The 108,714-nt window shown below is 41.4% G+C and overlaps 1 protein-coding gene across 2 annotated transcripts; it reads left to right on the top strand.

The window, feature by feature from the left end:
* Positions 1-7,584: 7,584 nt before the first annotated feature.
* Positions 7,585-97,039, top strand: rpap2 (RNA polymerase II associated protein 2). Of its 2 annotated transcripts, XM_078218891.1 has the most exons (13): positions 7,621-7,788; positions 12,975-13,089; positions 15,440-15,538; positions 17,615-17,680; positions 19,355-19,443; positions 19,838-19,867; positions 25,210-26,230; positions 28,002-28,096; positions 29,593-29,673; positions 42,924-42,992; positions 91,339-91,496; positions 92,368-92,397; positions 96,804-97,039. In XM_078218891.1, the coding sequence occupies exons 1-11, from the start codon at positions 7,652-7,654 to the stop codon at positions 91,484-91,486; spliced, it is 1,950 nt and encodes a 649-aa protein (XP_078075017.1). In that variant the 5' UTR covers positions 7,621-7,651; the 3' UTR covers positions 91,487-91,496; positions 92,368-92,397; positions 96,804-97,039. The 2 variants fall into 2 exon arrangements, with proteins under 2 accessions (XP_078075016.1, XP_078075017.1); XM_078218890.1 differs by lacking the exon at positions 92,368-92,397 and having other exon boundaries at positions 7,585-7,788.
* The last annotated feature ends 11,675 nt before the right edge of the window (positions 97,040-108,714 follow it).

The raw sequence follows: 108,714 nt of genomic DNA, 5'->3' as shown, positions 1-108,714 counted from the left end.
TTATCAAAGTAAAGAAATTATCAGTGCGTCAGGATTGACATTTGTGAATTAAGGTGTAAATCTACTTGAAGATGTGCAAACTGTCTATTTTTCTGGAGGTTTTCTGGGAAGCAGGGTGGCACAGTCTGCTGCCTTACAGCGCCAGGGACCCGGTTCAATTCCCGGCTTGGGTCACTGTCTGTGTGGAGTTTGCACGTTCTCCCCGTGTCTGCATGGATTTCCTCCCACAGTCCAAAGAGGTGTAGGTTAGGTTCCTTGGCCATGCTAAATTGCCCCTTGGTGTCAAGGGGATTATTAGCAGGGCAAATATTGGGGGGTTACTGGAATCGGGCCTGGCTGGGATGTGTTGTCAGCGCAGGCTCGATGGGCCGATTGGCCTCCATCTGCTGTAGGGATTCAATGATTCTATTCTACGAAATATGAGAGAAGTGAGTTAAAGCAAGTCATGTTTGCAATCAAAACCTGTAACTTCAGATTGGATTGTTGTCAAAAGATCTGGCAGTTGTTACGTGTAAGAGCAATGATAATGTTAAATTATAACAGATAGAGGGCTTCCCTAATGGGTCAGAGGGCCAACTCAATACTGAAACCACTAATCCTGGTAGAAATGGGGTGTACCATAGACTAAAACTTCAATGTTCTGTTGTGAATACCAATATTCTTATCTGCCTTTTCATTTATTTTTCCACTCTTCTCCCTTTTAATGATCTCCTGTGCAAATTCTATTTCTTTTGTTTGCCCTCAAAACTGCATTGCATTGCAAATAATTTTGTTGGGATATCATGAGGCATGATAACATATGTATTTTACCTATATTGCTCAGTTATTCTAATATTCTTCTAGTTCACATTAGCCAATATCAGCTGCAAATATAAAACAAAACTTCAAATTTAGGAACACAGGACTTGGCCTCTTTTAGGTAGGAACACAGGACTTGGGAACAGGAGTAGACCATTCAGTCCTTCGAGCCCGTCCCACCATTCGATAAGTTCATAGCTGACCTGGTTGTGGGCTCAACTCCATTTTCCTTCTATCCCCCATAATCCTAGGGTTCCCTTGTCTTTCAAAAATCTGTCTAACTCTACCCAAGAGAATTCCACAGACTAAAGACCCTCTGAGGGGACAAAGATTCTCCTCATCTTCATCTTAAAAGGGAGACCTGTTATTCTTAAACTGTGTTCCCTTGTTCTAGTTTCCCCACAAGAGGAAGCATGCTTCTGGTATCCTATCAAGTCCCTTCAGGATCTTGTAGGTTTCAATCACCTTCCATTCTATATCTATATTTCTGCACAATCTTGTGCTATCATAAGTTCAGCAATGTTTATTTACTTAAAGCCTTTTAATATTCATCTCCCTTTATTGTTTGTTGCACAAAAATTAAAAATACACAATAAATGATCACATAGGATAAACAGTTAACATTAGGAGCATAGGAACAATTGCCCTACCAGAATTAATCTGCATTACCTAATAATGCACTCTAGGAGATGTCAGATTCCCCTCCAACTCGATTTTCAAGTTTGCTAATGACACAGCCATTGTGGGTCGGATCTCAAACAATGAGACGAAGTACAGGATAGAGATAGAGTTAGAGAATCTGGTGAACTAGTGCGACGACAATAATCTCTCCCTCAATGTTAACAAAACAAAGGAAATAGTCATTGACTTCAGGAAGCATAGTGGAGGACATGCCCCTGTCTACATCAATGGGGACGAAGTAGAAATGGTCAAGAGCTTCAGGTTTTTAGGTTTTCAGATCACCGATAATCTGTCCTGGTCCCTCCATGCCGACACTATTGTTAAGAAAGTACACCAATGCCTCTACGTTGTCAGGAGACTAAGGAAATTTGGTATGTCTGCTACAACTCTCACCAACTTCTACAGATGCACCATAGAAAACATTCCTTCTGGTTGTATCACTGCTTGGTATGGCTCCTGCTCTGTCCAAGATCGCAAGAAACTACAGTCTATCATTCAAACCAGCCTCCCATCCACTGACACTGTCTACACTTCCTGCTGCCTTGAAAAAGCAACCAGCATAATCAAGGACCCCACACACCCCGGACATACTCTCTTCCACCTTGTTCTGCTGGGAAAAAGATACAAAAGTCTGAGATCACATATCAACCAACTCAAAAACAGCTTCTTCCCTGCTGCCATCAGACTTTTGAATGGACTTACTTTGCATTAAGTTGATCTTCCCCTACACCCTAGCAATGACTGTAACAATACATTCTGCACTGTCTCCTTTCCTTCCCTATGTACAGTGTGCTTTGTCCGTATAGCGCGCAAGAAACAATACTTTTCACTGTATACCAATACAGTTGACAATAATATATCAAATCAAAATCAAATCGAATCAAATATTTGCTATTAACTGCCTTGACATAGACTGGTTAACAGAAAAGCTAAATTAAAGAATAATATGAGTTAATAAGTTTATTGAATGCCATGCTATGTCCTAAAATACATTCAGATAATATGAACTTGCAAACTTTATTATACCCTGATATTGCTCTGTGATATTTTATCTTGAACTGTTATAGGAAGCTATAGGTTACAAAACTGTACACTATCCAGTCCCTTGTTGTGATTATTACCTTTGGAAAGATCTAGCAGCTGCTCAAGCTTGTTATTACATAATGAGGCTTTAGTTTAGTAGTCTGATTGCCTCTTTGTTCCTGATGTTAAATGATTTTCCTATATGCCAGCCTCTTTGTTGTGAATATTAGTTGATTTTCCTATATGCTGACCTTACCTTCTTCTCAATTCTTGGTAATGTAAATGAAACAGATGTGTAAAATATTAATTATTTTTTATTGATGGCTTATGTACAGTTTGACAGCACAATATAATCCTTTTGTTCCTAAGACGATTATTGGTAATTCGAACAGAAAGCCTGTGCATACAGGCTTTAGTTGAGTTTTATAACACATCGAGATGAACATTTGTTTTTGTCCAAAACCTAAACATTGCTAACATAAGTTAAATATCAGTGATACATCTAACATTTCAAATATACCTCCTGACACAAGCTTCAGAGCTTTTCTTCAATGATTTAAATGCTTTCCTGAAACCAACAAAAGGATATTGTGCCTGGACAAACAATCATATCTAACTGCCATGTGCTGACAATAAAGAAATCATTCCTATTTTACTTACCTCATCACATGGCTTAGCAGATTGGAATATTTATATGTAAGTTAGTACTGATCTGACTGGAATCCTAGTAACATTCTCCTGATGGGACAGCTCCTGGAGATACTTATCTCTCATCCGTTTCTTTAATTGGATGTCTCCTCTGCTGATTTTTATTACTGCAGCAGCTTCATGATTGGATGGATCATGGAGATTTCCTTTGTGTGAGGATAATGGTATAAAACATGCTTCCCTGTTTTCCCAAAGCCACACAACATTCATGGTGACATGGTGTGTATTTGAAAGCAGGTGTTAGGCGATGTTTAAAGAAAAGACAATGATGGGTCATCTCTGTTTCTCCCTTCCTGTGGGGAATACTTCCTCCTGGTGACGCAACCAAGGAGGAAGAAGCAGCCAATGTGTGAGGGAGCCACGAGACTATATTCTTTCAGATGGCACATGCTGGAAATACTCAGCAGGTCAGGCAGCATCTGTGGGGAGATAAATTATTTCAGAAGCTGCCTGACCTACAGAGTATTTCCAGTACTTTTTGTTATATATACTTACAGCTTATGATGTAAAATGTAAGTAGCTATTTTACATGACATAGGTTAACAGCTCCTTTGGCAGCACCTTCCAAGCCCATGATCTCTATAACCTAGAAGATCAAGAGCTGCATGGGAATACAAGTTTCCCCCCAAAACCGCACACTATCCTACTTGGAGTTATATGGCCATTCCTTCACTCTTGCTGGGTCAAAATCCTGGAACTTCCTTCTTAAAAGTACTGTGGGTGTACCTACAACACATGGATTGCACCAGTTCACAAAGGCAGCTCAACACCACTTGAGAGTATCCGGGGGGGGGGGGGGGGGGGGGAGAGAATTTTCCCATCCCGCCCACCACAGGAATCGTAGTGGGTGGGACATTGACTATGGATTTTCTAGTTTTGGGGCAAGCGTGGCCAGAAAATCCCACACATAAAGCTTTACAACACCGAAAAGGCACGTTCAGCACATCATGTCTACACTAGGCATCAAGCACCTATCTATTCTAATCCTGTTTTCCAGCACTTGGTCTGTAGCTTTATTTGCTATGACATTTCAAGTGCTCATCTAAATGCTTCGGAAATGTTGTGAGGGTTCCTACCTCAACCACCCTTTCAGGCACTGAGTTCCAGATTCCCTCTGGGTGAAAATGTTTTCCCTCAAATTCCCTCCAAATCTCCTGCCTCTTACCTTAATCTATACCCCCTGGTTATTGAACCCTCTACGAAGGGGAAACGTTTCTTACTATCTATCCTAGCTATGTCCCTCATATAACTGTACACCTCAATCAGATCCCCCCGCCTCAGCCTTCTCTGTTCTAAGGAAAACAACACCAGCCTAACCAGCCTTTCTGCATAGCCGAAATGCTCCAGTCCAGGCAACGTCCTGGTGAATCTCCTCTGCACCTGTTCTAGTGCAATCACATCCTCACCAGTTTGATGACCAGAATTGCACACAGTATTCTAGCTGTGGCTGAACAAGTGTTTTTCACAGATCCATCATAATCTCACTGCTATTCGTAATGCACATTAATGATTTAAATGAGGAAACTAAATGTAATAGCTCCAAATTGGCAGATGATATAAAGCCGGGTGGGAGGGTGAGCTGTGAGGAGGAACTCAAAAATGCTTCATTGTGATTTGGACAAGTTGAGTGAGTGGGCAAATGCATGGGAGATGCAGCATAATATGGGTAAATGTGAGGTTATCCACATTGGCAGCAAAAACAGGAAGACAGATTACTATGTGAATGGCTATAGATTGAGAGAGGGGAGTGTGCAGCGAGACTTCTGGTCTCCTTGTATATAGTCAGTGAAAGCAAGCATGCAGGTGCAGCAGGTGGTAAAGAAGGAAAATGGTATGTTGGCTTTCATAGCGAGAGAATTCGAGTACAGGAGCAGGGATGTCTTGCTGCAGTTATACAGGACCTTGGTGAGGCCACACCTGGAATATTGTGTGCAATTTTGGTCTCCTTATCTGGGGAAGAATGTTCTATGCTATGGAGAGAGTGCAACAAAAGTTTACCAGACTGATTCCTGGGATGGCGGGACTGACATAAGAGGAGTGATTGAGTCGGTTAGGATTATATTTGCCGGAGTTTAGAAGAATGAGGGAGGAGCTCATAGAAGCTTGTAAAATTCTAACAGTACCAGCCAGGATAGATGCAGGAAAGACATTCCTGATGGCAGGGGAGTCCAGAAGCAGGGGTCACAGTTTGAGGCTACAGGGTAAACCATTTAGGACTGAGATGAGGAGAGATTTATTCACTCAGGGAGTGGTGAGCCTGTGAAATTCTCTGCTACAGAAAGCAGTTGAGGCCAAAACATTGATGTTTTCAAGAAAGAGTTAGATATAGCTACTGGGTCTAAAGGGATCAAAGGATGTTGGGGGGGAAAGTGGGAACATGAGTTGGATGATCAGCCATGATCATAATGAATGGTGGAACAGGTTCAAAGGACCAAATGGCTTACTCCTGCTTCTAATTTCTATGTTTCTATATTCTATTCTTAGGGTACTGGACCAGAAGCCCAAGTTACATTAGGATGACAGACTAGACCCCAATAGTTTTTCTATTTAGGCGTCAATGTGAGGATAGGATGTTTCACTCCAGGAGTAATTCCACTGGCAAATTAGGGATCTTTTATAATAAAGCAAATATTTAATAACACAGTTTAAATATAACTCTAACAAATTAAACAACTATGTTCTTTTTCTATGTTTAACTTAACTATTAACAGTTGAGCAATATTTACAAATGAAAAGGAAACAATTTTAATTTCTAACTTATCACTGTTTCAGTTCCAAATAAGCATCATTCCTCTTACAGACTTAATGCCACTTTAAATACAGTTAACAACCATAAATATACTTGCTACAATAAGTGTAGACAGTCTTGAAGCTGTCAGAAAGAAAATCAGTCTCAGAGCAGCTTACAAAAGCCTCTGTCTTCAAACAATTCCAAAATAGAACTAACTGCTTTCTGCAAAAGATTTTTGCTGGTTTGCACATAAACTACATCATCACATTTGATTTGATTTGATTTATTATTGTCACATGTATTAGTATACAGTGAAAAGTATTGTTTCTTGCGCGCTATACAAAGCATACCGTTCATAGAGAAGGAAAGGAAAGGGTACAGAATGTAGTATTACAGCCATAAATATAGTGCAGAGAAAGATCAACTTAATGCAAGGTAGGTCCATTTTCTTTTCTATGAACAGTATGCTTTGTCTGTATAGTGCGCAAGAAACAATACTTTTCACTGTATACTAATACATGGAGTTTAATTTAGATAAATGCAAGGTGATGCATTTTGGTAGATTGAACCAGGGCAGGACTTACTCAGTCAATGGTAGGACATTGGGGAGAGTTACAGAACAAAGAGATCTAGGGGTACATGTTCATAGCTCCTTGAAAGTGGAGTCACAGGTGGACAGGGTGATGAAGAAGGCATTCAGCATGCTTGGTTTCATTAGTCAAAACATTGAATACAGGAGTTGGGATGTCTTGTTGAAGTTGTACAAGACATTGGTAAGGCCACACTTGGAATATTGTGTATAGGTCTGGTCACCCTATTATAGAAAGGATATTATTAAACTAGAAAGAGTGCACAAAAGATTTACTAGGATGCTACCGGGACTTGATGGTTTGAGTTATAAGGAGAGGCTGGATTGACTGGGACTTTTTTCTCTGCAGCGTAGAAGGCTGAGGGGTGATCTTATAGAGGTCTATAAAATAATGAGGGGCATAGATCAGCTAGATAGTCAATATCTTTTCCCAAATGTAGGGGAGTCTAAAACTAGAGGGCATCGGTTTAAGGTGAGAGGGGGGAGATACAAAAGGGTCCAGAGGGGCAATTTTTTCACACAGAAGATGGTGAGTGTTGCCAGAGGTAGTAGTAGAGGCGGGTACAATTTTGTCTTTTAAAAAGCATTTAGATAGTTACATAGATAAGATGGGTATAGAGGGATATGGGCCAAATGCGGGCAATTGGGACTAGCTTCGGGGTTAAATAAAAAAGGGCGGCATGGACAAGTTGGGCCGAAGAGCCTGTTTCCATGCTGTAAACCCCTATGACTCAATGTGATAATAATAAATCAAATCAAATAAACATTAACATGTCTTCTCTCTTTCAGGCACTGGTTGATATTTCTCTTACTTTTAGCATTTGTTAGAAATAATACCTCTTCTTCAAGCAACGTATGACTGGAAATTTAAAACGTCTTTTAAATCAGAAATAACTGAAGACAATCGCCGAATGGAGTGAATATTGAACTGTCAACAGCTCCGTCTCTGCCGGGTGTACGGCTTGGAGCTGGCGGCTGCCGTACGGAAGTCAGAGGGCTGTCATGGCGGCTGCCGTACGGAAGTCAGAGGGTTGTCATGATGGCTGCCGTACAGGAGGTCAGAGGTAAGTGGCGCTGTCATGGTGGCTATAGTACAGAGGTCGGAGGTCAGTGGTACTGTCATGGCGGCGGAGCGAGAGTGGAGTGCGAGGCAGTCAAAGAGCCGGCGACGGGAGGGCTCGAGCCGGACCGGCTGTCCTTCACCGGCCAGTGTCAGCGGCAAGAGCCGGGCGGCGGACACTGAAGGGACCCTCCAAAGGTGAGTGTTAGTGTCCGACCCAGAGATCACAGCAACAGCGATAGGCAGAGAGGAGGGGGGAGGATAGAGGGGGGAAGATAGAGGGGGGAAGATAGAGGGGGGGGGGAGGAGATGGAAGGTAGAGGGGGGAGGAGAGGGAAGATATAGAGGGGGGAGGAGAGGGAAGATATAGAGGGGGGGAGGAGAGGGAAGATATAGAGGGGGGGAGGAGAGGGAAGATATAGAGGGGGGGAGGAGAGGGAAGATATAGAGGGGGGGAGGAGAGGGAAGATATAGAGGGGGGGAGGAGAGGGAAGATATAGAGGGGGGGAGGAGAGGGAAGATATAGAGGGGGGGAGGAGAGGGAAGGTATAGAGGGGGGGAGGAGAGGGAAGGTATAGAGGGGGGGGAGGAGAGGGAAGGTATAGAGGGGGGGGAGGAGAGGGAAGGTATAGAGGGGGGGGAGGAGAGGGAAGGTATAGAGGGGGGGGAGGAGAGGGAAGGTATAGAGGGGGGGGAGGAGAGGGAAGGTATAGAGGGGGGGGGAGGAGAGGGAAGGTATAGAGGGGGGGGGGAGGAGAGGGAAGGTAGAGGGGGAATGGGAACATCAATCATAACTTCATGATGAACTGCTTTGCAGAACAGCATTATTCTCTCATGAATGTCGTAGTTGTTGCCGTGTACTCCAGGGAACTCAGCGTAGAAATAACACTGGATGTTTGAGCATCGTCATTGAGATGAGCTGTGCTGTACATCTATAAACCAATTCCAGTTTGTTTACAAGGTAGGCTTCTTCGGGGTTCCAAACTGTTGCTCCATTCTCCCATTTGGGTCGTAGCAGAGCCTCATATGCAACAATCTTGACCATTCTGTCACATTTTGTTAGATTTCTCCTTATAGATCTAGGAATTTTCTTTGAGCATTTACAACATAGTTTAAGCAATGGACCCATTCACTTGATAGGAGGACAGCAGCAGACAAACTCTGCTTGGAAGTAAATTCTAATCATCCTGTATATGAAGGTTCCATGATGTGGAGATGCTGACGTTGGACTGGGGTGGGCACTGTAAGAGCTCTCACAACACCAGGCTAAAGTCCAACAGGTTTATCTGGAATTACAAGCCATTGGAATGCTGCTCCTTCCTCGATGAGTGGAGAGTTGGGTTCACAAACACGTATGTAGACAGATGCAATTGCTGGAAGGCCGCTGCCCTAGACTTGACATGTATGCTCAAGCTGCCAGGGGACACGTCAATGCCAGATTCACCAGCTGCTCTCACAAGACAACTCCGCATGTCACCCAAGTATAACGCAACACCATCCATGCTCACAAGACCAGCCGCAACATTGTCATCAAACCAGTAGACAAAGAAGGGGCCACTGTCATACTGGATAGAACGGATTACTGCAAAGAAGTGTACCGACAACTGAGCAACCAGAAACACTACAGACAGTTACCCACAAATCCGACGAAAGAACACACCTGCCAACTCAACAGGCTAATCAAGACCTTTGATCCGGACCTTCAGAGCACCCTCCATGCTCTCATTCCACGTACTCCCCGCGTTGGGATCTCTACTGCCTCCCAAAGATACACAAGGCCAACACACCCGGGCGTCCCATTGTATCAGGCAATGGGAACCTATGTGGGGACCCTATGTGAGAACCTCTCTGTCTACGTCAAGGGCATCCTGAAACCCATCATACAAGGAACCCCAGCTTCTGTCGCGACACTACGGACTTCTTACAGAAACTCCGTACCAGTGGACTAGTTGAACCAGGAACACTCCTTGTCACAATGGATGTCACGGCACTCTACACCAGCATCCCCACGACAACGGCATTGCTGCAACAGCCTCAGTACTCAACGCCAACTGCTAATCTCCAGATGCACCTCAATACGCCAACATCTTCATACACAAGTTCAAACAAGACCTCTTCACCACACAGGACCTTCAACCGACGCTATACACTAGATACATTGATGACATTTTCTTCCTTTGAATCACTGAAACGACTACATGATGACATCAACAAGTTTCGGACTACTCTCCAGAATCGGTTGCATTCTTGGACACACGCATCTCCATCAAGGTCAGTCACCTCAGCACTTCACTGTACCGCAAGCCCACGGATAACCTCACAATGCTCCACTTCTCCAGCTTCCATCCTAAACATGTTAAAGAAGTCATCCCCTACAGACAAGCCCTCCATACACACAGGATCTGCTCAGATGTGGAGGAATGCAACAGACACCTAGAGACGCTGAAAGATGCCCTTGTAAGAACGGGCACTCGAGTCATTGATCGACAGTTCCAAGGCGTACAGCAAAAACCCGCACCGACCTCCTCAGAAGTCAAACATGGGACACGCCGACAGAGTATCCTTCGTCATCCAGTACTTCCCCGGAGCAGAGAAACTATGACACCTTCTTCAGAGCTTCCAACATGTTATCAATGAAGACGAACATCTCGCCAAGACCATCCCCAAGCCCCACTACTTGCCTTCAAACAACCGTGCAACCTCAAACAGACCATTGTTCGCAGCAAACTACCCAGCCTTCAAGAGAACAGTGACCACGACACCACACAGCCCTGTCATGGCAACATCTGCAAGATGTGCCAGATCATCAACACGGATACCACCATCACAAGTGAGAACACCACCCACCAGGTACACGGTTTATACTCATGGGATTCGGCCAACGTTGTCTATCTCATGCGCTGCATGAAAGAATGTTCTGAGGCATGGTACATCAGCGAGACCATGCAGACGCTACGACAACAGGTGAACAGACAACGCGCGATAATCACCAGGCAGAAGTGTTCCCTTCCTGTTGGGGAACACTTCAAGGGCATTCAGCCTCCGATCTTCGGGTAAGCGTTCTCCAAGGCGGCCTTCAAGACGCACAACAACACAGAATCGCCGAGCAAAAACTGATAACCAAGTTCCGCGCGCATGAGGACTGCCTCGACCAGGGTCTCATGTCACACTACGTGTAACCCCCACCATTTGGCCTGGGCTTGCAAAATCCTACCAACTGTCCTGGCTTGAGACAATTCACACCTCTTTAACCTGTGACTATCCCTCTCGCCATTCGCATTGTCTGTACCTGTAAAGACTTGATTACCTGTAAAGACTCGCATTCAACCATTATCTTGCAATTGCATCTCTGTCTATTTTTGCCGTGTTTGTCAACCTAACTCTCCACTCACCTGATGAAGGAGCAGCGCTTCGAAAGCTCGTGATTCTAAATAAATCTGTTGGACTTTAACCTGCTGTTGTGTGACTTCTTACTATGAAGGTTCCAGGCTGTCTGCGTCTTCTTGCACGCACAGCGTGACACTTTGAGTTGAAAGTCAATTTGCTATTTGCTCAGTCCATCTAAGTTCTGCAGCTGTACTCAGTCTTCCTGCCTTGTTTTCCCTTATATTGGTATTCTTGTGACTTGTCCTGATGAGACAAAAAGCGTTGACAACTTGTTTTTTCACAGCAATAGTTAAATTCTTTACTAGCAAACGACAATCATAATATGATTGAGTTTCACATGTAGTTTGAAGGAGAAAGGAGAGAATTTAAGGCTAGTATTCTTAACTTAACCCCCGTGTCTGCATGGGTTTCCTCCGGGTGCTCCAGTTTCCTCCCACACACCAAAGATGTGCGGGTTAAGTTGATTGGTCATGTTAAATTGCCCGTTAGTGTCAGGGGGACTAGAAAGGTAAATACATGAGGTTAAGGGGATAGGGCCTGGGTGGGATTGTTGTCGGTGCAGGCTTGATGGGCCGAATGGCCTCCTTCTGCACTGTAGGAATTCTACGATTAAATAAGGACAATTATGAAGGCATGAAGACAGAGCTGGCCAAAGTGATCTGGAAAATTAGGTTAAGGATGACAGCAGTGGAGATGCAGAGGCAGAAATTAAGGAGGTATTTCAGAATACTCTGAAAATTTGCATTGCACTGAGGAAAAGAAAGACACTTTAGGGGAGGGTGCACCATCTGTGGTTAACTAAGGAAGTTAAAAGATAATATCAAATTGGAACAAAAGTATATAATTCTACGAAGTTGAGTGGTGGTCAGAAGATTGGGCATAATATAAAGAACAGCAAAGAATGACTAAAAGATTAACGAGGCAGGAAAAATTACAGCACAGGAGAAAACTCTCCAGACATATAAAAACAAATAGAGTTTCTACAAGTATTAAGAAAGGAAAAGAGTAAACAAAGTGAGCGTTGGTCTTCTAGCAAGTGAATCTGGGGAATTAATAATGGAAAATAACAAAATGGCGGATTAATTGAATGGGTATTTTGCATCTGTCTTCACTGTAGAGGAAACGAACAACATTTCACAAATAATTGGGTATCAAGAGGTGAAAAGGAGGGAGGAATTTTAAACCATTAGAACCACAAGGGAAAGGGTACTTTCTCCCCTCTCCTGAGCACATCGCTCCCGCTTCCTGGGGGCGGGGTGGGAGAGGGACTCTAAACTATCAGATAAATTACCCTGAGGTGTATGAAATTTTTTCTGTTGGACACGATTGAAAGAACAAAGGGCACAGTTTAATGTCAAGGGTCTCAAAAATAGGAAATGCAATGAATTTTACTTTTTTTTTTCCAAAGACCAATATAATTATGGCACAGATTCCCAAGTGGAGGTGAAAACAAGTTTAGTGTTTAAAAGTGGATTGGATGAATTCTTGATTAGGATGAGGATGCAGGGTTATTAATTCTGGAATTACTTCAGGAATAGACGGGAGGTTTGGAAGAGTAGGCTAGTTGAACCAATGTTTCTTTTTCCTAAAGTATTACCATGCAGCTACCATTTCTCAGCGCCCCTATAATCATCATAAATACTGTGGGGAAACTTTGGAGATACTCAACAATTGCATTGGGGTCTTTGTGAGGATGGGAGTATTGTCGGTGGGTTGGTGCCCTGGTGATTGTCAAAGTGAACATTGGCAGCTGTCTCTAACCTACTCGCCAGTCACAACTCATTGTCTAAACGTCAAGTAATTGCTGCCCATTGGTTACAAATCTGACCTACCTTTGGTGAAGAACAAAGATGTACAGACACTGGAGAGGAAAAAATAAATAAAACTCTGCATCATCCTCAGGGTAAATACACACATCGGCAAATAGACATTATCCTGAAATAAGTAATTTGACTTGTTCTAACATGATTTTCCCTCTGTCTAAATACCACCTGTAGGAAAGCTGCATTGCAGGTAGCTTTGATGAAGAAACGTGAATGTGAGGCAAAAGCTCTTCACACTGTTGAACAACTGCTTGAAACAAACATAACGGAGGAATTTCTGTTGGATTGTGTAAGTGAGGTGTTTTTTTTGAGACAATAATATTGATGGAGATTTGCTTTTAAAGTTTCTAAATGTGGAAAGGCCACAAAACTATTCTGAATGTAACATCTTTCTTCAGTTACAGGGGTTGTACTTAGAGCTTATGATTATATAGTGACCATACTATCCACAGGGTTTTCGAAAGATCTTCACAGCCAGTGTAGTCACTGTTGTTACGTAGACCAAAAGAAGTTAAGACTCCACAAACGTCAGTTAAATAGAATTGTGGTGCAAGACAGTTTGGAAGGAGGCCGTTAATCTAATTGTGCCTATGCCAGCTTTATAAAGAGTCATCCAATTAGTTCCACTCCCCATCCCTTTGTAAATAGCCCTGCAAACTTTTATCTAAGTATTTTGACCCCTTAGAAAATTATTGAATTCGGCTTCTGCTTAGGGAGTGCATTCTAGATCTTGTATTGTGCACTGAATTTTTAAAAATCTCCTCTGGTTCTTTTATCTTAACTCTGTGTCCTCTGAAAATAGACCTGCCTGCCACTGGAAACAGTTTCTCCTGATTTATTCTATCAAAACTCTTCATAATTTTGAACATTTCTATTAAATCTCCCTTTAACTTTTGCTCTAAGGTGGTCAACCCCAGCTACTCTAGTCTCTCCACATAACTGAAGTTTCTAATCCCCAGTATCATTTTCGTAAATTTTTTCTGCATTCTCTGTAAGGCAGTGGTGCCCAAACATTTTCCCAATGTGACCCTATTTTAATGTCAGACTTTGAGAGAGTGAATATCTGGGAGGGGGAATGGGGCTGCTGGAGAATTAGAAGTTTGTTGAAGGAGGGGGTGCATGGATAACCAGAGAAGCATGGTCAGCGCGGTGGCACAGTGGTTAGCATTGCTGCCTCAAAGCGCCATGGACGCGGCTTTGATTCCCAGTGGGGGGGTCACTGTCTGTGTTGAATCTGCACGTTCTCGCTGTGCACGCGTGGGTTCCCTCCAGTTTCCTCCCACAGTCCGAAAGACGTGCTGGTTAGGTGCATTGGCCATGCTAAATTCTCCCTCTGTGTACCTGAACAGGTGCCGGAGTGTGGCGACTAGGGGATTTTCACAGTAACTTCATTGCAGTGTTAATGTAAGCTGACTTGTGACTAATAAATTAACTTTACTTTAAAACTTCTGGGCTTGCTCTGAAAAAACAAAGACCTACCTTTACACAGACTATGGTTGTAGCAACAATCAGGCCCCAGAGAGCAGACTATTAAGCCACACCCACTGACAAGGGGAGAAATTTTTTTAAAGGGGCATTGCAGCTATCAAAACTCAGTTCAAGCTCCTCAGCTATCATTGCTGCCTTTGCGCTCACAACCCCCAGTTTGGGAACCCATGCTATGAGACATTGACATCTTACCTAAAATGTGGTTTGTAGAATTAGAAACAATCCAACAGCAAATAGCTTATAACCAGTGATTTATAAAGGGTTTGCATAACTTCCTTACTTTTATGTTTTATGTCTTGCTTATACAGCCAAGTATCCCTAGGCTTCTTTAACAGCGTTTTCAACCTACACTTTCACCCTTAACTGTTCAAGAAGGGGGCTCATCACTACCTTCCTGAGGGCAATTGGGGATGGGTACTGAATGCTGGCCTTGCCAGCAATGCTCTCATCCCACAAGTTATTAAAAGATGCACCCAATCCAGACTTGGTGACTTATAAGTAGTCTTTATCTATTTTCATCTTATCCAATTTCTCTACAACACCTTTCTTAACTGGAACATTGGCAGCACCTTCTTCTTTAGTGATGGATGCAAAATACTCATTCTAGTGCCTCAGACATGCCAGCTGCCTTTACAAGAAGATCACCCTTTTTATTCCTTTGACTACTCTTTCTCACTATGTTTATGTCTTTCATTTCATTTAACACGGCCAATGTTATCACTATAATTTGCTTACTTCTAACTCAAATATCCCTGTGGCTTTTCTTTTTCCTTTTTCTGTTCTTGCATGAACTTAATTATTTTGCAGTCATTATTTCCTATACCACTTTGTGGTTTCCTTGATCCATTTATTACCCAAAACCAGGTGAGTAAAAATACACACTGAAGGAGCGCATTAGATTTACTAAAACCTCTGGGTTTGCACAGCAAAATGTCTTGGGTCAATTGTCTAAGTGAAATATTTGTTATTTGATTTAAATGGCAGATGTAAATTTTATCCTCTTATAACTTGAGATCTAACTTTCTCTAGGGCTAGCTGTAAACTGAAATTCAGTAATTTTTTAATGATTCTGTGTTAGAAATATAATGCACTTTTTGTATGCATTTGCAGAAATGTTTGTGTAATTTATCCCCATTTCTGTTCCAATTAAGGTAAAGTTTATTACTCCAGTCCATTATCAGGATATTGTGGAAGAACGTTCCATAACCAAACAGTGTGGCTATCCTGTTTGCCAAAATAAACTTGAGAATGTAAGTCTGTTGTACATATTTTGAATTAATTCAGGGAGTTGTTTGCTTTGCTCTTGGCAAGACTTATTTCATGGTGAAGCAGGCTTGAGCAGCAAATGTCCTACTCCCACACCTATTTTTTATGATCTTATCAAAAGATTAATAAATTTCACATACAGTCATTGCTCTTTTGACAAAATTATGTGGCTTGAGGTTCAGACGCCCTGACTGGAACTGATGGCACAATTTGGGGAATAGTTTGCAAGATTAGAGACATTTGAAAAAATAAGTGGGACCTTTTGGGCTGACCAAGACTATTTTTTAAAAATTGTAATTGTTAAATAGGATAGGTGTGCATAATGCTAATTTGGAATCATTTGCTCTGGTTAAAAAGGTGTAGACTACTTTTCTCTTCAATCAAAGCACTATCATATAATTGTGCAACGCAGAAGGAGGCTGTATGGTCCATCATATAGGATCTATCAGAATTAGTCCCATTCTGCTCTATAAATAGTATATTTTCCCCACTGTATATATCCAATTTCCTTTTGAAAGTTGCAGTGGATTCTACTTCACTCCTGGGGCGGCACAGTGGTTAGCACTGCTGCCTCACAGCGCCAGGGGCCTGGGTTCAATTCCAGACTTGGGTGACCATCTGTGTTGCACAATTATATGATGGTGCTTTGCACATTCTCCCCATGTCTGTGAGGATTTCCTCCGGGTGCTCTGGTTTCCTCCCACAGTTCAAAGATGTGCAGGTTAGGTTGATTGGCCATGCTAAATTGTCCCTTGGTATCAGGGGGATTAGCAGGGTAAATACGTTTTGTTGAGGCTACAGGGTCTGGGTGGGATTGTTGTTGGTGCACCTTGATGGTCGAATGGCCTCCTTCTGCACTTGAGGAACTCTATGAATCTTTTAGGCAGTGTATTCTCACAGCTCTGTAATTTTTAAACTGAAAATTCTCTTTTCCTTTTTAGTTACTGAGCCCCTTCTAGTGCAAATGGTTTCTCCTTATTTATCCTTTCAAAACCCTTTAGAATTTTGAACTGCTCTAATCTATCTCCCCTTAACCTTCTCTGTTATGTGGGGACACCAGAGAAACTGTAATTTAAGCATAGGTCCCTCATGCCTGTACTATTCTTCTGCCCAAGTACTTTTTCCTTTCTCTTTTTCCCATCTCTTGAAGAATTTATTTTCATTTCTTATGATCTGTTACATTGAGGGTCTTTGTGTATCTTTGAGCGCCTTCATCCAATTCTTTACCTCTTTTGATTTACTTGAAAGCAGATCTGATGTAACTTGATCAGAGAGGGGGATAAAAATTATTGTTTTACACATCGTCAGCTGAAACCTTTCCAATGCTCATTCAATTACATTGCTTCTGAAGCCACTCCATCGTATTGACTCCATTGAAGTCAATAGAAATGCCGCAAGAGGCATAGGACATGTCTCATAGCATACGTCACTGAAGTAGCTGAGGTGGTGACATCAGATGACTGGCATGTTGTGGTGTTGTTTAGCAAGGTACATATTTATACAGTTACCCCCCCTCTCCCCTCCCCCCGACTTGTAGGCATCAACTCCTTGCTCTGTTATTTCCACTCCATCTGACGAAGGAGCAGCGCTCCGAAAGCTAATGGTGTTTGCTACCAAATAAACCTGTTGGACTTTAACCTGGTGTTGTTAAAACTCTTACTGTGTTTACCCCAGTCCAACGCCGGCATCTCCACATCAGTTCTAAGAGCAGCAAGTATATTCTGCTTCATGTCTGGAAGATGTAAGGTTTGTTGCGAATAGACCATTTACATCTGAACTAATCCTGCCATTATCTTACATCTGTCTGTTTCCAGTCAAAATTTCTAATTAGTCGTTAAGAGTGAGAATTTATGCTGTGTTTCCCCTCCCCTCCTGGCTGAGGGGTTTCAAGGACATTTACAGCGTCACCTGAGGTTCAGACCGAGAATTGAACCCAAGACCTCCTTGATTTCTATAACATGGTTCCTATTTGTATTCACCAACTAAGCTATTTGGCAGTCCTATTGCTGATTTTCATGTAACCTATTGAATTTTTAAAAATATATATTTATTCCTTTTAGGTACCTAAACAGCAATACAAAATATCGACCAATACCAATCGGGTTTATGACATTACTGAAAGAAAGGCAAGAATTGTTTCAATTTTTAAAAAAAATTCATTTAAAGAATTTAATATTTGTGTTGAGGGAATGTATTTTTATACTCAGAGTTTTATGCATGAAAGTTGAGCTTGCACTTTACCATGGAATCAACACTGCTGTGAAATTTTTTCCAGCATTGTTTCAACTGCACCAAAGTGAAAAGTAATGTATGTACTTGGTACAGCTAAAAAGAAACATGTTAAATATTACCCTTCTGCTTGCAATTAAGAAAGTTAATTGTAATAATATTGCCATTATTGTCACAAGGGGTGGCACAGTGGTTAGCACTGCTGCCTCACAGCGCCAGGGACCTGGGTTCAATTCCCGGCTTGGGTCACTGTCTGAGTGGAGGCTGCACGTTCTCCCCGTGTCTGTGTGGGTTTCCTCCGGGTGCTCCGGTTTCCTCCCACAGTCCAAAGACGTGCATTGGCCATGCTAAATTCTCCCTCCATGTACCCAAACAGACGCTGGAGTGTGGCGACTAGGGGATTTTCACAGTAACTTCATTGCAGTGTTAATGTAAGCCTACTTGTGACAAATAAACTTTACTTTGAATACTATTATCACTGAATAAACATTTCAGCTGTTACTAGTAATCCAGAGACTGAGCTGATAGTTCACAAGACTTGTGCTCAAATCCATCATGGGAGCTTGAGAATTTGAGTTCGATATTAAAGAATTCGGGAAATATAAAGATAGTTTTTTTAAGCTGATCACAAAGTTGTCATAAAACCCCAGTTTGTTCACCAATTTCCTTTAGCAAAGGAAATCTGTTGTCCTTGCCTGTTTCAGCCTGTACATGACTTCAATTCCACACAAATGTGGTTGACCCTTCACTTTCTGAAGGGCAGATAGGAAGAGTACCAATTGCTAATAGGGAATAGAATTGATCCACAACAATTCAAGTTATGTTTTCCTTTAAAAGCAGGTTGAATTAGTGACTGACATTCTTAAACACAGATAAAGATGTTGGTTTTTAATCTAGGTAGTCCATGTAGGATGTTTCAATGCAATCAAATTCTTTATACTATTTGCCTATTGCAGAATTGATTCAGTCAATAAACTGCAGTAATTGTGATTGCTTTTGCTTGAAGTCTTTCAGTTTTGGCAGTCATGATTTCTAACCTCAGTTCAGTGTTGTCTTGCAGTGAGCCCACAAGACATGAATCAGTTGATCATAGAGTTGAATATTCTAGAGAAAGACATCTTAACTGTTCCCATCATTCTACAGTTGATGACCTTTTAATTATGGTGAAACTCATGTACCAAGCTTGTTCACTGGTCTATAACTGCTGGGAAATTTATGAATGAGGGAATAAAAGATGACAAGCCCTATTGAATGACTTTAAAATTTGTGAAGCAATATGGCGGGACAGCTTGGTCTATTTTTTTTAACCGTCCACTGACTCGCAAAAAAGGTTCTTGCTTTAGGTCTGCAGCTCTCAATAACTTGCTCATACCTGGGCAAGGTCCAAGCTGAAAGTTGGTGCCTGTAAAATCATATTAAATAGCCAGCTATGAACCAGGAAAGGGCACAAGTTAAAGGAAAAAGTGTCATAGAATTTAGAAAAAGCCTACTGTCATATGGTTAAGTTAAGTTAAGAAAAGATGATTTCTGTAAATACAAACACAATTTAAATTCTTCTACTATTTTAACAGTGTTTTTGCAGCAATTTTTGTTACAAAGCTTCCAAATATTTAGAAGCTCAGATTCCAAAGAACCCATTATGGTCACGAGAAGGAGAAAGGTGAATATTTGTTCTAAATTTATGATTTGTATTTACTATATATGTTTTTTTTCATTGAACTTTTAGTACTGGCTTTTAGGGAAGTAATGATGTAATAATGGAAGTATAGCTAATCTGCATTTAAAACTTGCCATTTAACAATAAAATTGTGAATGTGACTGGTCAATAAAAAGAAAACATGGATGACCAGGTGAGACCGTGGATTATCTCTCTCCTTTTTTCCCTTGGAATATTAGTTGAAATCCAGCTTTAATTAAGAGAATGATGGACTTCTCTGTGGTGAGTTTGGGCGCTGCTGTTACTGTAGAGGCTAAAGTGTGGCTGGTGTGAGAAATCAGAAAAATTCTGAGAATATTTATTTTATGTATGAAAATTATTGTCTTTTGTTTTGCAGATCTTCATGTCGGTTATTAAAGGAACAAAGGTATGCAATGATTTAATTAGTTTTGTGGACTACAGTGGACGTTTTCTTAGGTTTTGCACTTGATATAAAGAACAATACAGCACAGGAACAGGCCCTTCGGCCCTCCAAGCCCGTGCCACTCCCTGGTCCAAACTAGACCATTCTTTTGTATCCCTCCATTCCCACTCCGTTCATGTGGCTATCTAGATAAGTCTTAAACGTTCCCAGTGTGTCCGCCTCCACCACCTTGCCCGGCAGCGCATTCCAGGCCCCCACCACCCTCTGTGTAAAATACGTCCTTCTGATATCCGTGTTAAACCTGCCCCCCTCACCTTGAACCTATGACCCCTCGTGAACATCACCACCAACCTGGGAAAAAGCTTCCCACTGTTCACCCTATCTATGCCTTTCATAATTTTATACACCTCTATTAGGTCACCCCTCATCCTCCGTCTTTCCAGTGAGAACAACCCCAGTTTACCCAATCACTCCTCATAACTAAGCCCCTCCATACCAGGCAACATCCTGGTAAACCTCCTCTGCACTCTCTCTAAAGCCTCCGCGTCCTTCTGGTAGTGTGGCGAACCAACGTTCTATACAACTGCAACATCAGACCCCAACTTTTATACTCTATGCCCCGTCCTATAAAGGCAAGCATGTCATATGCCTTATTCACTACCTTCTCCACCTTCAAGGATCTGTGGACTTGACCAGGTCCCTCTGCGTATCTACACCCTTTATGGTTCTGCCATTTATCATATAGCTCCCCTCTACGTTAGTTCTACCAAAATGCATCACTTCACATTTATCTGGATTGAACTCCATCTGCCATTTCTTTGCCCAAATTTCCAGCCTATCTATATCCTTCTGTAGCCTCTGACAATGTTCCTCACTATCTGCAAGTCCAGCCATTTTCGTGTCGTCCGCAAACTTGCTGATCACCCCAGTTACACCACCTTCCAGATCGTTTATATAAATCACAAACAGCAGAGGTCCCAATACAGAGCCCTGCGGAACACCACTAGTCACAGGCATCCAGCCGGAAAAAGACCCTTCCACTACCACCCTCTGTCTTCTGTGACCAAGCCAGTTCTCCACCCATCTAGCCACCCCCCCCTTAATCCCATGAGATCCAACCTTTTGCACCAACCTACCATGAGGGACTTTGTCAAACGCTTTACTAAAGTCCATATAGACAACATCCAGGGCCCTTCCCTCGTCAGCCATTCTAGTCACTTCTTCAAAAAACTCCACCAGGTTAGTGAGGCATGACCTCCCTCTCACAAAACCATGCTGACTATCGTTAATGAGTTTATTCCTTTCTAAATGCGCATACATCCTATCTCTAAGAATCCTCTCCAACAACGTCCTGACCACGGACGTCAAGCTCACCGGCCTATAATTTCCCGGGTTATCCTTCCTACCCTTCTTAAATAACGGGACCACATTAGCTATCCTCCAATCCTCTGGGACCTCACCTGTGTCCAGTGACGAGACAAAGATTTGCGTCAGAGGCCCAGCGATTTCATCTCTCGTCTCCCTGAGCAGCCTGGGATAGATTCCATCGGGCCCTGGGGATTTGTCAGTCTTTATATTCCCTAAAAAACCTAACACTTCCTCCCTTGTAATGGAGATTTTCTCTAACGGGTGAAGGAAGTATTTTCGGGAAAGCTCTTGTACATTGACCTGCTGCATTTCCCTCAGTGCACTCTTAAAATGGTTTCACTGGAGAATTTATTAACCAATAACTCGTGTCAAAATTCAATCAGTCCTTGAGCTGTGTTGAGAATGCTTAGCAATAGCACAAGTGGTACAACTTGTTTATCCTCTATTGCTCACTGTTGTTATGTTTTCATTTACCTGTACTCCATACTTTCTTATATATCGGTGGCACGGTGGTACAGTGGTTAGCACTACTGCGTCACAGCTCCAGGGACCCGGGTTCGATTCCTGGTAGAGGAGGAATTTCTTCAGCCAGAGAGTGGTGAATCTGTGGAACTCTTTGCCGCAGAAGGTTGTGGAGGCCGGGTCATTGAGTGTCTTTAAGACAGAGATAGATAGGTTCTTGATTATTAAGGAGATCAGGGGTTGTGGGGAAAAGGCAGGAGAATGGGGATGAGAAAAATGTCAGCCATGATTGAATGGTGGAGCAGATTTGATGGGCCGAGTGGCCTAATTCTGCTTCTATGCTTTATGGTCTTATGGAGTCTGCGTGGATTTCCTCTCGGTGCTCCGGTTTCCCTCCCACAGTCCAAAAGATGTGCTGGTTAGATGCATTGGCTGTGGTAAATTCTCCCTCTGTGTATCCTTGGTGTGGTGACTAGGGATTTTCACAGTAACTTCATTGCAGTGTTAATGTAGGCCTCCTTGTGGCATTAATAAATAAACTTTAAAACTTTATATCTTAAAGTTGATCATTGCTAATTAATTGTGCTGCCGTTTGTTTAGGAGATTTGGGCATTGATCTTGTATTTAATTTCCTACCTTTGTACCTTTTATGCATGAAAGTGAGAGATAAAATGAAAAAATGCATTTATGTGCATCCTTTTTGTAGAAAGGTGATGAGGGATACTTGAGATCCTTACCATTGGCCAGGAGAGGGCGCATTTGTTTGTATATTTAGAATTCTTACTATTTTCAAATCTCTCAAGCTCCAGCTATACAGCCCCATGAGATATCTATACCTCTCCAATTCGTGCCTCTTATGTGTCTCTAATTTAAATTATTTCATCATGGGGCGGCACGGTAGCACAGTGGTTAGCTCTGCTGCTTCACAGCTCCAGGAACCTGGGTTCGATTCCCGGCTTGGGTCGCTGTCTGTGTGGAGTTTGCACATTCTCCTCGTGTCTGCATGGGTTTCCTCCGGGTGCTCCGGTTTCCTCCCACAGTCTAAAGATGTGTGGGTTAGGTTGATTGGCCATGCTAAAATTGCCCCTTAGTGTCCTGAGTTGCGTAGGTTAGAGGGATTAGCGGGTAACTGTGAAGGGATAAGGGGATTGGGCCTGGGTGGGATTGTGGTCGGTGCAGACTCGATGGGCCAGATGGCCTCTTTCTGCACTGTAGGGTTTCTATGATGGTAGCAATATCCTCATCTGCCAAGGTCCAAAGCTCTGGAATTCACTCCCTCACTTTCTTGCCGCCTTTTGAGGCGTTCTGTAAATACCTACCTCTGAGCGCAAACCCTCTAACCCACCATGGCTCAGAGTCGCATTTTCTTTGATGATACTCCTGTGAAGCACCTCGGGATGTTTTACTGCATGAGAAGCATACATTAAGTAGTATTTGGAGACCTTCTGGCTACTGTTTTTGGATAGAGGCCAAGAAAGTACAACCATTGCAGATGCAAGCAACTGTCTGCCTCCATTTTCAGGATCTAGTCGTTTGAGAGGTGGGCCTACAGCCAGGTGAATGATTGAGGTGATACTCTGTTCAGAATCCCTCCACATCCATCTCGAGAGAAGCTATTGGCCCAGACAGACAATTAACCAGCTTAAAGTCTCCAAAATATGTAAACCACCAGTAGATTGAGCCAGGAGTTACCGTAAGGCCTCCGACAAAAGGTCGCCGTATTATAGGAAAGATGTGGAAGTGTTGGAAAGGGTGCAGAGGAGATTCACCAGGATGTTGCCTGGTATGGTGGGAAAATCGGATGAGGAAAGGCTGAGGGGCTTGAGGTTGTTTTCGTTAGAGAGAAGAAGGTTAAGGGGTGACTTAATAGAGGCATACAAGATGATCAGAGGATTAGATAGGGTGGACAGTGAGAGCCTTTTTCCTCAGATGGCGTTGGCTAGCACGAGGGGACATAGCTTTAAATTGAGGGGTGATGGATATAGGACAGATGTTAGAGGTAGGTTCGCCCTGCCTGCAGCAGTAGTGGACTCGTCAACATTAAGAGCATTCAAATGGTTATTGGATAAACATATGGATGATATTGGAGGGGCTTTTGATTGGTTCCACTGGTCGGCGCAACATCGAGGGCCGAAGGGCCTGTTCTGCGCTGTAATGTTCTATGTTCTAAAAGTTGGATAAGATTTACAGATAGCTTCAGAAACCTGAAGAAATGCGTAGAGATTCACAAACCAGTTGGGAAGTGGAATAAAGAGTAAACTCTTTACATGATATTATACTCAATTCAGTCTGCCCTGCTTACTTAAAGCAGAAGCTAATGGTAAATTTGTAACTGGCTGTCTGATCGAAGACAGAGGGTGGTGGTGGATGGAAAATTTTTGGATTGGAGGCAGGTTGCTAGCGGAGTGCCACAGGGATCAGTGCTTGGTCCTCTGCTCTTTGTGATTTTTATTAATGACTTAGAGGAGGGGGCTGAAGGGTGGATCAGTAAATTTGCTGATGACACCAAGATTGGTGGAGTAGTGGGTGAGGTGGAGGGCTGTTGTAGGCTGCAAAGAGACATAGATAGGATGCAAAGCTGGGCTGAAAAATGGCAAATGGAGTTTAACCCTGATAAATGTGAGGTGATTCATTTTGGTAGGACTAATTTAAATGTGGATTACAGGGTCAAAGGTAGGGTTCTGAAGACTGAGGAGGAACAGAGAGATCTTGGGGTCCATATCCACAGATCTCTAAAGGTTGCCACTCAAGTGGATAGAGCTGTGAAGAAGGCCTATAGTGTGTTAGCTTTTATTAACAGGGGGTTGGAGTTTAAGAGCCGTGGGGTTATGCTGCAACTGTACAGGACCTTGGTGAGACCACATTTGGAATATTGTGTGCAGTTCTGGTCACCTCACTATAAGAAGGATGTGGAAGCGCTGGAAAGAGTGCAGAGGAGATTTACCAGGATGCTGCCTGGTTTGGAGGGTAGGTCTTATGAGGAAAGGTTGAGGGAGCTAGGGCTGTTCTCTCTGGAGCGGAGGAGGCTGAGGGGAGACTTAATAGAGGTTTATAAAATGATGAAGGGGATAGATAGAGTGAACGTTCAAAGACTATTTCCTCGGGTGGATGGAGCTATTACAAGGGGGCATAACTATAGGGTTCGTGGTGGGAGATATAGGAAGGATATCAGAGGTAGGTTCTTTACGCAGAGAGTGGTTGGGGTGTGGAATGGACTGCCTGCAGTGATGGTGGAGTCAGACACTTTAGGAACATTTAAGCGGTTATTGGATAGGCACATGGAGCACACCAGGATGATAGGGAGTGGGATAGCTTGATCTTGGTTTCAGATAAAGCTCGGCGCAACATCGTGGGCTGAAGGGCCTGTTCTGTGCTGTACTGTTCTATGTTCTATGTAATTTTATGATATCAGACTGGCAAAGTATGGCCAGAAAATCTTTTCTGTAGATGTCAACTTGCAACTCGTAACTCGTTTTTTCTATCATGATTTACAATAATTTATCCTCCTCTTGCAGAGGGAGTGCTGGAGAAGAGGTGAGATTTCAACTTTCAAGCTTCCAGGTTTCAGATGTTGATAACCCTGCCTTTAAGGAAGATCAGCCTGTGTCTACCTTCTCCTCAAGTGAAAACGACAGCAGCGACTCAGACCAAGAGTTTGTTTCCACCATCCTTTTTGATGAAAAGTGTAATTTGAAAACTAGAGAGCAGAAACCGTTCAGAAAACAGCAACAAGCTACAAAACCTAAGAAAATGGTACCTGTGCCAAAACATTTAGAAATGGATCATGAAGTAGAACATACTGCACATCGGTTGAAGAAATGTCATGTTAACAGTACTGAGACATCAAGTCCTGGATTGTCCCAATGTGTAGAAACGGAACAATTGACCGTTGCACCAAAAGAAAAGTTCTCTGTGATATCAGAGAAAACCCTGTCTCCAGTCACTACATTGACAGAATTAAAAGATAATGAAAAGGTTGTGGCAGATAAAAACTTTACAACACAGGGTCTAAGCAAGAAGGGCGCTGAATCACTGAAGATGATGATAGAAAAAATAAAACAGTCAAGCCATTCTAATTCGGGGAGATATGTTTCAGTAGCTGAACTGTCTGGTGTTAAAAGTAATGCACTGGAACTATTAAGACAAACACTAAGTGAATGGAATACAGAAGAAACCTTAAGATTTCTTTATGGTTCCAATTTTAAATGCACAGAGGTACCAACTAATTGGCCAAGTCAAGCATCTTGCGTAACTGAGCAAGAAGAACTTGATGAAGATGACCTGGACAGTCTGGAAGTGGTTGAAATCTCCAACTCTGATCAAAGTGTTGGAAACAATAAAAATGTCTTGAGCAAAGGTGTTCAAGTTGGAAGGCCAGAGGCCACTGCAAGACCTTTACCAAATTTTGAAGAAATAAAGCAGGAATCTGAATTTCTTCATTTGAAGGTCAGAGAGTTTTATAAGGGGCAGTATGTTTTGCCTGAGGACGTTGAAAGCAAGTGTGATGAAAATTCTCAATCCATAAATTATGTACAGGTAAGTCGCACGCTCTGAAGTTGGTAATATTTTTGTGTAAAATGACACTGCCTGAAATTATCCGTTTTTTTGGCTAAGCTACCCTTACTTTTCTCTTAAGACGCCATTGCTGTGGAAACCTCAGATCCTTGTTCTGGTTGTCTGCAGAAACCCAAATGTCTTCTCTCAGCTTTCAAGCTAACTCTGTTGTCTCCTTTTTGTCACAAGGCTCTGTGAGGACCATTGTAGATACCTTCCTCTGGCTGCAAAACAGCTGCTTTCTCCCCTCAAAATACAAATGGAGCTGCAGCCTCACCCCCATTCCATGCAGTGAACAATTAAAATTAATATTTTCTCTGCTAAAGTGCCGATCTGGTTAACAGTAATCTGTCGGTTCTCTCAAACCAAAACCTAGAGAATTAAACAAAATAACTTTATACCTTCACAGTTCATCTGTGTGACAATGTGACATCCATGATGTGGAGATGCCAGCGTTGGACTAGGGTGGGCACAGTAAGAAGTCTAGATGAATGGAATGGCACTCACCTGAGGAAGGAGCAGTGCTCCGAAAGCTCGTGATTCCAAATAAACCTGTTGGACTTTAACCTGATGTTGTGAGACTTCTTACAATGTGGCATGCTTTGGATGGTCTCAAGTAGAAATGCAAAGCAATTATTTTACCTTCACCCCAACCCTCTGATTCTGTAACACAATTTATGTCTTTAATGGGGTTTTGCGACCCTCCAAGAATTTCTGGATTTTTGGATACTTCTGTGGGGATCATGATACACTCTCTGGCTCTACCAAGAGGGCAGCGCTCCGAAAGCTTGTGTGGCATTTGCTACCGAATAAACCTGTTGGACTTTAACCTGGTGTTGTTGAACTTACTGTGTTTACCCCAGTCCAACGCCGGCATCTCCACATCATGTCTACCAAGAGGTCCAGAAATGGGTCATTCATTGTCAGTATTCACATTTCTAACACTCTGATCCTGAAAATACACATAGGTTAGCTTTTAACCATAATTCGCTCCAGGCTTATTTGAGTTGCATTTATAATAGAGTTGTGTTTACTGGTTTCTCAAACAGACCGCCCAGTTTATCTACAGTTAAAACTTTTAATTCCCAAAGCTAAAAGTTATATTCTAAAACATGAATTGTGCAGTAGGTATTTGCGACAACTGTTTTTATTTGTGGTCCAGTAGCACACATTTGATCACATTTTCTTCTGAACATCCAAACCTAATTTTGAGTTACACCTCCCTCTAGTCTCTAACATTGGTATAATTATGAATAGCTATGCAGTACATAAAAGTTTGAACATATAATTGAGTCTGTAGGCTTTTTTAAAAAGTCATTCCATTTATCTAGACTGGATTTGAAATCTGATTTCAAAAGTGAAAGAGAGTGTGTTGATTTGATTTGATTTATTATTGTCACATGTATTAACATACAGTGAAAAGTATTGTTTCTTGCGTGCTATACAGACAGAGCATACCGTTCATAGAGAAGGAAACGAGAGAGTGCAGAATGTAGTGTTACAGTCATAGCTAGGGTGTAGAGACAGATCAACTTAATGCAAGGTAAGTCCATTCAAAAGTCTGATGGCAGCCGGGAAGAAGCTGTTCTTGAGTCGGTCGGTACGTGACCTCAGACTTTTGTATCTTTTTCCCGACGGAAGAAGGTGGAAGAGAGAGTGTCCGGGGTGCGTGGGGCCAACTGATTTGTCGAAACTTTGACTAAATTGATTCAACACTAAAATAGACTAAGTCTTATTTTTATTTGGAATCTAGGGAAATGAAGCGAAGGATCCAGTTCTTCCATTGTTGGATTTTGCTGCACAGCACCAGATCCGCAAACGGATTGTGCTGGATAGGCTTAAAAAAATGTAAGTACACTATTATTGGTAGATGTTTATTAATATCCACCTAGATTCCTCTTTACTTCTTGGTAGCGATATTAACATAAAATAATTATTTGCAAGTTAACATTCTAATCTCATATTTTTCGGAAAATTACTTTTTGGGGGGAAAAACAGGCTGGATGTGAATGAAAATACATCAGTGAATGACATTTAATACTTGGCACTTGAGTTTTCTATTTGAATCTCTACATATAAATTTTCAAGATTCTATTGCATCTCTTGACTGGTGTTTTCACAGGCACATCACACAATATTGAACTTTTTATATCCACCAAAATGAATAATATACATAAATGTGTCATTTAGCAAAAAGTTTACATTAAATCTTAGATCTTTCCTGTAACAGGTCCCAACCTGCAAGTTTTCTTTTTGCCTGAACACTCTTCTGAAATTCCTGGTTTTCCTATGTATAAAGGTGCAATAGCTTGGAATAGCTTCTTGTTGGGGCTGTATTTTCAATGTAATGAGGCAGAAGTTGGTATAAAGATGTAAAAGATCATTAATATTTTAAGCATCTTTTTCCAGGCAAGTTACGTTCAATGTGATTCATGTTTTCATGTTTCCACAATCTTTTGAGCTTGTTTATTTTTACCACATGGACTGCAGCGGTTGAAGAAGGTAGCCCACCACCACCTTCTGAAGGGCAATTGGAGATGGGCAATAAATGCCTTAGCCAGTGATGCCCACATCCCAAGAATGAATTTTTAAAAATTATCGTGAATTAAAGGAGACAGTTTAAAACATAACCATCTTCTAAATTCTAGCAATCCTAACAAATTGTCCTGATGGTCTTGCTCTCTCCTCAACCTTTCAATCTATGTGCAGCAACCTGATGGCAAGCTGCTTATGCTCTCTTTACTGTTGCTTCCTACAAATTCTTTCAAGGTCCATTGCTTTGTGTTTTCTCAATATGATCGAGTTACCACATTGCTAGAAATAAGGAAGCAAATTTTAGCATTCAAAGTTTTTTGTTTTCTGTTTTTAGTTGCCTGCATTCAACTACAGCGGAAAATGATTGAAAATTATGAATTTTAGATTCTACCACCACAGTTTGGTTTCTTTGGAAACTGGATAGGCAGCATTCCCTGCCAGGTTAAAATTAGATGCAACTTTTGAAGCAACTATGCACAAACACGATTGTGGTTGTCATTCCCAAAGTAGAGATAATGTCTTCAGTTCCGAAGACAAGTTATATTGAAACAATGGGGGGATTTTATGGCCTCGCTCAAGCGAGAGCAAAAATACCTGCTCAAGGTCGGACATTTCTGTTGTCCGCCCCTCGCCCGCTCTGATTCCGTGGCAGGCGAGGCGGGAGAATTTCGGTGATTAATTCTGTTTCTCTCTCCACAGATGCTGAGTTTTTCCAGCATGTATTGTAGTAAAATCAGCTGCATTAATCTGGATCATTCAAAGGAAATGGTTAACATATTCTAAAAGCTTAATATATTTTTAATTCCTAGTTTACCTGAATTATTGGGACCTCTTCAACTTGGGATGTCTGATATATCTTCTGATCTAAGTAGTCTTGTAAAAACATTCAGGTGAGTGATTCAACTTGCAAATTGTTTTTGTGTATGTCTGATGTATATGTCTTGCCAACCATTGTCAGATCTGACTTGATCACAGAAAGTGTGGGCCTTGCTCGCCTCTATCAAAACCAGCCACGACTCCAGAGTCATTGTAGAAGGCCCTCATCTTCACTGCTAGTTTCTCCTTGGATTTCTCCCCTCTAAAAATAATTAAACTAATTTACGGGCTTTTATATCACTAAGACTAAGACCAAAGCAGTCGTCTCAGACTCCGACCACAGACTCCTTATTCTTATTAATTCCATCCCCCACCTTCCCAGAGCCATTGCCTCAAACCATTTGGTTTGCAATCTCGGTGCTCTATTTGACATCAAGCTGTTTCCTACCCCAAGCCCTCTCCATCACAACGATCGCCTAATTCCACCTCCTTGTGTTGCCCATCTCCATCCCTGTCTTGCACACCTGCTTCAAAATGCTATCTATGCATTTGTCCTCTCTGGACTCTACTGCCAGCATCCTCCTAGCCAGGCTTCAATCCTCCACTCTTCATAGACATGAGCTCTGAAATGTTGGTGCTATTGATGTCGTATCTCAGCTCCCGTGTCCTGGTTGCCCAATGTCTTGAATTTGAAATGTTTATTCTCAATTCGAATCCCATCATACCTTCACCTCTTTCTCTATGTCTGTAACCTTCTCGATTCTGAATTACTCCTGCATTTCTTCAGCTCTTTTCTTTTCCTTTGCATTTCCCCCAGCCCTTTGTCCCATCATTGGCCACAATTCCTGCAGCCAGATAAACTATATTTCTTTCCCGCGATCTTCTGTCTCTCTACCTCTTTGTACTTTTAAAAGCAGCTTAGAACCCCAAGCTCAGACCAAGCTTTTGGTCACACATCTAATAATCTTTATGGCTGTCTATTTTTGTCTGATTATGTTTCTATGAAGCACGTTGGGTTTCTGTTCTTACACTGAAGATGCTATTTGGTTGCATTGTTGTTGAAGGAATTAATCATGGAGGTTTCTTGGAGGATTCCAGAGTGTAAGAATTACAGAAGTAATTATAGTAATTACCACTAAGAAATAATTTCTATCTCCAAAATAGAAACTGTTACCATGTCTGTTAAAATAAAATTATTCAGTGCATTTCATTGGACACACTATTGACCAAGATGTTTTGGCTTAATTATGAGAACTTATAAAATGTAGCAACAAATGCACTAATTGCATTTGCATGCGTCACTGTGTCTTTGTGTATTTCTATGTCCAAAACACATGGATTCATGCTTCCTTGAAGTGATCACAAGATAATTGAAGACTAGGAAAATCATTTGACCCCATACTAGTTCTTCCAACACGAAGCACTTGGGGATCAATCCTCTCCCTCATTGTGACATCTTAATCGTTTCTTAAATGTATCAATGTTTGCCTCTATCACTCTTCCAGCAAGTCCATTTCATACGAATTAGGAGCAGGAGCAGGGCAATTGGCCCATTGAGCCTGCTCCACCATTCAGTACGATCCTGGGTGATCTGATTGTGGTCTCAACTCCACGTTTCGCCTACCCCCGATACCCTTTGACTCCCTTGTTAGTCAAGAATTTTTCTACCTCAGCCTTAAAAATATTTGATGACCCTGCCTCCACCCTACCTATCTTTGTGTAATCAGCAAATTTAGCAATCGTACATTTGGCCCCTTAATCCAAGTCATTGTTACAAATTGTAAAAAATAAAAGCAAGTTACTGCGGATGTTGGAATCTGTAACCAAAAGAGAAAATGCTGGAAAATCTCAGCAGGTCTGGCAGCATCTGTAAGTAGAGAAAAGAACATACATAGAACATAGAATAGTACAGCACAGAACAGGCCCTTCAGCCCACGATGTTGTGCCGAGCTTTATCTGAAGAGCTGATGTTTCGAGTCCAGATGACCCTTTGTCAAAGCTAAAAGGCCTAGAAAGTGGGAGATATTTATACTGCAGGGGGAGGGAATGAAAGATGAGTCATAGACACAAAAACAAGGGGAAAGGCTACTAATGGCCATCCAGAGAGAGGAAAACAGAATGTGATTGGCCAAACGGCAGAGAAGCTGAAATCAGAGGGTAAGCTGTGACAGAGGAAGATGTAGGGGGAGGGGTGAGAGATGGGTGGGAGAGAGGTAAAATTGAGAGAAAGAGGGAGCAAAAGGGGAGAAAAAGTAAGGATAGGAGGAAAGAGTGAGTTGGGGGGGGGGGAGGGGCCGAAAAATAAAGACAAATAAATAAAAGGTAGAGAATAGTTAAAAATGAAAAGAAATAAAAACAAGGAGGTTGAAGTGGGGTAGAGCAAATCATCTGAAGTTGTTGAATTCGATGCTGAGACCGGAAGGTTGTAAGGTGCCGAGCCGGAAGATGAGATGCTGTTCCTCCAGTTTGCGTTGAGCTTCACTGGAACATTGCAGCAGGCCACGGACAGACATGTGGGCACGGGAGCTGGATCGTGTGTTAAAATGACAAGTTGTACAAATTGTACATATTGTAATACAATACAAATTGTAAATATTTGAGGTGTCGGCACTGATCCCTGTGGCACTCCACTCGTCACATCTTACCAACCTAGAAAAGTCCCATTTATGCCCAGTGTCTGTTTTCTGTTGGCTAATTAATCTCTATCCATGCTAATATGTTAGCCTCTACACTGTTAGTTCTTTTATGTAGTAACCTTGGATGTGACACCTTGTCAAATGCCTTCTGAAAATCTAAATGCAGCACATCCACAGGTTCCCCTTTATCCACATTGTTACTTCCTCAAAAAATTCCAACAAATTAGTCCAGCACGGTTTCCCTTTCACAAAACCGTGTTGACTCTCTCCAAGTGTTGATTGGGTGAAGAATAATTTATTGATACCCAGTCATTTTCTTTTGGAACATGAAAACTGAGGGCATGGTTTGTACTCTGGGTGTTTAGTGGCACAGTGGCAATGTACCTACATTGGAGCCAGAAGCTCAAGGTTCCATTCGCACTCTGGGATTTGATCGCCTGGTGCACACATAAGGCAGTCAAACAGATTGATTACCAACCAGCAAATCCTTCTTAATATTTTGTGGCAGGCGGTAAGAGGAAGGGAGTGTCCCAGTCAGTCAGAACCTGCAGAAGGCAACAACAAGCTGCTGAAATACCTGCCAAACCATGGACCAACACATGGTCACCAATGCCCTCTCGGGGAGGAGAGAGAGTTTGTAGTCCAAGAAAGTTCAATGAATTGACTAGATTTAATTTTGTCAGTCAGTTGTGTACATTGTCTTTTTAGCTTAATAATGTCGATTCCTAGGTGATATACAGTTAACATCAAAACGAGCACATTAACAGTTCACTTTTTTTCAACAACATAGCTACATTTTTTATTATTCTTTCATGGTAGGTAAGCATTGCTGGCAAGGCCAGCGTTAATTATTCTTGAGAAGGTGGAGGTGAGCCGCCATCTTGAACTGCAACCATCAGTGGGGCTTTGTATACCCGGGTGCTCTTAGGTAGAGAGTTCAAAGATTTTACCCCAATGGCAATATATTTCCATGTCAAAATGATGTGTGAGGGTAACCTCAAGGCGTTTGTGTGGCTTTGCTCTTGTCCTTTTTGGTAGTAGGGGGTCATGGGTTTGGAAGATGTTGTCAAAGAAACCTTGGTGAGTTGCTGCAGTGCATTTTATAGGTGATTGGGCAGCACAGTGGTTAGCACTGCTGCCTCACAGCGCCAGGGATCTGGGTTTGATTCCCGGCTTGGGTCACTCTTTGCGGAGTCTGCACGTTCTCCCCGTGTCTGCATGGGTTTCCTCCGGGTGCTCCGGTTTCCTCCCACAGTCTGAAAGACATGCTGGTTAGGGTGCATTGACCCGAACAGGCGCCGGAATGTGGCGACTAGGGGAATTTCACAGTAACTTCATTGCCGTGTTAATGTAAGCCTTACTTGTGACTAATAAATAAACTTTAACTTCATACACAACTGCAGCCAGCGGTGGAAAGTGAATATTTGAAGTGGAGAATGGGGTGTTAATCAAACAAACTCCTCACTTGTAGCTTTGGGGGTTCAGGAGGTGAGTTACTTGCTGCAGAATACACAGCCTCTGACCATTTGTAGCCACTGTATTTGTGACTCACCCGGTTAAGTTTCTAATTATATCCATGAGTAAATTAACAGTTCACAGTCTTCCAGTGTGGTTGGCCAATTTATTTGAGGAAATCAGCATCGGTTCATTTTTAGTGTAAATTTTTTTTTTTTAAATACTTCTTTTTAGAACAATGTAGTTTTTTGAACCACTGTTCAACCAAATACTGTTTGTTAATTACCTTAATTTTTAGTGACAACCGTTTCTCTCCAGCAAATACTCTCTATCTTTTTGGTAGAAAATAATTTCCACGGCTTTAATGGGCTTATTTAAACAAAATAAAAACTCACCAGATGGATTCACTGCTTTGGAAAGAAGCACACACAGTCCAACTGTTTTCAGTTAACAGTTTTCAGTCAGTGCAGCTGAGAAATGGACTGAAGATACTCTGGAGACCCCTGTACAGCAACAAATCTTTATCAAAAAAAATCTCCAGGTGTCTGCTAGCAGTTGTTAAGAAAAACTGAAATGTTGAGTTATTCTCCAGAGTTAGCAGAGATCGAGAACTGGGGGTTAGTGAATGGCCATCAGGCTGAATTTAATTTAAAGCGGATTTTGAAAATTAGACTATGATTAGGAAGTCACAATAGAAATTGTATTCAAGAGTTTGATGTAAATTACATGAAGATTAAGTATATCATCAACATTGGAGCAGTGTTTAAATATCTGTGCAATCAGTGTTGTCAAAATCTTCCTAATCTAATTTGTGAATCAAAACTTACTTGGTTTGTTTGTAAAAATAAAATTAATGTGCTGCTTACAAAATTCAAGTTTTCAGGTTTAACACTTTAAAGGTTAATTGATGCTGGTGATTGATGCAAGTCAACATGCAAGATCATTGAAATAATAGCAGAGAAGGATGTGCGGGTTAGGTTGATTGGCCATGCTAAATTGACCCTAGTTTCAGGGGGATTAGCAGGGTAAATATGTGGGGTTACCGAAATAGGGCCTGGATGGGATTGTGGTCGGTGCAGACTCGATGGGCCAAATGGCCTCCTTCTGCACTGTAGGGGTTGTATGATTCTAGGAAGGAGATTAATTTGTCCATTGTGCCTATTGTAATCATTCTCATCTCGCCGCTGGCATTCAGCTCTTTTATCTATGTTTGAACCAAGGCTCTAAGGAGGTCAGGAGCTGAGTGACCCTGGCAAAACCCAAAGTGAGGGTCCGTGACCTGGTTATTGCTGAGCGCTGTTGATGACCCCTTCCATCATTTTGCTTATGATCGAGAGTAGACTGATAGGGTGATATTTGGCTGGGTTAGAGTTGTCTTATTTCTCGTGCTCAGGACTTACCTGGGTAATTTTTCACGTTGCCGGGTAGATGCCAGTGTTGTATCTGTACTGACACAGCTTGGCTAAGGGCTTAGTCTTCAGGACTATTGCCAGAATATTGTCAGGGGCCATAGCCGTTGTCGTATCCAGTATCTTCAGCATTTTCTTGATATCATGTGGAGTGAATTGAATTGGCTGAAGACTGATATTTGTGATGCTGGGGACCACTGGAGGAGGCTGAGATGGATCATCTACTCAGCACTTCTGGCTCAAAATTGTTGCGAATGCTTCAGCCTAATCTTTTGCACAAATGTGCTGGGCTCCTCCATCATTGAGAATGGGGGTATTTGTGGAGTCACCACCTCCAGTGAGTTGTTCAATTTTGATTTGATTTATTATCAATGTGCATTGGGATACAGTGAAAAGTATTGTTTCTTGCACACTATACAAAGCATACCATTCATAGAGTACATGGGGAGAAGGAAAGGAGAGGGTGTAGAATGTAGTGTTACAGTCATAGCTAGGGTGTAGAGAAAGATCAACTTAATATATGGTGGGTCCATTCAAAAGTCTGATGGCAGCAGGGAAGAAGCTGTTCTTGAGTCGGTTGGTGTGTGACCTCAGACTTTTGTAGCTTTTTCCTGACGGAAGAGGGGGAAGAGAGAATGTCTGGGTTGCGTGGAGTCCTTAATCATGCTGACTGCTTTTCTGAGGCAGCGGGAAGTGTAGACAGTCAATGGATGGAAGGCTGGTTTGCGTGATGGATTGGGCTACATTCACAACCCGTTGTAGTTTCTTGCAGCCTTGGTCGGAGCAGGAGCCATACCAAGCTATGATACATCCAGAAAGAATGCTTTCTATGGTACATCTGTAAAAGTTGGCGAGAGTCTTAGCATACATGCCAAATTTCCTTAGCCTCTTGAGAAAGTAGAGGCGTTGGTGGGCTTTCTTAACTAGTGTCGGCGTGGAGGGACCAGGACAGGTTGTTGATGATCTGGGCAGCTAGAAACTTGAAGCTCTCAACCATTTCCACTTCATCCCTGTTGATATAGACAGGCGCATGTCCTCTATTATGTTTGCTGAAGTCGGTGACTATATCCTTCATTTTACTGCATTGAGGGAGAGATTATTGCCGTTGCACCATTTCGCCAGATTCTCTATCTCTCTCCTGTACTCTGTCTTGTCATTGTTTGCGATGCAACCCACTATGGTGGTGTCATCAGGAAACTTGAAAATGGGGTTGGAGCGGGAATTTGGTCACACGGTCATAAGTGTGTGAGGAGAATAGTAAGGGGCTGAGGACACAGCATTGCGAGGCACTGGTGTTGAGGATAATAGTGGAGGTGGTGTTTTATCCACCACCATTCACAACTGGATGTGGTAGGACTGCAGAGCTTAGCGCTGATCCATTGATCACATGACCTTTCCCAGAGTGCTTCTGTTCTTGCCCTTGCCAGCCCCTGACTTGTGTCCTTAGTCTCTGAGATCTGTTATTCAGCCACTTCTCTTCTGGCCCTGGCTTCTGTTTTGAACTCCCACTTAAGTTCTGGCCTCCATCTAGTGGCAGAAAATGGTCAGTGCAGATAGTCCTGGGACTTCAGTTGCTACCTGCATTGACCAGTGTCTGCCACTAGATGGAAGCTGGTTGATTTATTGTCCTGAAGGAAGGTATAATTTTTAAACACAATTTACATTGTTTTATGTATTGTATTTAGTGATGTACTTTATTTTGCAAGTTATTACTGCTAGGAATGTACAAATGTATTTGCAAATGTATTTTAAGTTTATTTATTAGTGTCACAAGTAGGCTTACATTAACACTGCAATGAAGTTACTGTAAAAATCCCCTAGTTGCCACACTCTGGTGCCTGTTCGGGTACACTGAGGGAGAACTTAGCATGACTGATGCACCTATCCAGCACGTCTTTCGGACTGTGGGAGGAAACAGGAGCACCCGGAGGAAACCCACGCAGACACGGGGAGAACGTGCGGGGTGTAGATTCCGCACAGACAGTCACACAAGCCAGGAATCGAACCTGAGTCCCTGGCGCTGTTAGGCAGCAGTGCTAACCGCTGTGCCACTGTACCGTATTCCGACGTGCATTGTCTTTTCTCAGCAGGAAATGTCTGAAGGAGCCTTTAAGATTTAAGGCTTTAATATTGATTCTGATGGCAACCTATGATTCATTTACTTGTGGTTTTTCTGGATCATAATTGCGACTTTAAATCAGGACTATTTTGTATTACTTGATTATAATGTGGTCCTTAAAACTATTATCTGTCTAGAAACATAGAAAACTACAGCACAAAACAGGCCCTTCGGCCCCACAAGTTGTGCCGAACATATCCCTACCTTTTAGGCCTACCTATAACCCTCCATCCTATTAAGTCCCATGTACTCATCCAGGAGTTTCTTAAAAGACCCTATTGAGTTCGCCTCCACCACCACTGACAGCAGCCGATTCCACTCGCCCACCACCCTCTATGCGAAAAACTGCCCCCTAACATTTCCCCTGTACCTACCCCCCAGCACCTTAAACCTGTGTCCTCTCGCAGCAGCCATTTCCACCCTGGGAAAAAGCCTCTGAGAGTCCACCCGATCTATGCCTCTCAACATCTTATACACCTCTATTAGGTCTCCTCTCATCCTTCATCTCTCCTACGTTAACATGAAGAATATCACTGGTAACTTGGGCATATTAAAAATGGTATGTCCAAATGCATGCAGATATATCACTTATTACAAATATGAAACAGTCTTACGATTGCTTCTCAGCTGCAGTCTAGAAGTGATCCTGAAGCGAAAAACAATCGCGCTCTGGATCACCTGGACTATTGCTTAACGACTAGGCTTCTTCAGCCAGCCTTACCAAGAGGATCAGCGTTCTACCACGTAATGTGCAACAGACTTTAAGTCCTTACAAATATCACCCAGTTTGCTAGGAGCATTACAATGAGAGACCTGCTAAAATTAGATATAGTGCACAAGCAAATTCTACAATAACTTTCAAAAGTGAATTGAAAAATACTTGAAGGCAAAAAAGATAGTGCTGTGAGACAAGCCAGGGGAGTAGGGGCTAATTGGATATTTCCGGGAGTGGCTGGAATGAGACACGTGGGCCGCTGTGTCATTCTTAGAACGTGTTGTCATTTTTCTGAAGATTAGCAAACTCCACATCGTGAATTTCAAAACATTTATGGAAAGCTAACTGATGAAAGCAAGTTTAGATTAATGCGACAAAAAAACAGAAATGCAGGGAAAACTCAGCAGATCTGGCAGCATCTGTGAAGAGAGAAAGCAAGTTAACGTTTTGAATCTGTTTGACTTCTTCAGAGCTTTTATTTAGATTATTGAGATTTCCCCCCCCCCATGTTGCACAAGCATCTTAACCAGACACTTGAAGTGAAAGGTATTGGAATTTTGTGATGGTATTCTTAATACAAGTCACCAGGGCGATTATAATCTCATTAAGCACATATTAATACTTGTCTCGTGATTGCCTTCGCTTTTTCTACATTAATGTTGGCCTTTTCTTCAGGTGACAACTTTAATACTATTACTGCTAACCACAGCCGAAGACTAGAATTAATGGACCACTTTTGCTCATGATTTTGTGCTTGTTCCTGAACTGAAAGCTTTGTTCATCTGAGGATCTGGCCCTGAGGTGCAGCTTGCTTTAAAAGTGATTGGCCTTTGTCTGCTCCCGCGTACATAAATGTGCCACACCTATAGGTTGTATGCTTTTAGCCCTCCTTTTAATATAGTCACAATAAGATGATTACACTGTGGAATGTGGTTGCTTTGGGACTGGCGATTGAGCAAAAGGTTTTTCTTTGGAGAAGCTTGACTGCATAATCATTGAGCAGCCTGGTGATAATGCACCAAGAGACCAAAGTGAATGTACTTGAGCAAGTCACCCAACTCCCGCACACCGCTTGATTTGAACACTGCTTCTTGACAGTGATGTATTGGGTGTTAGGTTGCTGCCAGTCCATATAAAGAGAGGTTCAATTAATTTAGGTGGATATCTGCATCCTTTTGTTGTGAGGCTCCCTGAAACTGTGACCAACAAAGGATCCTTGTAGCGGACGGGAATAAAGATGCTTTGACTAGTATTTTGCATAATTACCCCAGGTGAATTTAAGCTGTCTTTTCCTTCGTATCTCATGGCAGATTAGCTAGGATGTTACATTTGAGCAGTCTTGTCAAGTTGATTCCATCATCCATCTGGCTTAATGTTTACCAGTGGAGCCTCAGACTGGGCTGGGAACCAACCGCTTGTTTTGATTTGAAATTTCAGGCAAAAACACCCAAATGTCAAGGAAGTAGCGTGAAATTCAAGTGTTACCCAAACCAGGAAGATTTAAAGTTTCAATTAACATTCTGCATTTGGTATTCTTGGACTCTCATTGTTATAAGGTCATGGCATATGACCAGTTACATATATAAAGGGAGGAGTCACCCTAAGTCTGTGTGTTGTTAAATTCTTAAAGGGACAGTGCCCTTGCACCAAATTGGTCATGAATGAAATTACGAATCATGCTTTGAAGGTGAAAGTTAGCAAGATAATAATAAAACCCATACCAACAATGCAAAGAAAGGGACACATCTCGTCCTGTCTCCTGACTAGACTTTTATTAATTTCTAGTCGCTTGCATCTCCTAAATTATTTGCTGTTTATGTTTATTTTCTGTTAACTTTTCTTTTTGCTTTGTAATCCACCGGTCATTTACTCTAGAATAATTCATGATTCCGTGTTGGCTTTCTGCGTCCATAACACTCAGCATCCACACACAGGCAATGCGATCAGAGACACTAAACTGAATAAACTACTCCTTTAGTTTGTTTTTTTTTTAAAGAAAATATTTGGGTGGGAGGCTATAACTTAATATGGCATTTGGATCATTTCACTCTTAATGTTTATGGCGTCCTTTTAAACCTCAATCAGTTTTATGGTCTTCTTTACTTTCTACACTATTAAATTGTTAAAGAATAAGAGACTTTATTCACTGTCCATTGGATGAAATTCATTCTCCCTTCAATAGCTGTAGTCAAGTTTGTTAGTTGGTGTGAGAGCTAATCCATGGTTTGCTAATCTGATGAGGCATATAATGTGCTCTATGGGAAGTTTAAATGTTAGACTGTTGGTAGGTGATTAATTTCTGAAATTGGAATTAAGCTAAATGAATGCAGTTGAGAGACATATTTTCCTTGCCGGTGATTCATTTTACAGCTATAATAGGAGTGATGATAGTAAGTGTAGTTTGCATTTCTGCACCTATTCGTACCATCTACAATCTCAGTATTAGAGCTTAATCCACCCGATTCTGAAGTACTTCGGAAAGAGTAGTAATTGTCCCTGAAATCTGGACAGGTACAAATCAAGAATGTTGTGGTCCACCTAAAGGGAATGCAGAAGAAAAATAAACAGGGAATAAGTTCCCTCTCTAAGTACACTATTTCCTCTCCCTTTCCCACCTGTCTTGATCTTATATTCTTTTTAAACTATAAGCCAACTTGTTTGTACTGGGACCTCTGCTATTTGTGATATATATAAATGATTTGGAAGAAGGTGTAACTGGTGTAATCAGCAAGTTTGCGGATGACACGAAGATGGCTGGAATTGCGGATAGCGAAGAGCATTGTCGGGCAATACAGCAGGATATAGATAGGCTGGAAAATTGGGCGGAGAGGTGGCAGATGGAGTTTAATCCGGATAAATGCGAAGTGATGCATTTTGGAAGAAATAATGTAGGGAGGAGTTATACAATAAATGGCAGAGTCATCAGGAGTATAGAAACACAGAGGGACCTAGGTGTGCAAGTCCACAAATCCTTGAAGGTGGCAACACAGGTGGAGAAGGTGGTGAAGAAGGCATATGGTATGCTTGCCTTTATAGGACGGGGTATAGAGTATAAAAGCTGGAGTCTGATGATGCAGCTGTATAGAACGCTGGTTAGGCCACATTTGGAGTACTGCGTCCAGTTCTGGTCGCCGTACTACCAGAAGGATGTGGAGGCATTGGAGAGAGTGCAGAGAAGGTTTACCAGGATGTTGCCTGGTATGGAGGGTCTTAGCTATGAGGAGAGATTGGGTAGACTGGGGTTGTTCTCCTTGGAAAGATGGAGAATGAGGGGAGATCTAATAGAGGTATACAAGATTATGAAGGGTATAGATAGGGTGAACAGTGGGAAGCTTTTTCCCAGGTCGGAGGTGACGATCACGAGGGGTCACGGGCTCAAGCTGAGAGGGGCGAAGTATAACTCAGACATCAGAGGGACGTTTTTTACACAGAGGGTGGTGGGGGCCTGGAATGCGCTGCCAAGTAGGGTGGTGGAGGCAGGCACGCTGACATCGTTTAAGACTTACCTGGATAGTCACATGAGCAGCCGGGGAATGGAGGGATACAAACGATTGGTCTAGTTGGACCAAGGAGCGACACAGGCTTGGAGGGCCGAAGGGCCTGTTTCCTGTGCTGTACTGTTCTTTGTTCTTTGTTCTTTTTCTTTGTTTGTGGGGAAAGAATCTGGCCGGGGGCTGAGTAGATGGAGAAGTCTTTTGGGCTCGGGCAGAAGGTCAGCAGCAGCTGAGTCCTGGTGGGAGAGGGCTAGAGGGATTTTATCTGTCGAGGGCTATCGAGCAGCTTTTGAATCACAGCTTGGATTTGGGGATAGATCTGCTCGGAGCCAAAGGCTGGCAAGGAAAATGCAGTAGGTGTTGTGCATAGTGGCACCTTTTTTAGGAGGACCTTGAACCTTAAAAACTAATACCCAGAAGTCAAGTAGCTTGGAATTCAGCTATGACATCAGGAAGATTTAAATGTTTTAATGTATTTACATCCTGGATTCCAGGATTCTTGTGGTTGCTTCTGAGGTTGAAGAATATGACTATTTAGGTCTGGGAAAGGCAAAGCCGCATGAGTGTGTATGTTATGAAATTCTTTAAAGGATAATGTACCTAGTTCTCAAGTAAAAATTGTGAATTATCTTTTGGATGTAGAAGTTAGTATTATAATGAAGCAATAAGATTCTCAGACAGTAATTTGACATTTTAAGAGTAAGCTACTTATTAGTTATTCTAATGGTAGCAATCCAATGCAGTAATGTCAGATTTCATAATCTAAAAGCTTATGATTTGAGCCTAGCCTCTGCTGAAGGGAAAACACTTACTCAAAGGTTCATCCTTTAGCAGAACTTGGTTTTGTATCGTTCGAGTGATTCTAATTAACTTTTAATTTTGTGTTGGGTACAGAGGATTGCTGAATGGAATTAGAGTAATATTTGACTTCAGAACAAGATTCTTTTTAATGCATAATGAAACTATGATAGGGTGTTATTTTTGGTTATAATGTAATTTCGCTTCCCTATGTGGTATTTTTGATATTAATGAAATAAAATATGATATTAGTTTGCTCAGCTCTTGTTCGGGTCTGTGGTTCCTGGTAGTATTCATTACTTTTTTTTTAGAAGTAAGGAGTAGTGTTGATGAGATGACGCTTTGCAGCGTTTCGGCAAAACATTACACGAAGCTATCAAATGGTAGGATGTCACTTTATAGCTGCAGTGTTCCAAATCAAAAGGTGGTAGAGACAAACATCTTATTAAACACCCTAAGATGCCCTCGTGCACCTGTAGGCAGTTAGAGGACAATGTAGGCAGCGAGTGTTACCTGGCTACAACCATGTGTTCATGCTTGGTCTTGGTCAGGGATCATGTGCTGCACAGGCCCTTAAAAATTAAAAAAAATTAAGTGTTTACTGGACAATGGAAGCTAAAATAATATAAGAGCGTGTGACGCCTTTGAACTTCACCTCTTCTAGCTGATGATTTGTTCCCTCCAATTATGTTTTTCAGGCTAACGAACACAAATATCATTCACAAAACTCCAGAATGGACCTTGATTGCAATTGTGCTTCTTTCAGTGTGAGTATTGTAACTTCATTTTTGCTCAGAGGTTAAAATAAATGATAGTGGGTAAATCAGGAGGCCGTGATTAATAAGTCAAAATATCTGCCAAGAAAATGGACAATGACATGAATAAGGACATTGAGAGGTAACTGTTTGAGGTGCTGGAAAAGAGGAATGAGTCTTGATGTCAACAGTAGGAATTTAGAAGAAAGCATGTACTTAGGAAAATGTGGTCAGGGAGGGAAATGCACAAACACAAAATACTTCTATAATAGGCAGTTTTACAATATATATTTTTCAATTAGGATTAATTGCTAGATTGTACCTCCTTTACTTTCCTTCTTGCCTCACATTTGTTCAAAGAACAGGATCATTCTTGTGATGCAGTTATATAGTGCTAACATGAAGCATCATCGGATTATTTAATCATGGGCATTGCGGCCAAACCTGACCTTGTCCTCATCTGATATTAACCCCAATATGTATTTTACAGCAAAGACACTTGTTTGTTATTGGTTGTACATTATAGGGGAAAGTTGCAATCCCTTAGTTCTTTTCTGTGTTGTTCAATGTAAGCGTGCTCTTATAACTCTAATCTCCACGAAAGTTTGCAGCAAGACTTGGTTGAACAAAAGTCTTGCCCAATATACCTTTCATTTCTTTAGCCCTAGGGCAGCACGTTGGCACAATGGTTAGCGCTGCTGCCTCACGGTGCCAGGGACCCCCGGGTTCAATTCCCGGCTTGGGTCACTGTCTGTATGAAGTCTGCACGTTCCCCCTGTGTCTGCGTGGGTTTCCTCTGGGTGCTCTAGTTTCCTCCCATAGTCCAAGAGATGTGCCGGTTAGGTGCATTGACCATACTAAATTCTCCCTCAGTGTACCCGAACAGGTGCCAGAGTGTGGCAACTAGGGGATTTTCACAGTAACTTAGATGCATAATTGTCAACTTAATTGTTAATGTAAGCCTACTTGTGACACTAATAAAGAAATAAATAAAATAAACATTCTAGGAGTTACGTGTTGGATACAAGTTCTTTTTCAAAAAATATGTTGTTCACAATGCCAACAGTAGTGATACTTGTGAGTTTTGTAAATACATAAAGAACATGGAAAACGAAGGAAAGATTAGGGCTGATCGGAGACAAAAAAGGTACATTGCATGTGGAGGCAGATGATGTGGCACGATTCTCAATGAATACTTTTTATCTGTCTTCACAAAAGGGGGATAGTGCAGATATTGCAGTTAAGAAGAAGGAATGGGATAAACATAGAAACAGAAGATAGGAGCAGGAGGAGGCCATTTGGCCCTTCAAGCATGCTCTGCTATTCATTACGATCATGGCTGATCATCCAACTCAATAGTCTAATCCTGCTTTCTCCCCATAACCTTTGATCCAATTTGCCCCAAGTGCTATATCCAGCCGCCTCGTGAATACATTCAGTGTTTTGGCATCAACTGCTTCCTGTGGGAATGAATTCCACAGGCTCACCACTCTTTGGGTGATGAAATGTCTCCTCACCTCCATCCTAAATGGTTTACCCTGAATCTTCAGACTGTGACCCCTGGTTCTGGACCCCCCCCCCACTATCGGGAACATCCTACCTGCATCTATCCTGTCTAGACCTGTTAGAATTTTATAAGTCTTTATGAGATCCCCCCTCATTCATCTGAACTCCAGCGAAAACAATCCTAACCTGGTCAATCTCTCCTCATACATCAGTCCCGCCATCCCCGGAATCAGCCTGGTAAACCTTCGCTGCACTCCCTCGAGAGTAAAAACATCCTTCCTCAGAAAAGGAAACCAAAACTGCACACAATACTCTAGGTGTGGCCTCACCAAGGGCCTGTATAGTTGCAATAACACATCCCTGCTCCTGTACTCAAAACCTCTTGCAATGAAGGCCAACATGCCATTTGCCTTCTTTACCGCCTGCTGCCCCTGCATGCTTACCTTCAGTGACTGGTGCACAAGGACACCCAGATCTCACTGTACTTTCTCCTCTCCCACTCAGGTAGTAATCTGCTTTCTTGTTTTTGTTTCCAAAGTGAATAACCTCTCACTTATCCAAATTTCACAATAACTTCATTGCAGTGTTAATGTAAGCCTTACTTGTGACTAATAAATAAAATTAATCTACATCTGCCATTGATTAGCCCACTCACCCAACCTGTCCAGATCATTCTGAAGGGTCTCTGCATCCTCTTCACAGTTCACCCAACTTGGTATCAACTGCAAACTTTGAGATGTTACATTTTGTTCCCTCATCTAAATCATTAATATATATTGTGAAAAGCTGGAGTCCCAGCACCGATCCCTGTGGCACCGCACTAGTCACTGTCTGCCAATTTGAAAAGCACCCATTAATTTCTACTCTTTGTTTCTTCTCTACCAACCAGTTTTCTTCCCCCAATCCCATGTGCTTTAATCTCGCACGATAATCTCTTGTGCAGGACTTTGTCAAAAGCTTTCTGAAAGTCCAAATGTACCGCATCGACTGGCTCCCCGTGTCAACTCTACTAGTTACCTCGTCAAAGAATTCCAACAGATTTGTCAAGCATGATTTCCCCTTCGTAAGTCCATGCTGACTCTGTCTGATCTTGGTAAGAGTTTTAACAACACCAGGTTAAAGTCCAACAGGTTTATTTGTTAGCAAATGCCATTAGCTTTCGGAGCGCTGCTCCTTCGTCAGATAGAATGGATATCTGCTCATAAACAAGGCATACAGTTTATGAGCAGATATCCATTCCATCTGACGAAGGAGCAGCGCTCCGAAAGCTAATGGCATTTGCTACCAAATAAACCTGTTGGACTTTAACCTGGTGTTGTTAAAACTCTTACTGTGTTTACCCCAGTCCAACGCCGGCATCTCCACATTCTGTCTGATCCTGCCACTGCTTTCTAAATGCTCTGCTATAAAGTCCTTGATAATGGATTCGACAATTTTCCCCCCTACCGATGCTAAGTTTACTGATCTATAATTCCCTGTTTTCTCTCTACCTCCCTTTTTGAATGTTGGAGTGACATTCGCTACCCTCCAATCTGCAGGGACATAGTGAGAGAGGAAATGTTAGCAGGATGAAATGTATCCTAGTTGCAAAGAAAGCAAGGGTGGAAATAGATAAGCTGCTGATCATCATCTTCTCTGGCTACAAAGGACTGCTAGCATAGCATTGATGCTTAAGAGAGGAAGGGATAGATCAGGTAATTACAAGCCAGCCTAACCTTGGTGGTGGACAAATTGTTTGAAAATTTTAAAGGAGAATGTAAATCATCATTTAGAAAGGCATGGATTAATCAGAGGAAGTCAGACATGTGAAAGTCATGTCTGGCTAATTTTGAGGAGGAATAATAGCAGCTGGCAGGTTTGATGTAGTTTATGTAGATTTTGACCAGTTTCTAGATGGCAGGCAGACTGGTCAAACATTTAAGAGCTCATAGGATCCGAGGACAAATGGTAAGTTTGATTTGTTTCTGGAATGCTGTTTGCAGTGGGGTTCTGCAAGGCTCAGTGTTAGGCCTCTTGCTTTTTGTGGTATATATTCATTATTTAGACTTAAATGTAGGGTGCGTGATTATGACATTTTCAGATGATACAAAATTTGGCTGTGTGGTTGATGGTTAGGAAGAAAGCTTTAGACTGGGAAGATATCAATAAATAGGTCAGATGGGCAAAAGAGTAGCAATAGAATTCAATCCGGTGAAGTGTGAGGTAATGCTTTTGGGATGGGCAAACGCGGCAAGGGGATACCTTCTAAATGTTAGGGTTCTGAGAAATATAGAGGCACAGAGGAATCTTGAAATGCTCTAAGCCAAAATCCCAGCTGCCTGATGCCCTTATCACCCCATTATCAGCCTGCAGTTCCATTAAATTATGGTACAGAAATGTTAATGCTGAAGGGTGCAGAAAAATGTCTAATGGTGTATGTGGAGATGCCCCAGTCCAACATTCAGCCCAATTTATACACTATAATGACATTGTTCTTGAACTAGTTAGATCACATGGAGTATGTTGTTTTGGTTTGGTCACTGCAAGAAATAAAGGTGCATGTGTTAAGGGTTTAAGGGAGGATTCAGGAGATTGAACCCAACTGTAAGGAGAATGAGCCATGAGGAAAGATTTTAGAAACTCAAGTTCTACAGAAGACAGTATGAGTGAACATTAATAGCAAGTCTCTTTGATGTTAAAACAAGTTATTCTGCATTGCCATTTTGAGACACACATGGAAACTGGCGCCAGCAAAATCTGAATTATATTGTGGACCACGAATCGCCTTCTCTAATGAAAAAAGCTCTCTAACCATCTAAAGTCTATGTGCACAGTTCCAGTTCCATGATTTTTTTTTTAAGTTGAAAGAGCACAGGTAACATTGGCTTGCTTTTTCGTGCATTTCATGTATACACCACAAATGTTAAAGTGGTAATAGCAGTATATATGCAGTCTTAGACCATTGTTTCATAGTTTGAAGTTTTAACAATGCTACTTACTGACCATCTAATCGAAGGAAAAAATCTGCAAATATAATTTTTAAGCAAATTTTCAATTTTAAGTCTTTGTGCTACATGAAGCATTCAACATGAAACTTTTTCCTTCAATGTAGTGTCACAGTAATAAGTTCCATCAGGGTTGAAGTCATCAACAATCCTAGTTATGATTTTCAGCTTCAATTGTAATATTTTAGAATTCTTACTGCAAGCTGTTCAGCTGCAAATGCTTTTCTTTCGGCCTGCCAGGTCAGTGGGACCTCTGGGGCAGAGAAGTACTTATTAGACATTTGCAGGTCAAATATGCCACAGGCTAACTTCATAGCACCCTCAGCATTATGTTGCCTTATCTTGATATTGCTTCAGTCTGACACATTGTTTTAGCTTTACTGTCCCAGGGAAGTGTGCACAAGCAAGTATTAGTGAAGGCTTCAGTGAGCCTTATGTCTGCGTCATAAAGTCAGCTAGTGCTCAAATGTTTCATTAAATCAGAACATAGAAAGTAACTTTACTTGAATGCTTTGGTATAAATTTTTAATCAACTGTAAGAACAAATCTTTTGTCATTTCTATTACTTGGTCATATGGGTGAACGACTAATCTGTGAAACAGATCTTATGAATTTTTTAGAAAGTTTCCTGGCATAAATCTCTCAGGGTTCAGAGATAACCATTTATTGTAATTAAACAATGACATTTTAATTTCAATGTTTTTTGTATTGAATGTCTTTATAAATCTTGTATAGATTTTATAACACATCAGCTAATAGAAGTTTGGTCACCTTGGTGTTTGTCTTCACTGCTGGGATTTCAGCCATGATTAATTACAAAATAATGTTAATAGATTTATCCAAAAGCTTCAAAAACATATAGTCCCTTGTACTTTCCAGTTTTTTCAGATTGATTTTTTATGATGTTACCTCTTGGTGCCTATGAACTTATCTATTGTGCTGGGTAATTCTCAATTATCTGAATCAGTGTAGCTTAGACTTCACAATCCCCACGGAATTTGCTCTTGTATTTAAAATGGCTGAGCAATATATGATACTAAATGATGCAGATAAAGACATCTTTAAATATACTGGTAGTATGAAATGCATGCTTGTTTTTTATTTAGTTGCTCAGTATTGCTGGGACTCTTGCTACATATGAATGATATACCCTGGGTGAAAGCTAATGGAAAGCTTTCAGTGCTTGTGTTGGAAAAATGACTTGGCTAATGTTTTGTCTGAACTGGCTGATGGCACTGAATTGTGGTCAATTTTGCCAACAGACCTTGGGTTTAATCCTCTAAGATTTTCACCTAAAAGCTTGAGCGTAGTTTTGCTGTTCTGGGAGTAGAGTGTTAGCTTTGGGACATACCATTTAAACATATTTCAACTGATGTGGATCACAGGACAAAAACCATCAGTCATTTCAGTTAACTCTGCTGTTGAGAGATATACACAAGAGGCTATATTTAGCTGACATTCACAGCTTCAGAATAGATTCCAAGTGGTCTCAGTTCCAGTATGTTCTTCATTTAATATAATTATTTTCTATGTAGCATGTAAGATGAAAGTTAAATAATTTTAAGGAGAAGGAAAGTTTAACTATGATTTGGTTTAAAGAAATGAAAGACTTATCCTCATTGGATATTTTTGAAGTAGTTGTTTTTTTTGTATATACTAGCAGATCATTTAATACATTGACCCAGGTTTTCCAGGAACGATGAGATCAGTGACTGACAGTGTAAATGTTGCCATCCAGCATTGCCTGTCTAACTGTTGATAACTTATTCCATAAATTCCTGAATTTCTAATTTGAATGCACATGCAGCGGGCATGGTCATATGTCAGGAGCCACAAGGCATTTTCTTCCAGCAATTTGATGAATGCATTCGATATGAAATATTTCAAATTTGTTTGGCGGGGGTGGGGAGTGCAGTGATATTTAGGGTTGGTGCAGTGTGACAGGAATAGCGGTTGGCCACTGGAAGTAGTGACAGGAATCTTCAAAATCATCATTTTCACAATGATTAATCCTAAAAAAGTTAGAACTGAAACAGGTTGAGGTTACAGTTTCTCACGTCTCCATTCCTCCTTTTGCCAGTTACTTTAAACCTGTGCTGTCTCAGATTCTTGATCCTTCCACCAAGGGGAACAGTTTCTCCCTATCTACTCTGACTCTGTCCACCCCCTGCCCCTTTGATTTGAACACCTCTATCAAATTTCCTCCCAAACTCTTCGCCAGGAAGATTCTCTAGTCTATCTACATAACTGAAGTTCCTCACCTCTGGAACCATTCTTGTGAATCTTCTCTGGACTTTCTCTAATGCCTTCAAACCCTTCCTAAATACCCAGAAATGGATGCAATGCTCCAGTTGAGGCCAAACAATTGTTATACAAGCTTAATATAACCTCCTTCTTCTTGTACTCTTTGCCCCAATCGATAAACCTACAATACTCTTTATGTTAATTTCATGGCAACATCTGACCAATTGTTATTGTATGATGTTTTTAATAGAAGTCATCTGCTTTCTTCTAAAGATAGCAGCCTCAACAGTAAATAGTGTGTTTTCTAAAGCCTGATATTTGTATAATTGAAGTGGATGTATTGTCATGACCTTATCCTCACTATCTATGGATTTCATATCTGTCGATGACAGTATAGAAGCAGGAGTAGGCCATTCAGTCCTTTGAGCCTGCTCCGCCATTCGTTTTGATAATGGCTGATCATCAAATTCAACATCCTGATTCACTCCCCCCCCCCCCCCCCCAACCACCACTGGAAATATTCTTTCTGAATCTACCCTGTCTAACCCTGTAGGAATTTTATAAGTTTCTATGAGATTCCCTCTGATTCTTCTAAACTCCAGTGAATATAACCCTAACTGACTTAGTCTCTCCTCATATGATGGACTTGCCATCAACGTGGCTTTGTAGAAAATTGCCCAGGTATGTCCTGTATATGAAAAGCAGGACAAATTCAATTGGGATTATTACCACTGTACTCTGTCATCAGCAAAGTGATAGAAAGGATCGCAACAGTGCTATCAAGCAGCACTTACTCAGAGGCATCCTGCTTACTGCTGCTCAGACTGGGTTCAGCCAGGGTAGCACCTGACTTCATTACATCCTTAATTCAAACATGGACAAAAGGGTTGAATTCAGTAGGTGAAGTGAGAGTGACTGCCCTTGACATCAAGGCCGCATTTGACCAACTGTGGTATAAAGGGGCCCTAACGAAACTGGAGTCATTGGGAACCAGGGGGGCGGGCAGGCAAAGCTCTCCACGGGTTGGAGTCATAGCTAGCATAAAGGAAAATGATTGTGGTTGTTGGAGGTCAATTGTCTCAGTCCTAAGGCATCACTGCTGAGATCCTCGGTGTTCAAAACCCAACTATCGTCAGCTGCATCGTCAATAAGGTTTTCTCCATGATAAGATCAGAAGTAGTGATGTTCTTTGATGACTGCACTAACAGCGCTGTGGTGTATCTACACCACATGGACTGCAGTGGTTTATGAAGAAGGCTCACCACCACCTTCTCAAGAACGATTAGGGATGGGCAGTAAAAATACTGGTTTAGTCAACAACACCTACGTCCTGTGAAATAATTTTTAAAAATGTAATGTATGGCCTAATATGAAAATTCAAGACGAATCCTGCAAGCCAGTTCGATCTATGAGTTGTAATTTATTATAGAATTATAGAATGCCTACAGTACAGTAGGAGGCCATAGAGCCTGCACCAACCACAATCCCACCCAGACCCTTTTCCCATAGTCCCACGCATTTTACCCTGTTAATCTCCCTGACACTAGGGTCAATTTAGCATGGCCAATCAACCTAACCCGCACGTTACATCGGTACCAACGACATAGGTAAGAGAAGGGATGGGGATTTAAAACAGGAATTTAGGGAGCTAGGGTGGAAGCTGAGAGCCAGGACAAACCATGTTGTCATCTCTGGTTTGTTGCCGGTGCCACGTGATAGCGAGTTGAGGAACAGGGACAGAGTGCAGATAAACATGTGGCTGCAGGGATGGTGTAGGAGGGAGGGTTTCAGTTACATGGATAATTGGAGCACATTCTGGGGAAGGTGGGACCTGTACAAACAGGATGGGTTGCACCTGAACCAGAGGGGCACCAATATCCTGGGAGGGAAATTTGCTACGGCTCTTTGCGGGGGGGTTTAAACTAATTTGTCAGGGGGATGGGAAAATGAGCTGTAGTCCAGAAGCCAGTGTTGAGTGTAGTGAGGTACTGAGGTGGGTATCAAGGTTGCAGGAGTGTACTGGCAGACAGGAAGGTGGGTTGAAGTGTGTCTACTTCAATGCAAGGAGCATCTGGAATACGGTAGATGAACTTGGAGCGTGGATTGGTACTTGGGACTACGATGTTGTGTCCATTACGGAGACATGGTTAGAACAGGGTCAGGAATGGTTGTTGGAAGTCCTGGGGTATAGATGTTTCGGTAAGAGTAGGGAAGGTGGTAAAAGAGGTGGAGGAGTAGCATTGTTAATCAAGGATAGTTCAACGGCTGCTGAAAGGCAGTTCGAGGGGTATCTGCCGACTGAGGTAATATGGGCTGAAGTTAGAAATAGGAAAGGAGCGGTCACGTTGTTGGGGGCTTTCTATAGGCCCCCAAATAGTAATAGAGATGTGGAGGAGGAAATTGCAAAGCAGATTATGGATAGGTGTGGAGGTCACAGGGTAGTTGTCATGGGTGACTTTAACTTTCCAAATATTGATTGGAACCTTTATAGGTCAAATAGTTCAGATGGGGCAGTTTTTGTACAGTGTGTGCAGGAGGGTTTCCTGACACAATATGTGGATAGGCCGACAAGAGGTGGGGCCACATTGGACTTGGCACTGGGAAATGAACCGGGCCAAGTGTTAGATTTGGTTGTGGGAGAGCACTTTGGAGATAGTGACCACAATTCGGTGTCTTTCATTATTGCAATGGAGAGGGTTAGGGCCTTACGGCAGGGCAAGGTTTGTAATTGGGGGAGAGGTAATTATGATGCGATTAGGCAAGAATTAGGGAGCATAAGATGAGAAAAGAAACTGTCAGGGAAAGGCACAAATGAAAAGTGGAGCTTGTTCAAGGAACAAATACTGTGTGTCCTTGATAGGCATGTCCCTGTCAGGCAGAGAGGAAATGGCCGAGTGAGGGAACCATGGTTCACAAAAGAGGTTGAATGTCTTGTCAGGAGGAAAAAGGAAGCGTATGTAAGGATGAGAAAACAAGGTTCAGGTGGGTCGCTTGAGGGTTACAAGGTAGCAAGGAATGAGCTAAAAAAAGAGCTTAGGAGAGCTAGGAGGGGACATGAGAAGTCCTTGGTGGGTCGGATCAAGGAAAACCCCAAGGCTTTTTACTCTTATGTGAGAAATAAAAGAATGACCAGGGTGAGGTTAGGGCTGGTCAAGGACAGTAGTGGGAACTTGTGCATGGAGTCAGAAGAGATAGGAGAGGCGATGAATGAATACTTTTCTTCAGTGTTCACCAAGGAAAGGGACCATGTTTTTGAGGATGAGAGTGGGATACAGGTTGATAGGCTGGAGGAGGTAGATGTTCTGAGGGAAGGTGTATTAGCAATTTTGAAAAACCTGAGGGTCGATAAGTCCCCTGGGCTAGATGGGATATATCCTAGGATTCTTTGGGAGGCAAGGGATGAGATTGCAGAGCCTTTGGCTTTGATCTTTGGGTCCTCACTTTCCACGGGGATTGTGCCAGAGGACTGGAGAGTGGCAAATGTTGTTCCTCTGTTCAAGAAAGGAAATAGGAATGACCCTGATAATTATAGGCCGGTTAGTCTTACTTCGGTGGTCGGTAAGTTAATGGAAAAGGTCCTGAGAGATAGGATTTATGACCATTTGGAAAGATGCAGCTTAATCCGTGATAGTCAGCATGGATTCGTGAAGGGTAAGTCTTGCCTCACAAATTTGATTGAATTCTTTGAGGAGGTAACTAAGTGTGTAGATAAAGGTAGAGCAGTTGATGTCGTATACATGGATTTTAGTAAGGCGTTTGATAAGATTCCCCATGGTCGGCTCATGAAGAAAGTAAGGAGGTGTGGATAGAGGGAAATTTGGCTGATTGGATAAGTAACTGGCTATCTCATAGAAGACAGGGTGGTGATGGATGGAAAATTTTCAGACTGGAGACCAGTTACCAGCGGTGTACCACAGGGATCAGTGCTGGGTCCTCTGCTATTTGTGATTTTTATCAATGACTTGGAGGAGGGGACTGAAGGGTGGGTCAGTAAATTTGCTGATGACACCAAGATTGGTGGAGTAGTGGATGAGGTGGAGGGCTGTTGTAGGCTGAAAAGAGACATTGATAGGATGCAGAGCTGGGCCGAAAAATGGCAGATGGAGTTTAACACTGATAAGTGTGAGGTGATTCATTTTGGTAGGACAAATTTGAATGCAGATGACAGGGTCAACGGCAGGGTTCTGAGGAACGTGGAGGAACAGAGAGATCTTGGGGTTCATATCCACAGATCTCTGAAGATTGCCACTCAAGTGGATAGAGCCGTGAAGAAGGCCTATAGTGTGTTAGCGTTTATTAACAGAGGGTTTGAGTTTAAGAGCTGTTGGGTTATTCTGCAACTGTACAGGACCTTGGCGAGACCACATTTGGAACATTGCGTGCAGTTCTGATCACCTCACTATAAGAAGGATGTGGAAGCATTGGAGAGAGTGCAGAGGAGATTTACCAGGATGTTGTCTGGTTTGGAGGGTAGGTCTTATGAGGAAAGGTTGAGGGAACTAGGGCTTTTCTCTTTAGAGCGGAGGAGGATGAGAGGCGACTTAATAGAGGTTTATAAGATGATGAGGGGGATAGAGTGGACGTTCAGAGACTATTTTCTCGGGTGAATGTAGCTGTTACTAGGGGGCATAACTATAAGGTTCATGGTGGGAGATATAGGAGGGATGTCCGAGGTAGGTTCTTTACCCAGAGAGTGGTTGGGATGTGGAATGGACTACCTGCTGTGATAGTGGAGTCGGACACTTTAGGAGCTTTCAAGCGGTTATTGGATAGACACATGGAGCACACGAGAATGATAGGGAGTGGGATAGCTTGATCTTGGTTTCGGACAAAGCTCGGCACAACATCGAGGGCCGAAGGGCCTGTACTGTGCTGTACTGTTCTATGTTCTATGTCTTTGGACTGTGAGAGGAAACCGGAGCACCCGGAGGAAACCCACACAGACACAGGGAGAACATGCAGTTGATGTCCTGGAATCCTGGCGCTGTGAGGCAGCAGTGCTAACCACTACTTTCCTTCTGTCATGTGGAATATTTGACAAATGTCAACATTTAATTGCAGTATTAATCATACCTATAGATGATTGATTCTCATTGTAAATGTGTCACTGACTTTAGATAGTAGATGGTTCTTGCAAAGTTAAAATCATTTTAATTGTTGTAATCATCTGTATTCTATCACACTGACCACTTGATGGCTCTGCAAAAGCAACATAAGCCATGAAACCATAAAACTATAAATCACATTGTTCCTCTGAAATGAGTCAAATTTGGTGTTTTGCTCCTTCTTATTAGTCAGTCTAACATAGCTTCCTACTCTGATTGAAATCAACATTCAATTTTTCCACCTGAACTAGCTAAACACTTCCTTGTAAAAGCTTCAAAGACTATAACTTACTTAAATCCAACACCATCTTACTTGATACAGAGACCTTTGCGTAAAATAAAGTTAATAACCACTCCAGCCACACATGGCAAATCACAGATCTTCATGTGGACAAGAAACTAGACCTTACAGCCCCAATGAGACAAAAATAGGAAATAAATACTTGCATTTATGTAGCGCCTTTCATGATCTCAGGATGTTCCAAAAAGCATTAATTTTGAAGTGCATTCACTGTTGTAATGCAGGAGATGTGGCATCTAATTTGCATACAACAAGCTCCCACAAAACAGCAATGGGGCAATGACCAGATTTATTTTTAATTGTATTGGTGAGGTATAAATTTTGCACAAGACATCTGGAGACCAGCACCCCACTCTTCAAAATAATGCCATGAGACATTTTACATCTACCCAAGAGGGAAGATGGGGCCTTCTCATCAAAAGACAACACCTCTGTCCTGGGCTATATTTGTCCTGCAATCAACAGCACAGTAAACAGATCACCTGGCCATTATTGCTTCATTGTTTGTGGGAGTTTGCTGAGTGCAAAGCTAATTGCCGTGTTTTCTGCAGTATAACAGTTATTATAGTTTCAAACTATAATAGACTGGAAGCCTTGAAAAATGTTAGCTGATCTGAGAGAGCCAGAATGGATTTGTAAAGGGTAAGCTGACGAACCTGATTTAATTTTTTTGGGAAAGGTGGCTGAAGTACTGTACATGGATTTTTATCTCGAGTGACTTCCAGAAGACATTTGGTCAAGTCTCATAAGAAACTGCTAAAGTTGAAGCTCATGGAATTGAAAGCAAATTATTGACCGGGTTCGGAAATTGGCAGAATGACAGGAGTCAGAGAGTAGAGATAATTGGCAGGCACTCTTAATTGGCAGGCTGTGACTAATGGTGTCCTGCACCAATCTGCAATGGTCCTCAATTATTCACTGTATTTCTTAACCACTTAGGTGATCAGGGGAAGAAGTGGCATAGTGTTACTGTTGCTGGGCTAGTGATCCAGAGAAATGCACTGGAGATACGGGTTTGATGATAGTGAAATTTGAATTCAATAAAAAAAATCTGGAATTAAAAGTCCAATGGTGACTGTGAAACTATTGTTGATTGCTGTAAAAACCCATCTGGTTCATTAATGTCCTTTAGGGAAGGGAATCTGCCACCCTTACCTGGTCTAGCCTAAAGGTGTCTCCAGATCCACAGCAATGTGATTGCCTCTTAAATGCCATCAGGGATGGATAATAAATGTTGGCCCACATCCCATGAACGAATAAAAAAGTGAAGAGCTACATATCCAAACTTGCTGCTGACACAAAAACAGCGGCATTGTAAACATTGTACATGGAAGTATAGAATTCCAGAACTAATGGTAGGAAGTGTCTGGACAAAACTGTGGCAGTTGGATTTCACCGTAGGCAAGTGTGAGGTCATCTACTATGGACCTAATCAGGATAGATCAGCAAATAAAAGTAAAATATTGCAGATGCTGGAAATCTGAAATAAAAACTGAAAATGCTGGAAAATCTCAGCCGGTCTGGCAGCATCTGTGGAGAGAGAAGCACAGTTAATGTTTCAAATCCATATGACTCTTCAGAGCCTTTTTTCCTCGACTCTTCTCTTCCAACTCCAAGTTCCTTTTCAACTCCAGGAATATGTCCTTAACCCTGGCACCAGGTAGACTGCAAAGCCTTTGAGCATCTCACTCTCATCTCTGAAGTTTTCCTCTTCTCTCTCTCTCTTCCCCCCCACCCCTGCCCTGACCCTCATTCATTTGTTTGTTGTCCTTGACCTTAGACCATGCATTTTGTGCATTTTAAATTCAACTTGCATTTTTTGTGACCTCCTAGCGAATAAACGTAGCAGATATATTTAACGTAGAATGGATGAGGGGAACTTTGGTACATGTTTGGAGTGAGAGAGGATTTGAAAGCTGATGTACAAAGTGAGTATCAGGAGGACACAAATGCATGGGTTAAAAAGGTGCACTGGCCAAAACTTGAAGCAGTTTGCTTGTTTTTTTCAAACTATTTAAGCTGCTGATGTAGTGACAATAAATGGAGCTTAAACAGCAATAAAATGTTGTTGATCATTTATAGCATTTTTTAAAGTGGGCACTCTTTCAGGAGTGAAGATGTGAGTGCGTTATCAAGCAATAATAGCTCATGTTACAATCCTGTTGTACTGTCCTCGCCAGCCGTATTATCCACTTATCTGCCTGTTCAGTTTGTTAGTTTCAAGGGTTAGCCTTCATCCAGCTGCTGAGAGAAAGCGCATGTGTTTATGTAGCTAAATATTATTCACTTGATTATTGCACGAGAAAGTATTAAAACTATAATCAATTTTATGAACATTATCTTGAGTAGTTTGTACAGGTGAGTATCTTTTCACAGGTGAAACGTGATAGTTATCACTGGCCGCAGTTGATTTTCACCTGTCATTGTACAGTTGTCAGCTCTGAAAATACAAATTTCAAAGTTGTTGCCACTACAATGGCAAATGGACATAGATTATTTATCAACTTGGACATCAACGGTGGAAGAGAAAATGTAGTTTGTTTATTTGATTGTGCTTGACAAACTTTCCATAAATATGTAATCTTTATTCATTATTAGTTTTGACATTTCATTCATGTCTGAGACATTTACAGAATATTTTTCTGTACTTTTATTTTGATATTTTCTTTTCAATAATGGAGCAAATTTAAGAAAAGTTCAATTCCAAGCTGCAATGCCATTGTTCACAAAAGGATAACATTGCAAGTTTACTTGGGCAGTTTGTATTTTAAAAATACAGGCAATTGACCAGTATAAAAATAAGAATTGAAATCCCTTTAGAATAGAGGCTGAATAACATCTGCATCCGCAGTCCCTAATTTCACTTCATCCGAAGACCACTCTTGGTCTTGACTTGCCATGGGAGATAGAGTACTTACTTTTATAAATTTGTTAAAATCCTGGATTAGAAATAAATGTAAGAATACAGAAAGCTGAAATAATTCTAAGATTGTACTCTTACTAGGATTAGACATAAATTCATGCGTAAACTTGTATCTGACTTGGGAGATGTTTCCAATTAAAGAAGGGGGAATTCCCAATGGAGTTTGTTGTAATAAACCATGTCTCATTGCAAAGATGACCATAGAACCATAGAAAATTACAGCTCAGAAACAGGCCTTTTGGCCCTTCTTGTCTGTGCCAAACCATTTTATGCCTAGTCCCACTGACCTGCACTTGGACCATATCCCTCCACACCCCTCTCATCCATGAACCCGTCCAAGTTTTTCTTAAATGTTAAAAGTGACCCCGCATTTACCACTTTATCCGGCAGCTCATTCCACACTCCCACCACTCTCTGCGTGAAGAAGCTCCCCCTAATATTCCCTTTAAACTTTTCTCCTTTCACCCTTAACCCATGCCCTCTGGTTTTTTTCTCCCCTAGCCTCAGCGGAAAAAGCCTGCTTGCATTCACTCTATCTATACCCATCAAAATCTTATACACCTCTATCAAATCTCCCCTCAATCTTCTACGCTCCAGGGAATAAAGTCCCAACCTATTCAATCTCTCTCTGTAACTCAGCTTCTCAAGTCCCGGCAACATCCTTGTGAACCTTCTCTGCACTCTTTCAATCTTATTTACATCCTTCCTGTAACTAGGTGACCAAAACTGTACACAATACTCCAAATTCGGCCTCACCAATGCCTTATATAACCTTACCATAACACTCCAACTTTTATACTCGATACTCCGATTTATAAAGGCCAATGTACCAAAGGCACTCTTTACGACCCTATCCACCTGTGACGTCACTTTTAGGGAATTCTGTACCTGTATTCCCAGATCCCTCTGTTCAACTGCACTCTTCAGAGTCCTACCATTTACCCTGTACGTTCTTCTTTGGTTTGTCCTTCCAAAGTGCGATATCTCACACTTCTCTGCGTTAAATTCCATTTGCCATTTTTCAGCCCATTTTTCTAGTTGGTCCAAATCCCTCTGCAAGCTTTGAAAACCTTCCTCACTGTCCACTCTTTGTATCATCAGCAAACTTGCTGATCCAATTTACCACATTATCATCCAGATCATTGATATAGATGACAAACAACAATGGACCCAACACCGATCCCTGCGGCACACCACTAGTCACAGGCCTCCACTCAGAGAAGCAATCCTCCACAACCACTCTCTAGCTTCTTCCATTGAGCCAGTGTCTTATCCAATTTACTACCTCCCCATGTATACCTAGCGACTGAACCTTCCTAACTAACCTCCCATGAGGGACCTTGTCAAAGGCCTTGCTGAAATCCAGGTAGACAACATCCACCGCCTTCCCTTCATCCACTTTCCTGGTAACCTCCTCGAAAAACTCTAATAGATTGGTCAAACATGACCTACCACGCACAAAGCCATGTTGACTCTCCCTAATAAGTCCCCGTCTATCCAAATATTTGTAGATCCTATCCCTTATCACACCTTCCAATAACTTGCCCACCACCGACGTCAAACTTACTGGCCGATAATTTCCCGGATTTCTTTTGGAACCTTTTTTAAACAACGGAACAACATGAGCCACCCTCCAATCATCCGGCACCTCCCCCGTGAATACTGACATTTTAAATATGTCTGCCAGGGCCCCTGCAAGTTCAACACTAGCTTCCCTCAAGGTCCGTGGGAATACCCTGTCCGGTCCTGGGGATTTATCCACTCTGATTTGCCTCAAAAGGCAAAGAATCTATGAAACAGCATAAATCTTGAAAAGTTTCATTGAGTTGGCCATTAAAAGTTTTAGTTCAATGTTTGCAGGCGCTCAGGGTGTTCAGCTATGAATAGTTTATAGGTCAGTGATGATCCTGAAATTGTATGAGACCATACTGAGACCATATCTTGAGTGGTCTCAACTAAATTCTGTTTAGTTTTTGGTTCTTTACAGAAAAAGCATACAGTTATAGTAAGGAGTCCAGACGATAACTGCAATGTTGTTCTGAGCTTAGAGGGTTCTCTAGAGAAAGTGATGACTTGATAGAGATGTTTTAAGTTTTTTGTGGGTCTGGAGAATTTGGATCCAGGAAAGTTCTTCTGCCAGGGTCAGAAATTAAGTCCTACGAAACATTTTGAAGTTCATGGTGTTGAAGGATTTTTTAACTACATAACAAAAGAAACTACTTGAATCTTTTGAGGGATATAATTGTGCATAGAATCTTAGAATAATTACAGCACAGAAGGCGGCCTGTTGGACCCAATGAGTTTGTGCAGGCACTCTGCAAGAATAATTTGATTTGATTTATTATTGTCAGATCTATTAACATACAGTGAAAAGTATTGTTTCTTGCGCGCTATACAGACAAAACATACCGTTCATATAAAAGGGAACAAGAGAGTGCAGAATGTAATGTTACAGTCATAGCTAGGGCGTAGGGAAAGATCAACTTAATGCAAGGTAAGTCCATTCAAAAGTCTAATAGCAGCAGGGAAGAAGCTGTTCTTGAGTCGGTTGGTACGTGACCTCAGACTTTTGTATCTTTTTCCCGAAGGAAGAAGGTGGAAGAGAGAATGTCCGGGGTGCGTGGGGTCCCTAATTATGCTGGCTGCTTTGCCGAGGCAGTGGGAAGTGTAGACAGAGTCAGTGGATGGGAGGCTGGTTTGAGTGATGGATTGGGCTACATTCACGACCTTTTGTAGTTCCTTGCGATCTTGGGCAGAGCAGGAGCCATACCAAGCTGTGATGCAACCAGAAAGAATGCTTTCTATGGTGCACCTGTAAAGGTTGGTGAGAGTCCTAGCTGACATGTCAAATTTCCTTAGTAATTTATTAATAATTTAGCTAACTCAACCTTTCTGCCCTTTTCCCATAACTGTGTAATGTTCCCCCAACCCCCTTCAGGTGTTATCAGTTCCCCTTAGAAAACCACATTTGAGTCTGTCTCCATCACACACTCAGTACATTCCAGATCCTGTTTTAACAAAAGTTTTTCCTCACATTTCTAATGGATTGCCTGTTGAATGAAATACCATGACATTATTTTGAAAAGATCTATGAATGCCGATTGGAGCTATTAATTCTAGTATGATGCTGAAAATCTAATGGAAGATTAGGAAAGGCAGATGATCTTACGTGCCTTCTGACCAAATTATCTCTTCTACAGAACTGGAGGGAGAAAAGCTGAAATCCTGCTCACCAGGATTGGTTACTCATCACTTGTGTAAGCTGAATCTGTCAGTATTTGGAAAATCATGGTTCAAAAGTTGCTTGATTTCTCATGAGACTATATGTAATCTTAGTATATTTTTTATAAAAGGTAAAATCACATTTCAAGTTTCAGTGAAGGAAAATATTAGCTCTGCAATAAAATTGAGAAAGCTGCCTAATCAGAGGCAGCAAAGTGATGCAAGACAACATCACCCCGATCGAAGTAAGAGGACATAGGAGGAAAGTTTTAAAGTTACTTTTAATTTTGATTAGAATTCTGCAGGAAAATTGGATATGTACTGGGCATTCTTTAGTGTTATTCTTGAAAGCTTCTGTTCTCAGTCCTTAATGGCCACTTGAACCATTATAATCTTCTGTTTTTATTTGGAAGGCCAGCTTTAAAATATTAGAGTTTTTGTGAAAGTTAAATTTATATTTTATAAATTTCTATCTGCTGTGCATGTCTAATTTTCAATGGATTAATGTAACAGTTGTACAAAGTTAAATTAGTACTACTTTCCAATTTTTTATCCGTTTCCAGAGTTGCAATTTTTCTGTTGTTTAGGTTTTTAAGCATTTATTTTGCTCTAAAAGTTCATGCAGCTTCAAAAACATATTCCTGAAAAGGAAATACTAAAAACAAAGCTTTGCAATACAACTTAAATCATTAATAGTAGAAATATTGAATTCCTTGCTTTTAAGTTTGTTAATTTTCTTATGTTGACTTTTTTATATTTCTTAGTCATTAGTGAGTTATACAATGCTATGTCTACAGATTATTTGCATTTCCTTATCTATGATGGTTAGCAGCTGACAATCAGACATAAAACTTTTATTAATTGGAAAAGCAGAGCCAGCTGCTGAGAAAGTTCCTCATGGTCTAACTATAATCAGATTTTGTACCTTCGTTTGATCATAATAAATCTAACTTATTTGCACAAAGTATTATGGAGAGTTTATTAGTACAAAGGTTAGTAAAGTCTCATGAAGTGTTTGAGGTGTAAAATATAATCTTTCACATTTCTGATATAATTACAGCATATGTTAAACATCTGAATCTTTCGCATTTTGTGTTAAATTGTAAACCAAATGATTGGAACTACGGTTATAATACATAATGGCCAAGAGTTTCCACATGGGGTCCAATGGGCCACCAAGGCACAAAATGCACTAATTTTGCAAAATGAATTTATTACTCAAAAGGTTTTGTAGAAACTCATTGCATCGCACAGAAGGTAACATCTTCTATGAACCAATGTGATCAGGCAACTCTTTACAGTTTTATAAATTGGATTAAAATGATTCCATTATTAATTTGAAGAGTGGCATCCCGGTGTTGTTTTAATACTACCCTTGAAAATGGGTATATCACAAAAGTTAGTATTTCTAATTGATGTCTAGTCCACCATCTTTGGGTAACATGATTTCAGATGAGGCTTTTCAAAAAGAAGTATACAGAACTATTTACTAGTTACATTGATGGACAGTAGTCAGTTTTTTAGTGCCTTTAAGCATAGAATGCTTAATTTTAAGAGCCACTCTCAAGGCGTACAATCAGTAGAAACTCAGCATGGTGACTCATTTGATGGTGGGTGCGTGACCGGTTTTGTGGGCATAGCTATCTTCCAGTGCGACATTTTGTAAACTAGCACAAAAGTCATAGGGTCATAGAGGTTCACAGCATGGAAACAGGCCCTTCGGCCCAACTTGACCATGCCACCCATTTTTTTTTTAAACCCCTAAGCTAATCCCAGTTGCCCGCATTTGGCCCATATCCCTCTATACCCATCGTATCCATGTAACTATCTAAATGCTTTTTAAAAGACAAAATTATAAATTTAAGATTGCTTAGAACTTGCACTGGACATAATTTTCATTTAAAATCTTCTTTGTTGGTTTGACTTTTTTTGGCCAAGTTGTGTTTAAAATATCAGGAAACCTGAAGATGACATTTTTGAGAATTTGAGGAAAGCTCACAGCATTAATGAAAACTCACCTTGAGGTAGAATGTGTCCGTCTGCAAAATAAGCACGTCTTGCTTCTCCATGTCGGGAGCCATTTTGCTTGATTTGAAGAAGATAGCTTGCAATTCTCAGCCAGAAGTTCCTTCCTTTTTTTCACCATCACATTTTTTTGAATCTTTTAGGGGAAAGCTTTGACAAAGGGTCGTCTGGACTCGAAATGTCAGCTCTTTTCTCTCCTTACAGATGCTGCCAGACTCTGCTGAAATTTTCCAGCATTTTCTCTTTTGGTTTCGGATACCAGCATCCGCAATAATTCGCTTTTATTACAATTGAAAACATTTTTCCTGTCATCTGCTTTAAATTTCCATCAGTTTTAACCTGTTTCTGGTATCCTTGCACATCGAGTAGTTTTCTGGTTTCAGCTCAACATCCTGTGTACTTTACGAAGCTGACTCTTAAATTGTCACATTTCAAAGCAAAAGAGTTGTACTTCCCTTTGTTAGGAAGGCAGTTTTAAGGGATTTATGGTTTTGATTTTGGTGAACATTAGAAATAAGGTATAGTTTTAAGTGGGTTTAATTTAATGTTTCGGTGCCTGGAAGGGTAAAATCTATAGTTAGATTCATGCTGGACAAAGGTGTTTGCATGCATGGGTGTTGGTTTCAATTCCAACTGATTCTATTGTGCTTAGAGAGAGCTACAATGTGAAGAGTAAATAAAACAGCAGTTGTTGCTTGGCAACTGGGGCCTTGTAAGGTCGAGAAGTTTTTAAGCTTTAGTTTAGCTAATTTGATTGTGGTTGGAGCTAGGTAGTGAGTGAGAAGGCAGCTGTCATAGCCCAACCAGAAGCAGTTGGGTTTAGAAGGCTAAAGAGGAAGCATCTCTCAGCCTTGCTAGAAGAAAAGCCATACTATGGAGTAATGGTTAAGAAAACACGCCGGAAATCTAAAATCCAGCTAGTTGAGGAAACTAGAGAAATGAAAAGAAGGTTCCAAAAAGTCTGGAGTGAACAGAACAGAGGAAACTGGGAACCAGAACAGAAAACCGTTCCGTAAAGTCACAGAGTTGAAAAGATATTAGAACATGAGAGGCCAGAAATATATATGCAGTAGTACTGAGATTTGTAAGATAGGTAGGGGGACATTGTTTGAAATAATTGTGGAAATTGGTGGCTGGACCTCTGAGTTGTGTAAAAGCTTTAAGACAAAGGAAACCTGAAGGGAGAGGTGTAAAACCTGAAAAAGAAACCTTGATGGAAGCAGCAGAGGGAAAGCTTAATTTAAATGAAGATTTGAAAATGTTACTTTTGAAAGCAAAATTTGAACTCACTCATGTGAAAGCCGGAGTTCAATGAGTCAAGGTGGCTCACAGTATCAGAATCACCTGGGGGATTTTGAGGAGAGATCCAGACATTCACTTGGACTCAAAAAGGAGTGTGTCTGACCACAGTCATCCTGTATGCATAAAAGTGACTGTGTGTGTTAATGAGCTTTGTAGCTTGGGATGTACTTTGTAATCCTTGTTAATCTTAAAATCTGTGTATAATTGTTAAGCTATAAGTCAAAGAGTAGTGTATCATCTAATTTTTTTTATGTTTAGAAATTATTTTTTCTTGTTAAAACTAATTAGCGGTCTTGTGATTCTTCCTCCATGCTTATTTTTTTTAAAAGTAAGTTACGGTCTTTTGAGCTGGTGTTCCATTCTGGGATCTTCCTGATCAGTTATTACAACAACTTGGTTTCTAATAGCAAGGTGTTACAATCTATGATCCCTAGCAACAGTGGATTTTGTGCTACTTCTATTGTTTTGTTACCAAAACTAAGTAAACATTCAAGTTGCAGTCTGACTAAGTAACTATGCGATTTTAGCATGAGCTGTTCTGGCTTGAAATCAACTGACCTAACAATATAATTTTGCCTATTTTTGTTTATCGCTACTTCATGGTGTTGTTATGTGTTAGTTGCTGAAACTATTATTGTTCCAGGTTCCTCTACACTTCAGCATTTTAGATCTGGCTAGACTAAGTCTTACTCTTGTCGAATAAGACTATTCATTATTCCAAGATTATCCCCAAATTCTTTCCCAACTGCAGACTGTCATCTTAAATTCTTCTCCCCGTCCCCTTCGTCATCAGCTGTCCCTCGATTCAAGGATGATGTCCACTCATCAGGATAATGAGCTTCTGCCATGGATCTTCCTGTGATCTTTGGGCACACATGGGACAGGATGTCCCACAAGTTAGTTGGGATCCAGAAAGCAGGATTTGTTTATTTTCCTTCTCTGCCACCATACTGCTTCATTGTTAAGATGGTGTGACTCTTGAAAGTGTGATATAGCTTGATGGACAAGTTGTCACCATTTTGAACAGTTGGGAGCAACCTTCTCCCAGTCATTATCAATGTTTCTGCACTTAAAGGAGAGCTTCAGAGCGTCGTTGAAGTGTTTTCTATGTCCTCCTCTGAATTGTTGGGCATTTGGAAGTTGAAAAATCAGGACCTGATGGGGGAGACACCTTTTGACAATCCAGACAGTGTCTAGTCCATCAAAGTTGATTTTTCAGGAGTTTTGTCTGAATGATTGCCTTCAAGATGGGTGCTAACATTTATCCAACAGTGCCTCCATGGATTCGGAGGATGCAGCGGAGTTATTACTGATGGAATTTCTCTAATGTTGTTATGCATTGCTATTGGACAATCCAGCTCTTACTGTGGTGCAGGAATGTGGTGACGACAACGGTTTTGTACACTAGGACTTGTTAACATGTGGAGGTCATTGCTTCCGAACACGTGTTGTCATAGTTTGCAGGGGGCTGAGCTGATGCAGCTGATCTGGTGTTCCATCTCCTCATTGAGGAGTGGTTACCAAGGTATGGCGAGTTCTCAACATATTCCAAAGTCTCTCCTTCAACATGTATGGGAGGTGGAATATTTGACTAACCAGATGTGGGTCAGTTTGAGTTTTGTTTTGGCAACATTCAAGAACAGGCCAGGTTTTTTGTATGGCAGAATTGAAGAGATCAAAAATGGTTGGCAAATCTAATACATAGTAGACAATGACTCTGCAGTCATCCACAAATTGACCATATATATCTGATGGTCAGTATATTTTTGACACAGAGGCAATCACTGCAACCTCACTTCCGACAAGAAGTGTGTTACAAACAGGAGGGGTTAACTTAAACAGCCCTGATTTCGCCTCTCATTACCCACTAATAAACTGAAAAATGTTTTTGATTTCCCCCTTTAAGTGGTGGCGTACTTTGCCCAAAGCCCTGCAGTATGGAGTGATCCAATCCTTTGTTAACCCCACAGCAAACTCAAGATAAGATAAAATTTAGATGGTTAGTTGCCTGCCCCTTTTGCGCTGGTAAAATAAAAGAGGGAAAAGGGAAAGAAAGAAGTCAAGGGCAAGACCACAATAAAAATCAGTCATGGTTTCACATAAATCTAGAGTCCGAAATCAGAAGTCCAATGGTGCATTCCTTCAGAGGGTAACAGGTTGAAATTGTTGCAGAAGCAAGGACTCCCACGATGGAGGGAGGCACACCGGGATTAATTAGTCTTCCCAGCACCAACACAGGATTTCTGATGATTCCAGTAGTACATACTGTAGATGAGGGCCAGGCAATTTACCTGGACAGAGCTCTTCCTGCTGCTACCCATTGGGTGGTAAAATGGTAGACCACCTGAGTTCAGTTCTGCATGGCACTATTACAGGTGTGAGTAGCTTTAGGAGGGCATGTTACATACACCCACCATGTCTCCTGGGTTTTCAACAAAGGACGTATTTTTCCAGCTCTGGAGCCTGGAGGTGTTTAATATAGGAGTAGGATCTCTTGTGTCCTTGCAGCCATACCATCTCTTTAGCCAGAGCTCTGCTGTAGAAATGTAAAAGGTGTTAGTGCATTTCTTTGGAATTTGATTTTCTGCAGTCACCTGGGGCATTTGACCTCTTTAGCATTAACAAGATGCCTGTTGGCCTCTAAGGGTTAGAAATTCCTCTGGTATGAGTCATGGCTAGTTGGACATGTCAGGGTAAAGCTTTTGTCCATTAAAAAAATTAAATGATTTTATAAAGTAGCCAGATTGACGTCGATATATATATATTTTCCTTTCTGCCTTCTGTATGGGACAAGTGCAAGGAGTTAATGCTGCTTTGTCACTGAGATTGAGACAATCAAACTGTCATGTGCCCATCCCTCCCAATAATCCACCTGGCCAAACGTCCTTTAATGCTTTAGCCTTTAATCTTTCTCTGGTTTCTCTCCTATCTTCTTGTGCCCTCTCTGAGCTCATCTTGTTAGTGAAACCCATCTCTTGTCCCTTTGCTCCTATTTCCACTCAACCATTGATCGTTCTACTTCACTTCCCTGTCCATATGTTAGCCTGTGTTCCAAGTGGTTCTCTATTCAGGTGTTGTCTCCTCTCTTTTAAATCTGTTGTCATCATCCCACTTCTCAAAAACCAATCCTCAACCCCACTTTCCTTGCAAACTATGGATTACTCCAGAGTTGCTAAATTATCACACAGCTTATCCTACAACCAGCGTGGATGAACAGAAACTTTCTCCAAATAAATATTGAAGACTGAAGCCATTTTGGTCCCCACTCCCAACAATGTCCCCTAGCTACCCATTACATCCCTGTGAGCAGTTTTATTGGTGAGTGGCGATAAGTAGAATATGTGGATTGGAAACTGGTCTCCAGTTTGCTCGGAAAAGGAAAATCAGTAAGTCAAGTAGGCCTGAATATTTGTAATTGTATCAGTTGATTAGGGCATTTTGAATATCTGGATTTACTACTACTAGTTTGTTTTAAACTGGAGAAAGCTTTCACTCATCCATGACAGCACAGCAACAGTCATGATGCTGAGGATGGTAGCAAAGAGGTGAAGCTAGGGATTAATAACATGCATCAGTTTCCATAAGTCAATGTCTTTAGGAGGTGCGGCAAGGGGAAAATTTGAGGAAAGGTTTGGGGGTGAGAGTGCCATCTGGTTTGGCCAACATATTGTTTTAAAGTAACCTCTGTTTAGAATTGGAGTTCACCTAACTTCTGGCACTGAATGTCATTTAGTGCATTGAATCAAAGTTATATTGAAGTATTTTTTTATAAATTCTAATGGACAGATTTTTGTTTATATGCAGTAAATAGCTTTCCTTTAAGTAATAAAACCAAACATTAAAACGTAACCTATGATAGATACTAGCCCAAAAGTTACTTTTTTTGAAACTTAAACCAAGTTCTCTTGTTCGATGTGCCATCACAGGTAGCTTTTATTGCACCACTAGCTTATAGTGCAATGTATTTCTGAGGTGCAGCATAATCACAATTGGGAACCTTGTACTTAAGCTGAATGGTTTTTAACCACCAGTAGTGGGAGTAATTGTCCAATTGACGCTGAGATTCAATTTCATTTGGAAAACACATTTATTCAAAATGTGAATCTCAAATTGAATTTGCCATTAATTGGGGTTTACTTGGATCAATACTGAAATCCTGAATAGTTAGACTTAATATTTTGATAAATGCATACTTTGGATGAGCTTTTTATTAAAACATAGCCGTTGTGCAGTAAACACATCATCACCTATATTAAGTTTAACACTTCCTGGAAAGAGAGAGAGGGTTCAACTGGGTAAATGTAGGAAGGATATTTCCCTGGCTGTAGGGGTTTAGAATAAGGAGCAGGTGTTTAGGACTGAGATGAGGAGGAGCTTCTTCACTCAGACAGTGGTAGTGGTGAATCTTTGGAATTCTCTGCCCAAGATATAGATATAGAAACCCTACAGTGCAGAAGGAGGCCATTCGGCCCATCGAGTCTGCACCGACCACAATCCCACCCAGGCCCGACCCCCACATATTTTACCCACTAATCCCGCTAACCTACGCATCTCAGGACTCTAAGGGGCAATTTTTAACCTGGCCAATCAACCTAACCCGCACATCTTTGGACTGTGGGAGGAAACCGGAGCACCCGGAGGAAACCCACGCAGACACAAGGAGAATGTGCAAACTCCACACAGACAGTGACCCGAGCCGGGAATCGAACCCGGGACCCTGGAGCTGTGAAGCAGCAGTGCTAACCACTGTGCTACCGATGGATGTGGAGGCTCAGTTGTTGAGTATGTTCAAGACGGAGATAGACGGATTTCTGCATATTAAAAATATCAAGGGAAATGGGGTTAATGCAGGAAAATGGTGTAGAAGTAGAAACCAACCATGATCTCGGTGAATGACGGAACGGGCTCAAAGGGACTGATTGGTCTATTCCTGCTCCTATTTCTTATGTTCTTACGATCATTTGAAATACCTAATCTGAATGATGCAAAATGAGTTGGAAGATAGAAATCATTTGTTTGGTTCCCATAACAATTTAAACCAAGCGAGCAAAGCTTATTTAAAGTCATCAGAACACCAAGATAAATCATTATTGCCTTAAATTCAGTAATCAGTTACAAGATATTCAATTGTGCCTATTGTTTGTGTTTTTTTAAGGTTTGTATTATTACTTGTTGCCATTATGCAACATGTTGAGTTTGGTAGTAATGTCATTAAGAGGAGTAGAAGGTTAATACATGAACTTAGTTTGAGCTGCAGGTACGTGTAATGGCAAGAGGATACCAGAAAGTGAAATACTGACCATAATAATGTCTTCCATAATATTACTTTTTCTCCTTTTCTTCTGCTCTTTCCCTTTTGCCCTCCCTCTTCCTTTTTTTTAATCCTAGCACCCCCTCTCATCCTATTACTTGTAGAAATTTACAGCACAGAAGAATGCCATGCAGCCTTCCGTGTTCATGCAGCTGACAAACAGTTATCCAGCCGAATTTAATTCCTTTTTGCTCTTCCCCTCTGCCCTTTCTTCATTTTTAGGGTCTCTTTGACTTGTACCCCATTCAGACACTCTGCTTCTCTTCGCCCTCTCCACTTTTCTCAGTCTCGTGGTATGGTCATGCTCACCCCAATCTGCTTCCTTTTTGATTTTTTTTTCAGCATTAAGCTGGGCAACTGACTTTTTTTAAAAGTTCTCATTACGCTCAGTGTATTTCTGAATAGTAGGGAGGAATTTCCCAGTGGGGTATGTGTGAAAGACAATTCAGCAAACCCATGCAGGAGGGAGAAAGCTGAACAGATGACATCCAAAGGGTAAGTAGGAAATGAGGTGGTGGAGGAGGCCATGAGCGGTTGACAGTAAAAGTGACTAAAGCCCTGAGGAGCTGCAGATAGATAAGAACATTAGAAATGGGAGCAAGAGTGGGCAGATAGGTGGCAGTTGAAGTTCAATGTGGTGAAGTGTGAGGTGATGCATTTTGTTAGAAAGAACAGAATTCCGCCCTTCGAACCTGCTCCACCATTCAATAAGATTATGGCTGATCATCTACTTCAATGGCACTTTCCTGCACCATCTCCGTATCCTTTGATGTTTTTAATATGTGAAAATTCATCAATCTCAGCCTTGAATGTACTCGATAACAGCCTCCGCAGCCCTCTGGGGGATTCCAAAGATTCATCACTCTGAGTGAAGAAACTCCTTCTCATCTTTGTCCTAAATAACTTGCCCTTCAATCTGAGACTGTGTTCCCTGGTTCTAGACTCCCCCTTACTCTTTCCACCTGTCACCTTCAAAGATTACATGCACACCAAAGTCCCTCAAGAATTTTACTCATTTAATATTGTCTCTCCATGTTCTTCCTACCAAAATGCATCATTGAACTTCATCTGCCACCTATTTGCCCACTCCACCAACTTGTCTCTGTCCTTTGAAGTTCTACATTGTTCTCCTCACAGTTTACAGTGCTTCTGAGTTTTGTGTCATCTGCAAATTTTGAAATTTTCCCCTGCACACCAAAATCTAGATCTCATAGAACCATAGAAAATTACAGCTCAGAAACAGGCCTTTTGGCCCTTCTTGTCTGTGCCGAACCATTTTTTGCCTAGTCCCACTGACCTGCACTTGGACCATATCCCTCCACACCCCTCTCATCCATGAACCCGTCCAAGTTTTTCTTAAATGTTAAAAGTGACCCCGCATTTACCACTTTATCCGGCAGCTCATTCCACACTCCCACCACTCTCTGCGTGAAGAAGCCCCCCCTAATATTCCCTTTAAACTTTTCTCCTTTCACCCTTAACCCATGTCCTCTGGTTTTTTTTCTCCCCTAGCCTCAGCGGAAAAAGCCTGCTTGCATTCACTCTATCTATACCCATCAAAATCTTATACACCTCTATCAAATCTCCCCTCAATCTTGTACGCTCCAGGGAATAAAGTCCCAACCTATTCAATCTCTCTCTGTAACTCAGCTTCTCAAGTCCCGGCAACATCCTTGTCAACCTTCTCTGCACTCTTTCAACCTTATTTACATCCTTCCTGTAACTAGGTGACCAAAACTGTACACAATACTCCAAATTCGGCCTCACCAATGCCTTATATAACCTTACCATAACACTCCAACTTTTATACTCGATACTCCGATTTATAAAGGCCAATGTACCAAAGGCACTCCTTACAATCCTATCCACCTGTGACGTCACTTTTAGGGAATTCTGTACCTGTATTCCCAGATCCCTCTGTTCAACTGCACTCTTCAGAGTCCTACCATTTACCCTGTACGTTCTACTTTGGTTTGTCCTTCCAAAGTGCAATATCTCTCACTTGTCTGCGTTAAATTCCATTTGCCATTTTTTAGCCCATTTTTCTAGTTGGTCCAAATCCCTCTGCAAGGGACAGGATGAGATGCATCCAAGGATATTGAAGTGGTCTGATCCAATTTACCACATTATCATCCAGATCATTGATATAGATGACAAGCAACAATGGACCCAACACCGATCCCTGCAGCACACCACTACTCACAGGCCTCCACTCAGAGAAGCAATCCTCCACAACCACTCTCTGGCTTCTTCCATTGATGTGGAGATGCCGGCGTTGGACTGGGGTGAACACAGTAAGAAGTCTCACAACACCAGGTTAAAGTCCAACAGGTTTATTTGGTAGCAAATACCATAAGCTTTCGGAGCGCTGCTCCTTCGTCAGATGGAGTGGAAATGTGCTCATCTGACGAAGGAGCAGCGCTCCGAAAGCTTATGGTATTTGCTACCAAATAAACTTGTTGGACTTTAACCTGGTGTTGTGAGACTTCTTACTGTGTTCTTCCATTGAGCCAGTGTCTAATCCAATTTACTACCTCCCCATGTATACCTAGCGACTGAACCTTCCTAACTAACCTTCCATGAGGGACCTTGTCAAAGGCCTTGCTGAAATCCAGGTAGATCATTAATAGATATAAGAAAAAGCAAGGGTCCCAATAACAACCCCTGGAAAACACTACTATAAACCTTCCTCCAGCCCAAAAAATATCCAGTGACCATTACTCTCCGCTTTCTATTATTCAGCTAATTTTGTAACCACGTTACTACTGTCGCTTTTATTCCATGAGCTGTAACCTTTCTCACAAGTCTGTTGTGTGGCTCTGTATGTAACATCTTCTGAAAGTTCATATACATCACATCAACAGCATTACCCTCATTAACCTTTTATGTTATCTCCTCAAAGAACTCCAGCAAGTTAATTAAACACGACTTCCCCGTTAGAAATCTATGTTTGTACTTCCTAATCAACCCACATTTTTCCATGTAACTAACTCTATTCCAAACAATTGTTTCTCGATACTTGCCCACCACTGATATTAAACTGACTGGCCTGTAATTACTGTGGCTATCATTACTATTTTGAACAAGGGCGTAACATTTGCAATTCTCCAGACCTTTGGCACCTCCCCTGAGTCTAGAGGAGACTGAAAGACTATGGCCAGTGCCCCTGCAATTTCCATCTCACTTCAATATCCTTGGATGCATCTCATCCTGTCCTGGTGCTTTGTCAACTTTCAGTACCGACAGTCTATTCAACACTTGTTCATTATCAATTTTGAAACCTTCAAAGGACAGAGTTTCTTTATCTGTCACCATGTCCTGGGTAACATCTATCCCCTTGGTAACGACAGATGTAAAGTATTGATTCAATATTTCAATCATGCCCCAGCCTTCATGTGTAAATTCCCTTCTCGGTCCCTAATCAGCCCTACTCTTCTTTTCACCACCATTTTACCATATATATGCCTGTAGACGATTTTGGGATTCCCCTTTACGTTGGCTGCCAGTATTTTCTCTGATGTGGAGATGCTGGCATTGGACTGGGGTGGGCACGGGAAGATGTCTCACAGCACCAGGTTAAAGTCCAACAGGTTTATTTGGTATCACGAGCTTTCGGAGCGCTGCTCCTTCATCAGGTGAGCATTTTCTCAGAATCCCTCTTTGCTCCTCTACTGTGCTTTTTCACCTCCCTTCTGAACCTTCTGTGTTCCTCTTGGTCCTCAACTGTATTTTCTACCTTACATCTGTCATAACCACACTTTTCTTTCATGACTCGTGAACAAGAACACACAAGTCTGTTTGAAGTTCAATGCTTTCTAGCCTCTCATCATTTAGTATTTCTGTTTTTCCTACCAAAGTGGATCACTTAACATTCACCACATTGTCCTCCATGATGTGGAGAATTATGCTGTGGCAGCACCTAAGTTCAGAGGTCCAAAAGCTAAGTATAATGGTAAGTATGTTGAACTTTAAGCAAACACAGTTGTCATGAGAATAGTTATTGGGGACTTGTTAGTAAGAGGGATAGATAGGAGGTTCTGTGGCAACAAAAGAGACTCGAGGATGGTATGTTGCCTACCGGATGCCAGGGTCCGTGACTTCTCGGACCGTGTCTTCCGGATTCTTAAGTGGGAAGGGAAACAGTCACAAGTCGTGGTACACATTGGTACCAACAACATAGGTAAGAGAAGGGACGGGGATTTAAAACAGGAATTTCGGGAGCTGGCTGGAAGCTGAGAGCCAAGACAAAACATGTGGTCATCTCTGGTACGTTACCGGTGCCACGTGAGTTGAGGAACAGGGCGAGAGTGCAGTTAAACATGTGGTTGCAGGGATGGTGTAGGAGGGAGGGTTTCAGATACGTGGATAATTGGAACACATTCTGGGGAAGGTGGGACCTGTACAAACAGGACGGGGTGCACCTGAACCAGAGGGGCACCAATATCCTGGGAGGGAAATTTGCTAAGGCTCTTTCGGGGGTTTAAACTAATTTGTCTGGGGAGTGGGAAAAGGAGTAGTAGTCCAGAAGTCAGTGTTGAGGGTGGTGAGGTATTGGGGAAAGTATCAAGGTCAAGGGTGGGTACCGGTAGACAGGAAGGTGGGTTGAAGTGTATCTACTTCAATGCAAGGAGTATCCGGAACAAAGTAGATGAACTTGGGGCGTGGATTGTACTTGGGACTACGATGTTGTGGCCATTACGGAGACGTGGGTAGAACAAGGACAGGAATGGGTGTTGGACGTTCCGGGCTATAGATGTTTCAGTAAGTGTAGGGAAGCTGGTAAAAGAGGTGGAGGAGTGGCATTGGTAATCAAGGATAGTCTAACGGCTGCGGAAAGGGGGATCTGCACACTGAGGTAATATGGGCTGAAGTTAGAAATAGGAAAGGAGCGGTCACGTTGTTAGGAGTTTACTATAGGCCCCCAAATAGTAATAGAGATGTGGAGGAAGAAATTGCTAAGCAGATTATGGATGTGTGGGGGTCACAGGGTAGTTGTCATGGGGGACTTTAACTTTCCAAATATTGATTGGAACCATTGTAGGTCAAATAGTTCGGATGGGGCAGTTTTTGTGCAGTGTGTGCAGGAGGGTTTCCTGACACAATATGTGGATAGGCCGACAAGAGGTGAGGCCACATTGGATTTGGTACTGGGAAATGAACCGGGCCAAGTGTTAGATTTGGTTGTGGGAGAGCACTTTGGAGATAGTGACCACAATTCGGTGTCTTTTGTTATTGCAATGGAGACGGATAGGGCCATACGGCAGGGCAAGGTTTACAATTGGGGAAGAGGTAATTATGATGCGATTAGGCAAGAATTAGGGGGCATAAGATGGGAACAGAAACTGTCAGGGAAAGGCACTAATGAAAAGTGGAACTTTTTCAAGGAACAAATACTGGGTGTCCTTGATAGGTATGTCCCTGTCAGGCAGGGAGGAAATGGCCGAGTGAGGGAACCATGGTTCACAAAAGAGGTGGAATGTCTTGTGAAAAGGAAGAGGGAAGCTTATGTAGGGATGAGGAAACAAGGTTCAGATGGCTCGATTGAGGGTTACAAGTTAGCAAGGAATGAGCTAAAAAAGGGGCTTAGGAGAGCTAGGAGGGGACATGAGAAGTCCTTGGCAGGTCGGATCAAGGAAAACCCCAAGGCTTTTTACTCTTATGTGAGGAATAAAAGAATGACCAGGGTGAGGTTAGGGCCAGTCAAGAACAGTAATGGGAACTTGTGTATGGAGTCAGTAGAGATGGGCGAGGTGATGAATGAATATTTTTCTTCAGTGTTCACCAAGGAGAGGGGCCATGTTTTTGAGGAAGAGAAGGTGTTGCAGGCTAATAGGCTGGAGGAAATAGTTGTTCGGAGGGAGGAGGTACTGGCAGTTTTGAATAAACTGAAGGTCGATAAGTCCCCTGGGCCTGATGAAATATATCCTAGGATTCTTTGGGAGGCAAGGGATGAGATTGCAGAGCCTTTGGCTTTGATCTTTGGGTCCTCACTGTGCACGGGGATGGTGCCAGAGGACTGGAGAGTGGCGAATGTTGTTCCTCTGTTTAAGAAAGGGAATACAAATGACCCTGGTAATTATAGACCGGTTAGACTTCGGTGGTTGGTAAATTGATGGAAAAGGTCCTTCGGGGTGAGATTTACGACCGTTTAGAAAGATACGGATTAATCCGGGATAGTCAGCACGGATTCGTGAAGGGCAAGTCGTGCCTCACAAATTTGATTGAATTTTTTGAGGAGGTAACTAAATGAAGGTAGGGCAGTTGGTGTCATATACATGGATTTTAGTAAGGCGTTTGATAAGGTCCTTCATGGTCGGCTTATGATGAAAGTAAAGAGGTGTGGGATAGAGGGAAAGTTGGCAGATTGGTTAGGTAATTGGCTATCTGATCGAAGACAGAGGGTGGTGGTGGATGGAAAATTTTCGGACTGGAGGCAGGTTGCTAGCGGAGTGCCACAGGGATCAGTGCTTGGTCCTCTGCTCTTTGTGATTTTTATTAATGACTTGGAGGGGGGGGCTGAAGGGTGGATCAGTAAATTTGCTGATGATACCAAGATTGGTGGAGTAGTGGATGAGGTGGAGGGCTGTTGTAGGCTGCAAAGAGACATAGATAGGATGCAAAGCTGGGCTGAAAAATGGCAAATGGAGTTTAACCCTGAGAAATGTGAGGTGATTCATTTTGGTAGGACTAATTTAAATGTGGATTACCGGGTCAAAGGTAGGGTTCTGAAGACTGTGGAGGAACAGAGAGATCTTGGGGTCCATATCCACAGATCTCTAAAGGTTGCCACTCAAGTGGATAGGGCTGTGAAGAAGGCCTATGGTGTGTTGGCTTTTATTAACAGGGGGTTGGAGTTTAAGAGCCGTGGGGTTATGCTGCAACTGTACAGGACCTTGGTGAGACCACATTTGGAATAATGTGTGCAGTTCTGGTAACCTCACTATAAGAAGGATGTGGAAGCGCTGGAAAGAGTGCAGTGGAGATTTACCAGGATACTGCCTGGTTTGGAGGGTAGGTCTTATGAGGAAAGGTTGAGGGAACTAGGGCTGTTCTCTCTGGTGCGGAGGAGGCTGAGGGGAGACTTAATAGAGGTTTATAAAATGATGAAGGGGATAGATAGAGTGAACGTTCAAAGACTATTTCCTCGGGTGGATGGAGCTATTACAAGGGGGCATAACTATAGGGTTCATGGTGGGAGATATAGGAAGGATATCAGAGGTAGGTTCTTTATGCAGAGAGTGGTTGGGGTGTGGAATGGACTGCCTGCAGTGATAGTGGAGTCAGACACTTTAGGAACATTTAAGCGGTTATTGGATAGGCACATGGGGCACACCAGGATGATAGGGAGTGAGATAGCTTGATCTTGGTTTCAGATAAAGCTCAGCACAACATCGTGGGCCGAAGGGCCTGTTCTGTGCTGTACTGTTCTATGTTTCTATGTCTATGTATAATATTTCCCTGTAACCACACACTGTGCATTCTGCATAGTACTTTACAATATATCTCCTGTATTACTAATAGGAAGTTGGAAGAAATATTATTTTATAAGGAAGTGGGCATATTGTGGTAGTTGTGACGGTAAGGTATGAGGATATAATATTTCAGAAGAGTTGGTGTGTGACAACTTGGGATTGGTGTAAGAGAAGGTTGGAGGATTGAGGAAGTGAGATGTATAAAGTGTGCAGAGTTTGAGCAGTTTGGAAAGAGTAGTGTGTAGTAATTGAAGAAAGAATTGAGGGTTTGGGGTTTGAATGGTAATTCAGGTAGAGTCACTAAGTAGTGAAAGGGATTTGATAGGGTAATGAGTAACTCGGGAGGGAGTACTATGGATAGTACATCAGAGGTGGTAAGAATTCAGTTGTGGAAACGCACATTTGCAGAGGGAGTAGTTAATATGTAGAAAAGGGTAATGAGTACGGGAATAATGAGCAGTTGAGGGGGTTATGTCAGTTTGTACTGAACCTTGTTTCATAGCCAAAGATGCTAGAGGTAGTGTGTGAGGTTTGGGGTGGCTGTTGGGGTGTGAGGTGGCAGATGGTAGGGGCTGCAATCTGAAATAAATATAGATGAGAAGTTGAGCTGGAAAAATGGATAGATTGCACTTTAGGGAAGGCAGATAATGAAAAACCAGCAGGAAATATTGAATACAGGTGTTATCAGCAGAACGTGCTGAACTAGGATGGTTACAGATGATTGTAAAGGTGGAAGTAAGCAGACTTGGTGATGAAACATTATAGTTTCTTGTTGAGCCTAAGAAAGCAACAATGAGGGTGATGGTATCTGTAGCATGGGGTGTATTTGCCAGGCACTGAAAACCCTGGCTTCAGCCTTACTGTTTCCTGTGAAGGAAGATTTGTGTCATCCAAAACTTGTTTGGAGAGGCAACATAGCAGCATGGATGTGGTCGTGAAGTTGAGATGTGGTGGAAAGATGAAGGTTGCTGTCATCAGTATACATATAGAAGCTACAAACTATGTCACCAAGGCATACCATATGACATAAAGAAGGACAGGGCGCAACTGAGAGATCCTTGATGGACTCTGAAAATGAAAGTTCAGGGGAGGGGAGAGAAGCCATCTCTGAACATGCTCTGGATTCTTGCAGTCAGGTAGAAATGCCACTGTGCAATGGAGGAAAGCCAGTGGAGGAAGATGGTATTAAAAGCAGTCAAATGCCACAAAGAGGATGATTTTGATCAATGCAGCTAGAGCTGTTTTGATGCTGTGAGATGAGTGGAAACCAGACTGAAGAGATTTGAGTAGAGGGTTGTAGCAGAGATGGACATAGCTGAAATGTAGCCATATGTTCAAGGAAGTTATGGGGGAAAGAAAAATTCATTTTTGAATGTAGAGTAGTAATGATGTTGGCCTTTGAAGGAAGAACAAAATTGCCAGAGAAAAGTGAATTGTTAACAATGTTGGTTGCTGAGAAGGCAAGGACTAGTGGTTGAGTGATCAGAATTGGGGATAAGCTCAAGGGAGCTGGAGGCTGGTTCGTTTAAACATGTGATTATAGAAAGAGTAATGACAGGAGAGAAACTAAAGTGGTTTCAATTCAGGGCTGAGGAGATTGGAAGATGATGGAAGGGCAGAGGCAAAAGCAGAGATAACTATGGTAGCCATGATCGTAGCAATTAATGAATCTAGGGGTTTGAGACTAAAGCGAAGTGTGAATAAGAGAAGCTTATGATCTTAGAATAATATACGGTTTTGGCTGAGGAAAGTGAAGCACAATAGAGTTTGATATGTTCCAAATCTGATGATTGATGTCCCGGCTTGTTGTGTGAGTCACTTGTGTTATTACCACTGATTTGAGGGTATGAAGATAAATGTTATACTGGAAGATTGTAGGAACAAAAACCTCAAAGTTTGGAAAATTAGCGAATGTAAATGAGGTCGGGGTCAGATGAACGCTCCATACAAATAATCTATCAGTGACTGACGTCCCACATGGTGGATGTCTATTTGGGTGAGACACTGAAGTTGTACAGGAACCTCAACATCTCTGTAACAGCAAGGAGTGACCACCTTGAGAAGAAAGGGACAGATGAAAAAAAACATCCTCCAGTAACAACTCGACTTCTGGGAAAGCAAGCTCCCTGATAACTTAGTGGATAATTGAAATATATAATGCAGCTTTGAGCCAAACAGAGGTTCTGGAATCAGCTTCCCTTTTTGTGTTTGTTTCATCTTGGGCAACAGTCACCGGCTTCTGTAGACCTTATAATCCTGGAATTCGGGAGGAATAAAATTACTTTCCCTAACCTAACCTGATTGCTCTAAGATTGAAATATGGTAAATTTGATTCCTAAGTGCTCAAGCTTAATATGTTGCAGTGTACAACTTAAAAATACTCTATATATTTATTGTCTTCTGTCCAACCGGGGGTTAATCTCACTTCTGTTGATTACTAACAAAATGTTGACCACTAATTTGGATCAGTGGAGAATGGTGAAAATTATTTGAGTGCATGGCAAGTCTTCAATCAAGGTTATTGTTTCAGTTTCGGGAATAACAAATACAGTCAAATATCTTGATCTGTGTCACGTGACATATGTTCTGGGTCAGATTTTAATATTTTGATTCAAAGTTTAAAAATATATTCAGAAATGTGACCAGCATTGCAATGTTTTTCCTTGGTGCTGCCTGCAAGAACTTATACTGGTTGCCTTTGAGTGTTTTTGAACTGATGACATACCTAATTCTATAAAGGATGCCTGATTTGTACTTCATGTTTGCCTTAAAGCACTGTGTGCTTGAACTTGTCCTGTTTCACTGTGGTGTGTATTGCATGCAGTTACAACTCAGTGATTTGATTTCCAAATGTGTCATCTGTATTTTACCTGGAGGACACAAACCAACTGAGACTTGCCTTCATTTTTGAATTGCTGCCTACATTTGTGATATTCTGTTTTGTGTGCTAAATGATAACATTGTTATTTTTCTACTAAGTGCTTGTTCTCTGTCCCCTTAAAGCAGAGGACAAGTACTTGGCAAAAGCAATACATACAAACTACAAAGCATCCTTGTTTTGAACAATATTTATTTTTTTCCAATCAATCTTCTGTTGTACTTTTATTACATAAAATACACATTTTGAAGAACAGATTATGATGTGGAAATTCCTTCAAGTTTGTTTTATGCAGTGTTTTTATTTATTCTTGTATCAAAAAGAGCATTTTATCAGCTTGAAATTGTAATAAGAAAGTTAGCATGGATTTGTGAAAGGTAAGTCATGTCTGATTAATCTGGTTGAATATTCTGAGAGATCTTTTTGTCCATGGCCTACTAGTGTTCCAATGAAGTTCATCGCAAGCTTGAGGAACAGGACCTTATCTTTAAACTCAGCACTCTACAACCTCCTGAATTCAACACTGAGTTAACAACTTTAGATCATAACCTGATGTGTTTTTTTTTGTTTTGCTGGAAGAATCTTATCTTGTTTCTTTATCCCTTTGTGTTGTATTCAAATGGTTTTTAAGTAGCCATTCACACCTCATTTGGACACAATTCTTGTTTGTTTACTATACCCATTACTGCTCTCTTTTTGACAACACCAAGTTAAAGTCCAACAGGTTTATTTGGAATCATGAGCTTTCGGAGCGCTGCTCCTTCATCAGGTGAGCAGCCTCCGAAAGCTCGTAATTCCAGATAAAGCTGTTGGACTTTAACCTGGTGTTGTGAGACTTCTTACCGTGCTCACCCCAGTCCAATGCCGGCATCTCCACATCATACACTCTTTGACTGTTGCAACGTAAAATCTTTTTTGTTTAATCTCCACCACCCTATCACAGAGCATCCCTTTTGCCCTTCCTTCTTCTCCCTCCTTGCACTAAAAAATGTATGCATTTCTTAACTATCTCCAGTTCCTTGAATCAGTCATAGTATCATACAGCACAGAACAAGGCCCTTTGTCCCATCGTGTCTGCATCAGCCATCAAGCACCTATCGATTCTAAGGCTCATCCAGACTCAAAATATCAGCTCTATTCTCTCTCCACCGATGCTGTTAGACCTGCTGAGACTTTCCAGCATTTTCTACTTTTGTTTCAGATTCCAGCACCTGCAGTATTTTGCCTTTATTCCAGCACTTGGTCCATAGCCTTGTACGCTATGGCGTTTCAAGTGCTCATCTGAAAGGTCACTTGACCTGAAATGTAACAGAACATACTTTTTCTCCCTGCAGAATGTTGCCTGACCTACTGATTCTTTCCAGCAGTTTTTATTTTTATTTCAGATTTCCAGCATCTGCAGTATTTTGCGTTTGAGTAAAAGAAGTGTACTCTGGTTGGTGGGATGCGATGAGTGTTGCCTGGGGATCTATACTAGGGTCTCAATTTTCCACCATTCTATCAATTACCTGGATGATTAAATATATAGTTGTATGTCCAAGTTTCCAGTTGACACTAAATTAGGAGGCAAAGTGAGTTGTGCAGATGGAAGTTGAAAGTTACAAAGCAGATTATGTGAGTGGGGAAAACTGGCAGATGGAGTTAGCGTAGGGGGAGTGCTGCCATCTATTTGGAATCCCCAAGAAAACCCAATCAGAATATTTTGTTATTGGTGACAAATTAGAAATAATGGAGGAACAAAACAATTTGTCAGCTCTGTGTATAAATTACTGGAAGCTAAAGCACTGACGCAAAAAGTAATCAAACATAGTTCCAATAATGTGCCCTTTATTTCAAGGGGACTGGAAGAGAAAGAGGAGGAAATGTATGCCTAATCTGTATGGAGCCTTGATCAGCCCTCATCTGGAGTGCTTTGTTCAATCTTGGTTACTGCACCTCAGGAAATATAAATTGGTCTTGGGTTGAGTCATCACAGGTTTGCCAGAATGATAAAGAGCATAAAAAGTTATGTTGTGTGATCTTGAGTTTATTCCTTAAGTTTAGAAAGTTGGAAGGATCTAATCAAGGTTTTAAAAATTAAGAAATTTCACAGATTGAACCCAGAGAAACTATTTTTTTCCGCTGGGAGAATCTGCTTTGAGAATTGGGACAAAGAAGTGGCAGATGGAATACAATGTGGGAAAGTGTGAGGTGATGCACTTTGATAGGAAGAATAAAGGCGTAGACTATTTTCTAAATGGGGAGAGAATTCAGAAACCAGAAGCGCAATCCTAGTTCAGGATTCTCTTAAGGTTAACTTGCAGGTTGACTTGGTAGTTAGGAAACCAAATGCAATGTTAACATTCATTTTGAGAGGACTAGAATGCAAAAGCAGCGATGTACTGCTGGGGCTTTATAAAACTCTGGTGAGACCACATTTAGAATATTGCGAACAATTTTGGGCCCCGTATCTAAGGAAGGATGTGCTGGCCGTGGAGAGGGTCCAGAGGAGCTTCACCAGAATGATCGTGGGAATGAAAGATTTGGCATATGACGAGCGTCTGAGGATCCTGGGTCTGTACCCGATGGAGTTTAGAAGAATGAGGAGGAATCTCAGTCAAACGTACATAATAATGAAAGGCCTGGACGTAGGGAAGATGTTTCCGTTAGTAGGAGAGACAAGGATCAGAGGGCACAGCCTCAAAGTAAAGGGATGACCCTTTAGAACTGAGATGAGGAGGAATTTCTTCAGCCAGAGAGTGGTGAACCCATGGAATTCATTGCCACAGGAAGCTGTGGAGGCCAGTTCATTGAGTGTTTTAAGACAGAGATGGATAGGTTCTTGATTGGCAAAGGGATCAAAGGTTACAGGGAAAAAGCGAGAGAATGAGGTTGAGAAACGTATCTGCCATGATTGAATGGCAGAGCAGACTCGGTGGGCTGAATGGCCTAATTCTGCTCCTATATCTTATGGTTTTATAATCTTCAAATTAGATGGAAATCGTTTAGGAGTGAAATTAAGAAGGATTTTTGCACACAAAGATAGTGGCAATCTGGAACATTCTTCCTGTCCCCAAAAATGTATTTGGTTTGATGATTGAGACTGTGTTAGTTTTGTTCTGTGAATATGTCAGGTGAATATGCCAAGGAATATGAAATAAAGGCAATTAAATGGAGTTGAGGCACACATTGGCCATAATCTCATAGAAAGGCTGGCCAGGCTTGGGGTGCTGAATGGCTTACTGCTTCCTGTTCCTAATTACTTCCCAAGAACAGATTATATAATTGAGCAACAAATTTATTTTATGTTTTTTGTGAATTATCCATGTTTATTTGGGGTAATAAGACCCAACTTCTGTCTTTTTGAGTATTGCAGTGTCAGATTTACTACAAATCAGAAATCGGTGCAGTTTACTATATAAAATTGAGATTTTTATTTGTAAACGTGACTTTTTTTAGACTTGCTGGCCTTGAACTTCAAAAGTGTTTAAATTGGTCACCAGTTACACACTAGCTTTTCAGGAGCTTCTATCAAATATTAATCACTTCTAATGGAAACTCTACCCTGGAGGCTACATTCAGCAAAGCCTCCTTGCTAGATTTTATATTAGCTTTATTTTGGATACAGCATGGCACTGAGCATGTGATGATTTGAGTGATGAGAGATCTTTGACACTAGGCTGCTCTGTAATAGAAGAAACTGGTTTGAATTGTTTGTGGCTATTTTTATTTACAGTATTCAATGCCTGTTTTGTCCTCATACAATTTTCTGCTAGTTGTTCTTTCCCTTACAACAATATGTAATCAAAACACATGAAAATGATGGGCAGGGAAAGACCAGCAGGTCCACCCAATCTGCCTCACACACATGATGTCTGGATGCTTCCTACCACTAACCACAATTTACATTCTTCAGATTCCATGAACCCAGCTCTTTAAGTATCTCTGAGTGACTGAGATTATTTTTTAAACAAAAGAAACACTTGCGTTAATATAGTTCCTGTCACAACCACTGGATATTCCAGAGTACTTTTGAGATTCAGTCGCTGTTATAATGTAGGAAGCATGGCAGATAGCTTGCTCTCTGTTATGAAGCGGAGGTGGATCACCCCCTCCTCCGAGAACTAACACTTAACCACTCAAAGAGGAGTACCTCGCCTCATAATCTGTAAAAGGGAGTGTGAGGTGGTACGATCTGCTCTTCAGAAATTTTGTGATCAAAATAACTCCCTGACACACACACTCAAGTCAACAAGTAACAATTTATTGATCTAACTAACAGTGAACAAGTTAACTAGACTACTAACAAACCGAATAAAAATACGATTCTAACGGAATGCTGTTCCCACTTATTAACAAAAAAATAGAATTTTAGTCGCTCTCTAAATTACAACCAGGTTTTGTGTCTTCCGGAATATTCTGGACCTTTGTCAATTCTTCTTCTTTGCAATCTAGATGAGGTTTTGAGCTAAAAGCTATGAGCTGTGGCAGGTGGCAGTTGCTCTCTGTTTTTGTCCCACTGCCCTCTCTTTCTACCTGTGATGACATATCAATATCCCCCACAATAGGATTGGTCCCATCAGATTTAAATTTAATAGGTTCTTGGTAGCTAAGTGCCTAATCAAATTGATAGGCATAATTCAAAAGCCTGTTGCCTTGCTAACCCTGCTGCTTGGCCTTTCAATACAAATGTTTCATTTTGGGCATTCTATCTGCACTTGCATTTTTTTTAACTTTCTAAGCACAGAAATAGCACCAACTTTTTAAAGGGATCATGCAATGCTTTTTCCCTTGCATTTTACAAGCACCCATTACAATTACTCTACTCAACTTCTCAACACAAACTCACATAAACAGCAGCGTGAAAATGACAAGATTATTTCCCATTGTGATGTTGCTGGAGGCCTAAATATTGACCAGTGCACCAGGGAGAACTTCCCTACTCCCCTTCAAAATATTTCCATGGTATCTCTTGCAACCACCTGTGAAGGCAGATGGAGCTTCACTTCAATATCTCATCCGAAAGATGTCACCTCTGACAGTGCGGTACTTTCTCAGTACTTTGGCTTTTGTACTTCAGTCTCTGGAGCAGCATTTGAACCCACAGCCTCCTTTTTCAGAAACTACAGTGCTACCAACTAAGCCACGGCTAGCGCATCTTTAAACTAGGGATCATTCTTGAACCTTGCCCCTTAACATCTTCCATGGTGACTTTGTCATTTGTTTTATGAGATTCACTATCACACCTATCGTGATAGAATATCATGAAAAAGTTTTTCATGAGCAAAACTAAATTGTGTTTGTTGATACACCTCTCTGGCCACAGGACTAGGAAAGTAAAGTAGAATTTAGCCAATGACAAGATTATTTGTAGCTCTCACTGAAAGCTCAAGCCCTTAATATGAGATTGTACAGATTTCATCATGTTGAATTCATCTCATATTACAGGAAAGATTTTGCAATGTGAGAATAACTATTCACGCACCATTGCTGAAAACGTGATGAATTTAAAGAAACTATACTCATACAAATTATCTATACTTGTGACCTTTTTTTGTTTGGTTGTAGAACTTTCCCTACAGGATCTTTCCTCAATCACCTCAAAGCACCTGACTTGGAGTTGATTCCTTTTTTGTTATCTTGTCATCAAACAAAATAAATGTTTTGCATCAATGTTGGGGCTTCAACTATTTACATTCTATAGCAATGACTTAGATGAAAGGGTCAAATGAATCTACAGCAATGACTTGGATTAAAGGGTCAAATGGCTGGTAACTAAATTGGCCAGTGACAGCAAGATAGGTAGAACAGTAAGTTGTCAAGAGGAGGTAAAGTGTCTTCAAAGGGATATAGATAGGTTAAGTGAGTGGGCAAAAATTTGGCAGATGGAATATAATGTGGAAAAATCTGAAATTGTCCATTTTGGCAGGAAGAATGGAACAGCAATATGTTATTTAAATGGAGAGCGATTGCAGAACTCAGTGGTGCAGAGAGGGTTCTGGGTGTCCTGATATATGAATCACAAAGTTAGTATGCAGGTGCAACAAGTAATTACGTAGGCAGATAGAATGTTGGTTTATTGCAAGGAGAATGGAATACAGAAGTGGGAAGTTTTACTGAAGTTGTACAGAGCCTTGGTGAAACCACATTTTTAAAAAGATATATATAATTGCATTAAAAGCAGTTCAGAGAGGACACACTTTATTCATTCGTGGGATGAAGAGCATATTCTAAAGGTTGTTGACAGTGCCGGATTTAGACTTGGTGAGGCTATATAAAGCTTGGAGGCCCCTTGTTAAAAAGTTTACACCAAAAGGTCTCACAAAGGTGCGTACCAAAACAGGACCTTGGGTCATCACAAAAAAATTGAAAACATAATTATGCCTTTTAATTATTTAATAGCAAGGTATTTAAAATGAAAAATACAAATTATTTTCAAATGAATGCATTTACTGATATATTTATCATTTGGCTGGCTTGATCTCTCATAGATTTTGGTAATTTTTTTGAGTTGCTCTTCAAGTTGGTGCTTTTTCTTTTCTGGTATCCGCTCTTAAATGTTCTCTTCATTGTAAACCTTCTGAAATTTAGTGAGGCCCCTGTGGATTGTGAGGCCCTAACCTGTAGCTTGTTTAGCTTATGCCGAAATCCGGCGCTGGTTGTTGAACAAGTTGGGCCTATACCCTACAGACATCCTTAATCTAATTTCCTTGTTCACTTTAACCAGCTCTGTCTTCGTACCCTCATAAATGCCCTTATTTAAATTTAATACACAAATCTTAAAACCACTCATCTCGCCCTCAAACTGAATGCAAAATTCAATCATGGTAAGATTGATTTTATTTCATCACCATGTGAACTGGCTGACAAGTGGAGTCCTACACACTGCAGATGTGCGGACTATTGTGACTGTTTAGTTAGCATACATGTGTAGCACTTCAGTCATGTTGATGCTACAACAAATTTGTACACCTATGTTGATGTCGGTGCCAAAACAGCATGATATTTATTTCTCTGGTGTTAAGATTTATATTTGGGACACAATTTCTATTCTAGAAGAAATAATTGATTATTAAGATAATCTTGCTTATGTGACCACTTTCTCGAGCAACTTTTTTCCTTTGCATATTCCCATATTTACATTTATAATGGGAATTGTCTGTCTGTAATTACAGCCTCCCACCAATAGTGTTGCTGTAACTGCTGTACAGTTGCCATACAGTACTGTACTGTAGTACAGTACTGTATGGCAACCAGCCCCTATTCTTGCTTCTCAAGTTCTTAAGTTTTGTCTAATTATTTTATAAAAATAAAAGCAAATGTATGACTGTAAAATGGAGTGGCTGCATGCCCTGATCTAATTATCATCTTTGTCTCATCCATTTAATCTGAAGACTGCACTTGGTGTTCCCAACATGCAAAGACACAGATGATTGACTTCTAAATATAAAATTACACTCCTTTTGTATAGCAGTTATCTTTAACTACATATATTTTGTATAAGCTTGTTACTGAACTCTAGGGGCTGGGTGGAGGTGAAAATCAAATATATAGATTCCTGTACCTTTCTAAATGGGTGTTTCCCACTTCAGAAAGGCTTCCTAAAGGTCAGTTTTAATATGTTTTTAAACTGATGACTTTAGTTTATGGTAGTTGTTATCTGTACCAGATCCATGTTGGCAACCAGTAGCACTAAAATAATACAGAAGTATCTAAAGATGTATTCTTTAGATATATACCACACTTACCTGCTGGCAGCTTCTCTGGACTGAGCAGTCTCCTGCAATGAGGTGGATTTGGTTATGTGCTTGTAAATAGTCATGATAGTGTAAAACATGGTCCTCAAAATATATAGTGTTCACTTCATTTTTATTTTTAAGTGAGCTTTTTAAAACGATCCCTTCTGTTAGGCTATTCATTGTCTCCTAAACACTTGCTGTCCTTGTGTCATTTCCTCTGTAGTTCAACATATGCTGAGTATACTCACACTATGCCATCCATATATAGTGTACACTGGGAAAGATCCACCCAAACACCCAGTTCATTAAATTGCCTGTGCAAAACATGTCCAGTTAAGGATAACTGCTGCACCAAGGAAAAATGCAATTTTCTACTGATGATCTAATTTTTAAGAATAAATTATAATTTTTAAGAATAAAATATATCCCAACCCCTGAATTTTCCAATCCAAAGTCTCTCTCTCGTTAAATCAAATCTTGAAATAGATTTTTGGAATGATAAAAATAATTGAGATTCTTCCCTTTTTATGCTGAATTGAGTCTGACATTGTGTCTGCACAGTAACATTGCAATGCTAGCTTTTGTTTTATTTTGGTATTTGGGTGTAGCCTTGACATGCCTGTATACTGTTTTCGGGACAGCGTAATTGTGTGACCACAGTCTTCAAATGTTTCAGTATATACATGAGGTGTTGCCCCTCACTGATACACTCTTGTCTCCATATCTTGTATTTATTAACTTTGTTATGTTTGTGCAACTTGTGAGCTGCCAAAGCATTTATGCGCTTTTAACTTTTCTGGAAGATGAAGCATTTAAATTTCTGTACAAAAAACCTTTGACAATTTTGTCTTTAAATTAGTCAGTGAACGTTGTTTCTAATATTTTCATGTCTACAATTGCAGCTCCTGTCTCCTTTTTAAGCTTCTTAAATAATTCAAAATTCTATTCACTAAATTGCACTGGTTGTCAACAGATGTCAAATGAGCCTTATTCTCTCAGCATCATGTGACTAAATGTTTCTGAAATCATTGACAGTCCATATGAAATTTTAATTTGTAGCTATGGGAAATCAGAGGAATCAAATATTAGTATGCAGTAGCAGAGTTTTTTTAAAAAGGCTTAGAAAATATACTGTCTTACAAAAGTCTGTGGTGTTATTAATTTGGAAGTTGATTGGGTGGAGGTAGCCTTTGATGCAATGCATTGCTAAGAAATCATGTTCAAGTTTATAGTGTATGAAAAGAGGAACTCCTTTGTGATTGGAAAATGTAATCTTTAGTATTGCTTGGTTCAACTTGCTCTGTAAAGTATTTACTTAGATTCTTGATGGCATGATTCCCCGAATTGTATCTTGTGTTTGCAGCTCTGAGTCTTCATTACCTAATCTTGTTACCCTCCTGTTAAATTTCTTATTTGAAAGGTGTGCATTTATGTCTGTTTATATAACCTCAGCTTGTTTACAGAAAATTGCAGGTAGATTAAAAAATCTGCATTACCCATATGTTGCAAGCTATTTCAGATAATAACACTGATTGTCTGGTAAATAGTGTTTAACTCGACATCTTGCAAGCCTGAATTTTTGAAGCACAAGATTTCTATAGTTCATTGTATCAAGCCAAAACTTGCTGAAGTCATATGCTATGAAATTTATATGCACCTATAAAGTGAATAATGGAAATCATTTTTCACAATATCGTGTTGCTTTACATCAGAAATTTAAGGTTGTGATTCTGAAAGCCCCCTCTGTCCTGTTTTTAAGACTATCTACACTATAGAAACAAAATGAAAGATGAAGAAAATTAAACCTGGAAAAGTGGCATCACACAAAGTTGCCTGCATGCTTCACAGTTCTGTAGCTGCCTAATGATTTACTGGCAGCTAATGTTGTGGTCATTTGGTCCCGTCTTCCACCCTCCATAACTCCCCGAAATCTCAACTGTTTCCCACCAAGTCCTGTTCACCTTTCATCCATGTGCTTGCTGACCTGTATTAGCTCAGAATCTGGAAATGCTTTGACCTTAAAATTCCCTTCCTTGTTTTCAAACTTATCCATAGCCTTGCCTCTCGCCATCTCTGAAACTTGCGCCGCTCTGCTCCTCCCTCTGATCTCTGAACTCTTCCAGTTTTGACTTCTTGATTCTGATCTCGCTAACTTCAACTGACTGGGCCCTAAATTCTATCATTTTCTCCCTAAACCTCTTTGCATCTCCAACTCCTCCTTGAAGTCATTGCTTAAAAGCTTGCCTCCTTGACCAAGTTTTTGTGACTTGTCCTAACATTTCCTTACATGGCACAGTATCAAATTTCGTTTGACACTTCTGTGTAGCACCTTGAGACGTTTTACTATGTTAAGCATTCTATATAAATGCAAGTTGCAATCTATAACTTCACATGGTGGAATGAGAGCTACTGTTGTAAATAAAATGTGACTACGCTTCAAAGGTAATTCACAACTGATATGTAATAGGCTAAATAAATACAAACTTTTCTAGGTGCCGTAAAGGGTCATCACTTTCATTAGAAATTTCAACAAATACATGATGCATTTTCTAAGAAGAATCACAATATCATAGAATCCCTACAGTGCAGGAGGAGGCCATTTGGCCCATCGAGTCTGCACCGACCACAATCCCACCCAGGCCCTATTCCTGTATATTTACCCTGCTAATCCCTCTGACACTAGGGTTAATTTTAGCATGGCCAATCAACCTAACTCGCACATCTTTAGACATCGCACCAATAGATTGTAAATCCTCATCTACTTTTGAAAGTCAATCATTTAGTAGACAGACAACATCATAGTGGGGAAGTTAATCATGGAATCCTACTGTGCAGAAATAGGTCATTCGGCCCATCGAGTCTGCACTGATCACAATCCCACCCAGGCCCTAAAGCTAATAAATTAGCTTTAGTTAGAAGTCTTTGCAAGATGGATCTTGTAAGCTGAAGATTTTCATATGTAAAGGTGAAAAAAATCTGCCCTTATTTGTGCACATTGCTTTGAGGTGTAAATAGTTAATTTTAAAATTTCTTGCAAGTTGATTGTGCCTCTTTCCCAAGTTGCACAAGACTGGCAACCGCAGAGGGTGTATTTTCTGTTGGAAAATAATGTAGAGAAATAAGTTGCTTAATTTTGTGTCCCAATTTCATAGTCTAAATGTACTGATCTGATTAGTTAGTAACTAATTAATCTTTAACCATTGACTTTTTAGCTTTTCAGATTTTGTGCTCATTGGTAGATGTGTAAAAATTGATATTTTTATATAAAATGTGTAATATATTTTTAAAGGAGACTGTTTGAATATTGAGAAAATTCAAACCTGTTTTTAAATGTTTTCTTACAATTGGAATGTCTGTTTTGATGCAGGTTAGCTGTGAAGATTTCATTACTACAGGAATCTCTGCAAAGGCTCACCCCTGAACTGTTCATATCTACAATCATGAAAGAACTTCATATCCAGAGTGAAGACCTGAGGAATTTGAGGAACATTTTCAAATGTCCTGACAACAATTGAGAATGATGAGGTCAGGAACCAATGTTTTGTAACATTGTAAAGACCACCATAGTTTGAATAATGGAATCATAGAATCCCTAAGTGCAGAAGGAGGCCATTCGACCCTTCGAGTCTGCACCAACCACAATCCCACCCAGCCCCTATTTCCATAGCCCCACGTAATTACACTGCTAATCCCCCTGACAGTAAGGGGCAATTTAGCACGGCCAATCAACCTAATCCACACATCTTCATTAAGATAATGAAGGGGCTGGTTAGGATAGAGGTGGAGAGATTCTTTCCACTTAGAAGGGAAACCAGAACTAGAGGGCACAGCCTCAAAATAAGGGGGGGCCGGTTCAGAACAGAGTTGAGGGGGAACTTCTTCTCTCAGAGGGTAGTGAATCTCTGGAATTCTCTGCCCATTGAAGTGGTGGAGGCTTCCTCGTTGAATATGTTTAAATCACGGGTAGATAGTTTTCTGATCGATAAGGGAATTAGGGGATATGGGGAGCAGGCGGGTAAGTGGAACTGATTCGCTTCAGATCAGCCATGATCTTGTTGAATGGCGGGGCAGGCTCGAAGGGCCAGATGGCCTACTCCTGCTCCTATTTCTTATGTTCTTATGATTGTGGGAGGAAACCGGAGCACTCGGAGGAAACCCACGCAGACGCGGGGAGAATGTGCAAACTCCACACAGACAGTGACCCAAGCCGAGAATTGAACCCGGGTCCCTGGCGCTGTGAGGCAGCAGTGCTAACCACTGTGCCACCGTGCCACCCAAATAATAAAAAGCAAATGTTAAATCATTGCTTATTAGTCCTCCACTGGTGTCGTCAATTTGATTATTGTTGGACTGTACATATTTATATTTCTGGCAGTTACTTTGTTCTTAATTTTAGACTTTGAAGACCAGGAGGGAGATTTCTGTTGTGAGCATTATATTTTTGCTTATCCATGAGCATTTATTATTTGTCATTTCAATAACTCTAGAACACTTTGTTTTTCCTGGTTTGGTATCCTCATTTTGGAGTAAGCATAAATTACCAATGTTGATAATCAACGCGCCTGTAGTTCCTCCAGCTTGTTGGGTGGCACAGTGACACAGTGGTTAGCACTGCTGCCTCTCAGTGCTGGGGACCCGGGTTCGATTCCAGCCTTTGGTGACTGTGTAGAGTCTGCACATTCTCCCCATGTCTGTGTGGGTTTCCTCCAGGTGCTCCAGTTTCTTCCCACACTCCAAAAATATATGTGGGTTAGGTGGATTGGCCATGCTAAATTTCTGTATGGAAATCTTTGTTACAGTTTTGATCACTCTATCTGTCAATATCTCTCTAATTTTATGCTCCCATCTACACTACTTATTATGCCAGCAGCCTTTGTGTCATCAACAAACTTGGATTTATGGCTTCTTAGTATTAACTAATCATTAATAAATATAGTGAATAATTGAGCCCCAGCACAGATCCATAGTACTTTATTTAATAAAATATGTGGTTTTCCAGAAAGACCTCAACACTTGTGAAATCCCAGCTGTATCAAAATATAAAATGTAGCAATTGTAGTTTTTCACATACAGGTTATTGTTTAGTTTGGGAATAGGATCTCTGTTGTAACCAGGGATGGACAAAAGACCATTTCTGTAAAATGTCTTCCTATGTTTGCCTGCTTGTGCATGAAACCTGATTGAGCCAGGAGAGTTGGTGAACTGCAGCTGCTTGTGTTTGGTCAACCGTGCCTTATTTGCAGCAGCCACACTCCGATTGGATAGTTCTCATTTAAGGTTCCTGCCTGGAATAGTTTGAAATTTCATCAAGAGGAATGCACAATCAAAAAAACTCCAGCACCAGCTTTGCGAGCTGAACAGCAGATTTTCTATTATATGGATAGGCAATGGTTAGCTCTTAAGATGCTTTTGTTTATACCGTGAGGACGATCACCAATTAGGTGAGGATATCAACAGTGCTGTTGCATAGTGCCATCCTTTCACTTTTGTTGCATTCTCCCCTGGCTATTGTATAATTTATTGCCATGGTCCTATTTAATCTGAGGGAGAGTATTGTACAATCAGCACTGACAGAATTGTTTGAACTGAAAATGAGTTATTTACAATGAACCAATGGTATCAGCCTTCTTTCCCTGTGTCCTGCTGAGGTAGGATCTTGTATGCGCAGGTCTCTAGACGAGAAATAAATTAACATTCTGTAAACATTCTTATAAAGCATTTATCATTCTTCAATTGAATGGATTATCTGCATACCAAACTTTATCCCATCAGACTTATTACTTTTTATAGAATTTAATTTGCATTTCATTATGCTGTTTCTATATTTAGTAAAGGACTTGGTGTGGGAACTGAGGTCAAGTAAGTGCCAATCCAAAGTCAAATTAACTCATAAATGAAGAAGCACCAGTTTGGTAACAGCCACCATTGACTTGGAGCTGTAACCTTGTTTGATTCAGTGTCCAAAACTAAGCTAGAATAGGGGAGAATATCAGAGGGAAAATGGAGTGGAAAGAGGAACTAGGCATGTTGATTCTTCTCATTGGTAAGCTAGACTTTCTTTAGCATTTTGAGTATAATGTTGTTGAAAAAGTGCCATTCATCTTACAAGTTGTGTTTTGTTGTTTTGTATTATCACCATCTCACACACCCCTCCCCCCCCCCACCCCCACTCCCACACACCCACCAAGACGGCGCCAGAGCAAGGCGACTTCTTGCAAGCTGTGCCCAGCATACCTTCTATCTTTTACTCTCGTTCTGTTTCTAAAACTTCATTCTAACTCTTTTCACTACATTCTACACTCTCGTTTCCTTCTCTATGAACGGTATGTTTTGCCTGTATAGCGCACAAAAAACAGTACTTTTCACTATGTTAATATATGTGACAATAATAAATCAAATCATTCAAATCATTCTCCCATCTTATTTGCTTAGCCAGAGCTGAAGACAAAAAGAAATGAGATCAGGTGGAGACCATTCACCTCCTTAAGCCTGCTCTGCCATTCAGTAAAACCATGATTGGTCTTGATCAACTCCACTTTTCTGCCTGTTCCCCACAACTCTTGATTTCCTCATAGTTTAAAACTAATCTTCTAATTTGTTTAAAGATGTTTCCTCCAGGGGATAAAACTGACACATTTTCTTAAATAACCGACCCTTTCAGATACTCAAGGCTTCACTGTAAAAGTATCTGTGATTTTTATTGAAGGTAGTCATGATGTGGAGATGCCGGTGTTGGACTGGGGTAAACACAGTAGGAGTTTTAACAACACCAGGTTAAAGTCCAACAGGTTTATTTGGTAGCAAATGCCATTAGCTTTCGGAGCGCTGCTCCTTCGTCAGATGGAGTGGATATCTGCTCTCAAATAGGGCATACAGAGATACAAAATCAAGTTACAGAATACTGATTAGAACGTGAATCTTTACAACTACATTTAAAGATACAGACAATGTGAGTGGAGGGAGCATTAGGCACAGGTTAAAGAAATGTATATTGTCTCCAGACAGGACAGCCAGTGAGATTCTGCAAGTCCAGGAGGCAAGCTGTGGGGGTTACCGATAGTGTGACATGACCCCAAGATCCCAGTTTAGGCCGTCCTCATGTGTGTGGAACTTGGCTATCAGTTTCTGCTCAGCGACTCTGCGCTATCATGTGTCGTGAAGGCCGCCTTCGAGAACGTTTACCCGAAGATCAGAGGCTGAATGCCCGTGACCACTGAAGTGCTCCCCCACAGGAAGAGAACAGTCTTGCCTGGTGATTGTCGAGTGGCGTTCATTCATCCATTGTCGTAGCGTCTGCATGGTCTCCCCAATGTACCATGCCTCGGGACAACGTTGTCTACCTGATACGCTGCAGGAAAGGATGTCCCGAAGCATGGTACATTGGGGAAACCATGCAGACGCTACGACAACAGATGAATGAACGCCACTCGACAATCACCAGGCAAGACTGTTCTCTTCCTGTGGGAGAGCACTTCAGCGGTCACGGGCATTCAGCCTCTGATCTTCGGGTAAGCGTTCTCCAAGGCGGCCTTCACAACACATGACAGTGCAGAGTCGCTGAGCAGAAACTGATAGCCAAGTTCCGTACACATGAGGACGGCCTAATCCGGGATCTTGGGTTCATGTCACACTATCGGTAACCCCCACAGCTTGCCTCCTGGACTTGCAGAATCTCACTGGCTGTCCTGTCTGGAGACAATACACATTTCTTTAACCTCTGCCTAATGCTCCCTCCACTCATATTGTCTGTATCTTTAAATGTAGCTGTAAAGATTTGCATTCTAATCAGTATTCTGTAACTTGATTTTGTGTCTCTGTATGCCCTGTTTGAGAGCAGATATCCACTCCATCTGACGAAGGAGCAGCGCTCCGAAAGCTAATGGCATTTGCCACCAAATAAACCTGTTGGACTTTAACCTGGTGTTGTTAAAACTCTTACTATTTTTATTGAAGCCAGAGCCAGTGGACTTTTCTGTAGTACCCTCACAATTAGTTAACTGCAGTACAGTTGTCATGATGTGGAGATGCCGGCGTTGGACTGGGGTAAACACAGTAAGAAGTTTAACAACACCAGGTTAAAGTCCAACAGGTTTATTTGGTAGCAAAAGCCACACAAGCTTTCGAGGCTCTGAGCCCCTTCTTCAGGTGAGTGGGAATTCTGTTCACAAACAGAACTTATAAGACACAGACTCAATTTACATGAATAATGGTTGGAATGCGAATACTTACAACGAATCCAGTCTTTAAGAAACAAAACAATGGGAGTGGAGAGAGCATCAAGACAGGCTAAAAAGATGTGTATTGTCTCAATAGACATCTTTTTAGACAATACACATCTTTTTAGCCTGTCTTGATGCTCTCTCCACTCCCATTGTTTTGTTTCTTAAAGACTGGATTAGTTGTAAGTATTCGCATTCCAACCATTATTCATGTAAATTGAGTCTGTGTCTTATAAGTTCTGTTTGTGAACAGAATTCCCACTCACCTGAAGAAGGGGCTCAGAGCCTCGAAAGCTTGTGTGGCTTTTGCTACCAAATAAACCTGTTGGACTTTAACCTGGTGTTGTTAAACTTCTTACTGTACAGTTGTCAGCCATTGTTCCCAATATTCTGCTTTCTCTGCTATCTTTTGTATTCATATAGAGCTATTTTCAGGGCCTTCTATCCCCATAACTATTTTGATGAAGGATAGCAATTTTGGAGTATTTGTGTGACAATTATTGATGTTGGACTTTGTTTAGAATTATTTGACTCGCTACTTAAATGTATTTGCTTTTTTGTAGCATGTTTGCTCAGGCGATTAGTCTTTAATTGTACCTTGGTTTTACCCTAGGTTTACAAGAAGATTGACCCTATTTGATATTTTGTTCCGGTGGACACCCAGATTCAATCCAACTGTGCAATAGAATCAGCAAGAATTATTTCTTGAAATGGATCCACAACATGATGCATTTCTGTGGTGCAAAACTTATAGTTTAACTTACTGGTCATGATTAAGATACTTTTTTTTGAAAATAAATATAAATCATGTTGGAACACAAGACCTAAATAAACATATTCCTACCTGCTCTCTTTGTGATTTATTTTAACCCATTAAATTGGTGGGAAAAGTAACAGCAGCGACACAAGAGGGTAAGATATACATATCCATCCTCAAGTCTCAGTTGTGATGTGGCTTGTCAGTTCAGGATTGGTTCAAAGAAGCAAAACACCAACAACACACATCTCAACCATCAAAGGGAAGGTTACCAGCTATGTTAACAATCATGAGAATACATGTATGGAATGCCTCAGTAACGTAAAGTTTCTCCCCCCACCCCGCCCCTGTAAATCACTATGCACTATGCTTCATCTCATTTCTTGGAAAATCTGGAACTCCCTAACACCAGATGGACTGCAGAGGTTCAAGGCGGCAGCTCACCACCACTTTCTCAAAGGCAATTAGGGATGAGTAACAAATCCTGGCCTTCCCAGCAGTGGTCACAATCCATGAAAGAAACCAAACACCTGCTGTGTGGAAAAAAAATTGTTGTTCTTCACATTTCCATCCCCCCCCCCCTCCGCCGCCCCCGCACCCCCCAATCTCTTGCACAATATCTTAAATCTGTGTCCCGTAGTCCTCATGCCAAGACTAATATATAGAACATGCGTTCAGTCCAATATTAATTCAGGTTCATAACGCACCTTTTTTTCCACAGCAATTTCAGTTCAGAAACTTTGTGGAGGTTCTAAGAAGATTTATGGGGTTCGAGTTATTTGCAACTTTCAAGTTTATTTGCAACTTTCCTGGACAGAGTGGACATGGAGAGGATGTTTCCACTGGTAGGAAAAACTATAACCAGAGGACTCCACCTCAGGCTAAAGGGACGATCCTTTAAAACAGAGATGAGGAGGAATTTCCTCAGCCAGAGAATGGTGAATCTGTGGAACTCTTTGCTGCAGAAGGCTGAGGAGGCCCAGGTCATTGAGTGTCTTTAAGACAGAGATAGATGGGTTCTTGATTAATAAGGGGATCAGGGGTTATGGGGAAAAGGCAGGAGAATGGGGATGAGAAGAATATCAGCCATGATTGAATGGTGCAGCAGACTCGATGGGCCGAGTGGCCTAATTCTGCTCCTATGTCCTATGGCAATAACTTTCAATTGTAAATCAAATCAGGTTCTACAAGACTTAACCATTTGGCAAGAATTAACACTCTGAATGGTGAATTCAAAAGGTTCATTAACCATTAAAAGGTAACACATCAGAAAGATAAAAAGAAAAGTGTATTAACAATAAGAGGAGAAAGCTTAACCTTCACGATTGAACAGACTTCTCACCACACCCTTGGTTGATCAGACCAAGTGAAGCGATAATTCTGAAAACATTAATAACATGTTAACAAACATGGCTTCTCTAAATCTTAATATTTTATACCTAAAAGATATTGTAAGCCCACCTTAGCCTGTTTGTTTGAAATAAAGAGATGCTCCATTGGTTTTAGCTAGTTATGCATGTGTTCTGACCTTAAGTCAATTGCTTCTCTTGAGCTGTATCTCTCACCATAAGTTAGCCGAGGTGTCAGACAATAGTTGGTTAACTTAACTGTCAAGTTATAATTGAGAGAGTCTGAATAAACCCCCATTTATTCAGTCAAGGCTAAAAAAGTCTCGAGCTCTATTTTATCTCTGCAGACTGCCCGGGAAGACACCATTTCCCCAGGTTACTGTGGGAGGCGAGGGAAGAGATTGCAGAGCCTCTGGCGATGAGCTTTGAGTCATCGATGGAGATGGGAGAGGTGCTGGAGGATTGCGGATGTGGTTCCTATTTTCAAGAAGGGGAATAGGGACAGCCCAGGAAATTACCGACCGGTGAGTCTAACCTCAGTGGTTGGTAAGCTGATGGAGAAGATCCTGAGGGACAAGATTTATGAGCATTTAGAGAGGTTTTGTATGCTCAAGAATACTCAGCATAGCTTTGTCAAAGGCAGATCGTGCCTTACGAGCCTGGTGGAGCTCTTCGGAAATGTGACTCAACACATTGACGAAGGGAAAGCGGTAGATGTGGTTTATATGAATTTTAGCAAGGCGTTCGATAAGGTCCCCCATGTAAGGCTTCTGGAAAAAGTGAGAGGGCATGGGATCCAAGGGGCTGCTGCCCTGTGGATCCAGAACTGGCTTGCCCAAAGGAGGCAGAGAGTGGATATAGATGGGTCTTTTTCTAAATGGAGGTCGGTCACCAATGGCGTGCCCCAGGGATCTGTTCTGGGACCCTTGCTGTTTGTCATTTTCATACATGACCTGGATGAGGAAGTAGAGGGATGGGTGGTAAGTTTGCCAAGACACGAAGGTTGGTGGGGATGTGGATAGTCTGGAGGGATGTCAGAAGTTAGAGGGACATAGATAGGATGCAAGACTGTGCAGAGAACTGGCAGATGGACTTCAACCCAGATAAATGCATAGTGGTCCATTTTGGCAGGTCAAATGGGATGAAGGAGTACAACATAAAGGGATAGACTCTTAGTACTGTAGAGGATCAGAAGGACCTTGGGGTCCGGGTCCATAGGACTCTAAAATCGACCCCGCAGGTGGAGGAGGTGGTTAAGAAGGCGTATGGTGTGCTGGCTTTTATCAATCGAGGGATTGAGTTTAGGAGTCCGGGGATAATGATGCAGCTATATAAGACCCTCGTCAGACCCCACTTGGAGTACTGTGCTCAGTTCTGGTCGCCTCATTACAGGAAGGATGTGTAAAAGATTGAAAGGGTGCAGAGGAGGTTTACAAGGATGTTGCCTGGATTGAGTGGCATGCCTTATGAGGATAGCCTGAGGGAGCTCGGTCTTTTCTCCTTGGAGAGACGTAGGATGAGAGGAGACCTATTAGAGGTATATAAGATGTTGAGAGGCACAGATCGGGTGGACTCTCAGAGGCGTTTTCCCAGGGTGGAAATGTCTGCTACGAGAGGACACAGGTTTAAGGTGCTGGGGGTAGGTACAGGGGAAATGTTAGGGGGAAGTTTTTCACACACAGGGTGGTGGGTGAGTGGAATCGGCTGCCGTCAGTGGTGGTGGAGGAAAACTCAATAGGGTCTTTTAAGAGACTCCTGGATGAGTACATGGGACTTAATAGGATGGAGAGTTATAGGTAGGCCTAAAAGGTAGGGATATGTTCGGCACAACTTGTGGGGCCGAAGGGCCTGTTTTTGTGCTGTAGTTTTCTATGTTTCTATTTCACAATTCTCATGATTTATGACTAGTGTACTAAAACCAAGTGTTAATTATGTGTAGTTATAAAACATTAGAAACTTTGTGTTACAGGTTATATTACCAGCCTTACTAATACAGCTATTGATTAATTGCTTATTCTTTAATTGTCTCACTTTTAAGCCTTTTTATTAGACTGATCTGGCTGGTTGCCAATAATGCAGTAACTGATGTAGCTTTTAAAATGTCTTATCTCAGTATTATCACAAAAAAAGTGTTTTAACATTTCTTTACAATGAATATAACTTAAATTAACCTGAAAATGGTAGGGTTAGACTTAAACTTTTGATTTTGAAACTACCAGCAGGTATGTAGATATATCATGAAGTTATTATTGCAGTAAAACACATTATCGTGATCTACGTATCTCCCTAATTCTGTTTAACCCATTGTATTTTCATGGCCGTGTGTGTTCCATCAAGGTTTTGAAGATTAAGACCCTGGTATTCAACCTTAAATGCAAGGGTAGTTGAACTTAACTGACTTCTCTTTCACCTTATCATGAATCACTGTATTTGTTCAGCTTGTGAATTTAGGCAACGCCACCAAGTGTTTCCAAGGTTGTCAGTTTGGAAATGCCACTGACTGTAACATAAAACTATTGTTATGTTCAGTACGTCACAGATGTTTCTCTGTAAATATTGTACTGTTGTAGTCTGACAATTCCACTTTACCACGGTGACGGACACGATATCCAACTATCAGAAAAAAAGTATTTATTTAGAGTTTCTGCACCAAGTTGCCCCATAGCCCTTTCCAAATAACTGCATTAATCTTTCACCCTTTTTTCCTTCATCTTTCATTTCTTTTGGTTAAGAATACGGACTTTATAAATCTGGTTAGTATTTGAAACTTTAAAATGATTTTGCATTTGATGCTTTATGCTATTCTAATTTATTGGTATTTTAACATTATTCACTGAACTAAACCAAAAGTATGGGGGAAAAATGAGAACTTTTCATCCCATCTCACCGAAAAACAAAATATATAGTATAGGATTATATGACCGACCTCCATTTAGAAAAAGACCCATATTTCTTTCAGAAATTAAAAGCCTGATAATTTACGAACCATTTACAAATTTGTGAGAAAGTGGGATTATTGAAATTCGCTGTTGTTGAAAATGTGTTACGAGAGGTGAGGAAAAGCAAGCAGTCAATCATGATGCTGTTCCAATAATCCGTGGAAGCTTTTTAAGCAACCAATGAACCATTTAGCTGTTCATCAAAGCAGGCTGGGCATTGGTCGAGTGACTCCACAAAAATTGAAGCAAAGGCACCATAGCCCACAAGACCTGGTGGCAACTGATAATGGAGTGTCTGTGAACTGATTGCCCATCTCATCAGATTCAATGTGAGAATTTGTCATTTAAAAAGTATCATAATGTCAAAAACCTGCAGATACTTCAGAATGTGGGTGTGCCAACTTTGTAAGCAATTGCACAAAACATGAATAATACCATAAAAGATGTGTTAAAAAAATGACTCAAAATGTTAGTAAGACTATAGTGAGTAAAGAAATAGTGCAAAAATAGAATATAAATTGCATTATCTATGTCATATCATACACTGGGCTAGACCAGTTATCTTAGTAGAAGCAGGTCATTGTGTGGGACAGATGTGAATCTCATGAACAGACACAAATTCTGAGTAAGGAATAAGTGAAACATTCAGAAGGAAAGGTCTTAAAAGGTGTTGTCAACAGTTAATATTGTACACTGAAGAATTTACTGGTGCCAAATTAATCATATATTAAATGCTTTGGATGATATGCATACAATGTACACAAGGGCATAATAATGCCTGGAATGTAGTTTGCAAACAGATGTGTCCATTTCTTCTCTCAACATTGCTTCAGATCTTGTGAAACAGTACGGAAATCCCAGTGGTCTACCACTGAAAAGCATAAATCATCTAAACTCCAAGCTCCACCAGCCTAACTTGAATCATGCACCAGCACAGATATGCAAGGGATAACTCGAATGAAGTTGAGCAGAAGGTACAAAATGGTGGAGAAGTAGAAATAGTGGGATTGATGAGGGATCAGTTAGCAACAGATAGAGCTACCTGTATGCTGATTGCTACTCCAACAAAAGCTTGAGTAGCTCATTTAACATAGTAAGTTGTCCCAAGGCATTTCACAGGACCTTTATCAAACAAGATTTGACACCGTGCCACATAGAAGCTTGATGGTGGAATGGACATGCAGTTGGAAACTCATTTCGGGGTCAACCCAGATGCCAAGGTTGCAAAAGATCATACGTCAATTCAGTGACCAATGTGATTGTTTCAAACGCATGATATGTTTAATTGTCAGTGTACTATCTCAGTGCATATTAAAATGCTTCATGGCAGAATGTTAGGCCTTCTTATTTAATATTTTCATTAGTTACTTATTGGATGTTATCAATCAATATCACAATCTCTTTGCAGCCTCTAAAAGCTTTGTTCTCTGCAAGTAACAAAATCACTGTTTAGAATATGAACTATAGATGGAAAAGTAATGAGTGAGATTTTAATTCACTTAAAAACCAAGCTTACATAGAATTAATATTGGGTTCCAAAAGGGAAAATGCTGGAAAATCTCAGCACGTCTGGCAGCATCTGTAAGGAGAGAAAAGAGCTGACGTTTCGAGCCCAGACAACTTTTTGTCAAAGCTAAAAGGCATAGAAAGTGTGAGATAGTTATACTGCAGGGTGTGGGAATGAAAGATGAGTCATAGCCACAGAAACCAGGGGAAATGGCTGTTCACAGAGAGAACAGAAGGGGTGAATGGCCAAACAGCAGAGACGCTAAAATTGTATCCTTTGCAAACTTGAGTTCATAGAAGAAACAAATTGCATTTATATAACACTTCATGACCACAGGACATTCCAAAAATCTTCTCAGCAAATGAAATATTTTTGAAATGCAGTCTCTGTGATGCAGGAAATGTGGCAACAAATTATGCACAGCAAGCTCCCACAGACAGGGATTTGATAACGACTGAATTTCTTTTATGATGTCGGTTGAGGGATGAACATTGATCAGGACGTTGTAATTAAACCCTGCTCTTTTCTAAATTAGTGTCTTTTATGTCTACCCAAGGTTACGGACTAGGTCTGGATTTGCATCCGCAAGACTGAACCTCTAGCAGTGCAATGCTCCAACATCCAAATTTCAGCTGACCTGTACCAAATGAAAAGCTTTATTGAGCAAGATTAATTGCCTCAAAAAAGATTGCAGCTTTAATGTTGCTATCCTAGAGCCCCCTGACCCAATGACCAGATCTGATCTTTCAGAGGCAGTAATGTGCCATAGATTGTTGATAATCTACGAAAGAGTGCAGGGTGGCACAGTGGTTAGCACTGCTGCCTCACAGCGCCAGGGACCCGGGTTCAATTCCTGGCTTGGGTCATTGTCTGTGTGGAGTCTGCACGTTTTCCCCGTGTCTGCGTGGGTTTCCTCCGGGTGCTCTGGTTTCCTCCCACAGTCTGAAAGATGTGCAGGTTAGGTGCATTGGCCACGCTAAATTGCCTCTCAGTGTAGCCAAAGAGGCACCAGAGTGGGGCAACTAGGGGATTTTCACAGTAACTTCATTGTAGTTTTAATGTAAGCCCAGTTGTGACACTGGTAACAAAGATTCTTCTTAGGAATGCTTGTCCATTTGTCATTACTTGCAAGGTACTTGTTCTGCAAAGTCTTTATCAACCTATTTGCAGATTGTGTGGCTAAACCCTTGTGGATTCAGAACAATAAATAAATGACAAGGAAGCTTAATGGGAATGACTTCCATCCTCAGTATTGGAGGTCTGGTCATTCTCTGGTGCTCTATAAAATATGTTTACTACAGGCGCACAAGTGCTGCCTGAAACCACACATCAGTCCACCAAGTATGCACAGATTGTACTTCATGCTCCTGCCTTCATGTCGAACATGCCATTACTGTTGAACTTGTGTTGCAAGCAGAATGGAAAAGCTGTCACTTATCCACTGGTACCCAACATAGTTTTGCTAAGTCATTTTGTCTGCTCCCAAAGAGATAAACTTACTGAACAGTTTTGCCTTGTCAGTTATTTGTAGTTGTGGTTTCCTATCATGCCACCAAATTTTCTTCTTTCATTCATTCACGGGGTGTAAGTGTTGCTGGCTGGCCAACGTTTATTGCCCATCCTTAACTGATCTTGAGAAGGTGGTGGTGAGCTGCCTTCTTGAACCGTTGGGATGCAGGTACACCCACAGTGCTGCCAGGAGTTTGACACAACAGCAGTGAAGGAATGGCAATATATTTCCAAGCCAGGATGGTGGATAACTTGGAGGGGAACTTCCAGCTGCTGGTGTTCACAGGAACCCCTTCTAGATGGTAGCTGTTGAGGGTTGCCGAAAGATCTTTGGTGAGTTGCTGCAGTGCATCAGTACACAGTACACACTACTGCCACTGTTCATCAGTGGTGGACGGAGTGAATGTTTGTGGAAGGGGTACCAATCAAACAGGTTACTTTTCCTGGATGGTGTTGAGTTTCTTGAACATTGTTGGAGCTGCACTCATCCAGGCAAGTGAAGAGTATTCCACCATTCTCCTGACTTGTGACTTGTAGGTGGTGAACAGGCTTTCGGAAATCAGGAGGTGAGTTACTCGCTGCAGGATACCTAGCCTGTGATCTGCTCTTGTAGCCACAGTATTTGTATGGCTATTCCAGTTCATTTTCTGGTCAATGGTAACCCACAAGATGTTGATTGTGGGGAATTCAGTGATGGTCATGCCATTGAATGACAAGGGGTGATGGTTAGACTCTCTGTCATTGGAGATGCTCATTGCCTGGCATTTGTGTGGCACAAATGTTACTTGCCAGTTGTCAGCCCAAGCCTGGATATTGTCCAAGTCTTGCTGGATTTGGGCATTAACTCCTTTAGTACCTGAGGAGTCATGAATGGTATTGAACATTGTGTAGTCATCAGAGAACATCACTACTTCTGTCCTTATGATGGAAGGTAGCATTGATGAAGGAGATGAAGATGGTTGGGCCTAGGATACTACCCTGAGGAACTCCTGCAGAGATGGCCTGGGACTGAGATGTTTGACCTCCAAACACCTCAGCCATCTTCCTTTGTGCCTGATATGACTCCAACCAGCAGAGGGTTCCTCTGATTCCTTGACCCCAGTTTTGCTCGGGGTCTTTCATGCCATAATCAGTCAAATGCTGCCTTTGATGTCAAGGTCGGTCAGACTCATCTCTCCTCAGGTTCAGTTCTTTTGTCGATGTTTGAACCAAGGCTGTATGTAATGAGGTCAGGAGCTGAATGACCCTGGCGGAACCCAAATTGACCATCAGTGAGCAGGTTATTGCTGGGTAAGTGTCCCTTGATAGCACAGTTAATGACCCCTCCATCACTTTACTAATGATGGGGCAGTAATTGGGTGGGTTCGATCTGTCCTGTTTCTTGTGTACAGGACATACCTGGGCAAGTTTCCATATTGCTGGGTAGATGCCAGTGTTGTAGCTGTAATCGAACAACTTTGCAGCAAGTTCTGGAGCACAAGTCTTCAGTACTATTGTGGGAATATTGTCAGGGCCCACTGCAGTTTCCAGTGCCTTCAGCCATTTCCTGGTATCACATGGAGTGATTCGAATTGGCTGAAACTGCCATCTGTGATGCTGGGGACCTCCGGAGGAGGCTGACATGAATCATCCACTCGGCACATCTGACTGAAGACTATTGCGAATAATTCCACCTTTTCTTTTGCACTGATATGCTGGTCTCCGCCATTGAGGATGGGAATATTTGTGGAGCCTCCACCTCCAGTGAGTTGTTTAATTCTCCTCCACCATTCACAACTGGATGTGACAGGTCTGCTGAGCTTAGCTCTGATCAGTTGAATTGCTTAGCTCTGTCTAATACTTGCTGCTTATACATAAATAGTCCTATGTTGTAACTTCACTAGGTTGACCCCTAATTCTTTTGGTATGCCTGATGTTGCTCCTGGCATGCCCTTCTGCACTCTTCTTTGAACCCCTGCCTTGGTAATAATGGTAGAGTTTGATTTGATTTGATTTATTATTGTCAGCTATATTGGGATACTATTGTTACTTGCCAGTTGTCAGCCCAAGCCTGCTCACTGATGGACAAAATATTGTTTCTTGCGCGCTATACAGACAAAACATACCGTTCATAGAGTACATAGGGGAGAAGGAAAGGCGGGGGTGCAGAATATAATATTAGTCACAGACAGCGTGTAGAGAAAGATCAGCTTAATATGGTAATGGTAGAATGGGGGATACGCCGGGCCATGAGGTTACAGATTGCGGCTGAGTGCAATTCTGCTGATAGCTCACAACACCTCATGGATGCCCAGTCTTGAGTTGCCAGATCTGCTTGAAGTCTATGTTGTTTATCAGGGTGGCAGTGCCTCACAACATGACGGAGGGTTTCCTGAATGTGAAGAAATCATAGAAACCCTACAGTGCAGAAGGAGGCCATTCGGCCCATCGAGTCTGCACCGACCACAATCCCACCCAGCCCTACCCCCACATACTTACCCGCTAATCCCCAATAAGGTAATTTTTCAAACACCATGTAAAAAAAGCTCACTTTGGATTGCTGAACGGGAAGACCAAGTAGTAGCAAATATGCCGTAGTGCCCAAATAATAGAAGTTTAAATCCATTAATGTTCATGGCGGTGGCACAACGGTTAGCACTGCTGCCTCACAGCGCCAGGGACCTGGGTTCGATTCCCAGCTTCGGTCACTGTCTGTGTGGAGGAGTTTGCATGTTCTCCCCGTGTCTGCGTGGGTTTCCTCCGGGTGCTCCGGTTTCCTCCCACAGTCTGAAAGACGTGCTGGTTAGGGTGCATTGACCCAAACAGGCACCAGAATGTGGCGACTAGGGGAATTTCACAGTCACTTCATTGAGGTGTTAATGTAAGCCTTACTTGTGACTGATAAATAAACTTTTTACTTTAACATTCATCAGCACCAATTAATCCTGAACTAATGAGCAGTGAATTATCTTTTGATTTTGAACTGTGAAAAAACAAACTTTGAGAATAGCTTCCTTTTTGGGTGGGGTAGTGTACATCCGGCAGAGAGTGTGTGATTAATTTGTCAAAACCCATGTTGTTTGGTTAACAATTCAGTTTTATGAGCATCTTCCATATAGCGGGAGGGTGTGTGCTACAAACCAAATCTAAGAAGTGAACTTGTGCACTTTGACCAGTACTTCCTTAGTACTGTCGAGACTGTATTGCGAGGTACCTGAATGCAGCTTATTATGTAGTGTTCAGAAGTGATTTCAAAACAATTTTTTTTACACCATGTAGAGATTCAATGGCAGTGTGTTTTAGAATGCTGCCCTTTTACCTCTGGTTAACCACATCAGACACACAGACCCCTCTGAAAAGAAATGCACATCCCAACAGAAGCAAAGTAAGATAAAGCAACACAGCTTTCATTTGTACTTTGCTTCTTCTTGTGTGTTTTTGCTATGTTATTGACTCTTATCTTTCAGACACCTGACTTTCAGACATAGACTGACTGAGATGACTTCTGGGTAACAACCAACACGTTTCACCTCGTTTTGCCTTTCAAAGATGTGCGGGTGTAATGACTTTAATCAGGCAATTGAGGTTGGCCTGTTCGAATATGAATTCTCTGATTAAGGGCCAAACTGATGGGCCAATCAGTGGCTATGTATTTAACCAGGAGTGTTGGTTCCTCTGGGACTCCTAGTGTAGACCGCTAACTGAAAGCACTCTGTATGCTGTTGTCAGACTTGTAAATAAAGGGATTTTGGTGGGGTCTTCTGCTTCCAAGGACTTATTACAGCAGGATGTGTAGATTGGCCATGCTAAATTGCCCCTTAGTGTCAGGGGGACTAGCAGAGTAATTATGTGGGGTTACGGGGATAGGGTCTGGGTGGGATTGTGGTCAGTGCAGACTCAATGGGCCAAATGGCCTCTTTCTGCACTGTAGTGATTCTATGATTCTATTTTGTGAAAAGAATCCATTTGCCAAATTCATGTTATGATAATATGTCAAATTTGACAAACATCTTTTAATTTTACTCTCAAATCTTAATTTTATTTAATATTATCACTTGGAGCTTCTTCGTCCATTTTCTTGTTCCAACAAAAGGCCTCCAAATATATTACCCAGTTCCTTCTCTTTTCAGCGACAAACAGATCTGTTGTGTATTTTCAGCACTCTCTACTCTTATTTCAAAGTTAATTTGTCTGATTTATTATCTCAAACCTCTTTTAAGTGTAAATGTTATTTCAATTCTCTTCCTGCACCTAGTGATGCACTAAGACAGACTTTTGACTATTTCTATAACTAGTGATTCCCGGAACAGCTCGCTAGTCTGGCTTCAGGGGCTTGTAGATTGAGATGGGGGGGCCACTCCTCATCAAGTATGGCTGACCAGGGGTCTCTCCCGCTCTGACCGCCAGCCATTGGTGTGTTTGGAAGGATTTGTAAGTTGACCCTCGACCTGTTTGACCGTGTTATGAACGCACCTTCCTTGGTC

This window comes from Mustelus asterias, chromosome 8, assembly GCF_964213995.1.
Source record: "Mustelus asterias chromosome 8, sMusAst1.hap1.1, whole genome shotgun sequence".
Classification (NCBI taxonomy): domain Eukaryota; kingdom Metazoa; phylum Chordata; class Chondrichthyes; order Carcharhiniformes; family Triakidae; genus Mustelus; species Mustelus asterias.
The sequence above is the reverse complement of the archived record's forward strand: the minus strand, read 5'-3'. Positions and strand labels throughout refer to the sequence as shown.

What these genes read in the sequence shown, in the direction of transcription:
- rpap2 (XM_078218890.1), top strand. Translation starts at nt 7,610, where the DNA reads ATGGTGGCTATAGTACAGAGGTCGGAGGTCAGTGGTACTGTCATGGCG. An exon ending in GCCAAAATAAACTTGAGAAT is followed by an intron (nt 15,539 to 17,614) that starts GTAAGTCTGTTG and finishes TATTCCTTTTAG; the next exon opens with GTACCTAAACAGCAATACAA. An exon ending in ATGACATTACTGAAAGAAAG is followed by an intron (nt 17,681 to 19,354) that starts GCAAGAATTGTT and finishes CTATTTTAACAG; the next exon opens with TGTTTTTGCAGCAATTTTTG.